At 40.9% G+C, this 144,179-nt stretch overlaps 3 protein-coding genes across 3 annotated transcripts; all 3 read right to left on the minus strand.

Moving 5' to 3' along the window:
- Nucleotides 1-24,278: 24,278 nt before the first annotated feature.
- Nucleotides 24,279-46,387, minus strand: TRIM36 (tripartite motif containing 36). The gene is made up of 10 exons (XM_053932432.1): nucleotides 46,324-46,387; nucleotides 45,101-45,335; nucleotides 37,635-37,960; nucleotides 34,314-34,460; nucleotides 33,207-33,302; nucleotides 32,061-32,314; nucleotides 31,341-31,465; nucleotides 30,244-30,537; nucleotides 29,671-29,968; nucleotides 24,279-25,450 (listed from the first exon to the last, which is right to left on the minus strand). Exons 1-10 carry the CDS (start codon nucleotides 46,348-46,350, stop codon nucleotides 25,096-25,098), a joined length of 2,157 nt encoding a protein of 718 aa, XP_053788407.1. The 5' UTR covers nucleotides 46,351-46,387; the 3' UTR covers nucleotides 24,279-25,095.
- A 23,516-nt stretch (nucleotides 46,388-69,903) lies between these two features.
- Nucleotides 69,904-106,927, minus strand: PGGT1B (protein geranylgeranyltransferase type I subunit beta). The gene is given in 10 exon segments (XM_053931328.1): nucleotides 69,904-74,208; nucleotides 74,211-74,345; nucleotides 77,712-77,820; nucleotides 78,123-78,307; nucleotides 79,960-80,005; nucleotides 85,595-85,727; nucleotides 87,169-87,320; nucleotides 92,969-93,036; nucleotides 101,835-101,953; nucleotides 106,772-106,927. Coding segments are annotated over 10 exon segments (1,131 nt in total). The 5' UTR covers nucleotides 106,912-106,927; the 3' UTR covers nucleotides 69,904-74,164.
- Nucleotides 106,928-107,234: 307 nt separating this feature from the next.
- CCDC112 (coiled-coil domain containing 112) lies at nucleotides 107,235-116,546 on the minus strand. Its single transcript, XM_053931327.1, has 10 exons — nucleotides 116,435-116,546; nucleotides 116,019-116,128; nucleotides 114,739-114,860; nucleotides 112,501-112,590; nucleotides 111,075-111,150; nucleotides 110,094-110,484; nucleotides 108,864-109,259; nucleotides 108,017-108,112; nucleotides 107,442-107,509; nucleotides 107,235-107,323 (listed from the first exon to the last, which is right to left on the minus strand). The coding sequence occupies exons 1-10, from the start codon at nucleotides 116,480-116,482 to the stop codon at nucleotides 107,293-107,295; spliced, it is 1,428 nt and encodes a 475-aa protein (XP_053787302.1). The 5' UTR covers nucleotides 116,483-116,546; the 3' UTR covers nucleotides 107,235-107,292.
- Between the last annotated feature and the right edge of the window lie 27,633 nt (nucleotides 116,547-144,179).

Below are 144,179 nucleotides of genomic sequence, written 5' to 3' on the forward strand. Positions count from 1 at the left end.
GAACTTTGACAAGATGGTTTGAGGGAAATTACATTTCCTTATAATGGTTTGACCTAGTCCCTAAATTCAGAAGTAGGAGATATGAGCATGGAATTTCATATTAGGCAGAATGGGGAGTAAGAGAAAAGCCTCATTTTTTTTCTGCACTTAGAAAAGAGTCCCCAGGTACTGACGAATCTGAAGAGAACACCAGCATCCAAGCTGAAGATCTGCCATGCAGAGGTGCACAGTCATCAACAAAACACGAACAAGTTCATTGTTATTTTAAATGGACACAGCCCTTTAATATCTCATGGAATTTCTTTTCTTTTAACCATCAAAGTAAACATTACTTCTTCTCAGTGTCACAGCACAAATACCCAGCTTACAAAACTGCCATTGCCCTGAGGACCCTTTGTGTGTTCGAATTATTTTTCAGAGAATAATCAAAGTGAACAAATGAGGGTGTCTTCACTCAAATGGAGAGGGTGACTCAGCTGTGTGCACTGGTGGACTCTGCCTCTTCTAATGGGAGTGTCGAGCCAAATCCTTTTGTCTCACCCCTTGACTAACCCCTTCTGGTTGACAGCCCTACTGCTGGACCTGAGCCCTGAGCTCCCTGGAACTCCTGGACTATATCAAGAGCAAGAGGGAGCACCTCCCTTCCTCACTACAGTACTCTCTACTTCTATGGGAGAATTTCCTCCACAGTTAGCAGTAAAAACTCAGGTGAGTTGGAGACTCCCTCATCAGATGAATTTGGTTATTGAGGCGTGGGTTTTCGCTCTCCCCGGCTGCACGCGGCTCTTGGGAGCCTGGCTGTGGCGTAGCTTCCATGTGCTGCCGGGGTTTGCTGCCACGGGTTTCCGGACACGGCTCCATGTTTCGGGCGTGTGGGCTGGCCAGCCACTGTTACCGTGCACTAGGGATCCAGTAAAGAGGTAAGGAATTTGTCCATTTACTCCGTGCTTGGCAGGAACAGTTTATTGGTCACGTGGCGTGGTTCAATGGAAAGACGCAACCGCTCCCGGCACTCGCATGGGAGAAAATGGCGTCTGGGTGCCGGCAGGGTAGGGTTTTATGGAGCGAGAGGATCTACGGCCTGCCGTCCAATAGGGGCGGCTGCCGTGGCGGTGACGCCAGCAACAGTGACCAACCAGAGAACCCTGCAGGGGCGGGCACAGAGCCTCGGGCTGAGCGGGATCGTGTGGCTTGGGGTGGCTGGCACGGGGTTTTCTGGGGCCAGACGGGGGGGTGGTTACAGGAGCGGCAGAGGAGGAAGATCTGGCAGCAGGCAGCCTGGGGCCAGAAACCGCAGGTGGGGAACAACACAGGGGGTCCGCGGGATTACAGAACCTGACTTATTTTAACATAAATTAAAAACCCTAATCTAAACCCAAACTCCAGGATGCAACAGGTACTGAAGGACTGCAGGTACTGAATTTTAGGCATATTCCAAACACTACAGAAATTTTTGTAGATCAGTCTTAAGTTAGGACATCCTTAGTGGAGCTGTACAGCAACCTGAGTAAGCACTGCATAGACAGCTACTAGCAACAAGGAAGAAAGCGTTTATATCACTTTCACTACTAGGGGAAACTTACTGTGGAATGATATCACAGGACCTTCCAAGGTGGAGAAATAAAGGAACAAGCCTGATCATGAAAGTACAACAATTTTTTCCACCTCTCCTCATGAAGAAGGCATTAGTTAAGGCCATGGCAGATGGAGAACTTTATATAGTTATTATCCAAGCTGGGAATATAGCAAGGTGAAGAAGCACTTCAGCCTCCAGAACGGTTTTTACTATGAAAAATCATCCAGGACACTAAATACTTAAAAGACAGCTTAGCAAAGCAAATGTCCCCATCCCCTGCATCTTGCTTTATCCATAAATTTAATAAAAAGGCCGTACTAAAACGGTACCAACCTTACTAGGTTCATCAGCAAAATACTGAGCAGCTAAGATAGTGATTGAAAAGCACTGAAGCAATCTATTTCTGAGCACAATTAGGCAGCTGGCTGACACACACATACTTCGTCATGGGATTACAAATTAGTATTTGTGTAACCTGAAATACTGAATCTTGTATTTGGACTGTGAATATACCCATTAAGAAACTGATTGGAATCAGTTGTGTGTTAGTCCTTCAAAAAAAGCAACAGCTTAATGAAATAATTTTCTGTGGAAACAACACTGACTGATGTTAAAACACTTCATTGCAATTCAAGCAAAGACTTAAGTTCCACAACTTGTTTAAAAATACCCATTTTTATTCCTCTTACCAGCTACCTTCACAGAGCAGTAAACGTGATTTTATCAACTCCCAAAGCAGGGAAATAGTGTAATTTTTTTTAAAGTTTCCTTTGCTTATCAGTCTGCAATTAGAATTTTCCAAAGGTAAGTGAATGATAGCAAACAGCCCTAATTGCTAAAGGAGGCGATTTATTTTAAGAGGACCATTATGAAGGTATCTTTATAAACATCCAAGAAAAAATACATCTCCCAGAATGAGATGTATTAAGTGATATGTTCTTGCCCTCACACAAAAGCATATATTAAACATCTGCATTTATGTACAACCTCTGCAATGTGTAAGCAAATTTGGAACCTGACCAGCATTTTGTTATTTCCTGCTGTTTTCTGGTTCCAAGGTCCCATTTTGTGGTTCATGCATGTGAAAACATGTGGATCTCAGAACTGCTCTGAAAAACAAACCCCATATTCCTATGCAAAGTCACAGACTGGGATGTTAGAGGTCAAGCTTACTGGATTTTTCTCTTGTTTACCCCTCCATCACATACACACACACTCTCTATGGAAAGTGAAAAATCCCTGCTGTACAACATTGACTGCCACTGCCAGGTTCACTGGAGCCCTTCTACATGACTGTCACTGCCTTGTGCTTCCTGAGCACAAGGGTGGCCTCCTACAGCCACACTTGACCAGCCAGGACTCACACAGCCACTCCACTACTCCTGCTTCCCAATTCCTCAGTTTACCAGTATTTCCATGGGTAGGCAGGATTCCTTATGGAGAATGTGGCTTACCAACAGAGGCTTGTTTGCTCTCTTGCCACCCTATCAGGATTATTTTAGTTGTACTTCCCAACACATAATAACTGCTCAGCCATCTGTGGAGGAAATCCTCTGCTGCACCCTGATTCAGAAGCAGGTGCAAAACTGCAACCAAGCCCTCCACTATTTGATGGGCTGGCATCAGCAGATCAAAAGATTAAGCAACACATTGCTAAAAATCCCTGCCAGAGGAAACTTTCAAAGCACCTATCAAATCAGTTTTGGGAATAAAATCATTCCCAGTCTATTGAGCCTAAATACCATAATACCCATAACTACCTATTTTAATAAAATACCTATTTAATAAAATAAGGCTTCCAGATTTTAGAGGGGATTCTACTCTGGAAGTCAATGCTGATCCCTAGTGCTCAGGCTCCCAGGAGGCTTCCTAGTGTGACTATCAGAAAACTACATATCTAGTTAAATTACAGCATAATAATGGAGAGAATTCCACAAACCTGACAGTGTTGTTTATCATCAAAGAAAACCAGAAGAGATTTGAATAAAAATAAATTATACAAGGAAAAAAAATTAAAAATAAGAAATCACTTTATGCCTCTTCTGGTACTTTGTTACAGAGTATCTAGCTCATTATTGCATGTTACATTTTCATAATGTGGTGTAATTGTGAAAGATGTTCACCCTTTCCCACGGCATGTTGCTCATTCTCACCCATGCAGTACCAGTCATTATCCTTTTAAAAAATGTCTGCTGGGGGTGTAAAAAAGCAGTCAGGCAGCTGGTGGCAGTGTGGTCAGAAGCATCTTAAATCAGCTTTGCTGCTTAAAACTGTAATACAGAATTACATCACTGCTCTTTACAGAAAATGTGACTTAGAAGCCTTGGCCTGAAACAGATCCTTTCTTCACTTAATCATGACACAGCACTGATGGCATAAGCATGGCACTTTGCCCTTGAACAGGGCACAGATGAGTCAGAGAAATCAGTGTCCATGTGTCAGAGAGGGGACAATTATTTTGGGGCTAGTTGTAGAATAAGCTCGTGATGCTACTAAGTGAGGCTGAGGTAATAAGCCATGAAAAAAAAAAAAAAAAAAACACTAAGACGCAAACAGCAGATAAAACACATGAGAAATAGAGAGTCAGGATGCTGGATCCCTTGGAAATGTGAGCCAGAAAATATTCAGGGACACTGCAGCAGCTGAACGTGCCAAAACAATCCCTTCTTCTCTCAGGGCCATCTTTGAGCACACAGTTTATAAAACCAGCAGATATCAAGCCCTAGATGTTGTGAAAGTAGCTTAGTAATGCCAGGTGAACAAACAGTCTTCTGGCTGACACCTTCAAAAACAATAGATTTATAACTTTCGTGTTTAATTAGCTAGAAGGTTTCTGGACTGCCCTAGAGAAGCAGTGTCCTTCTTGAATTAATTTTTTTTCCTCTTTGAGAAAAAAAAAGTATCTGCTGAAACTTACAGGCAAAAAGCTATTAAGAGTGTGAGAAAACAGATATATGTAATTCAGACTCTACCTAGCATGCTTGCAAGTATGAGATATGAACCAGTTGCCTGCTCTCTCTGGCTCTGCGTTCAGTTTTGGGCCTGTCTTTCCATAAAAATAGGAGCCACCTGAGAGGGACTAGAAGCATGGGGAGAGTGGAGGAAGCAATCAGCAAGCTAGAAAGCATGACTTTTAGAGCCAGATTAAAGAATGTGGCAGAGAGTTTATACTTAAAAAGAAAGGACAAAAAAGGTAGTGATGTAATAAGGATCTTTAACATTTTGGGAAACTTCTGCCTAGGAAAGAGGGTGATTTGTTGAACACCATCATACAAAAAAATTCCATCAGGCAAGCTATACTACTGCAGGGGAGGGGGACCATCTCGGGAATCTGTGGAAACTCTCATGTGGGGAATGGTTAAGGACATGTTAGGTTACTTTATGTCAGGACATAGTTACCAGTGACCTACTTACACCATGGCTGAGACCCTTCTGCATCAATTATTCTGGTATTTGTCTCTTTATTATGAAGGAATTATTTACTGAGCTAATAATGGAAAAAAATATCTCCTATGCATTGCATAAAAGAAAGTAGAAAAAAATCAAAGATACTCTTGCTGATATACTTGTCAGTAGAGAGCCTTTCCAAAGCTGAATAGTTGCATTGCTTAGTAGGAGATCCAGATATTCAGATACCCGAGAAACTGCTTTAGAGGGCTACAGCCCCATCTAGACAATTGCCTTGGTTTGAAAGACAGTTGTGTCTGCTAAGGAAGGCATTTTCCTTAAAAGGGAAAATGCAAACCCCTTCTCTGCAAATTATTTTAATTTTGAAACTTTAATTTTGAAACCACAGTTCGCTTTTTAAGAGGCTCTCAGGCAAAGATATGGCAATAGGAATAACAGTTCATTACTAGTGTGTGCAATAAAGCAAACAAAACCAACACTGGCATTAACACCAAACAGAACCAGGCACTCGGTCCCAGCCGTCTCAGCCACGGCACTTTTCCCTCTGGTGCAGTTCCGGGCACAGCCAGCAGGGGCGCTGCTGCTCCCGGTGGGCGGGGCAGGTGCGGTGACTCCCCCGCGGCTGCAGGGGGCGCTGTGGCGTGGGCTCGGGGAGCACGCGGTGATGGCGGCTCGGCCGAGACAGGAAGAGATGGAGGAGAGGCTTTGCTTCACCAACCCTGGGGAAGCCGATCCTGGTGCTGAGCAGGACTTGGGAGCACCAAGCTGGGCAGGCAGGAGTCTCGGCAGGCAGGGGGTGCGGGGAAAGCTTGGCACAGTGCTTAAGTGCAGCACTCTTTCAGGAAGAGAAAAGGTGTGTAATCTTTTGGGTTGGCACATGTACTCACACAAGCAACCTCCGACCACCTGCTTATCCAGCAGTCAAGAAAATAGACTTAATGCCCAGTGCAGAATTCCATTTTAGTTGTTCCTGCGATGGTGGCACAAAGCTGAGTGCTTCTGGCATTTCTAAAGAGATTAGAATTGAAAGTCTGAAGCGTGTTTGGTAGATGTGATAACCAATTGCAGATAGAAACCTCTTTTTGTGTACATAGGCCCGATCGTCAGCACTGCCAAGTGAACATGTGTGCTTTTTCCTCAGTTTTATTTTACTACATGTTTTAGGTTTTTGCTTGCTGGCTAGCCTCTGAAATCTCTTATTTATATGAACTAGTAGGGCACAGCAGATTTTTACTACTGTAAGATGTATGCCTAATGTATATATCCTGCCTAGTACCCAATGCATACCTACTGCATGCATCCTACAATTTGTTCTTGCACTTTGCAGGAGTTGCCCTAGCACCAGTGCAACAAAAGCACACACGGTGCAGGGGTGGAAATCCTGCATCTCCTGTCTCACCTAGATGGCCAGACCATGACTGCCCAGCTCTGCCAGTCACACAGATCATAGATTCACCCGTCCCACTTCTGCATGGGGAACCCGGGTAAGCAAAGACTCGACAGCTCTTTGGCAATCCAACAGCGACTTGGCCTTTGCTGTCTTCGCTCTGAGAACCTGCTGGCAAAACATTTTTCCTCTATTTCTCAGCTCTTGAAGAGGCTGCAGGACTCCAGGTGCTTCCTACGGGGCTGCGGATCTCCCCGGGCGTCCAGCCAAGGCAACCAGTGAGCGCACAGGTGAGACTTGGCAAGCCAGCGCCTCTGCTGCCGCTGGCTAGCACCCTGCAGCTGCTTTGCGGGCGCAGCCTCTGGGGTGCCCCGGCTGTATCCCTGGGAGGTGGGGGCACCTATTTCCCGGTGACAGAGCAGCGCTCCGCGTTCCCAGGCCGGGAGCGGCGGCTCCGCGCTGTCCCCGCGGCCGCGGAGCTCCGCGGGCCCCGTTGCGCCGGCTCGGGGCACTGCTGCCATCTGCTGGCAGCGCCGCGCCACAGCGGCGGCGGGGCCGGCTGCTTTGGAGTCAGTTCATTTATTTTGTTTGGTTTGTTTGTTTATGTTTTGGATGGTGTTTGTTGCTTGGGGGTTACGTTGGTTTGGTTTGGTTTGGTTTGTTTGCTGTTGTGGTTTGGGTGGTGGGAGTTTTTTGGGCACGGAGGGGGGTTGAGTGAATAGATATACGGCTGCCACTCCTTGCTGCTAGACAGGAATTCCTGCTACGCTCACAGACCTGCTACTGGGCGTTCCTTGTCTTTGGCTGGGTCCCTTGAATCACGGTTTGGAACATCTGGCTCTGGTTATGGTAGAATTTCATTTTGGGTGCTCCTCAGCAAGAGCTGTTTGGGGCCACAAGCTTTGTTCATGTGACTCCTTCCAAGGTCACTGGAAGGGCCACATTCCTAAAACCCCACATCTCATCCAAATGGATGGCCAAACACATTGAAGTTGAAGCAAATATCTTCTGCTGTAAAGTTTTTAACTGATTGGTAGTGTGGGTGCTTGGGATCAGACATTCTTTGGCACAGACTATTCAGCTAGTCAGTTTTTGACCTTCTAAGAACTTTTTTCTTTTTTTCCTCACTGACATTTAGAAATGTTTTACCTTTATAGCAGTGAATTTATATTTGTCTGCATTGAAATACACCCTAACAGAGAGCTTCCTCTATTCCTACAGCACAAATTAATACATCTATATCTCTACCACCTACAGCAATCCCATAACTCACTTTGAGCAGTGCAGTATATTCATTTCAGCTGTAGGTTTTACATTTAAGCAGGCATCCTGTTTCCTTGCCTTTCATGGCACTCCAAGTAGAGATACATGTTCCTTGGCATTTACAGATTTCTCTTTGTGGCATTATGGTCTGTCATCAGGTCAAGTAGAACAAAGACATAGCTAAACCTCAGCTGCTTATCTGTACAAATCCACAACCTTCCTCTGGATCTCCAGATGACTTTGAGAAGGGGTCACTGGCCCAGTCCAGCAGTGCCCCTCAGCTGCTGGCGAACCATGCCATGGCCAGGACACAAGCAGGGCCCCACTGGTACTGTTGCAGAAGAGTTTCCCATATACTCTTGCCTAATCTTTATCTCATAATTCATTCCAGGCTTCTGCCCCATAGACACTCTGGGGGGGCACCCAGTATTATCTTTCTTGCCCAGCAGGGACCACTGTGCCCCCTATTAACTTCAGTCTGGTAATGAAAATGGCAGTGATGAACCAACCAGGCAAAGGTCTGCAATTTTTGCGTGCAACATGTGGTGGGCAACAACTCTGCCAGTAGCCTAGAAAATGGACTCTGGTCCTCCTTTAGCAGACTTCTCTGCTTGGTTCCCTCAGGAAAAGTGCAGGGCACTAACTTACAAAAATAGGGAAAGGCACTAACTTACAGCTTCTACCTATTTCTTTACAGTATTTAATGAAAATATAATAGTTTTGAAGAATAAGGGACTAAATACTTTACTTCACTAAACATACTGTTTGAGAAGGGTTCTCTCTGGGCTGTACCCACAATAGTTCACAAGAGGTGCTGTGATCACCATGCAGATGGTTTAATGACAACAATTTAATGGAACTAAGCTCATTGCTAAATTATATTAATTGTCAGACCTGGAAGACTGCATATAGCACAGTGTCAGGCTTTTGGGCTGGAGAAATACCTATTTAAAGTAGAACCTGAGTGTTTCAGTAGAAGCAGAGATGATCATGCTGACTGCCATGATTTCAGAGGTTAAAAATCCAGCCACCTGTCATAATTGTGTGTAAAAATTGTCATCCTGTGAAAAGTAAAAAAAATGCAGGTGAGGGAGAAGGGAAACAGCAGAGATTTGGTTTTTTGTTTTTTTTTTTTTAACACAAAGAAACCCAAGACCTAGGTTTTCTTTTTAATAGGATATGCTTTCATCTCTGTTGTTAAGATCTTCACCATTTTGTGACATCCATATGGACATACACTTGCATCTCTCCAGCAGAAAACTAGTTTGGAGTTTAATGAAATGTGTTCTTCTTGTCTTCTTTTGGGGTCTATTCAGGAATTTTTGAAGCCATGAAAGTGGTAAGTGGTAAGGTCTTGAAACTAATACAATCAAGACGGGTTTAAATTACTTTCTCAAAGCTTTTTTTGTTCCATTTGCTTGGCTTTCTTTTTGACAGCCTTGCTGTGTGGAGCATTTTTTGCAAAAGGAAATGAGCGGTCATATTTTGTCAATAGAATACTTTCTTAAGTAAAGACGTAAGTTTTGAAACACAGCTGTGTTTCAAAATGAATAAGATTATCTGGTATTTCACTGTCGAGGCTCAACACTTTCTTCTGTTGAATCCAGCAATGTTTTTTAATAATTAAATGTGAAAAAAATGTAACACAAAACTTAAATAATTGGAAGCATGTTGATATTAACTGTGTCAAATGAGCTACCCAAGGATCAGATCAGAGCTTATTAATGTTTTACCCTTGTAAAACAGGGTTGTTCTTCCTCTTTTACAGTTTGGTAACTTGCAATATTGTAGTCTTAGCACTTTGTTAAGATAGAAAACCCTAGCTGTTAAACAAAGCAAACTAACATTAATTATCCGTTAAGCATTTCTACTGCTATTTATGTCAACATATACAATATTTTGAAAGCATTTAGACTAAATCTTTTTGAAGAAGTGGAAGGGCAGAGATACAAAAATATTCTGGTAATTTAATTACAGAAAAGAGAAGTAGAATTGGCAGGTTCCTGTATGACAAAATTATAACATTACCTAATCTTTCTGCAGTATTAATAATCATATCCTTTATTAATTTTTCAGTATCTTTACTTAAAGCTGTTTTCTTCTGATCTATAACTTGCTTCAGTAAGCCATGGAACAAAGTCCATTTTATAGTTTCAACTTGTTTGGGGCTGAACATCTTAGTCACACATGAAGTAAATGTGTGAATGAAACCTAAACTTGCTTTACTGGGTATATTCAAGCCAGAAAGACAGATATGCTGGGTTAAAGAACATGGTTAAAATCATGTCTGCACTGAAAAGGATAAATATTTATGTCTGCATCAGATATCTACTTCCTTAGTCTCAGTTCATACATCTCAAGATGTAATTTATAGATCACATAGAGTTTTGTCCTTTTTAAAATAAAATATAACTTTGTTTTGAAATTAAAAAAAAAAAAGTAGGTTTTTCCCTTTGTTTTTTTTTTCTCAATACAGCCTGTTTTTCTTTTTGTTATCTTCAACAAAGGAGGGAATCACAGGGAGAAAAAAGTACTGTATCATTTTAAAAAGAACAATCAAGTGTAAAAAAATTCATTTTTTGCTAATTCCACAGCATGAACAAATGGCAACTAAGAAATCAACTTAGTGACTAAGAAATCTTTCTTGTATTGGTAAAGAATATTATTCTCAAATTCCCTAATGATATAAGAACTTCAAGCAGATTTCTCAGTGTAGAAGCTAGCAAAGCCAGACCTAAATTTCTTCTGGCAAAAACATTGCAAATGGGAACAATATTCATGTCAACAGGGAAACACAGTGCAATCATCCACTGAGTCACACTGGGGAAGGGCAAGATTTTAACTTAATTTTCAACAAGTTGGTTTCTGCAAACCTACTTGTTGAGCTCTATTTCAACAGGCCATGTATGGCTTAGCATAAAAGCTGTGGAAAATAAGAATTTGATTTCTCTATTCCTTTGCTTCTCAAAGCCTTTTGATAGTCACTCTCTAGAATACATTTGCATTGTGTTGTGCCATATCAAAGGGAGCAGGGAGACAGTCGCTGGAGCAATGGCTTTGCCACTGGGTTTGCATTTCAGAGGAGAACAATTTCCCAGATTTACTTCAAAGCAGCCAGCCCTTGTGCTTTTGCGTTTCTCATGTGGTCTGTTGAGGACAACCCAGTGCTACCAGCAGCACTGGAAAATACACTAAAGCCTCCCTTTGGTCCCAAGTCAAACAGCAGTTTACACAGCTCTAAATCTTTTGCGTCTCCCTTGAGAAGTCAGTGGGTACTTGTGAGATTGCAGACTGTACAAAGCAAAGCACACACTGAGTACATGAAGCAGAACAAAGAAGGGTCAGCCTGTCTCCCAGGAAAAACTGCCGATGGTTGCTGTGAAAACAGATAGCTCATCTCTCCTAATTATTTTTGTTTCTGCTTATCTATCAGTATGTTTTGACTATGCATTCTTAAAAATATTTCAACATTTCTTCCTTGCTGCGTTCCAGGAAGAATGTGTGTTCCAGGCTCACCAGTATACACAATTGGCTTTATTTAGCCCAGGCAGGCATGTCCTGGAGTAGAAGATCACACCAGGGCACCCTGGGGACTTTTCATTTAAAAAAACTGGCAAAACCTCAGTGCTAGCACCAACAGAGGGATCCCAGACCCCTGAGCAAGGAGAGCTGAAATCTGAGGGACAGTGGCCATCCCCCGGCATGGACAATAGCAGAGCACAAGTGTAGCAGCCTGAACTGCTGCTAGTTAAGTTCAGGGTGAAGAAGCAGAAAGGGCCTTTGCATGGTATCCACAGATGTTTGATTCAGCCGCCTGGTGAGATGTTCAGAGTTCCCCCAGCACACATATGTCTCAGCTCCAACCCCCCTGTCCGGAGGGTCGGGGAGTGAACCTGGTCTCAGGGCAGTACAAAGATGAGGGTCAATCAGGGAATAGGGAGGGAGTGGCTCAGGGACATAGGAACAGACAGGAACAGGGAAAGGAGCAAATGCAGTCTAACAGCTTTTTGAGGGAAGCTTCTTGTGTCTCCCTAAACCAGGGAAATGCCCCCCAGGGTCTCTATACACAAGGAACCAGGATAAGAGGCCAGGGCATCGGCTCACTGTGCTCCAAAACCAGCATCCGAGACCCAGCAAAAAACATGGAAGGGCCCCATGGAAAGGCTCAACAAGATAATGTGTCCTGTTGTACTCACTGCTCTCACAGCAAGTCACAAAAGGGATGCTGGAAGATAAACTCATACTCGGATACTCTTGAATGCATTTACGCCACGAATCTGTATTCTGTGTGTTACTGCTCCTTGATTTGGAGCAGTAAGGCACTATTGTGGGTGCTGTGCCTGCCAGGTGCACAGGTGCCTGGCTAGTGCATGGGGAACTGGATGGGGCTTAGAGCTGGCCAGTCTGTCTCCATGCAGCCTCATAAAATACAAACTGCATAAAGTAGGGGAGAAAAATCATAAATCTAAGTTTGCAAGGGATTTGTAGCATTTGGGCAACAAACAGAATTTACATAGAAAAATCTTGCTTTTCTCTCTAATGTCTTGGAAGTACATTTCTCATCCTTTTTTATGTCTAGAAAAAATGAAATGCTCTGAAATAAAATTAAAATAGTACAAACCTGGTACTGTGATTTTTTTTCTCATAATAAGTCCCAGCCTTATCCTTCTTCATCCTTATTTTTCTGTTTCAATAGCTCTCTAAAATGATCTCTATTGTAATTTTAAAAAAGGTAAATCAACACTTTGGGTTACATTTACTTTGTTCCTGTTTCTCTGTGAAGCAGGAAGAAGTCACAATAAAACCAGTGTGAATGAATTCACACCTGCATAAATACCCTGGAGTATCAGGGCACCTGATTTATGGCATCTTCTAAATAGGGAAAGAAGGGACAAATTCAGCTCAAGTTTGGAGTGCCTGTGGAAAACTTGTTTCCTTTGCTAGTTAGCTCCCGGGCAGTCCACAAAGAAAGCTTCTTCCAGAGCCTGAATGGGCATCCTGTGGACATGGCCACAGAGAATTTCTGCCAGGTTAGAGATACAGGAATTGGGCTTGAAAGGTGCTCCCTAACATCATTCCCAACTCTAGAGTCTTATTACTCCCAAGAAATGGCAGGGAGGGAGCTGAAAGTGTCTGTGTTGACTACAGGTTTGGTGAGGAAAAAAGTGAGAAAAAGTAATCCTGTCAGCTCCACTGGGGTACAATGTTACACCTTCACATCTTCTTTTGGCTTAATGTTCACAGGTAGAGGGGATGAACTGACCCAGGTCCTTCTGTCTCAAGTAAACCGTGCCTTCACCCTGTTCACTCCCAGGTGAGGAAAGAAAAGGACCATCCTCTGTCATCTTGATAATCTAAATACCTGGCTGCAGTGAGCACACTTAGCTCAGCAATATGCACAGTTCTGAGTAAGATGGGCCTAAGAACAATTATCAGAATTATTTGAATAAGTCCCTTTGTCTTCTGACTTTCCTAAAAATGTCGTGAGTAGTCAAGTAACTTTCCAGAAAAAATAAATACATGCAATTAAGCACAAATATAAGCACATTTACCCAAGATATATATAGAGGTAAGTTCTATGAGAAATTAAAGTAGCTTTTCCTAGCCAAGTACTTAGTTCAAATCCCTGCAGTTCTGTTATGAAATTACTTTTCAAATGAATTCTCATTTTTCATTTTTCATTTATTGCTTACCTTGGTTTTGAAGGAGTATTTATGAGATTATTTCTCAAGCTTTTTTCTTCCTCCAGTTTAGTTATGGTGTTTCTGTGGCATGCTATATAGCAAAGCATGATGACTCACTTAAATTAGATTGCTATAAATACTACCCTTAAAAGTTATACCGCAGTTCTCTTTTTAAGAAAAGATGATACATATGGAGACAATGTTTTGTTGGAGGTGGACATCTTTTAAACCAACTAACACAGACAGTCTAAATATAATCTTTTTATTCAAGTTCAGACAGAAGCAAAGCCACTTGCACATTATACCATATAGGAAGAAACTGAATGTTCCCCTGTTTTAGCCCACCAGGTTGCAGTGACTTACCAACCCCAGAAACAGTTCTGGACAATATGCCAAGCTGTTCTGTGGGTTGTCCATGTTTAGCAGCACTGGTGGGAGCCTCCTCTGCCTGCCTGATTCCCTTCCCTGCTCAACCACCCATGCAGAATGGTCACTCACAGAGTCCAAGGAAAAAAATAATTATTTTTCCTGTCTTCTGAAAATACTTGTCCTTTCTTTCTAATTTTTTTTTTTCATACTAAGTTGAAAGTTTTCTGTTCTACCTAGGGCACTTTCTCTCCACCTTCATGTAGTTTAAATATAGCTCTGTATTTTTTTTTCTTTCTTTTCTTCATCAGTCAGAGTGAACAGAGGAGCAGAGTACTGCTGCTTTAGTTGTTTTCAAGACTGAGAAAAGAGCAGGAAACCAGCTATGATAGAGCAAAAGAGAGAGAGGAAGAGAGGAAGAATTTAACAAACAGACAGGTAAAAAAGTAATTTTTGAGGGAAGTATCTTTTATAGTGTTTAAGCCCCTACTTCTCCCATGCAAATGTCTTATGGAAGACAGGAGGAATAAAAGGGTTAAGAACAAGGACTAAGCCTCAAACTAGGCAGGCTTGCTAAAACAAATGGATCCTTTCAGGCTAACTTGGATTTTCTCAGTGCAATGTTTATAGTTAGGCAGTAAATACATAAAAAGTCTTACTATTCTGCCAAGGAGCTAGAAATATCCTTCAGGCTGAATCAAAGCCACTTCTTTCTAATTTGAGACTCCAGTGCAAACTGAAATTCTCTCTAACACAGATACACCATTTGTTTTTGTGAACCTCAAAATAGGCTTTCAGATACTTGGTTCTGAGCAGGAACTGAGCCAAAGACCATGAACCATCTCAGGTTTCCCCTGATGGCAAACACTCTGGAAAGCACCAGACAGCTCTGCATTCATATGCTGGTGGGGTACTCAAAATATTCTTCACATCCCTTTTCAAGTGCTTCCTCAGACACCCTTCTGTCTGTTTTACTACATTTCAGTCAAAAAACAAACCTATCATTTATACCTTTGAACAACATATTGGAGAATGGCAGTCAAATCAAAAGCAGCTCTCTGTTAAGGGGCACTGCAGGCCCCATCTGCCAGTCTGATGGAGAGGCAGAAGATCTGTGCTGCCTACTAGGGCTTAGATCCATGATGTTGCCAAGAGAGCAGCCCAACTTGGCAAGTAGCTGCTACTACTATTTCATGTGGGTGCAAATGACACTGCAAGCTAAAAATTAGGCAGGATCAAGGAAGACTGTAAAGTCCTGGTGAGGCAGGTGGAAAATACCAGTGCCCAAGTCCTCTTCTCATCTATGCTACCAGTTGGAGAAATAGAGACAGAAGAGAAAGAAGTAGAGAGAAAGAAGTAGAGAAAGAGAAGCAGACCCATTGTACAGATAAAGATCTGGCTTCATGACTGATGCCATCAAGGAGTTTTTGGCTTTTATGACAATGGGTTGTACTTTAATGATGTTAACCTATGAGGAAGAAACAGGAACTACCTGTTTAAAAGGGGCAAGAGAATCTTTGGCTGGCCAGTTTGGTGAGATAGACTTTAAATGGAAGGACTGAGGGCAGGGGATATTTTGTGTCTGAAGTGGCAATGCTTCTGCTACTGCTTCCTCCTAGAGAGCTAGTGCAGTGACAGATCTCCCTTGGCTGCCTCTCGAGATGAGAACCATAGGGCTAACCACATCAAGGTGTGTATGGCTTTGGTAAATCCCTTCTAGGGAAGCTGGATGCTGCATCACATCTCTGAAATGCCTGTACACAAATGCACACAACATGAGGAATAAAAAAGAACTAGAAACCTAACCAGGGTGTTGATGTCATTGCTCACATTACTGGAGTGTTATCATGGATGGCTGTGTAATTTATAGAAAGGACAGGTCAGCATGGAGAGGTGATGGCATTGCTCCTTAAGTGAGGGATCACTGGGAATGTATTGAGCTCTTTCCAGGGGCAGATGAACAAGCTGAGAATTTCTGGATAAGAATTAAGGAACAGGCTAACAAGGGTGACACTGTTGTGGGTGGTTGCTGCAGGCCACCTGATCAGGAGAAGGAGTTTGATGAGGCTTTTGTGGACAGCTGGAAACAGCCTCACAGTCACAGACCCTGGTTGTCCTGGGGGACTTCAGCCACCTTGATACTTTTGGAGGGACAACATGACTCTACACACCCAGTCCAGGAAGATGACCATTGACAGTAACTTTTTCATGGAAGTGGAAGAGGACCCAAGACAGAAAAGTGTGTTGCTGGACCTTGTACTAACAAATCAGGAGGGACTGGTCAAAGATAAGAAGGCTGGGAACAGTTTTGGCTATAGTTACCATGAGATGGTGGAACTCAGGATCCTTCATGGAGGAAGCAAAGCACTAAGGACTAGAACCCTGAACTCCTAGAGATCTAACTTCAGCCTCTTCAAAGAGGAGCATGGGTGAGGGCTGTAGAAGATAAGGGGGTCCAAGATGACTGGTCAATATTCAAGCATCACTTCCTCCAAGCTCAAGACTAGTGTATCCCCATGATAAAAAATTCAAGCAATATTGGTGTTACCAGTATCAAGAACAGGACATGCCCTGGCTTGTCTGGCCCCTGCTGCTGAGCCAAATAGCGACAACTGTGGTGTTTCACCCCAGAGACAATTTTGGCTAGCTGGATGTTGCAGCTGGGCACATGAGGACAAGTCCAGGCAAGCCAGAGCTCAGGTGGTGGGATGGAGCTTCTTCTCGCAGAGGGTCCGCTCCTCAGGTTTTCTGCTGTCAGAGAAGCCTTTAAGGCGATGGTGAAGGAAAGGAGTCAGTTCTGATGGAGGGTTTAATCCAGAGCTTTTATTCTGGCCCACAGGCCTCTGAATGTAGCAACAGCTCCAAGCAGAACTCCCCTGCAGGCCTCTGAATCCAGTCAGAGCTCCAACAGAACTCTCTTGACCATGTGGTTGCTCTCCATTTTACCTGGGGGAGGGGAGGAGGGACGGGATAGGGAACCCACCAACCAGGTATGGGAGAGGAGGTCTCAGGGGACAAAGGACACCTGGATGGCCCAATGCCCCCCCGGGGGTGGAGGGCATGTTTTGAATCTGCCCAATCACTCGACACCCTTTCTGGAATGCCAGGAGTGACAGACAGTGCTCAGCAGGGGTCAGGGTGGGGAAAGGAGGAGTGATTGACACACCTGGGAGGACATCTTCAGGAGAAGGAACCAGGCTGGGGGTAAACCATGCAGGCACACCTCAACAAAGCAAAGTGGGCAGTAGACCTGAATTGATGAGCAAGAAGCTTCTAGTTGATCTCAAACAGAAGAAAGCAATTTATGGGATGCAGAAAAAGGGACAGGCCACATGGGAGAACTATAGGAACATCATTAGAGTATGCAGGGATGCAAAAAGATCCACTTGAAATTGAATCTGACAAGGGATATCAAGGACAACAAGAAGGGCTTCTGCAAATACATCAGCAGCAAAAGGAACATTATGGGAAAATGTGGGGCCGCTGCTGAACCAGATGGGTGTCCTAGTGACAGAAGACACAGGGAAGGAAGAATTACTGCATGCCTTCTTTGCCTCCATCTTTACTGCTGAGGCTGGTTCTCAGGAATCCCAGACCTCAGGGTTAAGAGAGGAATGCTGGAAAAAGGAAGATTTCCCCAAGGTCAGAGAGGGTTGGGAGCTGGCAGATACTGCTGTTAAGACACTCTCCATCATCTTTGAAAAATTATGGAGAACAGGAGTGGTTCCTAATAAGTGGAGAAAGATGAAAGTTACCCCATCTTCCAAAAAGGTGTACACAGGAAACTACCAGCCAGTCAGCTTCACCTCCCTCCCTGAAAAGGTGATGGAACAGATCTTTCTAGAAGTCATCACCAAGCATGTAAAAAAAATGGTGATCAAGAGTAGTCAGTTTGGATATACCAAGGGGAAATCATGCTTGACCAGTCTTATGGCCTTCTGTGATGGCATGGCAGGATGAGTTGGTGAGAGGAGCCATGGATTTTGTCTACTTGGCTTCAGGGCTTTTGACACTGTCTCCTATAACATGCTTGTAGGTAAGCTCAGGAAATGTGCATGAGGGGAATGGACAGTGAAGCTGATCAAGAACTGGCTGAATGTCAGAGCTCAGAGGGTCAGCAGAGCATAATCCAGCTGGAGAGCTGGAGACCTGTGGTCTGTAGTATTCCCCAGGGATCAGTACTGGATCCAGCCTTGTTCAACTTGTTTATCAATGATCTGGACAAAGGTGTGTGATGCACCCTCAACAAGTTTGCTGATGATATGAAACTGGGGCTGATGTATTAGAAGGCTGTGCTGCCATTCAGTGAGTCCGTGGTAGGCTGGAGAGTTGGGTGGAGAGAAACCTAGTGAGGTTCAGAAAGGGTAAGTGTACTACAACGGAGGGGGGGAATAACCCCAAGTACCAGTACAGGTTGGGGACTGACCTACTGGAGAGCAGCTCTGTGGAGAAACACCTGGGAGTCTTCGTGAATGACAAGCTGACCGTGAGCCAGCAGTGCCCTTGTGGTCTGGAGGGCTAATGGGATCCTACATCAGGAAGAGCACTGCCAGCAGGTCAACAGGGAGGTGATCCTGCCCCTCTACTCAGCCCTAGTTAGGCCACATCTGTCCAGTTTCTTAGTACAAGAACAACAAGGAGCTAGTGGAGGGCGTTCAGCAGGGGCCACAAAGATGATTAAGGGTCTGGAGTGTTATGAACAGTTTCCAGGTGTTCCCCAGAGACGCGGGCAGGGCTTTCCTAGCTCCCATGGCAACACTAAAAGAAAACTACTAACTCTAGCTAAGTACCGATATTGAAATGCTAATTAGCTAAGTGCTCTGTTTGTTTTCTCTAAACTACCTGGCCTCCCACCCCTCCACGCTGCCATTCTGGGACTAACATGCAAATAAAAACCCCTTAGGATCATGGGAGTATTTTTAGGAGATAAAAATGAATATAAATCAAAAACTGAACACAATAGAGGAGTCTAGACAAATGCCCTAGCTGAGGAAGAGGGAAACACATCCCCTGACTGGCTTTTAACCGTCGCCATCACCTAAGAAAGAACAGACTATATTAGGCTCTGAGAAGCCAGGAGATAGAGACAGAGAGCCCTGGTGCTGCCACCACGGAAGGAGTGGGGACAGCTGTTGTTCTGGACTTCAGCAACAGACTCTGCACACCACGCCTCCTCATCCTCGGGCCGCCGGTGTGCCACAAGGAAAGGAGAAAGGACAGCTGCTGCTCGGGACTTCAGTGACCGACTCTGCACGCCGCCTTCCTTTCGGCTGCCTGGGAAAGCTACGACCGCGGGGGCGAGCTCTGCGTCGAGCCCCCTGCCCAGCTGATCTTTTTAATAAAGAGCTGAACATTAATAAAGGCATTAGCCCTGTTCATTTCATGGAGCATATCTCTCACAAGGAGAGACTGCAGGAGCTGAGCCTGCTTAGTCCAGAGCAGAGAAGACTGAGAGGGGACCTCATAAATACAAACATCTCAGATGTTGGAGCCAAAAGGATGGTGCCAGACTCTTCTCAGTGGTGCTCAGTGACAGGACAAGGAATAATGGCCATAAAATCAAATACAAGAAGTTCCATGTAAACATGAGGAAGAACTTTTAAATGAGACTGGGAAAGCACTGGAACAGGCTGCCCAGGAAGGTTGTGGAGTCTCCATCACTGCAGACATTCAAAACCCACCTGGTAGTGCTCCTGTTCTCCCTGGTTCTGGGTGAATGTCCTGGTTCCACTCAGGGCAGAGTTAACTTTTGCAGCAGCCATGAGGGGCACAGCCAGATTATTCTATACCAGCACACACCCTGCACAGTGGGGACAGAGCTGTGTGGGGTTTTTCACCAAGGGGTGCGGGGTGTGCCCTCACATGGCACCAGGTTCCATATGCTGAGCAATCCCATGTAAATGATTCACTTGTCTTGTACACTCTGTTATTAGTATTGCTGTTGTTGCTGTTAATTTTCCTATTTGTTTTTTTCTAGTAAATCCTCCTTATCTCAACCCATGATCTTTACCTCTTTGTCACTCCAATTCTCCTCTCCATCCTGCCACAGTGTGGAAGGAAGGGAGAAAGCAGCACATGTATGGGCTGTTTCCATGGGAACACTTAACTGAGGAACACCATTCCTGAACCATGACAGTGAACCTACCTTGGCAGGGATGTTGGACTAGATGATCTCCAGAGGCCCCTTTGCACCTTACCTGTTCTGTGATTCTGTGAAAATTCAGCAGAATACTGCTCTTGGTTTCAATACTTCTGCTTTCTCAGAGTGTCAGTCTGCCTCTTCTAGAGCATACACATCCACATACTGGCTGCTTTAACTGCACTGGCACAGCTCACAGGGAAATTCCCTGTGGATACAGCCTCTCTTGCTTCCACGTGCACACACAGCTGCCTGAAGGCAGCAAGCACTGGAAGCTGGAACTTTAAAACACCCTGCAAACAACAGCATCAACTAATGTAAACACTGATTGAAACAAAGGAATGCAGATTTAAGCAGTGGCACCAATTTTCAGAACTGAAAAGCCAGGCAGGTCCACTCAACCTGAGGTCTTTTGGCAGAGCTATTCAGGTTGGAGAGCTAAGCAGCATCTGCTTCCTGTGCTAGGGAATGGGTAGGTTCCTTTGAAAATGCCCAAGAGCCAATTGGATGCACATTTTCCTTCACTGACTAGGAAGAGAGGCTCAGGCAGTCAAGTTCCTAACATCAGCATCTTAAGTGAAAGCCCGGCAGTCAGTCCAAATTATTCTTTTGTCCTTCTAAAATCAGAGATATTGGTATATAAGCACACTTGAGAACCAAAGCAGTGCTTTCTACCCACAAGTCACCTATTGTCAAGTTTTGTAGGAAAAATGATTTCAACCAGGACACTTAGGAGCTGGGATGTAATAATTTGAATGACTGAGAAACTGTATTTCAGCTTTTATTACAAAAAACCCAAGACATCACTTTACATTTCAGAATATTTTCAAACAAGGCCTTTCTGTTAAAGCTTTAGGTATCTAAAAAGTGTCTACTTGATTCACATCTGTATGAAGCTTTGCAAGTCACACCATAGTCACCAAACAGCTATATTGCACAAAGATCCACACAATACCACACCATTTTTAGCTTAGTCTACATTGTAAAGTGCTGTTTCTTAGGGAGAAACTTGAAAAAATAATTATCTGGATAGGCAAGTACTGCTGAACTGTATTTCTCAAAGTTGATACTTCCATGGTAGTGGAAAAAATATCACAGCATATTGTCAGTGCCTCTTGACAGTGTGTTTTTTATTAAATAAGATGGACTAAGCACTAAAGAGTACTGTCTGGAATGCATACTAAGTATTCAAGTAACACCAAAAGCCAAATCAATTTTTAAATTCAGAATGAGATAAATACAAACAGATATATCAAAAGGTAGATAAATGTTTAAAGTAGCATAATTTATTTTATTATTTATTATTACTTCAGTAGAGTAAGTAATTGCATAGCATAACACATGTTGAATTAATTTGAAAATCTAGTAGAAAAAGCCCCTAAATTTTTAATTTCTTACTTCTACAGTCTCAAACTAATAATCTTTTTTAGATCATTGAGTCTGAGACACTGTCTTCATATCTGCAATAGAGTGTTCCATTTACAAATATTTCCAGAAAGTAACAAAAGGTCTGGTGATACAAATCCAGATGCTTATAAAAAATCTAAATGTGGAAATGTGGAGTGCTAACCATGACATAAAGCCTCTAATTTACACCAGGCTCTGAAACAGAGGAATAAAAAATGAAACATTCGTCTATGGAAGGGGATTTGGTCTGGAAAAGAAAGTTCAGCCCTACAACCTGTTACAGGTCTAAGCCAATTATTGGTTTGGTTGATGAACTGACCATTGCCAGTTATACAAGGGGAGAAGTCACAGCTACTGAAGTGAGAATCCTTTCTCCTGGCTCTCTCTGACTGCTGCACTCACATGTAAGATCCTGACTCACATACTCAACAGGGTAGACTAATGTAAGAGTTTTCAGTGCTTGACTTTTGGTTTAATAAATACTGGAGAGGGAAAAGAAGTAGGAGGAACAAAAAATCTTAACAGCAGAGAGATCTTCTGAGTCTCACTACAACTTAGTTTGCTCCAAGACCTGGAAAAGCAAACAAACAAAAACATGGGCATGTTTGTGTTTCCAGTTAAGCTACTCAGGAACATCCTAGTCTAGCAGTGACTGAAAAGCTGCAGAAGGCCGTCAGATCTTAGTGACTAGGTAAACAAGCATCATCAACATAAACAAATGCAAAATAGCATACCAGGTGGGGAAAACCCTGCATGCACATCTAACCATCAGGACTGCATGAAAAACACTGCAAAAGAAGCTTCATCATGAGCATGGCATTGGATATCAAGCAAATAAAAGGCAATTATGGTTTAGGACTAAAAGAAGAAGGAAAACACAAAACTTTGTCATCCTTCACAGCAACAGAGTGTCTTATGGACAGACTGTTCAGTCAGCCTCAGCAGGCAAGAAGAGAGCAATGGCTTCAATCCAGTAAGAGGGAAGATGAAAGGGAGGGAATGACAGAAATTAAAGACTATAATGATAATCATCTAAACCAGAAGAAATTACTAAAAAGGCTAACTAGTAAGAGACAATTTGTCTTTTCTCCTGCAGGAGAAAATTCCAAAAGGTACCCCATACTTCACACCTGCTGTTGGGACATCAAAGTGTTTCTCATACAACTCACACTGAATCTGTGGAGGGCACTTTCACACAGCCTTATCAAGACAGAAACATTTGCAGGTGAGATCCAGACAAGAAGTTGTGCTTGCTGGGCCTTCCTGGCTGTCATGCTTATGCTGGCATAGACAACCATTTCTGACAGTTTTTTCCAACAGTGGCCACAGTCAGGGGCTTAGGAGAGAAGACACTGGGACAGGTGGACTCCAGGTCAGATCAGTACAGCACTTCAGACAGCAAAGCCTGCAAAAGTTTTGTATTATGACCTACATTCACTTAACTGTATTGTGATTTACAGGTGCCATTTCACAGCTCTACAGCTATATACATGGACTTAGTAAGCATACTTCACACACATTCATCAAGATACAACTCTATCCCCAAATTATAAAGCATATCCCCAAATTAGAAAGCAACAAGTACTTATTAGAAACATCCTTCACTTTAGATTCTTATTTTTCCACAAGTCAACAGTACATGCACCCTACTTTTTTTTATACATGGGTTTCTATTAAGAGAGGCAGTCCACCTCCATTCCCAGTAACAGATCCTCCTGGAACATAGGTCAAAATTTATGGAAGACAAGAAAGTCTCAGGGACAGCCAGAGGAGTTCACCAAGGGCAAGAACTGCCTGACTCACCTAGTGGTCACCTGTGACCCAGTGACTGCACCAGAGGATAAGGGAAGAGCTAAGAGATACCAAGTACCTGGACTTCTGTAAGGCCTTTGATAAGATCCCTCACAATATTCTTACCTCTAAACTTGAAAGAAAAGGGTTTAAGTGGATGGACTTTTCAGTGAATAACGAATTGGCTGGATAGCTACACCAAAAGAATCACAGTCAACAGCTCAATGTCCAAGCAGAAACCAGTAATGAGCAGTGTCCCTCAAGGGTCTGTACTGGCATCAGTGTTGATGTGCACCTCATGAGGTTCCCCAAGACCGAGCACAAGGTCTTGCACCTGGATCCAGGAAATCTCCACTATCATACAGACTAGGGGATGGAGAGCAGCTCTGCAGAGAAGGACTTGAACATCCTGAGGGACGAAAAATTGGCCATGAATCAGCAATGTGTGCTTGCAGCTCAGAAAGCATCTTGAGCTGCCTGGTGGCCATCAGGGCAGGGGAGATGATTCTCCCACTCTGCTCTACCAAGACCCCACCTGGAATACTGCGTTCGGCTCTGAGAGGTCCCAGTACAGAGTGGTTCCAGAGGAGAGGCACAAAAATTGTCAGAGGGCTGGAACACTTCTCCCGTGAAGACGTTATAAGAGATGGAGTTATTCAGCATGGAGAAGGCTCCTAAAAGACCTTATTATGGCCTTATAATATATAAAAAGTATTTTTTAAAAAGATGGAGAAAGACTTTTTACCAAGGCCTGGAGAGACAGGACAAAGGGCAATGGTTTTAAACTAAAAGATGACAGATTTAGGTTGGATATAAGGAAGAAATTTCTAACAATAAGGCTGATGAGACATTGGAGAAGGTTTCCCAGAGAACCTGTGGATGACCCATCCCTGGAAGTGTTCAAGGTCAGGTTAGATGCAGCTTTGAGCAACCTGGTCTAGTGGAAGATATCCCTGCCCAAGGCAAGGGGAGTTGGAACTACATGGTCTTTAAAGGTACCTTCCAACTCAAGCTTAACTATGATTATATGATTCTGTGAAAAACTACTATGTGATACAGTTTTTAACATCAGAGGAACTGAAATTTGAAGGGAGGACATCCTTTAAGGCAGAAATTAGGTCTCAGAACTTAACCAGTGCATTTTTAACATTCTTACTAAGAAAAATTCAAGCTGCTACTAGATAAAAAAAATTAACCTATAAAAGTAAGTATTAAATACCTGATTTTATTTTTTTAATTCATATATAATTACTCATGTTAGCAACTCACTTGCTTTTGCCTAAATACCAGGTACTATTATTCACACATGCAAACATTTCTGATTTTTGACTCCAAATTCTGACATTTAAGGTACAATTGCACTTTCTTTTAGATAGCTTATAGTAAAAGACTGAAAGAATAAAGAAACTTACCATTATGCCACCAACTATATCACACTGAGTGTCAGAACTTGCATTTTAGCTTACAATCACATTAAGAGTATACAACATGCAATCAGAATCAAGTTTACCTTCATAATTCCAAGTATAAGTTAAACATTCAACACCATTTCTAATTTCTTCCTCTTTCATATTATATTTTTATATGCTATTCTGTACTGAAAGGCCCAACTGGTTCTCAGGGGTTAACTGGAAAGCATTTAACCCTGCAGAGGCATTCAGGCAGACTTCTTAAAAGGAGAATGGCAATTGCACACTGTCAGCTTTGACTTCATCAAATACAAAACTGACTATGTAAGGATTTCAGTTAAATAAAAGGCAGATTTCTTCCCCGAAGAGTAAGTTTTGGTTGCTAGTCCTGAAAAGTAAATTTTGGTTGCTAGTCAGACTTCATTCTTGCTTCCCCCAGGAAAAGAAGTCTGTGGAGAACAGCATTGCACAGATCACAAGAAAGGCAGGAGAATTCCTCTGGTGCAGGAAGCACTTGGACAATTTATTTTAAAAAATCACAGGCCAGAGGCTTGTGAGCAACACGTAAGTAGAATATAATTTATCAGGACTAAAAGCTAAGGTAGAATTCCTCTGCTTTCATTTTCTGTCTCAGAACAACAACAGGAACTAGATGTCGTCATGCACTAGATGTCGTCGTGGTACTCCCTGTAGTTGGCTGTGACAGCTTCCTCAAGGTGCACTGCTGCACCACCCATTAAAGCAAACGCTGGGTACATTAAGCCAGAGCAATCCACCTCACATTCGTACAGGCACTTCATATGGCCTGCATCATAAAACCCTACCCTGCCTCTGTCACAGTCAAGGCAAATGCCCAAGCATGATGGCAGGGGAAGGATTCTGCTGGCTGGATCCTTGGGAGCAGCAGGCGTAGCAGGGATAAAGAACTTCTTCATGCCTAAAGTGACCAGTGTGCAAGGCTGCGAAGAGTCAAAGAAAGCATCTTCACTCCCACTGTCATGACCGCTGTCTTGCTCGTATCTGGAACACAAAAAAAACCCATGTACTTTTGTCAAATGCTGAAGTGGGATCAATGATGTGAATGGGAGAAGAACATTTCTGTGAGATAGGCAACACCACACAATCACCCAAAAAAAACTTGGCTGGTAAAAAAAAATATGGACTCATAGAATATCCTGAATTAGAAGGAAACCACAAAAAACATCGAATTCCAAGTCCTGGCCCTGCACAGGACAGCCCCAAGAGTTACACCATGTGCCTGAGTGCACTGTCCAAATGCCCCTTAAGCTCTGGCAGGCTTGGTGCTCTGACAGCTTCCCTGGGAAGCCTGCTCTATGTCCAACCACCCTCTGGGTGAAAAACTTTTTCCTAATATCCAGCCTAAGCCTCCCATTACACAGTTTTATGCCATTCCCTTGGGTCCTGTCAATGGTCACCTAAGAGAAGAGATCAGTGTCTACCTCTCTGCTCCCCTCATTCTCTTCTTCTCCAGGCTGAACAGGCCAAATGACTCCAGTCGCTCCTTATAAGGCTTTCCCTCCAGACCCTTCAAAATCTTCTCTGGATACTCTCTAACAGCTCAATGTCCTTCTTATATTGTGGCACCCAAAACTGCCCCCAGCATTCGAGGTGAGGCTGTCCCAGTGCAGAGCAGAGCAGGACAATCCCCTCCCTTGCCTGGCTGGTGATGCTGTGCCTGATGCACCCCAGGATATGGGGCCCTCCTGGCTGCCACGGCACTGCTGGCTCATGTTCACCTTTTCATTGACCAGGAACCCCAGGGCCCCTTCTAGAACACTGCTCTCCAGTCACTCCTTTCCCAGGACCCAGGACTGCCTCATCCCAGGTGCAGAATCTGGCACTTTCCCTTGTTGAATTTCATACAGCTGGTGCCTGCCCAGTCCTCTCATTTGTCAAGGTCTCTCTGCAGGGCCTTCCTGCCTTTGAGGGAGACAGCTGCTCCTCCCAGTTTTGTATCATCTGTGAACTTGCTTAGTATCCCTTCCAGTCCTGAGTCCAAGCCATTTATGAAGCTGTTGAAGGCACAGGGCTGAGGATGGAGCCCTGTGGAACCCCCCAGTGACAGGTCACCAGTCAGATGTCACCCCATTCACTCGATGAGGTAGTTGCTCATCCATTGCATGCTGTGTTTATCCACCTGAGCACTGGATACCTTATCCAGAAAGATACTGTGAGAGAGACAGTATCAAAAGCTCTGATAAAATGCAAAAATATTACATCCATTGGCTTCCATTAGTGACATCCACTAGTGACAGTTGACCAGTCTGGTGTCACCCCATTCACAGAAACCCTTTGTGCCCAAAACATGAGCCAGCTGCTCACCCACCACACAATGTGTTTATCCAGATGTGTGCTGTACAGTTTGTCCAGAAGGATCCTAGGAGACATAGCATCAAAAGCCTTACTGAAATTAAAAGAGGTTACAACAACTGGCATCCCTTGGTCAGCTCAGTGGGTTACCTTTGTCATGAAAGGAAAATAAGTTTTTCAAGCAGAACTTTCCCCTGGTGACTGCACTGTCCTTCAGGTGTTGTTCAGTAATTCCCAGAATAATCTTCTTCATAAATTTACCAGTTACTGAAGTGAGACTGACAGGCCCTGACTGACAGTCAGGGTCATCTTTCCTGCCAGTCTTGAAAACTGGGACAACATTTGCCAGCTTCCAGTTGACTGGCACCTCCAAAGACCATTGAAACATCAGAGAGGTCTCAGCCAGCTCAGTACCCTAGGATGAATCCCATCAAGCCCCATAAACTTATGGGGATTCGGGTGGAACAGGAAATCCTGCATAAACTTCCAGCCAGCCTCAAGTTTATCATTCTCACAGTCATGGTCCTTGAGTTCTGGGACCCCCAAAGCCCACCACTGGTGTTGAAAACCAAGGTCAATAAAGCATTAAACATCCCTGTCTTGTCTCTGTCCCTTTTAGTGAGGTGACCACCCTCCTCCTGTAACATGCCAATGGTATTTCTGACTGCCTTTTGCTATTAGCATCTCTTTAAAAAACTCTTTTTATTGTTCCCCACAGTTCTGGCCAGCTTCAACTCCAGTTGGGCTTTGACCACATGAATTTTCTCCCTCAAATGTCAAGCAGCTTCTCTTTATTTCTCCCATGTTGCCCAACCTTGCTGCTATTGGCCATACCCCTTCTTTTTTTTTTTTTTTTTTTCTGCCTTAGCTTTAGAAGATCTCTGCTCACCCAAGCCAGTCATCTTCTCTCCTGCTTGACTTATGACATTTTGGAATTGCCTGCTCCTGTGCCCTTAGGAGGTGGTGCTTAAAAAGTAACCAGCATTGATGGACCTTAGCACCTTCAATAGTGGTCTCGCAGGGGACTTTCCTGACTAGTACCCTCAGCAGCCTGAAGTTTGTTCTCCTCATGTCCAGAGTTGAAGTTTTGCTGGCACTTCTCCTCCTGACAACAGAGATTTTAAACTCAATTATTGCTTTGTGACTGCTGTGGCCAAGACGGCTGCTCATCTCCACTTTGCTCACGAGATCCTCTCTGTTGACAAGGAGAAAATCAAGGAGAGCACTTTTCTCAGCCATCTCCCTTAGTACTCATACCAAGAAGTTATCATCCAGGTGTTTTAGGACTCTTCTGGACCTGTTTGTTTCATCTATGTGGTGCTCTCAGTTAATATCTGCCAAGCTGAAGTGCCCTACAAGGACAAGGGTGGTTGATGTAGAGATATTCCTTAGTTCCTTAAGGAATAATTCATCAATGTCCTCATCTTGGCTGTGTGGCCTGTAGTAGATTCCCACAATGACATCCACTTTGTTTCTCCCGTAATCCTTACCCAGAGGTTCTCAACTGTGGCATTGCCAGCCACAGGCTCCACACATTCCAGACACTATGTTACAGACAGCGCCACCCCCACCTCATCTGTCCTCCTGTCCCTCTGAAGAGCCTGCAACCAACAGTGCACTCCAGTCACAGCACTCATCCCACCAGGCTTTGATTACACCAGTGATACACATACTTTAGCCAGGAAGGAAGATGCACTTAGTAGTTGAAGACTCACTTGGGTTACTTCAAACAATTAATAACAGCTGAACTCAAATAAGGACAAGACCACAGAAGGGTTTACTAAGGAGTGGATGTATCTAAACATACTTATGCTAGGCAATAATTAATGATTCTACAGGTACAGTAAATTAGTTAACTTGAGAAGTAACTTAGCAAATATGACCAATCCTTACAGACAAGAACTCCTGTGAGTTTTCCATGATGCTGCTATGTTACAGTATCTGTAAAATTCACAAAACAAAAGGTAGTGTTTTAGTGGTTTAAGTTTGGATGCTTTTTTTAAAGTGCTGTGTCTGAAGAATTCCCTGAACAGTTTCCCAGATGGTTATATCTGGTCAGTCTACATGCTTTTCCCTCCACCTCTGTCCCCAGATAAAGACACATGGAGAAGCACACATTCTTCAGTACAGACATTCCCTACTTAAGATTTCAGTTTTGGGATGCTTGTGAGGGCTAAATTTGTGTCAGCTAAAATTGTGCAGATATCTATGTGGAGAAGGAAAAAGAAATCAGGAAATTTAGATCTAATTTCTCACTTTGCAAATGGCTCCATCTTCCATTTTCCACAGAAGAAGCCAAAAATTTGTTGAATTTCTGAAAAAGAGTCCCCAGGAGATAGCCTCCCTGCCTGCAGTTCCTACACACATCGAGGCTTGCTACAACTGTAATTGTGAGATGGAAATCTTTTTATTGGCTTGTCCAGTGTACTTTAGCTTGTGCTCAGTAGCACTCCAATACGGTATGCAAGCATGTAGCCTGGGGTAAGCCAGTGACTTGGAATCCACTGTGACACAGCTACTGCAAAAACAAACAAATATGTACAGTGAACACTGTTCCTCTGAAAGGCTGCCAAACCTTGTATGCTAAGGGAATTAAGGCAGAGCCTTGCTACTGATAATCAAGCATTCAATCTTAAAACTTATTTTTAACCTTCTTTCTTTAACTGACATTCCTTGGCATCTACAGGAACCTGACTTCTTTCCTAAAAAGAAAGAAAAAAAGACTCTGGATAATCAGGATAATTTTTCTGCTAATAACAGGACAACCTGCTTACACCATATCCTTCAAACTTTTCACTGGTTAGCTTCACCCTGCATCCTAACTGAGAACAGACTTGCTCTTCATTTACTTTTTAAAAAAGCCATCCTCTTACGTAAAACATGTATTAAAGTAAGAGTATGCAATTTACCTTGGACTGGTCACATCATGCGTATTGTGGAACAATTTCTGTATCTTGTTGCTAGAAACAACTCCCACTTTCACCAGGTATGAATAGGCTTCCACATTAAAAGCCCAGAAGTGCTTTCCTTTGGCAATCCCAGTGTCACCAATGATGTAATCCAGGGTTGTGTAGCATCCAACCTGCAAGCGCTCAGATCCCAGAAGCAGAGGAAATCCAGCCCTACTTTCCACAGAAGTTCTTCTTGGGTTCAGCTGGAGATGTTCATTGTTGTACCCACATTTGTCATCAAAAAGAAAACTGAAAACTGAAAAAACAGTATCCCGAAGAAATTCTGCTTAGTTATGTATTTGGCCTTCTGTGCTTATAAACTACATTTTAAATCATACTGGCATTAGAATTTGTCACTTTTAAAGGCTACCAGGAGAGTCATGCAAGCTAACAGTCTCCATATGTTACCTGCTTAATCTATAACAGTGCTTCTAAACATTTATGAAACTGGTAACAGTGTAGGAGACATCTGGGAGCTAATGGAAACTACTTTCAGCTCTTAATACTGACGGACATAAGGAAACCCCATACCTGGGGCTGGAGGAGTATGCATAATAACTTCTCGGCTCCAAGGGCTACAGATGGACCCTTTGTATCCTCGAACTCTAAAGGCGTAACTGCTGTCATCATCAAGATCAGATAATACTTTGCTCTTGCCATAAACTTCAGTCTTTTGCCATGTCACTCTCTCCTCTTCTTTATTAAGTTTATGATACTCAAGAACATAGATATCAGCTGAATCTGTCTTCCCAGGGCATTCCCAGCTGATCAGAGCTTTGTTGTACATTCTGCTCTGCTCTTCGCTGATTTCTGGTATTTCTAGACCTGAAACAAATAAGAAAAAAAGCTCTGAAATTTAGATACATGTTGTTTTGGAGTTAACCATACAACCAGTCCTGGGTAACCCAAAATGTTATTGTATTCCAAGTCTATCTGTGCACCTGTGCGATTTCAGCTACTTTGTAGCTAGGAACTATTACAGTTATTTTTGGCCATTGCTATTTTGGTTTTTTAGTAAACTGTTATTTTTTCACTTCTATCAACTCATATTTGTTTTTCCCTATTAGCGGAAAGGTTTTGGTTAAAACTATATTGAGAGGAAACTCATTTTAAAGCATCCACCTCTTAAAGATGTCTTAAACAAAGACATAAACCCCTTTGTTGAGCTGTAGCACTGTTAAAGGGGAGAATCTGATTCTCTTAGTTAAAAGGAGTAGATAAGGATGGTTCTCTGTTCATACACTTAAATTAATCCCCTATTTTCTGTTTTTACTTTGAAAGGCTTGAGCCTTTTTTTTTTCTGGCAGCTTTAAAAATTATTACTTTTGGTCATGCAATAAAAAAGCTTTTAGAAAGACTAAGTGTGATGTAAATACAATATTTTGAAGCCAGTGCAAACTGGTACTGAAGAAAATGTCATTTTAGCTTCTTTATGAAAGCTGAAACTAACACTGCTGCCAGGTAATGCTTTCTGGATTGTGGAATGATTTCTGAATTGTGGAAACAGCAGGAACAATGCAAGTCACAACACTGAGCTCTGCAACTGCTGCCCTGTGCAAGTTCTGCCTTTCTCTAGAGAAGCCCTTAAAGGTAAAACTTGAGAAAGACCTAATGCTCTCAGAATTTACCATTGGAATGGAAGGACAAGTCACCAAGGATGTCTTCTTGCTTGGCAGTGTCCACCACAAAGTCTTCAAAAGTAGTTTCAGCTGCTGGCCTAAAGCTCTTCAGAGACTCAGTAGCTTTTTGGATTCTGAAAACACAAAAGTGGGATAGCACAAGAAAAAAAAAAGGCAATTCAAGTTGGACATTCCTTAAAATAAAAATGCTAGGTTTTGCTTTAAAAAAAGTTCTGCTTTCATGTACTTACTGATGTTTCCCAGAAATTTTCCCTAGAATCTCTAGAAAGATTCTCAAATGCAAAATTTCAAGGCCTTTTATACATCAGTGTAAAGATAATGAACAGGTAGTCATTCAGTTGGCAAAGCATATGAACAATTTGGAGGATTATGTTCAAAGTACCAAACTGATGTGAGGCGCTAGTAGAGAACACAAAGATCAAAGAGCCTAAAGCCAGAAGAGATCTGTTAGATTAACTTGCAAATACCTGATAAAAATCTCAGACAAGGAATTTGTCAGGAAGCTAAACAGACTATCCTCCCACTGCAGTCCCACTGAACAAGGCTAGGCATTGTGGACAAGAGCACTCCTCTCCTGAGTGTTGTTTCCTAATGCACACTCGAATGCAGAAATTCCAGCTGAACATGACCAGGACCATCTCCCAGGAATACAACTGCACGGACATCTGGAACAGTACTTGTGCCTCAAACAGAAGATATTTAAGATACCTGACATGAAGTTGTTTTGCTGTTTGAACAAAACAGGAGGGATCAGTTTCTTTAAGCACTTCTTGAGCATATCCTACAAGGCCATTATTTTCCAGGAGCCCTTGGTATTCTTCCACTTGTGTTTGCAATTTTTCCAGCCTTATATTCTTAGAAATTTCAATTGCCCTAAGAGCTGCAGATTTCTTCTCTTCCAGGACATGGTACAATTTCTCAAAACTCTGAGATGCTTCTTGTTTAGCTCTTTCACTATTGCACTAGGAGCAAACAAAAGACATTTCAGACAGATTCTACATCACTGTGACTGTACAGAAACATACTTAAGGTTGTTCAAGACATTACAGTAATCTAGTCATCCATTTGAGAGATAAGACTAATGAGCTTTGCTATGCTATTCAGCACTGAAAATGAGATCAGCACACTACCCAAGCTAGTCAGCATTTGCTGTCTTTAACAGAGAATGAAGAGTAGGAAAGTATTCCTCTGATTACGCCTTGAGTTATGCATTACATTTGTCTATATAGCTCATAAAAAAGCACTGTAAAAGCATGTCAGTCTCTGAAGTCTTCATGCCCAAGAGCTAGGTGCTCTTCCACCCTCCCCAACCACCCTGACCTGAGGGTCCAGCCCAGCTTCTCGTTTACACCCTCTGAACCATAGTGCCACCTCTAAATACTGTCCTGGATAAAAGGAACTGCAAAACAGAGACACAGTCTGTAATCAAAACACACAAGTACTAGGAGCTTCTGCAATTTCTGCCTTCATGTTTTTCAACTTATGTGTGACTCTTCTGCAGGGAGATTTTGCCCTTAATTCTGACATTTTCAATGTAAACAGGCAGCATAAATACTGCACCATCATAAATACAGAAATGCCCTATGCGTAACCCACTTTGGTTAAGGTATCAAGTAATCTTTATTTTATTTAAATTTACAGCAGCACTCAAAAATGAACTTCCCTTTGTCTGCTTCTCATACTGGCAGGACAAGGTCTTGCCATGTGTGATTTAGTCTACCACAAACTGTTCAAAAATTGTTTTACTACTTAACTGAAAAACTCAAAGTCTGAAACACTTCACTGAAAACAGTTTTGAATCCTTCCTGTGTCTGTACAAAGGCCAACCCCTGACAACCTTCAAACCACTCTTACCTCTGTTTCTTTCAGCAACAGATCCAGCTGTGTAATGTGAGCTTTCACCTGGCTCTCCTTACTGATGAGGTATTCAATATCTTTTGAAAGCTTCTCCTGTTGAAGTAAAACAGCCAGAATAGGGCATCTCACACAAAGTGACAACCAGCACAGGCAGGTCATCGAGCTAGTCCTCAGTTTTTCTAGCCACAAGGACAACAGCATGACACCAGTTATGAGCAGCAGTCCTGCAGCAAAGCAACTGTGAGTGAGACTGCTGGCACAGTTTCTAAGGATCAGAGGTAACAGTGTCAGCTGGCTCCCAATCACCCAGGAATCATCCTCTCTAATATTGGGAAAAAGTGGCTTCAGGACATTAAACTTACGGGAAGGAGTTGATAGTTATTAATTCATTTGTAGTAAGAATTGCTAGAAAAATGAGTTGCACAAATCACAGATTTGTCCCTGTGCTTCCCTAAATGCAAGAGTTAGCAATTGTACAGGAAAAGCCTTGCAAACTGGTGAGGAGGCCAAAGAGCAGAAGGCAGGCTAATCTGGTCTTTTTCTTTTTTTTTCCTTTTTTTTCCTCCTGAGAGCATGAGACGAAGAAAAGGAAGAAGATGAAGTAGGTGTGTCTTTAATAACAAACTGATATTTGCAAGTCTTCTCTGTTGTGCTTTGCTTAGGAAATTAACAACTATGCAGCTTCAGAAACATACAAAGATACATACAAAGATATCAACAGATACTTCAGATGCAAATCTGTTAGAAGTGCTTCTCAAGTATCCTCTACCACAAGCTACCTGAACACTTACATTAAAAAAAATTGATTGTAAAGTTGATTAACTGCTTAAACCTTCTGCATTGTCTGTAGTGCTGTACAATTACCTGAAATAACATGACAGCACTTTTCTGGGGCTATGTTTCGAGCATCATAGCAAGCAGTTTAGTTTCTAAAACATGCTTTATATCACATTAACAATTCATTAACGAATCACAACAACAAGACTCAAGACTAGTTCAGGGTCTCCCAAACACACATCCTGGCTTCTATCAGTGGGAGTTTGCCCTCACATCAGAAGTACTCTTCTCCTTCTTAAGGCCAGGTACAAACATATTTTCTTTTACCTTAAGGGTTTTATAGGCAGTGCTCATGGTTGTTACTCTATGGTTTGCATGACCTCCACCCAGTTTGCAAAGATGACAAACAGGCCTTCTGCAGATTTCACAGTACATGTTTACTCTCTCCATTTCATGTTCTGGACACATCAAAATCTGGGGAAAAAAAAAGAGCAGAGACAATACAGATGTACTTCCAAAAATGGAGATTCTCAACAAAAATCAAAACACCCAACGAACCCAAAGCAGCATAGGACTTTATCAGTGATTTTTAATAGTCAGTTTATCTTCTACCTTTTATATTTGTCAGTGCTATTGAAAGAGAGCAGATGAACACACACAGTTTCACAAGGTTTACAGTAAGTAAGCCTCTAGCAGTGTCTGTGTAGCTTCCATATAGCAATCAATCTTTTGCTAAACCCTGCTCATGTTGTTTGCAATGACTCCAGCACCCTACACTCCAGCTCTGAGCTGTAAATGCAATATATAACACACCCAGCCTGTCAAAGTTAACCATGCTCATGCCAGCATCTCTTGCAACAGCTATGAACTGTTTCTTGAAGCAAGAGCTGACATAACTTTGTAGCAATTTAAGTCCAAGCTAGATTTTGATAAACCATATAGCCATTGCTCTTGGAGCTAAGAAGTGCAGCCACCAACTACAGCTACAGTAATTTTAAAGACAAAAGACTCCAGTGTTTCAGTCTTTCTGTCTGACTCCAGTTACAGGCTGCTCACACTGACTGCAACTTCCAGGATTAGCTCAAACAGCATTGCCAGAAAGCTGGTGTTTGCTAAAAAATTGAACTTTTTGAAATAAACGCTCAAAGAGTTAAAAAAGTGCTACTCAAGTCCAAGCTCAGGCAACAGATTAAACCACATAAAGTATATGTGTGTGTGTGTGTGTGTGTTGGTTTAAAAAAAAAAAAAAACAATGCTTGCTTTGCCTCATTCTAGAGCACTGAAAGACAACATTTAGGTCATCTATTCCATAGAAGTTACCAAAGAGAAGCTTTTGAGGAAGTTTTTCAGTTTCAATATGCCCCTGCACAAGAAAGGTCAGAAAAGGGCATAAAAATAGAAAATTGTGAGCAGCACAAATATGGATACAATAAGCTAAAACCTGAAACAAACTTTTAAGTCTCAAATGTTATCTTAAGGTATAGTGAAAAGCCCAAAGGCACCAGTCTCACCAGTACCTTAAGACTATCTAATTAAAGAAATATGCAATTAGCAATCCCATTTGGATTGACTACTGGATTTGGAAGGAAATAAAAAAGGGAAAAAAGGAAGCTGCCAAGAAAATCAGCTGTGCAGGCAAACATATTCAAAAACTACACTCATTCAGTTAGTCTGTGTAAGTAATTTTTTCCACAGCAGTGTACAGCCACACCTCACAGAAAATCCATATTTTTATTCATCTCCTTATGCAAGCAAGAGACAGTAGAGGTCAGCAGACTGCCTTGTCTTCTCTCAAAACTCCAGAACAATCAGCCCAGTATGTTCTTCTCCCATCCCCACCACACACACTACAAAGTGCTCTCCAGCCTGGTTGTACATTAAAGTGGCAACTGAGAACATTGTTTAGGAGATCAACAAATACTTAATGCTTTCAGTTCAGGTCTTAAAAATGCAGTGCAATGAAGAATGCACTTTTCTTTTTTTATATTAAGCTCAAACAGTCCTCAGAAAAGCTTCTGTAAGAGCACAGTAAAGATCAGCTTACCGCGGTTGGGAAGTTTCTCAAAACAAGTAGATGTATCTAAAGTTAACTACACTATGCTTTTCTCTTTTTTCCCCTCTTCCTCTCTTCACATATAATTAGAAATGCTAAATCCCACATGCACACACATACTCAATACATCAGTGAAAGAATAATCTAAACCACTTCACCCCATTTTGCTCTGCTTCAAGAGAATTCAACTACTGACTTTTAATCCTGAATTCAGTCTGCATGCAGTGTAACACCACAGGGCACTTTTAGGAGTGCACAGGGATCACAAGAGGCTTTTGGTATTTTCCAATAGCAACATTGCAGCTGTCATAGATGCCACAGAAGAGAAGTTTTTAAGGAACTTTATAGCATCTTAAAGCAAGAGCTAGAAGATAGTATGCAAACTTTCAGCTTTCTCATTTATCCAATAGAGGGACATTTCACACAATGTGTGTGCAAGCACATTTGAAAGCATATGAAGCATGTGCTCACTTCTAAATGGAATTAATGTTTTAGACTCAAGGAAAACACCACAAAGTGGAATTCTGGATGTTCACTATCTCCGAGCCTGCTAACTTTAGAGGCTCAAATTTTTCCAGTCCCAGAAGGAAAGTACATCAGCAGTTAAGAGCTTCTAACACATTGCACATTAATCAAATTTACTTAATTTAATAATAATTAATCAGGACTCCTTGACCATCAGCATTTCTGGCACCTGTGGGACATCCAGCAAGGAGGCACAGGCACACAGGATGTACTGGAACATTAAGGCCATTATTATTGTCCCTGGTTAGCAAGACAGCATCTGTGACATTTAACATTTGTGATCTAACAAATTCAATAAGGCACTGCCATGTACTGCACCATGCTCAGCATGAGACACTTAGGTAGTGGCATTTTGTTATCACTGTTTTGTCTGAATGCAGTAACAGCAGCACCAGTGTCTAAAGTAGAAATTTTGCCATAATGTTTTTAGCTTTTCTGCTATAGATAAAAAAATAATGGTGTAATAACAATGGAGACCATAACTCCACCTTTTGCTCTTGTTAAATGCAAGGAAGGAGAGAAAGAAGATGCTTGTGATGGATCAAATTCAAGCACAAAGCATCCAAAGGGGATGTACCTAAAAGGGGCATGGAAGAGGCCAGGTGTGCTGGGGTTTTTTAATTTGACACACACAGGCATCCTCCCCAGGCAGTCCAATCTAGATGCTCAAGAGCAAGGTGCCAATAACACCAAGGGTGTGGATTCAATCCCTGTATGAATCATTCACTTAAAAGCTGAACTTGATGATCCTTGTGGGTCCCTTCCAAGTCAGAATATTCTGTTACTTGTGATCATTAAGCCTTAAAAAAGAAAAAAAAAGAAAAAAGGAAAGAACTACTCAAATCACAAGTAACAGTAAAACCCCTTATTTTTACGGGACCCTTCAAGTATGCTCTCAATGTCCCATTGTCCCATTCAATGACAGCAAGGAGCAAAAGCTTGTGGTTTACTCAATAAATAACAGCAATTTTCAAGAAAACAATCATGGTCCTAAAAAGCAACTATCATTGCATAGATATGTCTGCAGCTACAGGAGAATGCTGCAACCTTAATTCTGTAAGTATACTTACCTTGGGTCTGAAGTTGGTGGTTGGTCCTACGTATTCATGTTGGGCTTTCACAGTTCCCCAAGGATGGTGTATTTTGAAACATTCATTGCAATAGCTTGCACTGCAGTCCATGCAGCTCTTTGTGGACTCCTGAGGTGGAGGTTTGCAGAAATCACACATAATAGCAATGGCTGCCCTGGCTGCCTGTCTGTATCTTTCCACAATGGTTTCCAAAGTGAAGTTGCGAAATAGGCCATTGATACCACGCTCCCCGAGATCAATATTCCGCTGGCAACTTGGACAAGGAAACAGAGTTGATCTAGGAGTCAGTGAATTGCGTTTTCTGCCTGCATAGACACCAAAACCCAATTTAGGATGAGCATAAACCAAACTGGTTTAGATTTTAAAAGCACAGGAATTTACAAACCAATTCCAGACTGTAGCACATCGTCCAAACCAGTACAACACCAATTCATATGCAGTCTGCCAAGCCAAAGAGAATACAATTGCCCTGACAAGGTAGTGTAATGTCTGACTCCAAGGAACATTATAAACTACTACTCAAAAACTTAATTTTATGTTAAGATAAATTTAGCTCTTCCATTTTCTTTATCTAGTTTTGGATGCACTCAAGCTGTAACCTTTTGAAACAATAAACAAAAAACTTTCTGGAAGCCAAGTGGTTTTAGACTAACTGGTTACCTGTATAGAGAGCAACAGCTTCCTAACATATTGAAGTGAAAGATGCTGACTCCCAGAGCAACAGAAATACATAGCCAACCTTGAGCTCCCTGAAATTTGCTTTGGCTGAGTTCAAACTTACTTTACTCATCCCAAGAGGCATCAAAAAAAAACAGGAAACAAGGGAACAGTATGACATCTCAGCCAAATAATTTAGTCAAGAAATGCTTAGGGCTCACTTGGCCCCTCCTGAAAGGCCTCAGTAAAGGAAGGCTGCTAAATAAGCCCTGCACACCAAAGGGAAATCTGAGGTAGTTATATCTGGAGGTTACTCTACCCTGAACTGAGGAGCCACAGATGTCTACAGGGATGTTAAACAGCATACATCTACCTCTATTAATTTCTAAAGAGGGAGCTGCAGAGAAGCTGCACTCCTACCAAACAGCTATACACAAATTTCCTCCTTTCTCCAAAGTAAAATCACAGGCTCAAGAAAAGCCACTAACTTAAGAAGCCTTTTGAGTCTCTAAGGAGATGGCTCACACAAACTCAGAGGTTATTCACAAGGTAATATTCCTGAGGTTATCAAACCAGGAGTGCATTCTGTCTTGCTCATGAACCCACAGGCTGCAACTACCAGATCCTTTACATATTTCAAAAGCAGGCTAAGCCAGTCTTTAGGCTTAACTTGTATTCTGTCAGCTTCCCCTTACAAAGAATCAAAAAAAACCCATATTCTGTAGTGCTGGTGCATTGCTTTAAGATCTCTTTGAGAGCACTGCACATTGGTATAACTAACCGTCCTGATTTCATCTAGGTTAGAGATCGTTTTCTTAGTAGCTGGTACAGTGCTGTGGTTTGGATTCAGTATGAGGTTATTACACACGGATGTTTTGGCTGTTGCTAAGTAGTGCTTACCCTAAATCCAAGACTTTCCAGTTTTCCATGCTTCACCAGAGAGCAGGTGCATGAAAAGCCGTGAGGGAAAACAGCCAGGACAGCTGACCCAAACAGCCAAAGGGATATTCCAAATATGTCATGTCCAGGACATAAACTAGGGGCAGTCAGGCGTGGCAGGGTGGGCACTGGGTGAACAACTGTATTGTCCATCATTTGTTTCTCTTGGATTTTATTCATCTCTCTCTTTTGTATTACTATTTTTTTATTATTGTTATCCCTCCAATATATACTCCAGTATATAATTAACTCTATTCCAGCTGAAACCAGGACACTAACAAATTTGTAAATGGAGGTAAGACTTCAAGCTGAGTTCTTAGTTTTGAAATTGGCTCTTCTTCAGAAAGGGAAATTTGTTCTTCTCTGTATTTAATCAGTATTTTCCCATCAAAATTGCTAATGCTTTATTTCTTTTTGAAGTGTCCTGTGATGCTACCCAAAATACACTTGCCTTGAGATCCTCTCCTATTGGTCCTTCACCTAACAATCCAAAATCTCCATTCCTATCATGCCCTTTCCAGTCTCTTCAAATAAAACACCAAACCAACACTCCTATAAGCAATCAGTTCCTTTAAATATCTTTGAAATTTAACCCGTGGTAGTTATGCATGACTGTCAGCTAAGAAGTCACAATCAGAGCACGGATAAGTGTGCATGTGCTGACAGTCTCCCATCCAGCTTAGTCCCATGCCTTTCTTTAAGTTCTGAGCAGAACAACTAGGCTGCATTTACAGAATAGGATGGGTGACAGAAGGCACAGGTATGCAACTCTCTACCTAAGGGAGCAGAGATTGTTGCCTGATTTCACTTTTTTTCATATTTACTTGAAATGAATTAATTACTGCACATCCTGCAGTACCTATAGCTTGGCATACACAGAAGCACACACATGCAAGGCACAGCATCAACAGTGAAACACAAACTGTACTGTATGTCCAGTGTATGCTCCAAGCTAGCACTGCACACAGGAACACAGAGAAATCTTCTACACAGACTTCTACAATGTCCTAGACAAAAAGATGACTACACATGCAGTGCCATGCAGACAACAGCTACAAGAAGTGACCTAGAATACACACATTCACTGAAACTAAGAAAATAATCATACAATGCAGCACATATTGGGACTGCCTGCCAGTAGTATGCTAGAGCAGAGAGCAAACAATGACAAAGCAAGATAACAAGGAAAAAAAACCATGGTGCAGTGGTCAAGTTTAAAAATACAATCTGAAATTCATATCCATCCGAATGGAGGCCTTTCACTCTGCCTGTGGTGGACCGAAATGAGATTGCCATCATGAGCCATGCTCTGCAAAGACTGGTGACATTCTTTACGGAAAGCAATCCAGTGTTAAGGAAGTCCTGCACACCTTCAGATGTCTCATCCCTTTTCATTGACAGCACTCTGAGAATCCAGGTTGGGTTTTTTTCCTGTTTTAAATCCTGGAAATTTATTTGCTAAGCTGCATGGAGTGTTCTGCAACTTCAATACTCAAAAATAAGGAGATACATCCTCTTTTTGCCTAGTTTGCTTTCTGCTTAAAGGATTTCTACACTCATATTTTAAGAAGAAAGCACTGATGAAGTAATTACTTACTTTAGACACTGTCTTTCCTATCTGTATTGTGTCCAATTTGCTGAAACTAAATTCTGGTTATATTAAAAAAAATCCAAACAAACAAAAAGCACACAAAAAAAAAAAACAGATCGACCAAAAAACCCCTTGAGTTTTGTAGACATATTTAGATGTGCAACTCAGAGAAACTTAGCTCCTACCCACATTCTCTTTTACACTTTGCCAATTCAGTTTACAACAAACAAATATGTATTTTGTGAAATATTAGAAATCATCACACGAAATTTTCCACTGTGATTTGTAAACTGATTGCTCCACTTGCAATAAGTTGCTCAATCAGTTACAAAAAAAATCACTACACTCAGATGCACAAATACTACCATACAGATTGCCAAGATTCAAGTCAAAAAGCAATTTTAAGTATGTCCTTTAAAGACAATGTTTAAAAGTCATCTTCCCAAAAAGAGGTACCAACACTTAAAATGTTGAAAAGTCCAACCTGCAGTGAAGGGTTTGCAAAGGGATAAGACACCTTAAAGTTGTGTTTTTCAAGTAAACAGTATTACCAGAATTCTATGGTTGTGGAAGACATGGACATTTAATGTGTGAATGTTTAATAAAAAAGATTTAAAAGTCAACTGGATTCCCTTGCAGGGTTGGGATTTTTTTTTTAATAGAAATGTATATTGCCAACCCATAACTCAGTTAATGTTTTTGGATGGGCTTTTAGGGGGAAGGAAAAAGGGAAGGGGAAAAAGGGGATAGGGATAGCAAGAGGAAGGGGTAAAGAGGGAAGGGGGAGAGAAAGGGGAGAGGGAAGAGGCTTCATAAGAGAAGCTAGCAGAGCTAAAATGTTACTTTCAGATACTTTAGTCTTTCACAAATCAAAAGAGCTTTCTGGAAAAAGAGCAGACATGGACAGCTTTCTAAAAGGTCTGAGGGCATCATACGGTGTCTCTGTTTTATGACACTTTCAGCCTTCAGTTGAGGCAATTCAAACTTCCTCTTCCGATCAGCTGCTTTGTCCTCCGCTGAGTGTGAAATTCAGATTTGTGTTTAGCTCAGTTCACATCTTTCTTGAAGGACAACATATTCTATGGATTGTGTCTGCTAGTACTGTGGCAACAAGGAATTTGGAGACTTTTTCTCCCATTTTTGACCAACAATTACATTAAAAAAATGCTATCAGTATTAAAAAAGTCCACATAGTAGCTGAGCTGCTCAGACAAGCTCAATTTTGGAAACAAGATTTAATTAAAAGATCGACTTATCCTTCAATCTCATTGTGTCATTAGACACACCAAATTTTACAAGTCTAAGTGTAAAATGTTTCATTTTCCTCACATATTCATGTGCTGTGATAAACTACCTACTCCTATCAATATGGTGCAAATTTCAATCAAATTAAGCAGGCCTAAATACAATAATGAACCAATATTACGTTCCATTTAGCAGTGATGGCCAAACACGACCTGTAAACATAACGAAGATCAATCCAATAATCACACTTCATTACAAGTAAGACAGCAGTTTCACTGAAACTTGAGCATGTAAACTCCTGAAAATTAAAAAGCAGGGGGTGGAGGAGATGGTGTGGTGATTGCTGGGGTTCGGTGTGCATTTTTGTACCCACCAATGTATATTCAGTCACATACACACACGGAAAAATATATAATCCAACCCTTAACTGAATTCCAGTCCAGTTGGCCTTTAAATCAGTCTTGTACAGAATGAAAAGCTGTCTTTATAAAACTTCTTTGCTGTACCTTTGCTCACTGCAAAAGAATTTTTGTGGACTTGACCACTGACAAAAAGCTATATGCTAATCAACAATATTTAACTCGAGATCTAAATGCTAGACTATCTCTAGCCAACACAAGAAGTGAAGCATTTCTACCTCTGCACCCAAAAGACCTCCTCTGTGAGGCTGTGAACAATGAACAGAGAGCTATTTAGACATCAAAAAATGAGATATACCATTGGTTTACAATGGTTCAAATGAAAAGCATCAACTCTTTTCTCTCCTGTGGCTGTTAAACTCCTGCAGGGTTGAAAGGCAAGGATGTTTAATTTCCTAGCATATCAAAAAACAGTAATATTTAAGCAGAACAGGAAAACGGAGAAGGAAGGCATTGGGGGAGGAGGGGCACAGGGAGAGATATTTCACACATTCGCATGAGTGTCAATATAACCACATTACATGCTTTAATTGCACCAACACTGTAACTACAGTAACATTAGAGATAATTGAATAGCAATATTTTCATATTATATAGAGCAAGACTTTGTTAATTAAGAATTATTTTAAATACAATACAAACAGGAGTATTTTTAAACCAACACACTGGTTTTTAAGCAGCACATAGACTCCATTTCAATGAGTTCTGTTGTTTTTACATTAATAAATTGTACTTTTAAATGCAAGCTGTGTGTGTACAACAAATACAGAACATGACCAAATACACACCAGCTCCTTCTGTCATACCAAGAATTTAAATGTCAACCCATTTAAAATTGATTATATTCTTTATGAAGACATCAGGGATTCTTTAAGTGGGGAAAAAAGCCAAAAAACCATAGTGGGAAGAAGGTGTCATATGCATTTTGAAATGTGACACTAAGGTCTTGACACCGAAATACCCTGCACAAGCCTCCCAAAAGTTCTAGTGGGTTTCTGTGCATGCATGTGAGACCCCACTTTGGATGTTCTCCTTACATTTTCTCTCTTATGGAGCTGTTTCCTTGCAAATTCCCCACAAAGCAAATTTAGCAAGGCAATGCACAGTATGAGTACTTCAGATGCAAGACAAAAACTATGCAAATGTAAATTGCAAGCTGGCGACCATTGCTGGTACCAAAATGGTCTGAGAGCAAATCTCACACTCGATATAGCAATGGAGCTATAATGCCTGTAACATTAGAAGCAAAGACAGTATAATCTGAATTTAAAAATCTATTCTTTAATGCTTCCATTTCCATATGCTTTTCATTCTGTAAATTTGAACTGTCTGAGATGATAATTTTCCTGTGATGTGCATCTGCCCAATGCTCTTTGAGGTAAGAGGGGGAAAGTTCATTATTTCCAAATCTCAACCCTCTCTTGCTACTCATCAAACATGTCTTTAGGAAAGCAATCACCTCTCTGTTAGCAGAGAGGTCAGATGAGGAGATATATTCCCATCAGTTTGCTGAGACAGTGGCAGACCACAGTGGATTTAAAGATTTACAACTCCTGCAACAACATGTGTACCTGTATTTCAGGACAGGGTGGTGGTGGCAGGAGGAGCACTAGTGGCCAAAAGAACTAGTGGCTGTTTGCTTAACAAATTGATTTGAAAGAGTACCAGTACTAACAATTCAGTACTAAATGGTACTAAATAGTTGTTTAAAAGAAGCTAGTGAAATTGCACATTTGACCTGTGAAAACTGGGAAGGATGAACTTTAGTAACACAAAATGTAAGAACTTTAGAGTTTGTCCTGTTGGTAACTCTTCCAGAGCACAGAGGAGTATTGTTTTAAAGTGGATAATTATGTCAAAAGAAAGCCTGAAAGCCAAGATAAGATATCTTTCAAGAAGTAAAGCATGTACAAAGCACTTTCAATGCATCTGTAGGAGAGCAGACCAACTCATCCATGGATTATAAAGACTGCAATAATCTTTCTAGCACAATACCTCAAAGAGCATGAGAAGTCCTAAAGCTAAGTACTCCTTAAATCTTCAAGCAGACCACAACGAAGGGGCTGTTAGGGCTGTCTGCTTAGTCATCTGCCCTTCAAATCTGCAACCATGCAATAATCATAACCAATGGAAAATTATTTACTGTATGTCTAATGAAGTGGGCAGGACAAAACTAGCTTGCAAAGTCTACACAGGCTCAGAAAGAAGTCAAGAGCTACTGCATTGGGGCTGGTTGAAACCAGAGCAAACCACTGGCAGGCAATGAAATTGCCAAAATCTACATCTCCATGCTACTGAACATGATGCTACTACGTCGCCATGTAACTGAAATACAGAAATAAACAAACACAATGGTTATAAAGATGTATAGAATGCCAGAAAGACAAATCTATTATAGATGAAACAGAGTGCATTGTCCTTAAAAATACTCCCAGTGTTCTTGACACAAAATAAACAAGAGTAGCACTATCCCTAAATCATCTCTATAACTGCATCAGGAGTACCAGGAAGACATTTTACCAATGCAGACGCCATTCAGCTCAAGCCAGTCTAATAATAAAATCAGGAAAACATGCACAATTTCTGATACATACCTGATTTATTAATCCTGTCAATTCTGTCCATGCTAGAAGCAGAGATTCTAATTCGAGGGCTACTCTGATTAGAGGATTCAGAGCCTCCATCAGCAAAGGAGTCTTCAAATGCAAAAAGTATTTCTTTCACACATTTGTGACAGACATTGTGCTGGCAGGGAAGGATCAGTGGATGGGTAAACAATTCTTTGCATGCTGGGCAGATAAGCTCTCTTTCAATACCTTTAATGGCAACCTTCATGATAGAAAGAGGGAGAAACAAGTGTTAAGTGCAGAAAACACTAGCCGCCAAGACTTATGGCTTTGGTCTATGTCACCAAACCCCGGCTCCACAGAAAAAATGCACACAATTTTATCTGGTTTGAGGCACTTCTTTGGCTAAAACAAACATCAATTAACATTTATGAAAGCACTGACAACATTCATTTCAACTTAAGTGAACATTGCCACTAGGCAAACTCAGTTCATCTTTAGGTCATGTCTGCATTGCAGAGGAGGAAAGGAGGGGAGTAGTCTTAATTCCACTCAAGGACCTAGTGAAATGCAACTGAACGCAACCATACTTCTTAACAATAGCAGTCCATATGTTTAGCTTGCTCACTGGCTTACAAAAAGGGAGCAGGGAAAAAAAAAAAAAAAAAAAAAAAAAAAAACAAAAAAAAAACCAACAAAATTAAGTGTCAGATTGGTTAAACAACAGGCTTTCCTGACGTATAGTTCACGTTTATAGGCTGAAACTGTCTTGACTTCATTAGGGTAATTGTTCCGTGTCAGAAACATCATTTATTTATTTATTTATATGTTTATTTACGTCTTTTATCTGGCGCACAAAGAGCCGCCTGTGGATCTGTGCGGCTCTTCAATAATTCCGTGACCCCGGTGGCCGCCCCTGGCAGCGCGCCCCGCCAAGCACCGGGTGTCGGGCGGGCGCAGGCAGCGGCAGCGCAGCACAGCGCCCGCTCCGCCCGGCGCCCTCCGGGCGCGCTTTCCCCTCCGCGCACCGCGCCCGTCGGAGCTCCCTGAGAGCCCTGCCCGCCGTCCCGCCGACTGCCGCACAGAGACGAACCTGTCGGCGCACACCGGGGGGACTGCCAGACTGACTGACTGACAGACAGGCGGGCAGGCAGACAGGCACACACACGCTATAGCCCCTCGCAGCACAAGAAGAGGCACGACGCACCCGGCCCCGGCGGCCGCGCCCCGCCAGTTCCCCCCGCACTCACCGGGCTCTCCAGCCGATCGCTCTCCATCCCCGCGCCTCTTCCTCCTCCTCCTGCGCCGGAGCGCCGCCAGCCCGGGCAGCCGGGACACTGACAGCGCACCGCCCGTGGCGGCTCCCGGCGCAAAATGGCGAGCGGGCGGGCGGGCGCGGGGCAGCGCGGGCGGGGCGGGGCGGCCGCGCCCGCGGCAGCAGCCGCACAGCGGAGCTGTCCAGCCGCCCACGCCGCGCAGCCCCGCGGGACACCGGCTATCTGACTCTGCTATTGTTTTGGTCCTTTTCTTTCGCCGAGCGGCACCGGAAATACCGCAAGTCCCGGCGGCCGGGAGTATTGAGTGCTTTCCCGCTCAGCCCCTGCCATTGATGACCTCTCGTGGTACCCATGTGATAGAATCGCTGAGTCGTAGAACGGTTTGGGTTGGAAAGCACCTTGAAGATCACAGAATCACAGAATCAGTCAGGTTGGAAAAGACCTCTGAGACCATTAAGTCCATTCTGTGTCCTAGAGCCATCTTATCAACTAGACCTTGGCAGTAAAAGCCACATCCAGTCTTTCCTGAAATATCTTCACCATCTCCCTGGGCTTTGAAGAAATTCTTTCTCATGTCCAACCTAAATTTCCCCTGATGCAGCTTCGGATAGTGTCCTCTCATCCTGAACATCTAATTCCAATGTCCCCACTGTTGCCAGGAACACCTTCCAGAAGAATGGATTGCTCAAGCTTTCTTCAACCTGGCCTTACTCTAGGTTTGGAGCATCCACAGCTTCTCAGGGCAACCTGTGCCAGTGTCTCATCACCCCCTCAGTGAAGAATTTCATCCTAATATATAATCTAAACCTTCCCTCTTTAAGTTTAAATTCATTACCCCTTCTTACATTACCTGGCCATATAATAACTCCCTCTCTCTCTTTTTCATAAGTCCCCTTTAAATACTGAAAGATCACAATAAAGTCCCTATGGAACCTTCTTTTCTCCATGCTCAACAGTCTCAACTCTCCCAGCATGTCTCAGCACAGGAGAGGTGCTACAGCCCTCTGATCATTTTTATGGACTCTTTTGGACTCACTCCAACAGATCTACATCTGTCTTGTGCTGAGAACTGCAGACCTGGATGCAGTACTCCGGGTGGACAGAGTAAGGACAGAGTAGAGGGGGATAATCTCCTCCCTCAAGCTGCTGGCCACACTTCTTTTGGTGCAGCCCAGGATACAATTGGCTCTCTGGGCTGCAAGTGCACACTGTTGCCTCATATCCAACTTTTCATCCCTGAGAACCCCCAAGTCCTTCTCCTCAGGGTTGCTCTCAATGACTCCTTCTCCCAGTTTGTCCTCACATTTGGAATTGCCACAATCCAGATGCAGCTCTTTGCACTTGCACTTGCTGGACTTCTTCTCATGGGCCCACTTCTCTGGTTTGTCCAGGTCCCCCTGGATGGCATCCCTTCCTTCTTTTGTGCCAGCTGCACTGCTCAGCTTTGTGCCATCTGCAGATTTGCTGAGGGTGCCCTGGATCTCACTGCCCATGTCATTTATAAAGATACTGAAGAGCACCAGTCCCAAGAGAGAGCCCTGAGGAAAACCACTCATACCTGGCCTTCACCTGGATACAGAGCCATTGATCACAAGTCTCTGGCCAATTCCTTATCCACTGAATAGTCCGTCAATCAAATCCATGTCTCTCCAATTTGGAGGTAAGAATGTCATGTGGGACTGTGTCAAAGACCTTACAGAGGTCATCTCTTGGTCTTGCCTTGTCAACTTTTGCAGTCATCCCATCACAGAAGGTGACCAGTTTGGTCAGGCACAATTTGCCATTATTGAAGCTGTGCTGGCTGTCTCAGACTACCTCCTGGTTTTTCATGTGCCTTAACAATTTTCCATGGAGACCTGTTCCATGATCTTCCCAGGCACTAAAGTAAGGCTCACAAGTCTGTAATTACCCAGACCTTTCTTTGTCCCCTAATTAAAAATAGGTATGGTGCTTCCCCTTTTCCAGTCACTGAGGACTTTGCCTGACTGCCATGAGTTCTCAAATGTCATGCAGGAGGCATGCACCAGGCAGCTTTTGTGGCAGCTAGGATGAAAAAGAGATGGGGAAGTGGTTATGACGTCCAGCACCTCCTACCCTTCCCTTACAGCATGTTTCCATTGGAAAAGGGGTGGTAAATACCCTTTTCACCATCCACCAGAACAAACAAAAAATACTTTTAAATTCCCAGCACCTTCCGGTTTTGGCAAGGGTGCAGACACAGCCATTGCAGTGGCAATAATTAACACAACATTAGGCTAAGGGAGAAAGAACCAGTTAGCAAGCTTTGAGTAAAACCATGCACTGTCCTCACATTACACAATGGAAGGAGGTTTAGTTAATTAAAATACATGAAGCCTGGGTTATGTGAATGATGAAATGTTGTCAGTTGGACAAACACCAAATTTGACCTACTGTTCTATTTGAAGAAAAGCATCAGGATAAGAAGTTTCCTTTTCCCCTGAAAGCTACTTATCATATGAGTCAATAACACAAACACTGCTGAAAAACCTTACTTGGGCATTATTTACACTTGAGTTTTAGTGGCCTTGATGTGAAACTTGAATGGAAATTTACAATCAGAAATCATGAAAACAGAGATGATTTTTTATGTGTTCAGTATAACAAAAAAAGAACTTTCTACGGAAGACTTATAAAGATATTATTTAGCATTTACTTTACTAACCAGTGTCATAAAAATACAGAGTGCTCTGGTTGAAATTATTCTGATAATGCCAGTAAATGTGTATGTGTACAGTATGTACAGTATGTGTATTCAAACTGAAATATATCACTTAACTGGGCATGGGGAGAACAGGTTGGTAAGGTCATATGTTGTCAGCCTTCCAACTGTGTTTTGAATAATGATTTGCAACCCTCTAAATACGGATATTATCTCTTACCCACCTCTACTATTCCTCAGCTTTCCTGATTCCGTCTTTCCTTACAGGCAGGCAGCTTTTAATAAGGACTTGTCTGCACTAGCACACTACCCAGCACTGATGCTGGATTGTGGTTGATGCAGAGCCAAATAAACAATCAGCCTCAGACTAGAACAAAGACCCCGGGCTCTGGCTGCCTTTGAAACAGTAGGAAGAAATTTTGTCTTTGGCGGCTCAGCAAGGAAAATCATTCTGCACTCCATGACAAAAGTGTAGATGCCAGCGCAGGTGGGTGTTGCTAGCACAGACAAACATGGAGCACACATTTTTCTCCTGTCCTCCTGAAGTCTTCACATGTACCACAGTGCCAGCTACTGTTATTGCCAGGACTTGTGAATGATTCTTTGTTCAGTCTCTTCATAGATCGTTAAGGTATTATCTTGTTTTTGTACCTGTTTATTCCGGCTTCGGGGTAGTTTAGAGCAAGATTTTAATTACCACCTCCATCACATTAAGATATTACATGGAAGAAGATATCCTTGAAGGCCTCCAAAGGGAAAAACTCCCTCTTCTGCACTCACACCTTTTTACTAGCCTTTTGATCCTCCCCCAACTCAGGACTACTAAATTTGCAGTGCCAAAATTCTCACTCGCTTCAGTTACTGGAGGAAAAAGCAACAGCTAGGAATGACTGATGCATTAAAAAGATAAGAGCACAAACCAGTATCAGAAAAGACTCTTGTCCTTAGCTTCTGAAAAGGGTGTTAATAAGATCAGCATGACTACAGAAGTCAGACCTACCCTTCTGCTTTGTTTCCAGCATCAATGTGCATCAATTGGACACTGGTTCTGCTCACAAGGGACTCATTTTGCATGGAGTAATGCCTGGGTTGTGTTTAAGTAGCTCTACACATCCTTCAAAATTCAGCCCAGTTGCTTCGGCAGACAGCATCTAACCAGGATTTACAGCATGCCCTGCACTCCCAAGGCAGCAGAAGAAAACAGTAACTAGGATGGGTGGGCATTGCCATTCTCTTTTCCGCCCTACCTTAGGTTAAATATGCTTGTTAATTTAATAATTGATATGCAGAAATCTCCTGAGTGGTCATTTGCATTAACTATCAAGATAATTTCAAGAAGGATGCAGCACTGCTTTCCAACAACCTGTAAAAATCCTACACTTGTTAAACAGTACAGCTGAAGTCCTGCTGCAGGAAAAAACACATGCCTGTCTCAAAGCACCAGAAAGGTTCTGCCAACACCTCCCTTGCCTTCAGTAGGTCTGCAAACCAAAGTTTTTCAAGACATTTATTTTCATGCTCCTTTTGCAACCACAGCTTGAGACTGAATCAGTTTCCTGTTGGTCTGACTTCCTCTGACTGAAAATATTAGAGCCAATGCATCACAGTGGAGATATGCAGGATGAGAAGAGAATTTTTCCTGAGCTAGTATGACTGACCTGGAGACTGAGCTATCATACAAATGTTTTTTGTCCCTGTGCAATGTGTTTTCTTCCAGGATGAATTCAGAGGGGTGTTAGCCCTCATCCTGCTCTCTGTAAATTGTCAGTGATGCAATTTACTTCCCTATTTACTTCTCTTCTCCTGAACAGTTGAATCTAAAGGAGATGACTTTTACGCACAGGATTCTTCCAGTCATGCAGGATAAAAAATAAGGTAGCAATAAGGCAGGAATTTATGCTGCCTGAGAGAAATGTGCCTGCTTTGACTCAGGAATAGAGGCTAAGTTTTGTCTTCACAAATGATTGCCCTTCAACTGCATGACCTTGAAGAGCTAGCAAGTGCCTGTAGACCTTGGGTGTTTCAAAATAAACATAGCTATAGCCTGAGGATCTCATCATAAAACAAAATTATCAGTCCCTAATCCCTTGGTTCAGGGTTGTTTGTCTTCTCTGCAGAGGAGTGCTACTTGTCCATAATCCTCAAGGCGGGACTGGTTTCCTAACAGATCCCATAACCTGATCAGCAGTACTGGACAAGTTCAGAAGGTCCCGTGTGCCACTGCTATGCACAGAGCACTGAGTCAATAAAGACTGTGCTCATTGCCAGAGCACTGGGTCTGCAATTAGCTTTGGGTAGGATTTGTAGCTAGCATGTTTCAAAGTGTGCTAAACTGGTTCAGTGTGTCTTTACTTTTTAACTTACTGCCAAATGTACAGTACTCTGCTTCAGTTCCAGGACACCTGGAAAGCAGCAGAGGATCCAAGGAGCAGCAACGTACAATAGTCCACAAAGAGGGCTCTGTTCTTTCCCTCCATATATTGCAATCACTTGATTGCCAAGCAAATGAAAGAATTCTAATTAAAAAGCTTTCCAAAAATACAAGACATTAAAATCAAAATATCTTCCACCTCTGAAATAAGAGAGAGTCCTACCTCTAAAGAAATTATTACTGTTTAGCAGAAAGAAAATGTAAAGTTATTTTGAAAAGGATTTAGAATATAAACCATTTACATGAAAAAAAAATTACAAGAAAATCACCATAAAGATATGACACAATAAATAGTACAGTACACATGCAACACATGGGTGAAACAGGGTGGAAATTAAACAGCGTATAAATCCATTTCGGATTTAGGTGAAATGTGCTGTTTTGAAAGACAAGAGCCTGAAGCTGAGGGTGCAAGAGACAGACATGATGACTAGAGAGGTCTCTCTGTACAAGAACTGATAAGGACTAATTGCAAGTTGTAATGCAAAACCAGTAAAATTGATACGCATAAACCTATTGTGAAACTCTATGCATATGTACAAGTAAGGGAAATAATAAAAGGTTTGGGAATTCTCAGAGGCACGCATGTTCTTTAAGGGGAGATGATCCCCACGTGCACCCAATGCTAAAATAAACATATCAGCTTTACAATTTTTACAAATTGTGGAGTAAGTTTTTTTCCTCCAAATCATGGGGAGCTTCTCTCCTTCACTTCAGATTGTAATACCCCTGTCAGAGAAGACAAAGCTGGCAGCTCACCCTTGCCATGTCACATCCCATGTACTTCTAGGTGCTTCAGGGAAACTGTTGGAGTGATGAGGACATGTCTAAGATGTGGAAACACACTTTTGTCAGAGAGGCTGACTAACCCAGCCAAGTAACAGATTAAAAGCTGTGAAGACAGGCAAATTGGATTTCAACTGCTCTTGACTGTTAGATTTCAAACTCAGACCCCTCTGAAGTATCTAACTTAATGCTTCTGCCTGACTGAACTCCAAGTTACCTTTACATACTCTTTCTTTAACTCCAAGTTATATTTACATACAACCAGAGTCACTACTTTGTGCAAATGCCCCTCACAATATGCACATATTCTGGCATGCTTTTGAATACTCTGTAAAAGGAAGAAAATTACTGTTCAAGGAAAATTCTTCTCATAGGAACCCAAACCCCAAAGAAGCACTTTTCTGCACATAAGCAAGAAATATGTAAAGCCTTATCTTCTTCAGCATGAGGAGCAGAGCTCCAGTTTGGCTGAGTCAGTCAGCCCAGAGCCACCTGCCAGCCACCACAGCCACTAGCAAACATTGCATTTCTCCTCTCCAGCTCCCTATTGTGATTTCAGTTTGAAACCCTGTATAGCTCTATCTCTTTTTGTCACCTGGACAAAAGCTGAAATGCTACCACAAGAGAATCTTATATTAATCATTACATGAAACCAGGCAGAAGGCGGGTCCAGAAATCAGTGTCACATGCAGGTTGCAGGTAGAGAGCATGTAGAACTTGAAATGCTCTTAACATTATTTTTATATATTTCTCATGTTCATATCATATGGGGTTTAGGGCTTGTTTTCAGTAGTATCTATTTCTCTAAATGCTTTTTCTAGAGAATAGCTTTTAAAGCTGTTTCTTATAAACCACAAACTGTCAGTTACTGCAAACCATGTGGAGTGTAGGAATAGATGGTAAAAGAAAGGAAACAAGTGAGGAAAAAAAGAGAGAGTGAGGACCTTGATTAAAAAATAGAGCATGCAAAGATCCTTATTTCAATTAAATAAGGGGATCTCAGGGACAGTGTTGGTGATGTTAGCTTCCCTCTGAAACTCACATTGGTTTATATCAGCTTATTGATTGCGTTCTGGTTACAGAAAAATGTTCAAAAATGGTTTTACAGAACAGATGGCAAGTATTGGTATAATTTAGCCCATCAGATATTATTGTTTCTTTACAATATTTAAAAACTCTTTGGAGTTAATACTTCAGGAGAATCATATGCATTTCAAAAGAAGAAAACATACACTTGTGAAAGTAAAACAATATGAATTGGAGTTTGGGTGAATAACTGGGTTAGAAGTGTATGTGTTTTGACTACTGCAAAAGCATACTTACAGGGAATAATTAGGGGGAGGGGTGGGGAAGAGGCAGGATTGGAAGAAGCCTGAGACTATCTCTGGAATCATACATCATTTTGAGACAGAGGGGTGTCCTTGCTGTGGTTTGAACTGAGATTTCAGAGTCCTGAAAGAAGGTCATACAATCTCCTTCTGCACCAGTGCCTCTGATACAAAATGCAGTTCATTGTTAATCTGTCTCTCGGGGTATTTTGGAGTTCTCAGATGCTACTGTGACATTTGTGACAGGTGCCATGAAGGCCCAGAATATCTCAGAGAGTATTGTAGTGAGCCTAAACAGATGTTGTGGGTATATGGATTACACAAGGAGTGCCTTATTGGAACTAAAAGTGCTACATGCATCTTTCTATTCTAGGTACTATGTGCAAGTTGTATGTGTGAAGGGGAGTCACAGGACAATAATCATTAAAGATCATTAAAAGAGATAACAGGTTTTTGAAGTGACATTCCCTTGGGGAAAAGTGATATATAATGATTTGCCCGTTTTGAGAGGTCTGATGGAGGTTACCAGCTAAATGGAAAAACAGCATGCTTGCCAGAAGAGGTCATGTACCCAGGGTGCCCAGGGTTCAAGAGCTGATGCATCATACCTGCAGGGACCCTGTGTATTCAGAGGTGGGTGTACAAGTGTAAAGTATTCTTATTGCATCCTGATCTTCTAATAGGTCTTTGTTCAGTGAAAACCAAATGCTTAGCAGTTAACTCAGAGAATGTTAATGCTTCCAGGCTTTATTGGAAAAGCTTTACTGATGACAGGAAGTGGGAACAGGAAGACTGGAGTGCTGTAACCTCTACGCAGCAATACCCTGACCCCAAGCAAATACAGTTTACCATACAGAAGTGTCCTTTTGCTGGCATGATTTATGTCATCTGAGAAGGGAGTTTAATTATCCCAGCAGAACACCACCAAGCTGCTGGATAACATCAATAAATTACAAAGAGGCTGTAATCTAAAACCCTGGTCTGAAGGTTCAAAAAATGCAAAAGGAAAATGTGGAGAGCAAAAGGTCTCAGAGTGAGAAGCTCAAGCAGTGATCGCCACTATGGGAAGTCTGTGGCGGTCACACAACTGCTCCCCTTTTCCTTCATGTACGTCAAATGTCTGTGATGATGGGACTTGGCAATGTCATTGTCTATATATAAACAACAGCACTGTTTGTAGTAAACATGCATATTTCACACTACTCTGCCAACTCTGCTGTCTATCAAGCCATATGCTCTTGCAGAGGATATCTGAATTAAGTACAAACTGCTTAACTGTGGGATAAGGGACAGATGTAGCACCCCATTACAGGGACATTCCAGGCACAAGGAGTTTCTGGCCTGAAACACTTTACGATTTTCTTTGGTGTGTAAATAGACAGAACAAGACTGAATTTTCTTTTAAAGCCCTGGCATGATTGCACTCAGGCAAGGAGAAGCAGAAAATCACCCGGAAAATTCTGCATTCACCTGCTCTAAAGGTTCTTCCAGAACTTTTAGAAGAGGTAGTGGAGGAGAGGGAGAAGGATGTGCATAAAGAAATGGTTGTGAAGGCAGCTTTTGTAGATATGCTGGAAAGCTATCAGGATGAGTCTGGAACAAGCAATATTTGTGATAGCACCATTGTTTGCCACAATTATTTTTAAGTTTAAAAATGTTGTGGCTGTTTCATTTTTTGAAAAAAAAAACACTACACCTGAATCTTTGGCACTCCCTGGTTATCACACGTATCAGCAGCTCAACAGTACAAGAAGTTGGATTTCCTCCTTTTTACTTTTTTTTTTTTTTTTTTTCCCTATGAAATGCTCGCGCAAGTTTTCCTCAAAATACTTGCCAAGTCTGAATCAGCTCCTGGGGAAGACAGTTCGCTCTCCAGCGTTGCCCGCAGCCGGTGGCTAGCAGCAGCAGCCCCACGGGCAGGGCATATCCATTCCCCGCGCTGGAGCGGGGCATTCCGCCGCACACAGAACAGGAGCAGGGCTGCAAACGCGACAGATGCCCGCCCAGCTGTGCTGGGCTGGGGAGCACTTCGCGTGGAAATTATTTTTAAAGTTTTCACCTGGTAGCCTCGGAAGTGTGTGGCAAGCACTAGTCGAACTTCCAGAATAAATTAGCTGTAAAGACGAGTCATTCCTACCCCCACATTCCCCTAAAAAAATCCGACAAACCACTTGCGAAGGGAGCCGTCTCTCCCCGCGGGCTCTGCCTGTCCGCCCCGCGGTGTCCCGTTACCGCTGGCTGTCCCTACCTTGTCCCGCTTCAGCAGCTCCAAGATGTAGCCGAACTGGGTGCTGTCCGCGGCTGCCTCCATGGCCCCGCGCTCCAGGCGAGATCACGCCTCCTCTGCGCTCCCTCCGCTTCCGCAGCGCAGCCCCGGTCCCGGCGCTCTTCGTGGGAGGGCTGTCTGTGTTGCGACAGATGCTCTGCCTGCCCACCCGCTCACGGGATTCGGGATGCTCTTGAGTACGTCGCATCCCGGAGCATCGCGGCAGGACTGCCAGGCACTGGAAGTGCCCAGGAGCACCGCCTCTGCTCAGGTGCCGCGGCCGCGAGAGTTGCTGTGTTAAAGCCGACAAAGTTACGCCTACTGGTGGTCTCATAAAAACAGAGTGATGCTGTATCAATCACTGAGCCTGTGGCATTGGGCTGGTGCCTGTGCGTGCCCCCCAGGGCAACACTCAAGGTGGGCATGTCTCGTTTCAAAGCACAGCTTGAAGTGGATGTATGCTGAGAAGCATGATGCATTTGCACCCAGGGTCCATCTGGTTTTCTTAAATTCTAAGCTTTTGTTTAAATGACAAATTGTGTCTAAACAGAGAACACCTACTAATGTGCATAATTGCATATATGATCTCTTTCATGTGTTTGCACTTGACTGGTGATGTGTTCATGGGGTAACTCAAACAGGAGGAAATCTTCCTATCATCCCTTTTTCTTCATCCCAGGCCTGATGCAACTTCTAAGGATGGGATGGATACAACATGCCTGCATACAACTGTGGCAGAAAAACTGGTCCCAGCAACCCAAGTACCCTCCTCTGCTTGATGAAGGCAACCATCATCCACTGATTTCACACCAGGCAGGAGGATCAGCTATCAGGTAAGGCACTGCACAGCCACCCAGACACAGTGGGCAAGGGGTTCCACAGGACAGTTGGGGAATGGTGTTTGACACGTGGCAGACATCACATTTCTGCTCCGTGCCTGTCCCCACTCCATGCCTTATATATACACCTTGCTTCTGGTAGAGGAACTGCAGTTCACTTCAGCCAGCAGTGGCTCATTTCTTCCTGTTCTGGAGTCAAACTTCCCCAAACAAAAAGGTCCCAGCTGCCTGCAAGACCTGGGGGAGAAGCACAGGTGAATGGCCAGCCCACTGCTGTCTCACCAGTCCTCTTCTAAGCTGAGAGGTGGAAGGTGACAAGCCCTTCTTACGCTGTAGCTATCAGGTAGCCCATGGAGCACATCACCCCTATGTGGTGAAAACACACCAAAGAGTATTTTATAACAGTATAATGTATCTCCTCAGAGGCTGCATTTCCTAGGATATTGATATAGTAGTAATGTTATCTCAAATTCTCTCTACAGGTTACTCACTGAAATAGTATATCCTTCTTTTCTCAGGAAACAGGACTCATGAATAGCTTGAGACTTTTCTGTTAGTAGATATTGTACAATTATATATATCAAATTACTCATTATTCAAATAGCTCATTTTTATGATACAGACAAGCTTCCAGTGCACTTCTTGGTTTTGTGCAGCCCAGGAATAAACAATGGGCAGTGGCACTGGGGACAGTCAGATGCCATCACCCACACAGATGAGAAGTCCTCCATATATAATTGAACTCAGTGTTAGATATTTTGCTTCCTGGTTTGATTTCAGCTCACCAAATGACAGTCATGTAGGAAATTTTCACTAGTGTAATTTCTTTGTCTCAGTGTGGAGTGCTGGTAGAGAGCAGGGCTGGCTGAGGCTGGGACAAGGGGCTGCTTGAAGGAGTACCTTGCTTCTCCCAAGGTGCTTAAGTCCAGCAGCCATCTGCAGAAAAGCATGCTGGCAGTGGCCTCAGTGACAGCGGCACTCCTGCGTCAAGGAAGGTTGTACCACCGTATCAGTGTGAATCTCCAAACAATAACCAGCACCAAGAGCAAACATACCTTTGACCCTACAGCTCCTTAATGACAGGCTGTGTGAAAAGCCAGGGAATTTATAACCCTTTGTGCTCCACAGCACAAGCTGTTTACTCCACTGTAACCCTTTCAGTGGAAGGGCACACCTGCACCTGAATCTCACTGCAGCTTTGTCAAGTCTTGGTTAAGCAATCCCCAACAGCCACCAGCCAAAATATGTGAGACAAGAGTTTCTTCCCGTGCATGGATCTGCTCCAAATCAGAGTTCTGTCTTGTGTTCTTTAGCCACAAACCACACCAGTATTGTGAACTACATGCTCTGAATTTCTGGCTGCTGTCTCATGATGTTTTGATTTCAACTGTCAGATTTAGGTTGTGTGGGTTTTTTTCTCTATTGCTGCCAAACCTTGTAGGTTATGGCCAGTCTGGGCTGCAATTCAAGGACTTAGGACAAAAAAAGGATAATTCTTTGTTCCACTTCCTTCACCTCCTCATGTCCCACTTCCATAAATTGATAAATGTAAATGTAAATGTAAAGAGATGTAAATGTAGCTCAAGTCATGAAATCAGCCAGGGTAAGAAGGATACAGGAGAAGATGGAAGAAGCTGATGGTTCTTTCATGATGTCTTCCTGGAGTGGTTTTGTTTCAGGATTAGCTGTGTTAGCACTCCAGGTTCAGATGGCTGCCAGTGATAGTTAAGCATGAGGAAGCCACAAACCACTTTTGCATTGATTTCACAGCTTCAGCAGTGGCATCCTCTCAAGCAGCTCTAGCCAGGATGATCTTGGCCCCTGCATGACAGCGCTCTCTCCCATCAGCCCTGAAGAAAAGTGTTTTTCTGCAAGTCCAGCAAGCCTGAGCAGAGCCCTGTGGACGGTTCAGCGTCATTTACACAAGGTCTCTCCATATATCCAGACTAGCTAGGAATTTGGGACTATCCTCTGCAGAAGATATCAATTCCTGTAGCTGTTCCGAGGGCTCCTATTTATTTCTCCTTGGATAGCAGACAGTTTTTTCCAGCCTTTGCCTTGAGTGGCAGAAGGCTGACAGGGGAATGCACACTTGGAAGGCTGTAGACAGATGGGGAAGCTTCACGTTGCAGCTGGTGGCCCAGAGGCTTTCACCCCTCTTGGTAACTTATGGCTGTGTTTTACACAACCTTTACTGAGGTGGGCTGTATGTTGAAAATAGCTGGGACCTCCTCACCTGTTCTACATAAATACAAGATATGAAATTGCTTTTCATAGTTTTTCTTCTTTTATTTTGTATTTTACATCAGTTCCTTTCTAAGGAACCAGGATGTCTGAAAATCAATTTAAACCTTCTGTTGTCATGAAATTATCTGAGTATGTCATATTATGTTAAAGTTAAACATACAGGATCATATTTTTTTTCTGTTACTTAAACTTGAAACAGGTCTCAAAAAAAATAAGGATACCAGTCAGATTACCAAATTACATAAATTATTTGGTATCATTTTATATCAGTGGAAAAACTGGTCCTGTACTTCAATCCTGAAATGCCATACAGCGCAGGGTTCTGTTGTGGCACGTTGGTACACAAATTAAAATACAAAGGAAATTTGTGTTTCTTGACCTGTGAATTATGTTGATTCTCTCAGGACAATGACAACAGCTCTAGATTTTCTCTTTGATCTCCTTCTCTGTCTTAATTGACTTCTAAACTAAATCTGAGCAATGAAGCTTACTCAGATGCTTTTGTCTTTCTGTTCCCCTAGGACTATGAGGCATTTTCCCATTTCCATTGCACAGGGAATCCAGTCAAGCACACACCTTCAGCACACATGTCTAGCACCATAGTGAGTTTGGTCTTCTCCCACTGCACTCCTGTAAATACACTTGAACTTGTTGGCCATCATCACCTGAGGTAATCTACTTAAAGAGTGTTAGAAACAAGTTGCAGGTGGTGATATGGTTAAGGGCTAGCACAAATAATTCAGTATAGAGAAGAGAAAGAGCACTTCCATTTTATAGTATGTGGGGGACAAATTGATTTGTGTAGATGTACTTTAATCTCAGACAACTCCTATGTTACTGAACAATGGAGATGCAAGAGAGGTGATGTTAAAGATGGTAGAAAACTGTGCTAGAATTCAGCATGAAATGCTTCACTGCTTAATTCTTCATGTGAGTAAACATTTGAAATCATGGAAGAAACACCTCTGAAATGTGAGTGTGCATGGCTCTGGTAAAGACGGTGACCTGCTTTTATTCTCAGAACAGCCTTCAGATGCCTGCATCAAGCTTGAGTAATATGAAAGAGAATCCATGTGAATCGTTTATGTATTTTATATAAACTCCTTCCTTCTGCAGGGAGTGATGTAGATGTGAACTGTCACTGGCAGAAAAAAATTGCCATGAAACACATGAGACCTTAATGGCTGGAAAAGTGTTGCAAGCAGGACAAATGAGACCAAACTGTTTCAAAGAACAGAGGACTTGCATGCAGACCTACAATAAACTCCATCTCTATAGTTTTTCTAGGCACCACAGGACATTTTTTTTCTGCCATTTTTTTTCCCCACCTGTGTTTCTCTGGGGGACAACAGAGAAACGAAAGTTTCCAAATTCTCTTGACAAACAGTCAGAAAACTGTCTGCTTCTGCATCTCTTCCACATTTTAACTGATATCATTTTCAAGAAGGCCAACTCCTGCACCTTCACCCTGACAACTATGTTAATCATCTCCACTCAAGATTCAAATTTAGCCTGGGATGCCCAGATCTCTCGCATGATGCAGCTGCCAAATAACATCTTCAGTTTCTGCTGGAGAGTTTGATTTTTACCCTTTCAATGTCTCTAAAATTCCTTAGTGAGCTAATTTTTATCCCCGATCACCAGAGACTGAAACAGGGTTTTATTTATTTTCATATACTTTAATCTAATAGAAAACAGCAAAAACATGAAGGTCATTTAACACACAGGGCTTAATATGGCCAATAAATAGCAGGAGATACTGAAGCAGTGGCTAACACAACATACTTGTTTGCTAGTGGCCAGAAGAAAGATTCTCACTCTGTCTGTACCTCTCGTTTCCCTTACTTCTGGCTGTAAGTCCTTGGCAAATGTAATAAAATTAAAAAGTGAATTCCAAATCCACAATGTATTGGAACCAAATAATTTGTTCTACTGTGCTCAGACCTTTTTGACACTGGAGATACCTATCTCTAGGCTTTTTGTCTTGCTCACTTTAAAGAGCTCTGTTCAAGTTCCATTAATATATCCATTCAGTATTTTTGAGATACAAGCACACAAAATAAAGTACCGAGAGAAAACTGCATCTGCACTCTTTGAAAAATTATCTTTTTGTATAATTTCCTCCTAGCCTGTCCCATGTGACACTGGCAGAGTATCACATGCCCCTGGGAACAAGCTCATTTAAAAATATGGGTTAAGTATGTAGACCATTATTAACATTTAATGTATTGAGTATGTTATTAGATATTTATGAGGAATAAAGTACATAATTATGCATACCATGAATATATCATGTAATTGCCATTTTTTTTTGCAACTACTGTTAATCAAGTTTGACAATACAAAGAGAATTTGGGCTATCTAGAGTTTTAAGAAATATTAATTGAGCAAAACACAGCAAGCTTGAGTCTATTAATTACTGATTCTATTCAGTTACTTAAAACAATGTGTCTAATGAAGAAATCAGAGACATGCAAATCAGAGAAAGATAAGGGAAAGATGATCTCTGCTGAGATGCGCATGCAAATGTTGTCATGTGTGTTTTAGTAATTTTGTCTGTTTTGCAAAAGGGGCAGGTCTGTAATTGTGAAGGCTCTGAGGAAAGAAGTATAGACATGAAAGCTTTTTAGGCTCAGCTGGCCTTCAGAGCCTATTATACCCTTCTACAAGGCCTGTCCAATTCATGCCTTCAAGGTTTAAGTGCATCAGCTGGGCTCCTATGTTTTTCTTTCAGCTTAACTATATCAGGATTAGGTTTGAATTAACTTTCCTTTTTCAAAATGGCATGCTGTGCTCCTACAATGAAATTCATCCCCTACATTTACCCATGGATTAATAAAGTCTTTAATCCCCTCTAAAGGTGGATTAAGCTCCCTGCAGATTGACTTTGCACAGAGTAGGGTGGATGCAGACCCTGCTGTGCCCAAGGGCTGACCCTCCCGGTGTCACACAGCACCAGAACGAGCCTGTCCCTTTACCTGTGTGCCCACCAGGCATCTGAGGCTCTCCAGAACCTCCACACCAGCAACTCCATTTAACACTAGTATCCAGCTGGGATCAGCATTTCGGTATGCTGCTGGAGTAGCTGCCTGCAGGAGTACTCACTGCTGCCTCTGGGCAGGCAGTGCTGCACTGCTGAGAGCTCCTGTGCCTCCCTGCCTCTCTGAAGGATGACAAAGGCATTGGTGACCTGTCAAAGAACAAGTGGCTCAAACAAAGTTGGCTTATGTATATAAAGGGATGTGCATCACAGAGCAAATGGTCAGAAATGTCACTTGGAGGAGTTTGTCTGAAATCACTGCAAAGAAAGTTGTTCCTTTTACTGTTAATAAAAAGCCAAGGGTGGAGTAAAGTGACACTCCTGCTCCCTGGTCCCGTTGTGTGGAGTGTGGAAAGGATGTGGGGCATAAATTTGTTCCTGGCCAGCAGTATTTGGGGTCCAAACTCCCAAATCATGGCACCGCCTGGTGCCCCAGGTGTGCTGCTCTGCAGGGCAAACAAAGCATCATGAAGTGCAGAGCCAGGCACAGGCTGCAGAAGCAGAGCCAAGGCTCCAGGTGTTGTCCCACAACACAGCACAGTGAGCTGTTGCCAACCTTGTTGTGTGACCTTGGTCGCCTTCATCTCATGGGTCACAGGCAGAAGCACAGTCCCTCATGATGTGAGTCCCTGCCATGGGCTTACAAGTACTCACACACTATTCTGGAATTTCTAGGAAATGAAATCTCCCTGGATTCCCATGCAAATTACTTTTCATTCCTTTGACTTCTACAGACTGCTTGACAAGTACAGCAGTTCTCATCAGGCCTCCCTGATGCAGCAGCCTAAATGAGCAGAGCCGACTTCCCTCCAGTTCCAACACACTAAATCCACAGAGGCACACTCACTTCACCCTGCTGTGGAGAGAAAAGTCAAATGCATGTTAGTATGCCAAGGGTGACCCCTCTCAGTGCCGTCCCCAAATAACTTGTCAGGCAAGGATTTCAAGGAGGTTAAAGATAGACAAACTTATACTAGTTTGGAATGTTGTATTATTTATTACAATTTTACTGCATTTATGTTGAACTGAGGTGTGTAAAATCTTTGCAAAATGGACATTTTATCCTGGTTTAATTTTTTTTTTGCCATTACTTTAAAGTAAACAAGAATAATCTGTTCCTGAATGACAGCAGTAGATGAGCAGAAGTGTTTAGGCTAGAGCTGTCTCAACCCATAAGAAAAGGCACATCTAAGATCTTCACTTGCCAGTGTTTCCAGAGCACAAAACTTCATTGAAGTGACTGAGATCAGGGCGTTTACTTATTAAAAAAAAAAAAAAAAAAAAAAAAGTCTTGCTTTACATCCCTGTTGACCCCAAATCCAGCTAGCATCAAAAAGCACCAGAAAGCTCAATTTGTTCTGACAGGACAAGTGGCCTGTGGGTAGCTGGAGTAGGCTGGGCAGCCAATACAGTAAGGGGAGGGGAGGGGGGTCCAGTCCAGTCTGGCTATCATATCAACACTTGCTGCAGAATTTAATTTCCTTTTATAGAAGGGAAACTGTGGGAACTGTTGCTCTCCACAGTCAGTGGAGCCTTTGGTTTAAAAAACTGCCCTCCCTGGGGAACACACACTACATAACATCTCAAATGCCTGCGTGTTTGCTCAGGTTTCTGCTGCAGCCAAAAACAGTGTGCTTGTATTTGCTTTATGCAGGGACCTGTGAAGTCTGCCTTTTCTGTGGCTTCTGGACCATGACTTGGAGTCACAGGAGATGAGAAAGCCTGCAACAGTCCCAAGAGGTTACAGGCGGAGGGTAAGGGAAATGAAGTGTTAGGACCATCCAGGGGCAGAAGGAGAAATGTGCCAGGAGCATTCCTGCTGTTCTGCATGGGGCCTGTGGTGCAAAGCACAGGCTGAGATGCCTGGCCAGGTCTGTGCTGGTGGCCACTGAGCTCAGGAGCTGTAACAGGGCTGGGGAAAAGCTTTCTCACTGATAGCTGCCATTCCCAACTCGTGCTCAGAGCTGGCAATACCCCTCAGCAGGGAGGAGTATGCATCCTGGGCAGAGTAAATGTGTGCCTTTGATGTTCCCTCATTCCTGTGTTTAATAAAACCTAGGATAAACCAGGGCTGGCAGAAGGGAAGGGGACAGGACTTGTCTTATGGCCAGGGAAGCTCACCTTGTTAACACATTTAACACCTTTTCTTCAGATGCCCACCATCACAGTCCTCACTTGTACGAGCAGCTCCTCATTCTGTAGAATGAAGTTGTTGGAGGCTGTAGTTTTTTTACACTGAAAACAGATGTCAAGGAATAGAGCCATCAGAAAAAAATTGGTGGTAGCAGCAGTTTGCATGGTGTGTACAGGTAGTTATCCATAGCAACTAGGAAGTCACAGAGGGCATGTTATCACTGCCCTGCAGGACTCATTCTGGCCACATACAGGGAGTTATATATAGAGCTGTATACAAAAATACAGAAGAGCCCTGTGCCTGTGCTGGAAAGCCTCATCAGGACTTCTCTTGAGCAGACTCCTGTCCTTGACCTCACCAGAGAACTGCATATTTCAGAGGACATTTTGGAAAGATGCTGGACAGCAAGTACCTCCCGAGGACAGCTAATCTGTGAAGTACAAGTGTACAGACCAGAGTGCATGTATGCCCAATCTAACAAAGATTTCTGATTTCCTTCTGAAGTATTTTTGTGCTATTTATAGAAACCTTCCCCCTATCATGCCTTCCCATCTATGTACCTCACAGATTGGCTCCACAATAAACTGTCCCACCAGAGCAAAACTCTCCATGGTTTAAGAATCCACAGGTTTAGGGTTCAGGGATGGTAAAAAAAAATTAAAGTGGAATCTAAAGAACTGCAAGAAATAGTCCACCAAAGTGTCCCAAGGCAGGATAAACTGTCCCTACACCATGCCCACCATCTTAGTCTAACCTGCTGTGAAGGAGCACCCTTGACAAATGCTCCCTGGGCAACAGGTTTACACAGATGATCCCTTTCCACATTATAGGGTCTGAATTCAAAGAAGGTTTTAATGATAAAATAAGCAGAATGGATGTTGAGACGAAGATGAAAATGCAATTTGGTCAAGTGAGCTTATTTTAGTAAGGTTTGACTGTAATTTAAAGAAGGTTGTTAAACAAAGACTTCTGGACAGCACAACAGCAAATAAATATAGCTCTGTGCTTAGGGAAACCTTTAAATTAAACAAAAGTAGCATGCAATTTCAACAGCAGTCTCACATATTTACCTTTGTAGGCAGCATAAACACCTGTCCCACAAGTACGCACGAAGGGCAATAAACTACAGAAAATCTTGACTCATTTTCACTTCAAATTTTTCTTTTGCAGATTTCACATAGAAGGATAAGGTGGGATTCTCCCTCCCAGGGTGAGGTAGAGCCATTGTCTCATGTCTGGAGCAAGGGAATATGGGGGAAGTTCTGGATGGAAGCCCAGGTTGGATCTTGCAGAAATAGCCTCATGAAAGCCTCCATGCTCTCCCAGACTGAGCATCCAAAGCAGTTACTTCAGTGGTGCACAGGTGTATTGGGTTGGGCGTCTGGGCTGGGCACTAGATGCCTACCAAACCACTCTATCACTCTCCTTCCCAGCTGGACAGAGAGAGAATAAAAGATTGAAAAGGACATACAGGTTCAGATAAGGCAGTTTACTAAAGCAAAAGTGAAAGTTTGCACATACACAAGCAGAGAAAAAAAAATAGGTTTATTCTCTACTTCCCATTGTTGGTGAGCAATGTTCAGCCACTTCCCAGGAATAAAGCTTCAGCACCTGGAGTAGTTGCTCCAGAAGGCAAACATTGTAAATAAAAAATGTCCCCTTTCCTCCTTCTTTCCTTAGCTTTTATATCTGAGCTGATGTCATATGCTAGGAAATATCCCTTGGGTCAGTTTGAGTCAGCTGGCCTGGTTGCCCCAGCCTACTGATGGGGCAGGCAAGAATGCTGGGGAGACAGTGCTGATGCTGTGCCAGCACTGCCTAGCAGCAACCAAAGCACCACTCTCTTATCAGCCCCTTTCCAGCTGCCAGTGCAAAGCACAGCACTGTAAGGGCTGCTAAGGGATAATGAACTCAGCCAGACTCAACACAACAGAGTAGGTCCTGGTCCTCTTACTAGGGCTTGGTTATCATCACTGTTAGGAGTTAACATGGAAGCCACTTTCACAAGCAGGCTAAAATTGTCAAAACACAGCTGCTACATTCATATCTCCCTCACTGCATTTGTGAATTTAATATAAACAACTTACATGACAAGTTGAAAGCTCTTTCCTGAACATTTCTAAGTGAGAGCATGCAGATTGTTTTCACACAGATATTCTCTTCCTTGATGAACTTTCCCTTTTTTTACTGCAAGTCAGGACCATATTCTTCCTCAAAATCCTACTTGTTCTCCAGTGATAGGAGACTGTCTAGTCCCATTCCCAAGTACAGAGCCTGTATCTGCAGATAAACATTTTAAAGGATGTCAGTCTCACCTTAGTGGAAGGCAAGATCACGGAGCAAATCCTCCTAGAAATAATGGTAAGGCATGTGGAAAATAAGTAGGTGATTTATGACAGCCAGCATGGCTTCACTAAGGGCAAATAGTGCCTGACAATTTTTGTGGCCTTCTAAAATGGGCTTACACTGATGGATGTAGAAAGGACAACTGGCATCATGTATGTGGACTTGTGTAAAGCCTTTGACACTGTACTACATGACATCCTTGCTCTAAACTGGAGAGGGTGGACCACTCAATGGATAAGGAATGGGCTGTATGGTCTCACTCAAAAGAGTTGCGGTCAACACTAAATTTCCAAGCAGAGACCAGTGATGAGCAACCTTTGGCAGGGCCTGGTGCTGGGACTGGCACTGTTCCACATCCCTGTGGGCAGCAGGGACAGTGGGACTGAGCGTACCCTCAGCAAGTGTGCCAATGACTCTGAGCTGCTTGGTGCTATCCACACACCAGACAAAGAAACAGCATCCAGAGGGACCTGGCTTGAGAAGGGGGCTTGTGCAAACCTCATGGAGTTTGGTACAGCCAAGTGCAAGGTCCTGCAGACAGGAGTACAGACTGGGCAACAAATGGATTGAGAGCAGCTGTTCTGAGAAGAACTGGGGGGTGCTGGTGGGTGAGAGGCTGCACGTGACCCAGGCATGGGCACTCACAGCCAAGAAAGCCAAACGTGTCCTGGGCTGCATCCAAAGCAGTGTGGCCAGCAGGGGAGGGAGGGGATTCTGCCCCTCTGCTCTGCTCTGATGAGATCCTATTTGGAGTGCTGCATCCATCTCTGGGATCCTCAACATAAGAAGGACATGGACCTTTTGGAGTGCATCCAGAGGAGGCCATGAAGATGATCAGAGGGCTGGAACATCCCTCCTGTGAAGACAGGCTGAGAGGGGGCTGTTTGACCTGGGAAGGAGAAGGCTGTGGGGAAACCTACAGAACCTTCCAGTACCTGAAGGGACTCTACAAATAAGTTGGAGAGGGTCTTCTGTCCTAGGGTGACAGTATGGTGCTTGTATCCCAAATTGTGTGTTCTGTTTATGCCTGATATTATGTTCTGTGCCTTCAGAACTGACTCTGAAAGTGAAGGATTGTTTTGTCTTGTTATCAGCCAGCTCACCTCCCCCACCATGGTCTGTGTCTAGGAGAGGCTTGGCTGGCTTGCTTGCTTTTGCTTTTGCTTATTAGTTAGTTTAGCTAGGCAGTCCAATTTTTACACTGGACTGTTTCTTTTTCCCTTCCCTTTCCCTTTCTTGAATATCATCTGAACCTGCTCTGGACCTGGACCTGGACCTGGGAAACACCAAGAGCCTGCATTTTGTGACCTGCAGCAGCCATCTCCAGCGCCGGAGACTGATAGCTGGGCGACCACTCCCATGAGACTTTCTGAATTTGTCATCTCTTCAGAACAGTGAAAGAGTTTTGTCATCTGGTGTTGTTTTTTGTACTGGGGAGTGTTTTGCTTGTTAAATAAACAGTTTTTTTTCCACTTCTCTCTGAGGAAATTCTTCCCAAACCAGGTGGGGGGATGGGCCGTGGGGGGTTTGCTTTCTGGGGGCTCCTTCCAGAGGTCTTCTCCCAAATTTGCCCTAATCTAGGACAGTCTTCTGTCATGGTTGGACACTGGCGCAATGCCAGCGTCCCCATGAAAATGCACCTTCTCTAAATAAATGCTGTGAGATGTTATCAGGAACAGAGCAGAGCAGGCTCAAGCTTAATAACAAAGGAAAAAAAACTTTATTAAACTACTACTAATACAGAAAACACATAAACTAAATCTAGGATGAAGACCTTTTAAAACACCCCTCCTCTTCTTAATTTTTAAAAACACTCAGCTATGAAACATCACCCGGGATTCTTGATCAAATTACTACTCTTCAGGTAATCTATACTCAAACTATCAAGGGAGAGAGAAGTCTCTCTTGCACTACAGACCCCCTAGGAAACACAGCTGCCCCCCTGCGTTTTTCTGTCATACATGGCAACCACCCAGAAAAAATCATCTGCCAGTGTGACACTTTCTATTCTATGTCACAGTGCTCTCACCACCGTGTATGGACAGACTGCTCATAGGGCTCCTTTAAGGATGCTTTGCCACGGACTCAAAGATACAACAGTTCAGTTTTTTATCCTGGGACTACAGTCCCCCCTATTTTCCCCTGGGGCTGAGGGGTCCAAAAGCAGGACTCATCTTCTTCCCGAAGACAGAGGGTATTACCATTCTCTCTTCAATTTTCTTCGTTTTTCGCTATTCTTGTGCTGTCGAAGCTGAAACAGGTCTCCCTGGGTCACCACTGCATCTCCCTAAAATGCAGTCTCTATTGCAGGAGATTTTGGTTCAGTCCATGGCTAACAAGAAAAGTCTAGCTAAAAGCTACTTCATCATCTCCTCTTACTTAAATATTTCTTCTTCTACCATCTCAGGTCCTGGACTATCTCTCTTCTACTACAAATTAAGGAGGAGTAATACTTTTAAAAAGCCCTCATTTCTTGGAAAGGGTTAAAAGTTCAGACTCCTTGGACGGCTGATATCTCGGTCCGGTGTTCCGCCTCCCACGCTGGACATTCCCCCCCTCCTCCTTCTCCTCTGCCGGCAAATTTCCAGGTGCCGCCAGGCTCTCTGTCTCTTTCCCTCTTGGGGGGGGGGGGGGGAGCAAAGGCATCTCTACTTCTCTCTACCCTTCCGTCCACAGGAGCTGGCTGGGTTCTAGACCCTCAGCCCCTCGGCTTACCTGGACAAGGCCGCGTGGCTTCCCCTCCCCCACCCAGCCGATGGCTGGGCAGGGGAGAGCCTGCACTCTCTGACGAACTAAAAGAGAGAGTTCTCCTGGGAGTTCTTGCTTTTAACCCCCTGTGTTCTCAGAGGCGTGTCTATACTTTCAGTGGTCACTCCAGGTGCCAATATCCAAACCTGACTACTGATTGGTTTGACCCAACTTCCTGGAAAAAATTCACTTCTATGTCAAACCACGACATCTTCTTACAAGGGCATGTAGTGACAGGACAAGGGGGAATGGATTAAAACTGAGAAAGTAGGTATTAGGAAAAAATTCTTCACTGTGAGGGTGGTGAGGCACTGGGAAAAGGTTTGCCCAAAGAAGCTGTGGATGCCCCATCCCTGGAAGTGTTCAAATCTAGTTTGGACTGGGCTTTGAGCAACCTGATCTGGTGGAAGGTCTCCCTGCCCTTGGCAGGGGAGTTGGAAGAGATGATTTTTAAGGTCCCTTCCAACCCAAACCATTCTATGATTCTATATTCTCACAATGTAGTTATCAAACAAAGCACTTTTCCAGTAGCTCAAAAATAAAGCAGTAGTGACAGGGTTTGCTGCCTTTGATGGATTCAGCTTGAAAACCTTTGGAGGCTGTCATTCTCTGTGCCCTTGGGAAGACAGGTTCTCACCCAGAATATGTAACTTGGAAAAAAACACATGACAAGAGCTACAGGTAAAAAGAAATTACAGTTTTCCCTCATTTTCTCAACAGTTTGTTGATTTTTATTAAACTCAGAAACTAATCAGGCAAATAGAGACCAGGAACACAAAAGCTTAAAAATGGCAAACAGAAAGTGTAAATCTACAACACATTGTAATCACTCAGTGGAGTAATTTAATAACCATTTAGTATAAAGATGTTGAGACTATCTTCTTTTTCACCCACTGTCATCTGAAGTGAGGGAAACTTGTGGTCTTTTCTTGCAACAGCAAAAAAAGAGCTTTTCAGAACCACCACAGTATTTAACATCAACATAAACAGACCAGTAATCTCATTCAACTGATAAATTTTGGAGATTTCATATTTAGTTGCAGCAATACCATCTTCTTACTTAGGGTCTCTCTGCTTCTTATGCATGTCCTGACATCTCTTTGACCTCCACAGGGACACTGATAGCAAGTTTCTCCAAAATGCCAGGAGATGGGCTGTCCATAAAAGGCTTTGACTTTGGAAATCACTGTTTCTTCCCTTTTATATTAGGCAAGCCCATACTAAATGGCTCACTGGGCTACAAAGTTGAAATGTATTTTTTAGGGAATACAACAGTTTCTACAGAATATTTAATTTCTATACTGTCATCCATGGAGAAAGCACATTTGATGCAGCTTCTTCAGCTCCTCTCTGGTTGTCTTTTACCTTGGGCAATAGAGCATAGAGCAAGGTACTCTTAATATGTGCTTCAGCATATGCATTTCAGGTATTTCTGCAATACCCAATTCACTTGCTAGTTTTTCTCAGTGATGATGATTGTTCCATTTAGAAAAAAAACATTTCTCAATAGGAAAATTCATAAACACAAACATGCTTGGAAGCAGCCTTCTAAAATGGTGTTACCATATCTGTCAGCAGATGCATACAAATCAAGTGGGCCTGAAAATCCTAATGACAACGTTTAAATCCCCAGTCCTCAGATTCTATGGAAAAGAAACATATGACTTCCTTTGTTCAACATACCATTTTAAAGCTGTTTTTCTGGAAGAGAAATTTGGGCCACACATAGAGTTCAGGAGTGTTTCAGATAGGATAGAGCCACTCACATTTGTCAGCCTAATAGCCAAAAGATTTTACATCCTCAAGCACATGGTAAAGCCATTCAATGCATGAATTTCTTATGTAGGTTCAGTCTCAGCAATGTAAAGCTGTGATTAACACAAAATTATTAGAGGTAGGTAATAATCACATGGTTTGTTTTTTCTAGCTACATTTAAACTTCACAGTTCACATTTAAGTTTTAGCTCTATTTTGATGTATCCCCTTTAAAAGTGATTTTAGTTATGGACTTATGTGAGACTCTTGTCCACTGATTTTTCATTTAACATTTTTCTAGTCAGAAGACACAATAAACCTCAAAAATCAGAGAGACAATTCAATACAGTCAGAATCCAGATGTCTGCTACACAGGAACATTCAATGTTCATCATTTTTAATGTTTGCCTGACATCAATTGAGACATTCAGAATGGCAAATAATGTACTCAGAGTTGGTTATTAGTACAGCTTTTTGTCAACCTAAAAAAGATTAAATATTTCAAAAGAATTAAAGTAATTAGATACTCTGTGTGAGATGAAAGCATGCTGCTTTCATCAAACTTTGGGTTACTGAGAAACAAATGTCTTGTGCAACCTTTAGGAAAGGCTAGCTCTACAGTCAACATGCAGCCTGAAAAGATGTTGTAGAATAACTGGGGGCCAAGGAGATAAGAAATGTAAAATCCATATAAAGAACCCAGAGTAGCTTACAGAAAGCATAGCAAGAAATGTTACCTGTTTTTTGAAACAGAAAACTGTTAAATTACTTGCCATGAGAATTTTTCTTGTTCACATAGTATGATTTTTCACTGTTACTCCCATATTTTCTGCTGAAGGACCCCAATGTCCCTCACAGATGAGAATGTGGTCATATAGAACAACTCAGGAACCATAGTTCAGGATTTTGCAAGTATGGATCTGCCTCACGATAATCAAATACATAATTTTTCACTAAGCTAAGTAAGAACAAATATTTAGACTGTTTCCCAGCAGAGACTAAAAACACTTTATTCAACTCTTCTGAAATTCAAAGCTACTCCCTTTACCAGGGTATGTAGTAAATGCTAAAAAACTCAAAGATGGTTCAGCAGCAAGACAGAGAAGCAGTGGGGGGAATGGATAGCTACAACTACATCTCATTTTCATTTTAAATTACACTGTGTTCCAGAAACCCATCTTATCCTACCATGAAGTCAACTTGTCATCACCATCTGATATAAAGACAAGAAAATACTATGTTTTTTGATCAATTTTTACTCAAGATTTTTGTTGTTTGGTTTTAAATGGGTTTTCATTTAGGTAGACCCCCATGACCTAAGAGACTTCTGCTCAGGGAAGCTACTTCAGCCTTTGCTGACCAACATCCCATTAAGCCTATCCAGGAAAATGGGATTCTCACAGGAACTCCTGTAATGAGCCCCCTGCCTGGGAGATCCTCTCTTTTAGGTATCTTGCTAGTTCTTTTTACTTCTGGCTGCATTTCTGGTCATCTCAGCATGTGGGCAATAAAACTAATTACCAAGCTCCATCTTCGCCCCTTAACTCCTTCATATTCCTTGAGTCAGTACCTTTCTTTTGCTCCCTAATCTTACCCTAGGCAGCCCAAATCATTTCCACCAGTTTGGTTCCATTACTACTCCGCATTCTTTGCTACTGCCTCCAGCCTCAGTATCTCCCAGTTTCATTTTTCTTACTCTGCAACAGTCCTATTCAAGCACCTCATTCCCCCTCTTTAGTACTAGCCTCACAGTTCTCTTGGTTCCACCCCTCCAGCCTTCCCAGTTTTTACAACTATTGAGTCTCTCCTCCTCCAAGTAAAGTGTCTACTGGGATATGTCTAGATCACACACACCTTACCCCACTCCTCCTCTTCTTTTCCAAGCAGATCACTATCATTAATTATGCTCCCAATGCTGCCATGAAAATTAATCTGCTAGAGAAATAAAACCTATCTATTTAAGTAGGAAGGCTGCTACAGGTTTGGACAATGGGATTGTTCTGGTAGCCTAAAGATACCTATTGGACCTCTCTGACATGTGTGCTAGGGGTACAACTACCCTTTTCACTTGCCCTGCATTGCAAAACAGGAATCATGTTTATCCCCAAAGCTCTTTTTGCTGGCCAAAAAGATCTACATCCTGTTTCTTTGGGCTCAGCAGTGGCAAATGGTGCATCTAATTTGTTTTAGGAAGTCTTCAGTTGTCTTTGGAACCTTTAGAAAAAAAAAAGTGCTGTTAATGACTGGCATTAAGTAGAAAGACGTTGTGGTGTCTACTGAATGCGCACACTGCCCTGCCACAAACAACCAGCTGCAAAATTACTTGCTTCAACTCTGAACAGCACTTCAAGCATACAAAATAAGGCACTAGTAAAGCATTAAAGAAGCTGAGAATGTCCATCATTACTCTAATTTGAACAATTTCAATGTATTGCAAAGGTTTGTCTTTGGAAGCAGGTTCTAATGCTACTCTTGCATACAGGTATGCCTCCAAATATCTGGGCTGAATATCTCTTATTGATGCACATCAATATGCCACACTCTTAGCGAACTTTACATGAAGAAACTATTTCAGATGAAAATTCTTTGTCTGGCTAATAATCCACTGCATCTGTGTAAAACCTACTCAGAAGAATTATAAGATCCATTTAGTAAGGCCACACAACCTTAAAAGTCCAGTATATTGAATAAAATAATTTTATTTGTATTCAATTAATTTGTTTGTGAAAAACAAAGTTTATGGAATCTGAAAGTTGATGATAATATGTAATTTTTCACTGAGACTTAATATGAGAGATTCTCTACCCAAAAATATGTCAAACAGTAAGATTATAAAGAACTTCAACGTTCTGTGCTATACTGTATGATATGTAAACAATTTTGAAAATACTTCCCCATTATATATTTTGACACAGTATGCACAAATTTAAAAAAATAAAATCAAAATGAAGTTTAAATGCCTCAAGGGATTTCTTAGAAGTAAAGCCATCTGAAAAGCCATTTACAGTCTGCGGTGACAAACTTCTATATAATCAAAATATTCCCCATTTCACAATGCAGAATAACCTGCTGAAGGCAACTCCCTATCAAAGTGATGCCAGCAACACAGATCTGATTGTATGACTCCAGCACTTAAAAGAGCACATTGGTTATACATGGCTTTTAACCCTGGGCTACAATTACGCTACCAGAACTAAATTCAAGTCTAAATCAGTCATGTAGAGAGGTGTGTATCATCTGAATGCTGTTTAAAGTCCGTGTTTTCCAGATCTGATGAAGGTGGTGAAGATGCTCTGATGCTCTTGTGCTTACATTTAGAGCGGGATGAACTTTGCAAATACCAGATTCTCCAATTAATGACAAACCACAGATCCCAAAGTAGGCATGTAAAGCATCTGAAAGAAAGACAGAAAATGAAAAAAAAAATTCAAGCTGTAACATCCAATATTCAGCCTATATTCAGCCCATATTCAAACACCTCCTAGTAATTACAACCAAGAAAAACAAATAACCAGATGCTGTATTTTAAACTTGAGTTTTGATGGAAGGAAAACATTTCTGCCCAAAGCTACCAGCATGAACTGAAGTCCAAATTTCTTTTATAACAACTTGTGCACTACTTCATTTTTTTCTGGGTGCCACAGCCAAAAACCAAAAGGATTTAAGTATCTGAAAATAACCAGTCAAGGAAGCAAATTTATTTTTTCTTGCAAGCATTTTTTGGCTGGTTACTTTATGAGCAGCAAACTACTGAAACAACAAAATTAGTGCAAATAGCTACCAACAGCAAGACTTAAAGAGAAATTGAAGAAGGCATTACTTTTCCTAGGTTCCCATTTTCCTGAGAAATTATTCTAAGGATAGGAATTAATGCAGCTTGATCAAGAGATGACTGCCACCAAAATGGGATACTCTTACTCTCCTGTTCCATGCTGCTCCTGATGTCCACCTTACACCAGGGCTGCAGCTCGCTGAGTTTGCCTCCTCTGGGTAGCAGCAAGCTATCAGATTGGATTACCTGTCCAGGACATCACAGGTGAAAGATCGAAAGACAATGGGAATTTCATGTGCCCCTTGAAAAAGCTCAACATGTAGCCCTCAGTGTAGGTGTCAATAATTTAGTATCTCACTAAAATGATCACAGAATCATTTAGGCTGGAAAAGACCTCTAAGATCAGAGTCCAATCCTTAACCTAACATTGCCAAGACTAAACCCTGCCCCGAAGTGTCATATTGTATCTCCAGGGATGGTGACTCAAACATTGCCTCGAGTAGCCTGTTCCAATGTTTTACAACCCTCCCGGTGAAGAAATGTTTCCTACTATCCACTACATGTTTCCTACTACACTACATCTCCTCTAGTGTAACCTGAGGCTGTTTCTTCTTGTCCAATCAGTTCTGTGTAAAATAATGCTAATGGCCTCTCCACAACCAACAATATTTTGATGTCTGTTAGCATGGGAACACAGCAAGACTACAAAATAATATTTTCCTGAATAATCAGCTGGAAAGAGTTACTTGTTAACATTGCAAGTCCCAAAACACATAGATTATCACCAGCAGTTGACTGTCTTCTGGAATTTCTTCTAGTCTTCTTAAAAACACTATTGCACAGCAAAGACAGCTTGAGTCCCCGTATTTAAACAGAGCTTTTATAAAGTAGCAGCCACAAAAGTTAAAATTGAATTTGGATTAAGTCTTAGGAAGAATCTTTATAGTGTCAACATGACCGAAAGACAGCTTGCCTTTCAAATATGAGATTGAGCTTGCAGGAAGCTCAGTTGTATATCTATAACAATGAAAACACAGAATCAATCTTTGCAATGTTGCATTTATAGTCCTTCTTTGTATCAGAACTGCAGTAACTTTTTACTTTTTCCTTCAAAACATGACTGCAGACTTTTGCCACCTGAGGAAAAAAATGCTACAATAAGTCTGGAAAATACACAAACATGCACATACACAGCAAAGAAAATTATTATTTGTCTTCCCTTTTTTAAATCTTACCTCTAACTATACAACTATACTAAAAGACAGAATCATAGAATCATAAAATAGCCTGAGTTGGAAGGACCCCACAAAGGTAATTGAAGTCTGACTGCTGGCTCTGCATAGGACACCCCAAGAGTTACACCACATGCCTGAGAGCATTGTCCAAAAATTTCTTGAACTCTCTCAGGCTTGTGCTATGACTTCTTTCCAGGAAAAGCCTGTTCCAGTGCCCTCTGGGCGAAGAACTTTTTCCTAATATCCAAACTAAACCTCCTCTAATGCAACTTCAGGCCACTCCCTCATGTCCTGTCACCAGAGAGGAAAGATCAGTGCCTGCCTCTCCTCTTCCCCTCAGGAGGAAGCTGTAACTTCAGTGAGGTCTCCCCTCAGTCTCCTTCAGCCTGAACAGACCAAGTGACCTCAGCCACTCCTCACACAGCTTCACCTCAAGGCCCTTCACCATCCTCATGGCCCTCCTCTGGACACTCTCTAACAGCTCATTGTCTTTTTGGTGTTGTGGTGCCCAGAACTGCCCCCAGCACTCGAGGTGCCATATACTGGACAGTTTGTCCAGAAGGATCTTGGAAGGGATAGTATTGAAAGCCTTAGATTACATCAACTGGCTTCCCTTGGTCAGGTAGGGGGACAACCTTGTCATAAAAGGAAGTTAAGTTTAAGACAGGTTAACAAATGATGGGTATTTGAAACAGACTCTTCTAATCTCTGACTCACGAGGTATATGTTTCATTAAGATAAACCAAAACACTCCCTCCAAATGATACTGTTAAATATATATGATGAGGAGGAAATACATCTAAATTCCTCAGAGATCCTAAACTGGTTTTCAGGGAAGAGACAGAAGCAAATCTATCAAAAGCACTGTATTTTCAGTGTGGGTTCACCTTGAAAAATTCTGAAATGTTGTTCAAAGTGAAATTATCAAAGGATTAAATATCAGGGCACAAATTCTAAACAGACTCTTCCTTTATTATGACTAAATTTTTACCTTATTTGGTCACTTTACTAAGACTGTTTATCTTCTCTGTACAAAATGCCATGGGCACTGAAAACACTACTGGCACAAGCTTTGTTTTCAGAAGTTTGCAATACCTTAACTGAATTCTAACGACTTGTAAAATTAAAAGATTTTAGCATCCTTTTGAGTTTTTTTTCACTACTTCAAATTATCCACTTCTGAAAGCATAATAATTGTCAGACATACTTGTATAAACACAATCTGTAAATCATAGTACATAACTGTGTAAACTTTGACTGTTTTTACATATACCAATGACTTCTGAATAAGCTTAAATTATTAATTTACTAAAGAAACAAATATTTTGATATATTAAGCTCAATTTACAGAGGTTACAATATATCCTTTAAGCAGAACAGTTAACACATATTAAATAGACAGTGATACTCTTTCAACAGTAATCTAAACAACAACAGATCACTTCCTCTGTGGCTGAAAAGGAAAAACTTCATCTTCCTCTTTCCCCTTCAAGAATGAAAACTTTTTTATATTTTGAGGGTGGGGTTTTTTTTTGTTTGTTTGTTTGTTTTTGTTTTTTTTTTTTTGTTTTGGTTCTTTATTTATTTATTTATTTGTTTGTTTGTTTGTTTGTTTTTAGTTGGTTGGTTGGTTGGTTTTTTTCCTGGGTTTTTTTTGGAAGGGTATGGTTTCCCTTACACCTCTCAGATGTCTGATGCTGGAATTTATTTCTTACTTAGAACACACTCACTGCAATTTTTAGAAGTTATTTTACCTGGATGGCTGTCTGGCCACTTGGCAAACCCACCAACAAGGCGATCTTGAGTTGACAGGATGTAATTTCGGTTTTTCTCAAAATTTGTATATTGGAATATGTTCAAGAGCTGAAAAGAAATTAGATTGTAACAGTGATTTAAGTCTCAGTATACTTTTAACACTAAGTCTTAACTAAGTCTTAGTATATTTTTAGCACTAGAATACAGTGCCTATTTTTGAGATAAGCAGTAACAGCACAGATAGCACTAATCTGGTAAACCTCCATTTCCTGTATTTTATGCAAGATGAAAGACATTGGTACATATTGGTGCATTTGTGTCAAATATCTAAGTCTTTCAAGCAAAGAAAATACTGCTTAAAGAAATCAAAACAAGTCAATAACTATCCCTACACCTGTTCTGTACACTACCTTCAATGTTGCTCCCACCCAGAAGGAATAGCAAGTGTCTACAGGTTTGTTAGGTCGTCCATGGTAGCCGTTCTGTTGCCTCATTATACACCATCTTCTTATTCTGTTCAGTTCTTTTTCTGAAAAAACTTCCTCCAGTTTGCCCATCAAACACAATGATGCAATACCACAAAATGTAGAACCACCTGTGAAGAGAGAGTAGGGTTTGCTATGCTTTGATACACAGAATTTCTGAAGCCTGTATGATCTCAGAACTTTGAGCTGTTAAATCAATGGACTTTTGAAAGTATGAAAAAGTTAATTTTGAGTCTAAAATCCAAATAAATAAGAACACTCTAGTTCAGCAGGTATGTCAAAGGCAGGGAAAAAACCCTCAACCCAGCTCTTGTGGAAATAAACCAGCTCATTTTCTTAAAGCTGTTTCTTCTCACAATGCTGTGCAATTTACATTACAACAGTCTAGAAATAAGTAAATAGAATTGCAACAGAAATATTTCTTCACTTGTAACTTAAAAAAGAAAGCTGTTGGAATGTTAGCAATCAGACTGAAGCAGAGATGCCAAAGCCAGCCTAAGACACAATCCCCCAGAGAATATAAACAGACAGAAGTGTCTGGAGAGCAGGAGGAGAAAAAAAATTCAAACTAAAATTATTTAAAAAAAAAAGTGCACAGTTAATATGGTGAAAAGACTCCTGAATTCTCATAGTTGTAATACATACAAATTGTGCTTTGAAGGAATTTTTTGCTGTGAAGGAAACTGCACAATAAAAAAGATAAACTCATGTTCTTTGTATAGCCCAGGCACCACTTTTTAAAGCTCATCAAAGTTTATTTTGAGTCTAATACCTGATAAAATCAAAGGCTAGGAAAGACCAAAAGTAAACTGCTGACAGAAGACTTGGGCCCCAAAGTTCCTTACAATATCCTGGTGCTGGAAGACCCCAGGAGCTGTAAGATTATTTTCACTCTGATGCTGAAATGCAGTGCTGAAGTACTGCTATTTTTTATCACTAACATTCTAAAGAAAGTTAATTAAGCAATTGTTTTAATATCTAGGGATATAATTTAAATTTTTCAGCTTTATTGATCCAGCAAGAAGGAAACAGACAAAATCCTATCAAAGCTCAATACTACGGGTAAAGATGATAAATGTTTGATAGGATCATAGAATCATTTAGGTTGGAAAAGACCTCCAAGATCATCGAGTCCAACCGTGGACCAATCACCACCTTGTCAAACGACTACAGCACTAGATTTAGTATCAGTCATCTAAAAGCCAAGAACGCCTCTGTCACAAGGAGACTGCTACTTCATGGCATAGAAACATTTTGCTTAAAAATAGCAGTCTCTTGGGGATTCCTATCTTCAGATCTACCAACTCTTTACAAAAATTAACTGTTGCTTCAAGATTTGAACCCACAACAAATGCTGTATCTATCAGAGGAAATGTTTCTATGTTTTACCAAAGCTGCTGAAATTGGAAATGATCAGTCACATGGCACAAAATCTCTTGCAGATAAAATCCTCAGAGTAACAACGGCATGTGTGGAAAAAGTTTGCTCTGTCAGCAACAGAACTACAAGAACTACATGCAACAACTTTCAACAAAACACCCTTGAGGTAAGAATTAATGGGAGTGCTAAAAAGCCCATCTGATCAGATATTAAGCTAGATCTAAAGGATGAAGAAGTGATATTTGAAGGCATGTTTGGATTTGCTCCTCCTCACACAACTTCCTTAAAAATCAGAAAAGAAGGAAAGGTACGGCATACCATGCACCTCCTACAGCATTTTCAATACCACTCTGAAAGGTGTAGAACATTTTGACATTCTTACCGTGGGATTCCAGTCCAGCTCCCTGTGCCAGGCCATTATCATAAGACTGAAGGAAAAAAAAAATCCCACAAAGCAGTTACTTTAGAACAACAGCACTTTGACAGACATTGCAATTTCTTAGTTTACCAGCAAAATTATCATTGCCACAATTTAACCTCATTAAATTCTAAACCTCCAAAATTTCTTGCCACAACAGTTGTTTTTCAGCTCTTTTTCAATGCAGGAAGTTTTTATTACTTTCATGGAATTAATTTTAGTTGTGACATATGTTAGAAACCTGAAAAAGGGTAAGCCACAAAGAAAAAACCATGTAATGCAGGTATAAAAAGACAAAAATGGATATGTAATCAAAACAAAACAGAATTAAATAAATAACTTAATCTGTGTCTAATCCAAGAGCAGTTTAACATTAAAAATAAGGTAAAATGCAAAGTACGACTGTGTGTAGAATACTCAAATTCAAGCATTATTTAGTAGGAAGCAAGTACATCAGGCTTTAAAAAACAATGAGAAGGGAACCAGAAGCAAGAAGGAAATTGTAACATGCACTGGAATAAACTTGAATTGGCCTATAAAATATTACTGTTAAAAAATACCATTACAGTGCTGAAAAATCACTCTGTTAAGTGCAACGGAAGGGGAAACTCAAGTCTGACAAAGCACCAAGAGTATCATAGCTCATGCCTATCATGAGCAATCTAGGAACACATGTATATGTAAGAACAATAATCTTTCTTATATGAAATTATTCATAAAATGGAAAATATTTTACAAGAGTTCATAGAATACTTAATTAATGATCTCTGAACAAATACCAAATTTCTTAGTAGGAACAATGAGGTGTAATTCGTGAAGTTAAATTACACAGGCCCTATGTATTCTACATCAACTGCTCAATTAATGATTGGATCAGTATCTGATCAGACGCAAAGCAGCAAAAATCTTTCCCCCACATCCTCCAGGCGCTGACTGTGAATTCTCACGCTTTCTCTATAACAGTGGCTAGTAGATTCAGGACACCTTGACAAACCAATAATGACTCCCATAGTCCTAACCAAATAATGGCTACAGGACTATTGTATCTTTAGAAATTACCTAAGGATTATTTTGTACATCTGCTTTTAAAGCTGACATTGAGAAGAAAAAAGTAAACAGAAGAAGACATAGAAGCTACACTAAAACTGTATTCCTGGTTTTGAGTTGTTGCTGCAAGCTGAAGCAACAAAAAATACTAATATCTGATACATACACTTCAAGCTGCAACTTGATTTCTCAGGATTTAACCAGTAAATTTTAGTAATCTCTATGAACTTGTGAATGTTAAAGCATACAGTGTGAACTCTTCCTTTTTCACTGCCTTTTGAGAATGCAGTACAAATGTCTTACCACACTCCACAGATGTATTAATTGCTAAGAAAAGGCAAGCTGATTAGCAAAGCTATGCTGGCAAAGCTAATTAACTCGACAAACAGCAATATTAAGAGGAAGTGGCTTGCTTTATGTATGACAAAGTAATTAGCTCTGGAGAAAAGCTGTTAAGTGTGCATCCCAAACACTACTATGTTGGGCTGTACAATTAGCTTTAGACAAGCTAATAATTAGACTCTAATAGACAATAGCTGACCCTTGGCTAACTGACACCAATTTATTTACAGACAGCAGCTGCTCTCTGGGGACTTGTGTACCTTAAAGAGCTAGGGAAAAGACTCCAGAAATTGTATGTAAAAGGACCTCTTGATTACTGCAACATCACAACTGCATAATTAAACACTATTCTCAGGAAACGTGTAAATCCAGTTGGGTAAAATCTTCAAAGTCTACAAGTTTTACAACCAGCTTAACTATCTCAACAGACCAATACAAGTGCATTTGAACAAGACTACACTAGAAGAGGCAGATGATATTTTTAAAGCTTCTTGCAATATCTCTACTTAAAAAAAAAAAAAAAAAAGCATTGTTGCAAAGATCAGTGTTATTGAGTCTCTGGAAATCATTCAATCATTGATTAGTGTTATATCTGAGTTCTGAGTGTGAAAGACAAGAGTCAATCTACACTGCTAAAAACTGTGTGTTGAAATCTGACTATTTTACTGACAATAAAACTGGTCCAGAATTATTTTTGTGATCAGCACTGCATAAGCACTTTTTAGTTGAATGACAACAAAAAGGCTATCTATTCTGTATGAAGATTCAATTATTTTTAAATGTTCTTTTTAAATGTTTTTAACATTTTAAACATGGTTTATGTTCCAATCTCCTGCTGTTCTTGACATGCCTAACTAAACAAATGCACTCCCTCATTCAGCTGTATTGAACTGTATGTCACAATTCTTATACTGCATCAAACAAAGCAACAAATTCCAAAGAATAAGCTAAAAACCCCACAAGCTTATTACAAAGAGTACTCTGGTTAACCAGTTACATTACTCTCACCCCAGATCAGTTGTACTTCATATGTATGGCAATTTGAAAAACTGAAAGAAGTTATGTTAACTGTCACGTGCTTCATCTAGGTGCACATGAGTGACATACAACAGCAAATCAAAACTACATCTTTCTGTCAGAGCAGTTTGGTACTGAGCAATGCAATACCTTTTTTTCTATAACTAAAGAAAATGAGGTGACATTGTAGCAAAAGAGGAATAAGCATTTACAATAACACCTATAGCTATATTAATTGTATAGTTAGTCACACAAGGAGTAACAAATGAAATAACCTCAAACAGAATTTACTTTAAATTGTTCCATTTTATAGGTTAGTTTTAGCACCATCTACAAAATCCTAATGAGAGAAATCAAGCTAACATTCTTGGATGCCACATTTCACCCTTTTGTTTATTTATGAGATACACTTTAAGAAATACTTGGCTCCTGTAATAGGTAATTAAACTGAAATACAGCTCAAGGAAAGTGGTGGAAAGAGATGAATGAATGAAAGAACAAGCACTGCTGTGAAATGATCTTCACAATGGGCTAGTCCCTGAATGTCTGAGACTTCTTCAGACACATTCACAGCTCCAAATGTGACCAAACAGGAAGCAAATGTTTTGTGGCTTTTCCTAGAATCATCAGACACCTTGCAACTGAATTAATTCACAGAAATACTGGTGGGCCAAGGAGTGCAAATCCAGAAAACACAGACATAACTAGTGTGCATGTGCATACCAACCCTGCAGTGAACTCACAGCACACCAGTAGTTTAAAGAAGTCCTACTGAACAGAGTGTAGAATTAACCTAACAATTCACAGTAAACCTGGACAAAAATACAGCATGTCTTGCTGCACATTTCTACATGCTAGAATGACTGCTCCCTACAGAGCACTGCTAATAGGATCTCTCTTAAGTTACTCTCTGAGCTAGCCAGGAAAAGACACAACCTCTGTGATAAGCCATAGTGTCTTCTGAACTTTGACCACATAAGTCTCAGTTCAACTTTACTGGTGAACTTTACTGGTGAAGTAGGAGGCCTTCCAAGATGTCTTGCCATGGTAAGGCTTCAATTATTTTTTTATGGTATCTCTTTTTTCCAATAGCAACATAATGACTGGAATTTGCAGGTGCAATAATTAATGCTAAGCTCTAGAAGCAAAGTATAAATTTGGTTCAAGATCACACTACACAGTAAGTCTCTAGTACCACTTCAAAGCTCTAAACTTTAAAAAAATCTCCACTTGCCTGCTCTGTTAATGGCCTCATCTGATGCTCTCTGTCTGTTCTGTCTTAGAAAGAAATAGTTGCTTCTCCCTCTCTTTATTTTTTCAGTGCAGCCTTTTACATTACATATCTCTGTCACACTCCAGTTAACAGTGTCATTTCGAGAATAAAGATTCATAGTATATTAAATACTCATTTTACACAAGCTGATCTGTACCTTTCACACTTCAACTCAACTTTCTTTGTCCCCTTCCTAGTTCCACCATTTCCTTTGGGATCAAAACTGCACTCAAATGTTTATAAGGTTAACTAACAGACAACGTGATGAACTACAAAGAGGATTTTGCTCTTGGGTTTTGTTTTCTATTGTTTTGTAACATTTGACTCCCTATCTCTGCTAAGCTATTTGACTAATGACTGATGTCAGTAAACATTAAGGTCCAGAAATAATCAGAGAACGAAGAATGCTCCTAACCTAATCAGTAAGAGCAAGTACTCTGCCTAAGCTCCTCTCTCAGACTGTGAAAGGAGAATGGATAAATCATTGTCCTTGTGCAAAACCCACTCTCAGATTTAGCAGGGCTATGCTGAGAACCCATGCTAACTAAGGTGACCTACCAGCTATGGGAGAAGGGCTCTTATGGGATGCAGGGGAAGTAGATTCCAGGATTGTATAGAAACCCCCTTATCATGGACTGTTTTCTGGGGAATGCAGGGGTGAGCATAACTTACTATGGCATGGCTAGGGAAAGAGCCAATGGTAAGAAACAGAAATACCAAAGCAGACTGGGGAAGAACAAGTATGGGGAAATGGAGGGGAAAGTGGGATAAAAGGTGCTACTAGGATGTGAACAGACTGCAGGTCCAGATCCTTGTATGACTGAGCCCTGACCTTGATCATCTCAGTCTGTCCAGGACTATGGCAGTGTGCCAGAAAGCTTCTTGAGGTGTACAGTGAGAAATACCAAGATATTCAACTACCTCCTTTAAAAATAAACAACAAATAAAAACCAATTTGGCCTGAAGCAGGAGATTTTGAAGTCTTTTTTAGAACTTGTTTTTCACATAAATTTTACAATCTTGCTGCTGACAGCAACTACTGAAAATAGTTATTTACAACAGAAGTTGTGTGTCACCATAAATTTGGATCTTCTTTGTGGACCACAAGAGTTTAATCTGTGTTTACTCACAGAGAACTGCAATTTTCAAGATTGCTCAGCTTCCTTAAAAAATTGTGTTTCAATCTTTGAAAATATAACTCAATTAAACTAATGAAATAACATGAAAAAAACCTGAAAACTCCTTTACTCCAATCAATATGAAGACAATTTGCACAGACAGAGAAAAAAAATGAGTACATACTCATGAATTTGAATATGTACTCATACATACTCAATGTAGGTATACATTGTATATATACAATGTATGTATACATTTGTATATATACATTGTATATATACAATGTATGTATACATTTGAGTATATTTTTTCATTCCAAGTATCTAATAAATAAATTATTAAGTGCATGACTGGAAACACTTAAGCATGAACTGGTGTCAACAATCAGTTTATTTGAATCTGTGTATCTTTTAAAAGCAGTACTACAGCTCAATGAAATATGAAGATTTTATTAGTACACTTTTCAAAAGTGCTTTATGCACTTTTTCTAAGTTACACAAACATCATACCTTAGTTTTCAAAAACTTGCTTTCAATTGTTTAATTATTTTAAATAAAGATGATTTTAACACAATTAGCAGTGAACAAACACACCAAATAAAATTATCTTGCTAGCACACACATTTTAATGAAAATACAAATGCAAAAAACCAATGTACTTTGTAATTCTCAACTCACTAGAGCAGGAAGAAAAATAAAGAACCATAATACAGTTTGGATAGACATTTTTTTAGCTATAGTTAAGAAAAAAAAGCTTAAATCCTTAAAGCATAAGAAGAAGTGATATTTTGTGAACACTCACCATACTTCTTCTAATGTAGTCTATTGCTTTCTTCATATCCATGCCTGACCAGTTATCGAGCATGTAGCAGATACAGGAAGCACAGTACACAAACCTCATATCATTCTCACTTCCTTCCAGCACTGCACAGAAACTGAAAGACACATTTTTGTCTTTAGACACTGTTTTGCCTGTTACACCAGAAAATATGAAATGCAGTTCAAAGAATTGCACAGTGTTTTCTTTAAAGATTAGTTTACAGTAGTCTCATAAATATAACCCAAAGCTACACTAGATTTTCTTTTTAGAAGAAGTGATTCTAAACCAAGGAAAATGCATAGAACTCTAAACATTTAGGAGCCTGAGAAACTATTTCCAGCAACATAATGACACTGGTGTTTATTTATTCCAAGATGTTTATGCTTACAGTCTTTCACCTATTACAGTATATACAGATAAATGACTTAACATTTTACCTTTTTGGGCAGAATTCTTTGACTTCCTAGGAATCCTAATTGCTCACAAGGCTTTCTTTCCTTACTGCATATTTTCCTATTGAGGACCAGTTTCCCAGGTATGTATAAAGGTAGTTGTTAATATTACCATTTCTAATCCAAATGGTGAATCAGTTTTTCATTAATTATTGTTACAATCTCACCAAACTCTATGAACATTTAGATTTTTTTGTATCTGGGTTATTTTGGCACAATCTCTGAGACTCCCAAGATGATGATGGATGGTTTGTATCAGAAAGTGGCCAACAGAACTAGGGCAGTAACTACCCCCTGTACTGGGCACTGGTGAGGCCACACCTCGAGCTTTGTGTTCCGTTTTTGGCCCCTCAAGACAAGGAAGACCACTGAGGTGCTAAAGCATGTCCAGGGAAGGGCAGCGGAGCTGGGAAGGGCTTGGAGCACAAATCTGATGAGGAGCAGCTGAGGGAGCTTGGAGTGTTTAGCCTGGAGAAAAGAACACCCAGAGGACACCTTATCAGTCAACTACCTGAAAAGTGGCAAGGTGGGGGCTGGTCTCCTCTCCCAAGTGGGACAGAGGAAGTGGCTTCAAGTTGCACCAGACAAGGTTTAAATTAGGTATTAGAAAAAATTTCTTCATCAGAACGGTTGTCTAGCACTGGAACAGGCTGACCAGGAAAATGGTGGAGTCACCATCCCTGAAGGTATTTAAAGGACATGTAGATGTGGCAGTGAAGGACATGGTTTAGTGCTGGGCTTGGTAGTGCTGGATTAAGAGTCGGACTTCATGATCTCAAAGTTCTTTTCCAACCTAAATGCTTCTACGATATACAAAAATAGGTAAATGGTTGAATTAACTGTGACAATAAATAAACCTTTAATTGTTTCTTCCAGGATTTGCTGCTTGGCAAGCGTCCATTTGGTTCGAAGAGCTAGTTAGTATCCTCTGATGACTTAACTACTTCCAAGAAGCCAGCATATGTCCTATGACTTATGTGACTACCAACCAAATTATCTTCTAATAGAACAACAAGATTATAGCTACTTCTACAAAAAACATGTTTCTTATGTTTCATTCCACCTGTGGACTGTGGTAGTTGCAGCATATAAAATATCTTTTACCTTCCATCCTCCAGCTGGAGAGCTCTCAGTCCTGCCAGTATGGCATCTTTATTTACTCGACTTAAATCATCTCCAAGAATAACCAGACATGATAGTCCTGTGTAAGTCATTGCTATGTGCCCACTATCATAGGGATGAGATATACCTGGACCCTAAAAAAAGAGGAAAAAAAAAAGAAGTATTGACACATCACAAGAGCTTATACTACAGCAAAGCTTTTTTTTTTTTTTTTTCTTTTTTTGAGGTAAGAGGTAAACTAATTACTTTTCCCTTCACTCATTCTGGTTAAACTGAAGGTATCCTGCTCAGCTTTCCTAATCAAACTCTGCTCAGCTTTCCTTATCAAACTAAGCTACTGCATAACTCTGCTGCTCTTGTAAACACTTGGTCAGTAGGAAGCTTTGGAAAAAACTTTGTCAAGAGCTCCATTTGCGAAACAGCTCCATTTGAAAGTTAAGGAAAAAGATGGGATGTACTCAACTGTACCCAAGTTTTTTCTGACACATCACCGAGCATTAGCTTCCTGGCAGCTGGGTAAGCACTCTTAAACAGCCAAACTCTGGAGGCCCCTCAGCAGAGATTTTATAACATAATGATCTACAAGTAAAAAGCAGTGCGAGATTATTAGTAATCTCTCTGTCAATTGAAGCAATGCCAAATTAGCCACTTACCTACTTTCACATCTATTTTAAAATAATAATCAGAGTTCAAACAAAGTATTTATATACCAAGTAATCACTGAAACATAGAATATCCTGAGTTGGAAGGGACTCAGAAGGATCATTGAATATCAACTGAGAAGCAAAAATTATAGTTAAAGGCTGATTAGTCCCACAATACAAGTCATAGAAATGGGCAAGGGATTGATACAGCTGTATTTTATAGGCCCATCCTGGACTTCACAGAAATAGAGACCACATGTAACAAGATGATACTTGGGATGGTTCAGTTTGGAGCAACTGGAAGATAACTATTTTAAACACAATAAAGCTATTTCAATAGCTTTTTTTCAGTAGTAGAGATAGATTTTTAAATTATATTTTACTAGCATTATTGCCTAATCAGTTGCAATTCTTATTTTGCAATTCATCCTAAAAAGACAAGGAAAAAGCAGCATAAAACCAAATTTAATATTATTTTATGTGTAATTGGTATTTTTCAGGCAAGTAATGCTTATTTCCAAAGCCAAAAGGTTTTGCTTCTAGTAAGAAACTGGAAGAAAAATTGTTATTACCCACTGGACAGCAAAAGACTGCTTTCACACAAGGGAATCAAAGACAATTGGGAAAGGGAGGCAGAAAACAGGGTGAAATGGGTTCAGCAGCATTGAAAAAGCTATGTAACAGAGAAGGAGAACAGAAGAGTGTGTGCTGAGAGCTGCACCTCCTCTCCCTTATTTCCAGTCCTGGACCCTCCCTCTTGAGGTGGCATCACAAATCTCAACAGCTCCCACTCCCATCCCTCTACTGCCAGTGCCCCCATCACTGTGTCCTACCCTGCACATTAAATAGATATTTAGGGCACATTAAATTGCTTTTAAGTGGTCTCTACTGACCTGAGCTAATGCACTGGTGCAGACATACTCTGAGAAGACAACAAAGGGGGTGTGGCCAGGGCCTCTATGCCCTTTGGCTTTTGTAAGAATTAGTCTGTAGGTCCCACAGGAAAGAGATTTACTTGGATCTCAGAGATGGAGTAAACAGTTCTGTTCTGTTCCCACAATCTCAGCCTTCTTTAAAAGAATTAACACTTAGAAGTTGGGGGTAAGCTTTCAAACATTTAAACTTGGCTCAGTGATGTGACAGTGTTCCCTACTACATCAATTAGAACAGCTATTAAAACATAACTCATGACCACCAAGAATTCCCAGTGACCACTGCAGAGCCAAGAAACTCTCTCTGCTGCAGAAGCATGGGCAAGATCTCTTCAAACACTAATAAGGAATGCTACTAAATATGCACTTGCACTGGCGCAGTCCCACTTTCAAGACAGGGTTCCTTCACACAGGTGCCAGTCCACACACGGAGCTAAGTGGTTTTGAGACGTTTGCACAGCGGTGTGTGCTGGCTGCAAGGTCCACCAAGTCAACACACCTGGTTACAGCCAAGAGGCAAAAACTATGCTTTCAAAATACACAAGTATTTAGTTATATAATTTCTAAATAAATGCCTACTTCATAGCTATTTGACAATCTATCTTTTGTGAGTTTTGATGTATTTCACAACACATTTTACAGATGTTCAGTTGGTAGGGGTCTTCACTTGAACCCTTCACTTGAAGGGTAGCCTCAGCTTTAGAGGTGTGTTTTTCACATTATAATGAGTTAATTTCACATGATTTCAGCTAGTTTAGCTAATTTGAGTAAAACTTACAGTACACTGCCAAATGCAGTATCTAGCCACTAATTCAAGGTGTTTCTGCTTCTGTATCTCTTTAATTGTTTCAAAACTATTCTGCAAGACCTTGACATTTCTCACTTTGTGGAACCACAAAATGGCCTGGGTTGGAAGGGACCTTAAGGTCATCTCGTTGCAACTTCCCTGCCATGGACAGAGACACTTTTCAGTAGATGTTTGCTTAAAATAAAACGTATATGTAGTACAGAGATATTTTGGCCCAGGCTTACCTAGGTCATTATAGTATTTATTTTTATCTTACATTTACTTTTATATTCTATTTATTGTTATCTTTTTTGTGATTAACTCTGCAAAATATTTAGAACTATTCATCTTTCACCAGTATCAGTGTTGCAGCCTTGAGAAAATACAATGTTGTGTCAGGAACACAAAAGACATCTTTTTTCACTGCTGAAAGCATATGTTAATTACCACAATCTTACGTAAAAGTTGCAGCTATTGAAAACTAATTCTGATTCACAACACTTTCAACATACTGAAACTGAATCACAATGCTTTCAGCATATTGAAAAGACCTAGGCCTATCTGAAACTTTGAGTGGACTGCTCACCCCTAAATTAAAAAGCTAGTCTAAACTTCAGTAACATCAAATCCGAGAGACTTCAAAATCTGGAGCCACTTCAGTACACAATTATTTTCTAATTCTAAAAGTAATTATGTTTTGAATGTGACAATAGAGAAGTCATTCTTAGCCTTCATTCACAGTTAAGACTGTCACAGCTCATGAGGGCTGTGTTGTGAGTTAGTGAAGTGGATATGCTTTTGTTTCACTTTTGCTTCTGTCCCAAAAAGCTGCAAAGACACTACTGTCAAACACCTCAAAGGCAACAGCTAAAACACCACAACTCCCAAACCAAACCCAAATGACCTGTTCTTGAGAGATTTACTAAAGCTGGATATTCTAACATAACCCTGACATTTTTCTATTATATTGAAGGGCCCCTAGTGACTGAATAGATTTGGCTATCTCTGGTATGGCACTTTCTTAGAGTTCAAGAATGAAATCACTGAAGCAGCATGTAATAGATAGCAAATGTCAATGCAAGTCCAAAATGCTTACAGGCTTTTTCAAAAAATATTTTTCATGGCAGATTTAATAGAATACTTCTAAATAATGAAAAAAGAAAAATGATGTGACTGTAAACACATCCTAGAGTCATGGCTGTGAACTTCCAACTCTTTTTTGTCTGAGTTATTTCAGAACACTTCAGGCAACAGTGCTGGAAATGCTTTAAACCTTTCATTGACAATAAATCAAACAGATGCAATCCCTCAAATGCAGCTACAATGAAGAAAATACTGCAATGCTTGAATAAAAACCACATCCATGTGCAAATAATTTTCTAGAGATAGTGACCTTGTAGCTAATTTCTACAGGTAACTTGATGCCACCCCCTTATCTCACACGTATATTGGTCAACACATTCTAAGACACCAATGGACAGCAACATATTTTCAGTAAAGATAATATTTCAATATGAAGCATTTACTATTGGAAGGTGAGAATTGAATTAAAACATCAGAAAGAGCTGGGAGGGGAAGACAGACTTTTTGACTTCATGGTCCTTTGCAAGATCTCAGAACTATATCCAGAATAAACTCTTCAAGCTTCATACACTGGGGAGGATTTGAGAAAGGTTTCCAAAAGTATGCACTGATTTAAAATGCAACACTGTAGAGCTGCTAAAGGTGTGATACAGCTGGAAAAGGAAAGTAAAGGCCAGCATGCAGGAAGGACTGCAAAAGTACAGTAGTTCTGTCCTGTGCTTGAGAGTGAAGAATCAAATCGGACTGAAAAGTGGATGAAAAATCTGTGAGAGCAGTAAACTAGCCTCTGCTAACCTCATTTCTGTCTTTTATTAAAGGCATTTTCTTTTCATATGGAAGTTTAAGTCTCTTGAACCTCAGTTCACTGGGCTTCAAAGCATCTGTTCTTATTGTCATGACAAACAGGGACGAACAGATGTGCCTAAGTCTGGGTGGGTATCAGGTGCAATCAAATATGCACGATTCAACACAGGAAAAACACAGAACTGGAATACCAGTTGCAGTTGCAGACACTGACTTTGGAAGAAACAGTCAGGCCCAGTCTATTAATACATGCCTCACTGGCTGCTGTTACTGCCCAGATTTTAGGTGGTTTTTTGACAGTGGAATGGCCTATATGGCACCAAACACATTGGCATCAGATGGGATTCACTTTTCTCAAAGGGAAAGTGGACAAGCTCCAGAAGTGGGTCATGAGAACCTCATGGGATTTAACAAGACCAAGTGCAAGGTGCTACACCCAGGTCAGGACAATCCCAGACTGGGAGGGAACAGACTGGGAGAAGAAGAGAAGTCATCGAGAGCAAAGGGCCTGGGAGCCCTGGTGGATGAGAGGCTGAATATGACCCAGCCATGAGCACTCACAGCCCAGAAAGCCAAACGTGTCCTGGGATGCATCCAAAGCAGCATGGGCAGCAGGGGAGGGAGGGGATTCTGCTCTGCTCTGCTGAGACCCCATGTGGAATGCTGTGTCCAGCCCTGGGGTCTTCAGCACAGGGAGGATGGGAACGTGTTGAAACACATCCAGAGGAGGCCACTAAGTTCATTAGAGGGCTGGGGCACCTCTCCTATAAGAAAAGGCTGTGAGAGTTGGGATTTATCAGCCTGCAAAAGAGAAGGCTTTGAGGTGACTTAATTTTGGCCTTACAGTTCCTGAAGGGACCCTACAAGAGAGATGGAGTGAGACTTTTTACCAGAGTATGCAGTGACAGGACAAGGGGAATGGCTTCAAACTGAAAGAGAGCAGGTTTAGATTATGTATTAAGAAGAAATTCTTTACTCTGAGGGTGGTGAGGCATTGGAACAGATTGTCCAGAGCTGTGGAATCCCCATCCCTGGAAGCATCCAAGGCCAGGCTGAATGAGATTCTGAGCAATCTGGTCTAGTGGAAGGTGTCCCTGCCTGCAGCAAGGGGACAGGAGCTAGATGATCTTAAGGGCCCTTTCCAGCCTGAACCTTTCTATGATACCAAAGAACAGCACGTTCTGCATCACTTAATTAGGGCTATTCTGCCCAGACTCTCTACCTCATGATAATTCTTCAGCTAGAGAAGTTTTCCTTTGTTAGTAGACAACCAGAGAAGGAGGAGACTGCACTGAGATAAGCCACGATTTGTGAGTCGGTTTCTTCACTGCTGTGAGAATTTAAGTTCTAGGTATCATTTTAGTATGTTTCTTATGCATGTTTCTTAAAAGTTCTGCAAACATTTCAGTATTAACAGTACAAAATTCCTTGCCTTTCAGAAATTCTGTAATTATGCAGTTAATATTATAAAAAAGACACAAGATCATTTATTGCCTAATTGAAAACATTTAACATACACACTCTTAACTGACCTTGGAAGGATTGAATGGCATCCCTAAATATGAAGAACCTCTGAATCCACAGCGATTCATATTTGATCCTGGAAAAGATTAAAACAATACTCAACTAACTTGTTTTGTTGAAACATTTATTATAAACCATAATTCTCTAATGAGATCAAGACACACTATTTCAATACTATTCACAGCCTTAATAAAGTGAGCATGTGCCTCTTAGTTCCCAACCTTAGTTTGGTATCCCTCTGATTAACAAAAAAAAAAAGAAAAAGAAAACCACAAGCAAACTTAACTTACTTACTGCTGTAGTGACAAAACACAAAGCATCAGTTTTTGTTGGTTTTTTTTTTTTTTTTTTTTTTTTTTTTTTGGTGGAAATACAGTTTGTGGCACCACTGACTTGTCTTCCATGCTCACAAGAAAAAAAGAGAAAAGGACTGCTCCCCTGGGAAAATGGCCAGAGTTAACATATTTTTTTTATTCCTCTCTGGATTCTTGCCTGGTAATACCATCTGTTCCCAAGCAGAACTGTTTCAAGATACTTCGCAACATGTTCAAAGATAAACAATTCGCAGTTTTAAGCACATTGTAGCTATCAAACATTTCTGTCAGTGATACAATGTAATTTGTTTCAAACGCATCACAATACCTGATCATGTAGCACATGAACCAAACACTGTCAAGAGTTAAGTACAGCTTTGCAGGGCTCAAACTTGCTTTTGCATGGCAAAACCTCAGTTGTTTACTGCTCAGTGTCTGAAACTAAAAACCTAATGAATGCCACAGTCAAACAGCAGCTGGGTGTTCTTAAATACAATCCACCTCTTTTAAGTTATTCAGCCTTTAAGCTAAAAATCGTCATGGATATTAGAGAAATTTGCACCAGAATAAATAAGAATGAATAGTTATAAAGCTGAAAGCTCTAACTAACATCATATGCAATGTGACCTATAAGCTCTGGTGTAATTTAGCAGCATATTACCTTCTAATTCTAAATATACTCTGTATATATGAAAAATTTAAACTAGAAATGCTTTATTAGCTTAAGAATTTCAACTTGGCCTGAAGTATGCAAGTTTCTCTGCAAGACAAGTCTTTGGAGCTAACTGACATGGAGTGAAACACCTGCAATTCTCCACCTCCTCCACAGTTCAGTCAGAAGTCCTTTTCAAAGATTCTACATGTGTAACAAAAGCAACTTCAGCCTGCTTAAAAGCTGGTGTGCCATAGTCTGATCTACAGAGAGGAAACAGAAAGAGAAAAATTACTAACTGTTTTATTATAATATAAACATTCTCAGCAGAGAACATTTGTCTGTTCACTTGCAGAGTCAAAAACTTGCATTTCATGTTGCCTCAGCCTCTGGAAAGCACGAAAAATTAAATGAGTCTTAAAGACTAATCTAAGGTCTCAAAGGACACTGCCCAAAAAAGCATCACAATTTCAAAAATGATACAATGTGAACAAATCAGTAAGAGAAGACCTAGAATTCCTGCCCACTAAGTCCCAGATTTCCTAGACAACATAGTGGAAAAAAAAAAATCACCATTCACATTCATTTTCAGTAAAAATGAACCTGTGTCTTAAGTGCTTAAGCAGACTAGAACACTCACTTTAACATGATACTGGTGTGGAAATCCTTTATCCCGGAAAGACTTATTGTGCTACTAACAGAGCTATTCTGGCCCGCTGCAAAGGATACATGTTACAATTAAGACAGCTCTGCAGCTGAACAGAACTCTGCTGACAGTTGGCTAGATGGAAGGATTCATCCCAGAAATACTGATCCCCATCACTGGCCATTTGGAGTGTAGCTTATAATTCATTATCAAGGTAGAAATGGCAGCATGAAACCCAAGTTTCTGTGCTGTTAGTGGGTCACTCTGATTGCCAAATCATAGATGTTATACAGATAGATTTAAAAATAAAGTACATTAATGTAAACATGATCTGTTACTCCCTTTAGATGTTCAATTTTCATGTAGTATTTTAAAACCTTTCTTGTACTACTAAACATCTATCAACTAGAAAAAAGCATTTGCAACTTTAAAATTGGATTTAGATTTTTAACTGTATTGATATGAATTTAAAATCTATTTTGACACTTTTTGTCAATACTTCTCATCTCCCACTCCAAACTTGACGCACTGGCTCCCAGGAAAAACAGAAGACCAGCGTGCCCTTTAGGGAAAACTTTAGGGCAAACTTTGCAGGGAATTTTATCCTGTCCTCAAATGCATTAATGTGCTTCGAATAGATGCTTCCTAGACTATTACAAGTGAGTTGCTAAATCTCTAGTCACAATATGTTGGGGAAGATGAAACAAGAAGGCCTTATAGGTACGATTGCCTAGTGGGGGATTGGGAAAGTGCAGAGAATGCGAGCCAGATTGAGATGAAAACGAGCTTTGAGATGACAGACCATGGCTGCTAAGTAGCTAGTGGGCAGTGGTATAGCTGGTGGAAGATAACTCCCTTTTTTGACCCACAGACAAAGCAAAGGGTCAGATAAAGTATTCTCATTCCTCAAAAATGTAGAGTTTTTCTCGCACCTGTAACCCTCCCCTGAAGCATGATGTATTTGTAATCCCATTGGTCCAAAGTCCTTTTCTGCACCCACCTTCAAGCCCCCTTAATAAGGTGTACCTGAGAAGCCGGGGCCATCTTCTTTTTCTTCTTCTTGCTCTTTTGCCTCCCTCTTGGACCCTCTCGCTATCTCGCCCAGCCCCCACTCCTTGGGGCCTGCTTTGGGCTGTGCCTGGCAGCTCCGAGCAGGGCCCCCACAATAAACCGTATATCCTAAGACCGGGCTCTAGAGATCTCTCGTCTCCGTCTGTCGTGACCATCCTGGACCAGCGCTCGTCACAACAATACATGAAGTAAAAAATAGAATTCTGAGTTGATAAAGGAAGCATTAAAACAGGAAGTGAAAACAGCTTGCTTTTAACCACGTGACTCTGGTACACTGATGTACTGTCTCAAAATGTTTTTTTAGCATCCTGTGAGCATGCAAGTTGGAAATCAAATGAGAACAAAAGGTGAGTTACAGGAAATGACTGTCTTTCAGTTAATGAAAAAAACTTTACAATGTGAAATTTCATCTTCTGTAAAATTTGCTTTACTATTTTATTGCAATTTACTTGTATTTCTTGTTTTACGTAATAGCTTAGTACTTCTAATCAAACTCTTCACTTTCCTGAACCAAAAATGGGCTGTCAGAATCAGAAACAGAATTAAAAACGAAATAGACCCAAATTAAAAGGATGTGATCGCAGCCTATGTCCCTTGTGGAAAAACTGCTGGAGTGGCCAGTTCAGCTCCAGCAGAGTTTGCATCAGCTCAACTGCAGCTGTGAAATGGTACCACCTGGTGTTCACTTCCACCATCAACCTTACTTAGCCACTTTCTGCAGGAGCTTAAGACAGAGCAAAAAGTAACAAATATTTCATAAACTGCTGTGGTGGTTTGAAAGCTGAAAAAACATACCTGGAAAAACCTTTCACATTTGACAACTGAAGAAAACTGACCCTTTTCAAAAACCAAAAGACTTCATGCTTAAATCAAGAGCTGAAACTTTCCTGGGAAGAAAAAGATGTTACTTATTTGTCCTTAAGCTATGTAAAGTCTTTAGGATATGTAAAAGAGTTTCAAGCGATGACCACAGACAACTTCTCCTAAGAGCTTTTTTTTTTTTACAGACAGAGCATTTCTGTTATTTATATTTTATGATTTCTCCTACATAGAAGGATTGATAAACTTTTACCGCTAATTTTTCACATTCAGATTATCCATGCATTCCTCTGGCTGCAAGGCTTGTCTCCTTCTGCTAAGTACAGGAGTTTATATACATAACTAAAATCTTATATTAAAAAAATCACAGCTTTAACATAGGTTGATTCAGTCAGTATATCCAGATAAAAGTAAGCATGAGCTCTTCTCACTGAACTATAGCTTATAATTGTACCTGTAAATCAAAGCACTAGAGGATGTCACTAAATGCAAAGTTGCATTCTCTAAAATGGAAGTCCATTATACATCCAGAAAAATACTTTAAATGTAGCATAAAAGAAAGTTATGCTGGAGAAAAATTTGTATTTTTGCTCAAGAAACTCATGATCAGAAAGCTCATATGCATCAATGATTTTTAAAAAGTCAATGTCATTTTATACATTTTTTTTCAGTACTGCCACATAAGAAAGAGTAATTAATACAAATCTAAATTTAGACTCTGACAGAAGTAAATTTTATGTCTGTCATGTAGCATACTGGTTTTCAGTCCTGTATCCATGGGTCCTGGGGATTCAGACCAACAAATAAAATATGTTTTGGTATTCCTTTTGGTTCCATTTCTTAGTACAGCAAAGCTGTACTAAGTGAAGCATCCAGCTGTCAAAAAGTACAATTTTCTTCCTTCTCCCATAGTGGGCTGGCACAGACACTTCCAATCAACTCAGTTCACCAATGCAACACAAAGCTAACCTTCTGTTAGATAAATAAATGTGTGTTTTTCTGCCACTGCAGCAAGCTCACAAGCAGGGTCAAACAAATGCCACTGTTCCTATGGGGGAGGATGGCGGATGAACCTGGCCAAGCAGTGTGCTTCCACTGTGTAATTAGATTACTTGAGTACAAAGCTCTGGATTCACTCTCTTTTAAAAGTGCTGAACTGGCCTGAATGTGACTTGCAAAAAACTGGAATACATCTTTCTTAAATTGCTATGAGCTGCACTTCAGGTAGTTAAAATAAATTTGAAATTCTGTGAAGGAGCTGCACTATGAGAGGAAAAACAGTAAAACACTGACATGACAATGATCTTAAGAACAAGCAACTAGTTAAAAGAAGGTGTTTTGTCAACCCTTTCCCAATTCCACTAACACTTCAAAAAATAATGTTTTAATCTAAAAATGTATAATTTCTGTGACCCTTGTAAAAGAACATTACCATCCTCAAAATGAAAAAAGAAAAAAGCACTATTTAAGATTTCAACTTCTTTCTAAGAAGAAACATACTTAGGTCTTCCTGCAATGAGCACAAAGAAAACAAAAACACATAGTAGTTCTGCACCTAAGCAAAGCATTCACTAAAAAGGGAAGGAAAGGTAACAATGGCCAAAATCTGTGCAAGATGTAGCCAAACTATTTAGCATGAGTTATAGAAGACAGGGGCCTTTAAAACAAGCAGAAGGCAGCAGTAAGTGGAAGCATTCAGTTAAGAATGTGCTTCTGTGTGAGGCTCAGTTTGCACATGTGACGTGTCATTCCCTCTGAATTAGAACTGGTATTGAGCCAGTCTCTGGAAGACTTGAGCTAAAATTATGGTACCAAAAGGACACTTTTTGTTTGAATCACAGCTACAATAAACCCACAGAGGAATACAGTCTATCCTGACAGACCCTAATCTTCAGATTCCTTAAGTGCGTTTTGATTAGGCCGACAGAGCATATGTTTGCTTTCTTACTCAGTAGATCAAGATCTCACCATTAGTGAGTTTTAATTTCACATAAAATTTCAAAGGCTACAAACCTCTGAAGTGATCATCAGCCATCAGACAGACATACTATATATCAGTAAAATACAAATATGTCACTTAAGACTATCACAGGGAGACTTTATCTAAGAAGTGCTCTAAACCATCAAATTTTGAATTTTCTAGCAGGTTCTGAACATTCTACTGTAGTGGGTTGACTCCAACCAGCATCTAAGGCAAGAAAACAGAGATGAAGAGAAGACTCAGAGTGAGACAGACACAGTTTGATAGGTAAAGCAGAAGTTGTGGGCACACAGCAAAGCAAAATAGAAATTAATTTACTACTTCCCATCAGCTGGGCAGGTGCATAGTCACTTTCCAGAAAGCAGGGCCTTGGCAAGTGTAAGGGTTACTCAGGAAGGCAGATGCCAGAACCACAAATACTGCCACCTTTCTCCTTCTCTTCCCAAGTTTTTACTGCTGAAAATGATGTTAGATGGTGTGGAGTGTCCCTCTGGACAGTCCTGAGGTCAGCCTGGGTCAGCTGTCCTGGCTGTGTCTCCTGCTATATCTGCCATGGGAAAAGGAGTGCAGAGGAGGCAAACAGAGCCAGCCTTGACTGGCACTGCTCAGCAATAGCTGAAAGACTAAAACATTCTTTTAGTACCAGGCTCAAAACAAATCAGATTAGAGGCTACTATGAAAAAAAAAAAATTCCAGCCCAGCCAGTACACCTACTATAGCAGTTATTGATAAGAACAAGCAGATACTAAGTTTGCGGAACACCAACTACTCTTTCTCCCATCCACTAGAAAAAAGACTCTGAGGTAGCAGTAGTTCTCAGAACAATATGAATTCACCATCTTAAAAAAATGCTTTAAATAAAAATCAAGTTAAGTGCTGTGCATAAAGGAACCTTTGGAGGGACAAACATGAAAAGCAAAGAAATTTATTTTTCTAATAAGAATTACAGGAATTCTCTTTTTGACTGATACCAAATTTTTAGAATTCAACCATTGATGCAATCAAGAACAAACCCCAAAAATCTGTAAAAACATATCATCATTTAAAATGTAGCTTTTAAATTGGTTTCAGTCCCAGAGCCAAACTTAGTGAAGATTTTCATTGAATACAATGCAGTTACTTTAGCCTGGCGGAATTCATCATTATTAAAGAGTATTTTAATTTAAATTTTTGTAAACCAATATTCAATGGAAAGAGACATTTATCAGAATGCATGAAAAAATGCTGCAATAGCATGTTTCTTTAAAAGTAAAATGTTGTGCTTTCTTCATTTTTTTTGGTTTGTTTTTTTTTTAATCTAGACAGATTCCAAACCAACAAGCTAGAAATCTCCTCTTTAACTGGAGATATACAAGCACTTTGAAACCAAAAACTTCAGTGCTGTAGCCTACCACAGTTTAGTCACTTCTTCAAAGAGGCCGAAAGAGGGAGTAGGAGCTCTGCTGCTGAGAGGCTGCCAATTAACAAGCATTGCACCCACTCAGGATTAGAAAACAGAGAGCCAATACATTCTACTGGAAGTAGGCATTACCAGAGTATAGGCGTTTCCTTGTTCACATTTAGTCATTCAATATCCAACCTGCTGCTATCAGCATCATTTACATTTTTGCACTTTCTATTGTCCAACAGAAAAAGCAAAAATAAAATACAAAATGACACTGAAGTTTTAGCAGTGTTTTAGTTTTAGCAGATAAGAGCAGTGTTATTACCAAAAGCATAGGAAGAAGAAGAGTTATTACAGTATGATACAAAAATACAGGACTGAAGGGCAGCTTGTTCTTCTAGTGAAAACCAGATTTTTTACTTGGAAAGCATAGAGTGCACTGCCAAAAGTGCCCTCACCAAAACTCCTCTCAGTTTTATGAGGGGATGATTGCTAGAAAAAGGAGCACATCTCTGCTGAACTGTCAGCCTCCACATCTGCATGCTGATATTTTTACTGCCCTCCCTAGGAGGCTCTAGACAATGGCAATATTCTAAAAACTGACCAGGTAGAATCCCCAGAGAATTACTGCATACTATCAAAGACAAACAGAAATACCTGTTCTAATCTCTCTTCTTGGAAACTTCCCAATTCTTTTGGAATTAAGTCCTGAAGACTGGGATAAAAGTCACAAAGTGAGCAACTCCTAGAAACAAAGCATGTACACTATGGAAGGATTTCTTAACAATAAGGCAAAGGAATCTTCTAATAGTTAAAAAACTTTGTAGGAATATTTGTGTAATCCAAACTCCTGTTTTTCAAGAATGAATCCTGGAATGCAACACAAGAAAAAAGAAATCTATCAGAACTAGTTCCTGTGGTGGATCTGATGGTTTCTAAATCTCCAGAGTAAGAAAAAGGATTTTTTTATTACTAAAAATAAAGCATCAGCAGTCCTGACTTCCATATGCTTATTTCATAAAACTGATTTCAGAGACCTAATTTGTTGTATTTAGACACCCTATTTGTTGTATATAATTAAAATAAATAATAGACAGAAACACACAATTTTCTGCCTCCATCCATCCAAAGCACATGGATGGATGTATTCATGATTTTACAGACAGGCAACTGGAATTGCCTTTTCTCTAGAGACCACCAGCCTGGAGCTATGCCCACACCAGCATTTAACATGCCAGCACCTTCTGTCATAGAGCAGCAGTGCCTCACCCACATCTCCAGTGTTACCAGCCATTCACCTGGGCTGCGACAGAAAAAACTGCCAACACCAACTAGCCCACAGGAACAGCACCTCCTTAACTTCTGTCAAACCAACCAGGAAAGGGACATTTCCTGCAAGTACCCTTGCTATGCACATTCCAATCTGAGGACAGCTGGGATTCAGCAGCAGTGTTATTCCTTCTCAAAACCTTGAGTAACTTCAATCTTCACAGATCTAAGGAACATCAAGCAGGGACTGTGTTTATCCTTTTTCCTTACAAAAAAAGCAAACCTCCAAACCTCCAAAAGCTGTTGTAAAAAACCACACCTGCGATCACAGCTCCTGGCAGTGGAGTGGAAGTCAATATAATCACTATTAGACTTGTAACAGTTTTACAACATATGCATTTATTTTAGAAGCAGGTGAAATATTCCTCTGAAATGCCTAACGGTACAACTTCATCATACTATTTTATATTATTTTATACTATTTTATATATTAACATAATAAAATATACTTTATTATACTATTTTATATAGAAAATTATTTTTTGCTTTTTCTAGCTTTATTATTTGTGAGGATTGATATCCAAGATCTGCTCAACATGACTACCTGAAATTATTGGGACTGTACTTCAGGAAGGTCAACCTTGTATTTTATAAAAACAAGAGACATCCACTATTCCCCAAGTAAAAAGCAAAAGTAAAAATGTTAATATCAATCAAAAAAACTAAAAACTCACTCACTGTCTTCTGTGGGAAGGACCTGCAGGGAATAAATCCATTCTATTATATCATCTTTGTTCACCACATCTAAGGAATCCAACATATCCAGACCAGAGAGTGCGAAAAATGCAATTGTCAACCTAAAAGAAAAAGATAAGACTTACACTTCCCACCATAAATATCACGGGGAAATTAACAAATGGTTGCAGCAATAGACACATCTATGAATTCTCAGCCTTTGACAGTGGTGCAACACAGAGCCTAGCTTAGAATATGTGAAAGCAATCTACTGGACAAAACAATGTTCTTTGTACTGAAAACACTTCTCTGCCTCATCAAGGTTTTTCATATAAGCTGCCCCTCCTTTTATATAATAATGATATGTCAATTAAAAATTTACCTAAGGGCCTGTTTACCTGAAAGAAAAACCCAACAGAACAACACACTACAAAGTAAACTAGGTTACGATATTAACATATGGAGCACTACTGTCAGTGAAGAATTCTTACAAGAACAACCCCCTAAATATGCATTAGGTGCATATGCAAAGTAACCCTTAACTATAGTAAGCTGCCTCTGAGTCCCAAACCCAATTTCAGATGCGTACATGTCAATGTCAAACAGCAAAGCCTACTTTGTAAGCAAACAATGCCTAAATAAGCATATAGGATGAATTTAGAGGTACTTATTTCTGGTCCTTGGGTGTAAAGCAGCCTCGATGACCACCTTACTTAAACATCTAAAATTAAGCATGTCACATTCAAGTAGCCAACAGAGAACCGGAGTACCTAGCATGCTGAATGTCCTTCTTTCCTACAACTTGCTTCCTTCCATGAATGCGTGCTATCATACCTGCTAACTAACAACTCCTTTACTGGGTTTGTTTCAAACCACTGTAGCCACTCACGGCATAGCCCTCCAACAGTGCATTACTCACTCTGACAGAGCACCAAAGCAATAGCACTGGGTTAGGACTTTGGAAAACTTATTATGAGAGAAAATGCTCATGTAATGGTACCTTGGATGTTCTCAGACTAAAATTAGCTGGATGTTTATTTTGCCACTCACAGTTGTCTGCTGATCCTTCTAGAAATTCTTGCTCTCCATACACCAGATAAAATGACGGATTGTGAAACAACTGCTACACAGGCAGAAATGAAAATTCAGTATGCCATGGAAAGCTGACAGTTAATACCAACTTTCCTTATAATATTAAGTTGTAATCACAAACTGGTGAGCCACCTTGGCCAGAGGTTGGTATCTCTGAAGAGACAGACAGGAGCATCCACACCCACTTAATTTCTGCATGAGGCTCTGCATCAGAACCACAAACAGTAAGACCATGGAAAAAATGGTGATGTGAGTCAGCTCAAAGCACACATCCAAAAGAATCATACTAATTAAAACACAGCAGCCAAATGACAGCACAGCAAATGCTAATCTCAATACAGTGGCACAACCTCCTAGCAAGCTGGTAAAACATGTATATTTACTGTCATTATTTCAAATAATTTTTTTGAGTAGAGAAGCCAAAAGAAGTATGTTGCACACAGACGTGTTTCTATGTAGAACAAGAGTATATTTTAACCCAAGGATTAAGAAATTGTCTTTCAAAGTGCAAATTTAACACTTCAAGGCTTATATCAACTTTTACCATTGATCAGATCTCTGTTTAACCCAGAATTTGACCCTGGATAGTAAATAACTAATTTAAAAAAATCACTACTTTTATTTAAAAAAACCAAAGAATTTACTGTTCAGCTACAATAAACTATTTCTTTGAAACACTGCCTGTATGTTCTGATTTTCATGAACACTGACAATCTTTTACTAGAACTATTAAAAAGATTTTTTCACTCAATTTTACCCAGCTAAGTTACTTCCAAAGAGGCACAAACAACATGCCAATATCAGCACTAGAAACTGCTGCAAAGGAGGCCCAAAACCACAAGGCTATATATACAACAGAGACAAACAAATCAAATATACAAACAGCAAATCTCATCTACAGTTAAAAATGCATATGTCAGATATATGAACTTAAAAAGTGGGTTTACATATAGTTAGGGTTCAGTTCACTTACTTAGAGCTGACTGTCTGTCTCCAGCATTACTATAGAACAGCCTGTAGTGTGATGGAATTTATTTACGATGGGCAAGAGTGTCTGGCACCACTAGTCATACACAGGTTGCAATACATCTATTTAGGTACTCCATCTTTACTCAATATGCTATCCTCCCTCACAGAAAATTAACAGACATATGTCCTAGCAAAAGCAACTCTTAGCAGCACTTCAGGTGACAGACACACGCCTAGAAGTGTAAAAACTTTATCTACTGCCATTTCCACAGAGGATGGTCACCAGGACACTTTGGATGGCAGATTCAGACCTCTTTGTCTTCAAGCGAGGACAAAGACTACAGTTTTACTGAAGAATTCACAAAGCATTGGAACTGACAAATTTGAGAAACTGATTAAGTGTGCTACAAAGAGCACCATGAAGTACCAGAATCTTAAAGACTTCAGAGACCAGAAAGTTGCATTCTCCTGCAAAACTTCACTGACAATCAGTGTGTATGAAACACTATCAATCAGAATACTTAAAAACTACTCTTGTTGCAACTACTGTTGCATGAAAATAACTACAGATAAAAATAATTACAAAGGCTTTGAGACAAAAAGTTGAGTAGAGAACATGAAATTAATTTTCTTTATTCTCCATTATTGTTTGACAATCTACAGTTTAAGTTGGAATGCACCATCACAGCGAGGAAAATTTCTCTACCATTTTCCACTGCAGTGCAGTGAAAAAAGTCTGACAAATTTATTTATTTAGTTATTTATTTACCAAATCTCTCTTTAATTGAGTTGAGTTTCCCCATCTAACTCAAAATAGAACCATTCCAATTCAGGAACAGGGGAAACATGAATAAAACGGTAGCAGCATTTCTTTCTGCAGTTGAATCAGCTTCAGAGGTTTGTTGAAGGTTTGCTGAACTCAGTGACCTTAAACTTGGCAAAAAGGGAAACTTAATATCCTTGAAATCAAACTGGAGATTATGCATTTATGGTTCAATCTCCCACTCAGAATTAGTCAACAGACAGGTGTGCACCCCTGCAGAACATGTCTACCTTGTCAAGGGCCTCTGGAGATCACTGGTCCCACCAGTGTTTTGAAGAACACAGGGCCTCAGAGGAGATGACCAAAGACCCTGAGAAGCCACATCCTCAAAAGTGACTCAACCACTTCAGCGGGCAAGCTTTTTATGGTTAACTCTTCTAATAGCAAAGATTTTTCCTACAGCCACACAATTCTCCTGTAAATACCTCATTGCCACAGCTTGCTGACTCGGCACCATGATCCCTTGCAAACAGGACACCTCCACCTTTCTTTCTAAGCAGTTTCCTACCCATGGAAGACTGTGATTAGATCCCTCCTTCTCTAGGCTGAAGACATCCCATTTCTTTAGCTCTTTTCAAATGTCAGTGGGGTTAAGGTTAGCTATTTGTGTTATCGCTCTAGTACATCTGCGTGCTGTAGTCATTTTATGGCCTATACACAGTTAGGCACAGGATGCCTAGACTTCACCTTGCTGTCCTAAAATAAATGAGAAAGCAGACTGAAACACCAGCTAATTTTTAATGAACAAATGACCTACAGCTCTGCAATCAAAATTTCACAAAATTACAGAATAGCCAGGGTTGGAAAGAACCTCTGGAAATCATCTCATACAACCCTCTTCTCCTAATGCAAGTTTACCCAGAGCAGTTTCTACAGGATTGTGTCCAGGCAGATTTTGAATACCTCTGGGCAAGAAAACTCCACAATATTTCTGGGCAGTCTGTTTCAGTGATCAGCCCAGTGTGAAAAAGTTTTTTCTCATAGAGATGGACCTTCCTGTTTTTCTGTCTGCTGCCCTTTGCCCTGCCGCAGGGACCACTTAAAAGAGTCTGGCCCTATCCTCTCACTACCTACCCTTTAACATACTTGAATGCATTGGTGAGACCTTCTCTCAGTCATGTCTTCTTGAGGCTGAACAGGCCCAGCTCACCCAACCTTTCATCACAGGACAGACACTTCAGTCCGTTAACCGTCTTCTAAGCCCTCTGCTGGCCCCTCTCCAGTAGTTCCATTTCTAACTTTTCAATATAAAGTTGTCTTATTTCACACATACCCCAGCACTATCTGTTCTAGTCCTTACATATTTATGCCAGGTGTTTGTGCTCTCAACCAAAATAAAGCACTATGACCTGATCACACCCATGGAGCATTCCACACAGAATGATTTGTTAAGACATTATAAAGTGGAAAGAATCTCACTATTTTATTGGCTGAATAATATTATCATACCATCTACTTGTCTCCAATATTTTAGCAAATGCAGCTTGATAATCACATTACTGGTATTCATACACTTCCCATGTAAGAATATCAAATAAGTACATTCTGAAGCCATTAGAGGAACAAATGCCCCTCCAATTCAAAATGAGGAACATATTTCAGTAGTATTTTCTCTTTCATACTAGGTAATGAAGACTTAAAAATATTTGTTACATGAAGAGGAGTCTTCTGCGAGCTGAAGTAAAGCTTAGGTGATTTATTTTAAAATCGCTTCCAGAGCAGATTAAGAGATTGAAGCGCTGGATTTAAAACAAATTAGAAGGATCAACAAGTCTTCCCTCGTGGGTGTCAAGCAGTTTACGCGAGCAGTGACTACACCCCTACATTAACACATAGTTTTTGGGAGCCGTCTGCTGGTGGAGATTTATAGGGATGTTTTTCCTTCCGGTCAAGGGGCGCTGTTCTCGGCCGCGGGAGACGGCAGCGCTCCGGGAGGGGCTTCCCGTCACCGCGACCGCCCGACGGGAGGGGAGCGCGGCCGGGCCCGGGACGGGCGGGGGGCGCCGGGCGGACATGGCGACGCCCGTCCCGCCGGAGGAGCCCGGCCTGCTGCTACCTGCTGGTCTCCAGGGACGAGTAGCGCTCGGGCAGGATCTGGAGGCACCGCTGGAAGAAGCGCACGTGCCGCTCCCGCAGGAAGTCCAGCCGCTCTGGCTCCCCCGGGCAGGGTGCCGCTGCTGCTGCCGCCATCTCCATCTCGCCGCTGCTGCCCGCGCCCGGCGCGCCCGGATCGCGTCACCCACGGCGCCCGCCCCGGGGCGGGGAAACGGAAGCGGGACGCAGCGGGGAAAAGGAAGGAGAAAGGAAGGGAGAGGATGGAGGGAAAGGGAAGAGGCGCTTCAGTTCACTGCGGCGGGAGCCAGGGTGGCGACCCCACGCTTACGGGGCCGCCACAACCAGCTGCGGGGACAACACGCTTTTAATGCCAAGGGACATCACAGCCGGCCGGTCTGACAGCCGGCGTATCAAACCCGACACTCGCAAAATACACAGGTAATACACGCCATGGGTGAAGCCAGCTCTGTGCTGGGAAGTGCTGGCTGCTGGCTACTGCGGCAGGGACAGGCTGGTGCGCAGCTACGACCCTCCTCTCCAGGCTGGGACAGCTCTGACAAGAAAACAAAAAGGCTTGAAGTATAAAAGTGCACTTGCGTCATGCTGCACGTCCATCTCACCTCTGAGAAACGCGCAACAACGGTTCTGCAGCTGCTGGTGCCATCTCTTACCTGCGTTCCTGCCAGCCCTTGGAAGGTCGGTTCAACCTGGATCGGTCTCTGGTGACCCGAACCTCGACCTCAGAGTGAAACAAAAAAACCAAAAATAATTAGCCTTTTTCGTTCATCACAAAAGGAGTTCATGACGCTCATTGCTTCTTCACCATAGAAGACAGTGACACCACTTGCTGTCATTAAATTTTAATAATTTAATAATAGAAAAGGTTAAACTTCTGTTAAACCCAGTGTATGCAAAATGCTTCTGGGAGACAGCCTACTTATTTAATGCCAGAAAAATATTTGAAAAAATGAAATTCACCACCCATATTGGAACTCACTTTTATAGGTCTTACCCAGTGAAATACTACTGTGAGAGACATAAATTCTAGGGATTTTTCCCCCCGTTTTTTTTAAACAGGAACAACTATGCCTGCTCCAATTCTTTCTACTGATAACAGGCATGATTTTTTGATCTCCTTTATCAACCATTTAGATAATTAAAAACAAATGCTTTTTAGATCAATGAGAAAAAAAGTCTGCTTAAACCACTAAGCTGCATGCATCTCTGGTTAAAATAAAAAAGTTACCTTCTCTCTTAACTTTGCCAATCTTTTTTCTCTTTCCTGTTTCTCTATCTCTTTAGCGTGTTTCTGCAAAATGCTTAGTTCCAATTTATGTAGATCCTGAAACATAATGAATGGAAAAGCAAACTTTTCTTTGGAAATAAAACAAATTATATAAAACTATACATGCAGTCTTTTCACAGCTTGGGTTTTTTTGTTTGTTTGTTTTTATTATTTTTCGTTGTGTTTTCGTTTGGTTTTGTTTTGACATTATTGTAATAGTAAAGAATAAGGTTTCACTAGGTAGCAAATGCTACAGCTTGTCCTGCATAAACAAATTATAGTTATGTTAAATGGCTTGGAAATAAAGTAGTAGTTCAAACTCTGTTTATAAAACTTTAGTATGAACGCTGACAATAATATCAATTCTCCAGTAATTGCATTTACATTGATATGGGATCTGACTTTGCCAAACAGGTACTGAAACCTGCAGGATATTCAAACAACTCTTTCTACCTCCCATCTGAATACAATACTCAGGTCCTCTGAAGTCTTCTTAAGCAACGTAGCTCAAGTAGTTTTTCTCAAAAAAATTATTTACTGAAGAAATAAAACCACTTCTATATGGATAAAGAAATATGAGCTTGAATAATCCTGTAGAATTTAGATATTGAAGAAAAGGAGCATCTTTGTCTAAAATCAAGTTTCTTACTGTTTATCTGCAATAATAGGTGCTGTTATTTGTAAGGAATCAATAACGGATTTAGATGAATGATACTTGAATTTTAAAATCTGTTTAACTGATTATATTGTAGTAGGATGTATCAAATTTTAAACAACAAAGTGCAAAAATGGAGGTGAAATTACGCACATGCTGTTGAAACTTAGAAACTTCTGCAGCAATTTTCTTTTTTCCCTCCTTTTCAGCTTCTTTCTTCTCATTTTCAAGCTTTTCAAGTTCCTCCTTTACTTTTTTTTGCAAGGTATTCCTTTCCAACAGTAATTTCACATGGCTTTGGCGCTCTTTTTGTTGCTTTTTTGCTTTCTCTTCTAGTTTTAGTTGTGAGGCTTGATCTATTTCAAATGCTACTACTTTCTGTTTCTTCCAGACTTCAACTGTAGCTTGTTTTCTTTTTCTTTCTTCTTCTGCTTTTTGCTTTTGAGCTTCTTCATGCTGTAGCCATCTTTCCTTGAGCATTTTTTCTGATTTCTCTTTCTCCTTCAAGTTTCTTTCTTGCTGCTGCTTTTCTTTCCACTTTTTAATTGACTGCAAGAGACCACAGGAAAAAAAATCCAAAGTCTTCAGGAATATTATACATACTCACATTGATTCGGTCTGATGAATCCATTTGTTCCAAGAACAAAAAATGCACATAGGAATTAAAAGTCTACTGAAGGTAAAACCTAAAACCAAGAACACCAAGAATCAACACCTATATGTGTTTTCTCTCTTTTTGTTTTTTTCTATTTTATGAATCACACAAGCAGGTTTAACAGATGTCTACTAAAACTGTTACAGCAACCATAATAACTTCGGGTAGTTATAAATGTTGATGTAATATACTTTTTTAATGCAAACGTATTTCAGTTCTTGCTTTCTTTCCAATTAATCCACTGTTTTATAGTTCTTATGTCAGTATATCTTTTATTACTTAGATATTTCTTAAGGGAATCATTATTCTTCATGTCAGTCTGTCTTTTAGTTGTGAGGCTTGATCTATTTCAAATGCTACTACTTTCTGTTTCTTCCAGACTTCTGAGACAAATGTCTCTGAACATTTGGAAGACAGGATCACTAACTGCTCCTGGCTGGTCACCTAACTTTCTAGATCACAGACTTCAAAAGCATTTGTAATATACTTTGGCAATACACAGGCCACTTCCCTGGGTTGTTAGGTCTTTGCCTATTCCTAATTATTTATTAAAGACAAATACTTTGGCAAGTTGGGGATGCTGAAGATCTCAGTTATAGACCATCAACTGTAAGAGAAATCTGCCTAGCACTATGATCAGAGAGGCAGATACAAAAACAAGAGTCTATGTGTTTCAAAAATAAGTATATTTTCTGAAATCTTCAAAAGCCTTAGACGGGTTATTTTACCTCTTTCTTTCTTTCATGTAAAATTACATATTCCTGATACCATTTGTCATGCTGTTCTATATCTTCTTTTGTTCTTCCACTGAGATGCTTAAGGGCTTCATCCATGTAAGATAGCCTTCCTCTATATTTTGTCCGTATTTTCAGAAAATTTTGATGATCATAATCATCCCAGCCTCCTTGCCGCCCCCCTGTTCGCTGAAGAAATCTTTCAAACTCTATTACTTCTTTGGGTAGATGATTTTCCAGTGTTTTATCAACTGTGATCCTGGCTGATGGTAATTTCCAAACTTTTTCTGCTGTTGAGCTCCCTAATGCCCACAGTTCCACTTTTCTCTCAAAGAAACTGAGCTCATTAATGACAGCTTTTTCCTCTTTCAAAAGCTGTTGATATCTGAAAAGAGACAAACACTGACATGTAAGGAAAAAAAAAATTCCAGTATTCATTGTCCATTCACCAAAAATGAATTTTGGAATTGTTCAATGCCACAGAAGAGCTATTCTTCAGAGATTAAGAACTGAAGTGGTAACAGCACAGTCGTAATGATCCGGTAATAAAGCCCTACACAATGAGAATTAAGTTATCCTTTTACTGAAAGAACACATTATGGCATGCATACAATTAACTCAATCCCCTCCTGACACCAGTAGAAAGAAAAAGAAACCCCCCAAACCCGATTAGAAAACACAACAGCAACAAAAAAAAACACCTCCCCACAATCTAATCTCTCCTACAACATCTCTAAAAAGCCTATTCAAAGGCAAATCGTTGTTACATTAGAATGCTGCAATAGCTGTCTAAACACCCTCTCTAAAAGGCAGTTTATCAAGATTCTAACGCTGACAGCTTGTGCTTTGATTTACATACCACAGGAATCACTACCGAAAGAGTAAAGCATAAGAACAATTTGCTAGATTAATGCTAAGTTTTCATTGTGTCTGACAAAGGCCCTTTTTCTAGTAGCGAAACATGTATAAACATACATTTGCCTCTGTTCCTCTTTAAAAGCGTTGATTGCATTTTCAATTTCTTCCATCATTTCCTTGATCTTGTCAACAACTAAAAAAAGAAAAGAAGAAAAAAAAAGCATATAACTTCTACAGTAAAGATAAACAATAAAGTCTGCAGTATTTATCAGTACTATCCATAAATGCAGGACTTGTGGAGACTTTCAGGACACATATTTCAGTGTACAAAAAGCATGCATTTCCATCTCAAACAGCCTTAAAAGACAAACTCTTATTTATTCAGAAGGCGAGTTTATGAAAGGACTTAGCTAACTGGATGCAAATGCCAATACAAATGTTTATTTCCCTTAAAGAAGTCTCACCTTGACTAACCTTCAACTGATGCCCAAAATAAGACAGACTTATCCTAGAGTTCCACTTTTGTTTTTTATAGCAATGCAGTTAGTGATTTAAGCTCACTCAACTCTGGTTTGTACCCCACTACAGCACTCCTACTTAACCTGCAGGCAACTACTTATACAAAGCTGACAAAGAAACATCAGTGTAAGACTTTGTCCTGTACTGTCAGCATGCTGTAGTCCTGACTTAAGATGGTAATACAGCTGTCCAGAGAAGATATATTTTGCAGTAGAAGAAAATCCACCCATTAGATTAGATTATATTATTAGACTAAAATATCTTTTAAATTAGACCAGTGTCTCTATGGACACACTGAATGCAGTTCAACCAACCTGTATTTTGGTAAAGTTATATAAACGAAATCTAATTTTTCAGCTTTTATGCCTCCTTAGTTCTTAGTATCTTAACTGACAGTTTAGTCTTATCTACAGTTTAAGTAGATAATGATTTTTAATAGATAAAACACTGAATAAATGAAATGGGATGAATTTTATCTAGCATCAGAAACCTTCAGCTAGTAGGAGGCCCTCAACCCGAGCTCCACAAATGGTAGTAGGTACCACATGAGGATGATTCTTTCAGAACCTATTTCTCAAAGGTTTTAAAACATCCAAACTGAACAAACTGCTGCAGCATTTTCTGTGGAATATTCCAATTCACATTTCAAACCGTGTCATGGCTAGAAATGAGCTCCCTGTAGAACCTACTCTGTGATCTCTTACCAGATCAAAGGGAGTTATATGGTAGTAGAATACCAGGTTTGTTTTCCATAAGGCAAATGTTACAGATAGGAAATCTGGCTTTCAACAACCTCAAGGAACAAACCACTTGTAAGACCAAGTAAGTTTTTGTTTCCACACAGAATTGCACAATCTTTTATTATTTCTTAGGTTTCTGCCATTTCTAGGTTTAGTCTTCCCTTTCCAGAGTCCTGCAAAATCTTAAAGACTGGAGGAGTGTCCCAAGTCTGCAGGAGAAAGACACCTATGCAAGAAACCTGTCTGTAGAGGAAAATGTTTTTAAACCTGTCGTCTTTACTTACACTCTGGTATAGGCTTCACATCTTTCAATTGCTGCTGAAGTTTCTTCACGTTGCTTTGTATTTTTGATAGCTGCTGCAGGATTTTAGCTTCTGTTAAACAAAATAAGGTGCTGATAGTTCTAACTATTTCTTCATGCATTAAATTCAGTGAAAGAACAAGAGCAATGAAGTGTTCAAAATAAACCAGGGGTTTGATCTAAGCAGGGACACAAATTCTGTTTGATAAGAAACTGTGATACTACTAAGCATTTTAACTGGTAATTGCATGTAGCTGACCACGTGGTCCATGTTCGTTCCCAATGCAGCATCAGCAGATTTTAAAATTAGTAGCTCCCATTTCTAAAGGGGAGCTTTAAGAATATTGCCTATGCAGGTGATAGCTTCTAGAATTTTGAGGCAGACTTTGACCTAAGCTTCAAAACAACCATTTATGAAGAGAAAACAAACTTTGAAATTGTATGTGAATGTACTACTTCAACAAGATTCATTTATTCATTGTGTTAAATGACAAAGAATCAATGTTTTCATGTGCTCTAAGCATGTGTGCACTTATTTGCATTGTTACCACTTGGCTCCTCGTGAGTTCATAAATACACTGCTGAAGAGGATGAAGTTCTGGCTGCATTTTAGATACTAAGGGGCTGTATTTTCTATCCTAAAAGATTTGGATTAAGGAAAGTACAAATTCCTGCTGAGACTGTAATGAACAGTTTCCAGGTGTTCCCCAGAGACGCGGGCAGGGCCTTCCTAGTTCCCATGGCAACACTGAAACAACTACTAACTCTAGCTGAGTACCGATATTGAAATGTTAATTAGATAATTGCTCTGTTTGTTTTCTCTAAACTACTTGGAGATAGCCGGCCTCCCACCCCCCCATGCTGCCATTCTGGGATTAAAATGCAAATAAAAAAACCCTTGGGATCATGGGAGTATTTTTAGGGGATAAAGACACCCCTAAATCAAAAACTAAACACAGTAGAGGGGCCTAGACAAGTGCTCTAGCTGAGGAAGAGGGAAACACATCCCCTGATCGACTTTTGTCCGTCACCACCACCTAAAAAACTAGACTAGAGTAGGCTGGGAGAAGCAGGGAGACAGAAAGAGAGAACCCTGGTGCTGCCACCAGTGAAGGAGCGGGGACAGCTGCTGTTCTGGACTTCAGCAACAGACTCTGCACACTTCTTTCCTTTCGGCCACCTGAGAAAGCTACAACACCAGGGGCGAGCTCCATGTTGAGCCCCCAACCCAGCTGATCTTTTTAATAAAAGTGCTGAACTTTAATAAAGGCATTAGCCCTGTTCATTTCAAGGCCACAGAAAATCTTACAGCACACAGATCATGCTGAAAGACCTCAACATAGTAAATGGGAATTGGGGGGGGGGGGTTGTACATTTTTATATCTTTTAGGATATACTCCTTCATATCTGACATACAGTTCTCTCATCACTGTCCTATTTATTATCTCATAGCATCATTTCCATCCATATGCCATGCTCCCTTCTTACTCATGGAAAAAAATCTGAACTCATTAGCTTAGTCATTCCTCAAAAATGTACATTTCTTAAGAACTGCAAGATGTAAAGGATATTCTAAGATTCCTTAAATAAAAGGTGCACACCAGAACATATACAAATTTGTAAGAAAGTATACTTTTAATTGTTTCTACGTTCCTTTCCTTTCTCCAACTTACTTTGATCTGTATCAGATGGCATAGCATGATTTATGCAATTATTGTTGAAAGAATTCAAGTACTGTGAGTAAAGGGAGTAACTTTTTTTCTTGAGCTATATTATAATCTGTAAGTGGAACAGATACTGTAGGACAGACTGTGCACCAACTTACAGCACTACTTGAACTAGGAATATTCAACAAGCAACAATCAATGTGTGAATGTTGAGGTAAGAATATTTTTACTGTACCTTAGCTGGACTACATTGGGTTTTGCAACATACACACAAAATTGATTCCAAGTTTTTTGAACAGTACCTTTCCACCACAGTGGTTTTACAATGAAGATTAAAAGATAACAGTTAATAAACATATGAGGCCCAAAATAATCATGCTTCTGAATTTTGCAGTGAACTGTCTGTTTATAAGCACATGGTGAAATACCACATTTATCAGTATCCATCTTCCTTCTAAACTCATGTCTCTGTACTACTGATTTTAAACGATTTGCAAAAACAACAGCATATTAAAAAAAAAAAAGCAAACAAGCCCAAATAAAACCTCACTTACTTTCCATTTTCCTGCTCACAGTCATGCTGTGTTCCAGTTCCTCTAGCAATCTATATTCTACCCTGAAATCACTCTTCCTATTATAAAGGTGTGCAGTTTTTTCTTTTTCTGTATTTGCAAGCCTAGGAAGAAAGGGTGCCACAGTGAGTAAGGCACAAACACTCAGCAAAGCCCCAAGATTTTCCAAGGTTAGTGTGCAGGCTGTGTTAACAGGACTGTCTTGGATTTTATACAAATCCCTGGTTTGTTCTACAACTGTTTTCAAGGAAAATATTTCTGCAGCTGTAAGACACCAAAGTAACTCAAGAACTTTAACAAGAAATTAACACGGAAACAATCTCAGTGGCATACAGTGGTTTGCACACTGAAATTTCATGTGCATGCATTCTCCCTGGGAGCCTTGCCAGAGTTTTCCCTGGGAAATGTAGGCAGACAGGCTGTATTAATGCAGTGGCACACCTAGATAGAGCCCCAGCACAGACAACATTACAGAGGGACGCTGAGCCACAGTTAAATGGCATGCCTCACTTCAAGCGGATTGGGAACATTACATTACATTAGCAGTCAAATTTTCAGCCGCACCCCAGGATCCAGGGTAATCAGTGTGAACTCAATTCAGCCACACAGTGTAAAACTCTGGTGTGAGACTTAAGTGCCCTGTTCAATCAGGATTCACAACTGCAAACCTCTCCTTCAATCAGATGGCTACATTAGCTATTCCCAATAAAGCTCATCTGTTTGAGAAGAAAACTCCCTGTTCTTTCAGCTGCCAGTGTAGTTGTCATCAGCACTTGGTCAAGATGTGGGGAAGCAGATTTAAATCACTTCTGTGGCTGAGCTGTGTTGAACCCTTGTTTTTCAAAACAGTGGCCTAGATATTCTAGATGAACTCTTTCAAACTTTTGTTGCTGCAGTTCCCCTTTTGTATGTATGTCTTAAGGGCTTTAGGTCCTTAGAGGGTAAGCACAGCTAAGCAGGAAGACTGAGCACTCAACTGTGCCTCACACACTTCCTTTTCTGGTGCACCTAAGAGCAGCAATTCGTCTAAAGTCTTACTACATGACTGGCATCAGTCCAAACGGTAATTCAAACAACAGGGCATTTTGGAGCTCATTAGCCTATCCTGAGCTACTGTAATTATCACAATAATTTGAGCTCCTGAAAAGGATACCTTTAGCTTAAAGATTTCATTACCATATAGTCTTACTTTGAACCTCGAGTTAATAATGTTACCTCCAGAGCAGAATGAAAAAGTACTTACGATAAAGTGTTTAACTTACTGAGCTTTTAGCTTTTCTGCAGTTCTTATGCAGTTCTTAGCTCGTTCAGTTTTGATCTTCCAGCTCTGAACCTGTCGGCCAGCACCTGCAGTACTGGAACAGCTCTCATTCTGTAGATGACAAAATCAATCGTTATTAACAACCTTTTTTTTTAATGGTCGTTGGTTACTTTCAAGCAGACAACATCACAGCGCAGAGTTCGGTTTTCTACTGGCGCGATTCAAGTAAATTTAAGCGGCAGGGACACGAAACTGGAGTGAGGGGTGTGACACGCCCGCACACTCGAAACGCCAAGTCTGCCACACCGACGGGCTGTCACAGGCGCTGGGCACCGCGGCCAGCTCGACACACCCGCACAGCCCGGGGCTCCTCCGGGAGTCCGCTCTCCTCCAGGCCGGGGCGCCGGCGCCCTTTACCTGGAGCCGCCCTGCCGCCGCCGCCAGCGCCGGGGCCAGCGCGGCCATGTTGCCGGCGGCCCCCTGAGGGGAGGGGCGGCCGCGCCCCTCGGTGCAGCAATTAACTCTTTCCTTCCGCGGCTGACGGGGAGTGCCCTCGCTGGCCCTGGTTCCGCTTATGTTCCAGGGTTTGTATAGATTTCTTACTTCAGGAAAACCGTGATATACCCTCATTAGCCTGTCAGACTGTGGATAATTCCAAATGATTCAATGAATTCTTGGGGGTAGGCTCTGAAGATCTTGTTTCTCACTCATGTATGCAAGTCAAACTTCCAAATGAATTTCCATTTAACATTTCTATGGAACAGAAATAATTATTTATCGAGTGGCTTTCCTGCTACAGAGGTTTTAGGAACCGGTGTTTTCCTGGCTGCAGGACACAAACGCATTCACAGATGCTGCCCGAAGGGCTATGCTTAAGACATTGTATTGCCTAATTGATGTTTTTAACAGCACTTTCCAGATACGTTTTTCCTCTTTGTATTTTACGGCTGTATTTGTTCTCTTAGTATTTGCTGAATAGAAACTAAAAAGTAAAGGAGAACATGTCAAACCCTGCAAATACTCTTCAACAAGAGGGTTGTTCTCAAAGATTGCTACCTGAAAGGCTTGTAAAAGTATTCTCTTTTCAGCAGTGTTTCAAAGTCTTCTTTGCCTTGGCCTTCACTATTGGGTGTAAGAGGAAAAAAAGTAAGTTGTGTTAGCATTTGCTTTCTTTTGATGATGGTCAGCCCTTCCAAGTTTCCTGTTACTGTGAGCAGCAAATTGGTCATTGGTTGGGATCTGCTCTACAGGAAGCACCGTTTTTCAGAAAGTGCTTTAATAAGGTGTTTCCACTCATAGTGTAACTCAGTAGTTCACCAGTTTCTATCTGGTCAATCTTTATGACTGTTTTACTTGTGAGTTACTCAGAATCCTGAGGACTTTACAGAATTGGTCTGGAAACTATAGGCAGGGATATTTCAAGTATCAGAGCATAGTTAGATTTGGTTACTTCTGACTTTGAACAGCAGGGACTCAGACATCCAGTTGTGATGCTGGTATAAAGATGAACCCTGGCTTTCAGCATAGCTGGCTTTCAGCTATGCTAGGACATTAGTTTGTTCTCTCTGTGGAGAAAGCTTAATTTCAGTTAGGATATGCGTGCAGTGGGTTCACCTTGACTGGGCACCAGGACTCTACAAAAAAGCTGCACCATTTGCTCTGCTCAGGAGGGCAGGGAAGAAAATGAGATGGAAAAACTCATTTGTTGAGATGAAGGCAAAGGCCATACTGGGAAGCAAAAATATTCATTCTCTAATTTCTCTTATCAGGTGATGTCCAGCTACTTCCTGGGACTATGGCCCCAGTAGTACATGTAGCAGTTGCTTTAGAAGACAAACACCTTAATAACAAAAATTCACCACCCCTTAGATTTTGTTTTTACACATCATATGGTATGGAATGTCCCTCTGGTCACTTTGGACCAGCTGTCCCAGCTGTGTCTCCCTTCTCAGCCTCTTGCGCACTCCAGGCCTGCTGGCCTTTGTGAGAAGTATTGGAGAGACAGCCCTGATGTCACCTGAGCACGGCTCACCAGCAGCCCAGCACTGGAGTGGTCTCAGCCATTGTGGCTACAAACACAAAGCACAGCTGTTTGAATGTTACCTCCACCTCAGCCAGACAAAATACAATGCCACAACTCTTGGATGGCCAGTTTGCCAAACAGGGAAATAGGTAATCTGCCTCCAGAAGAAGCAATCTAGATAATTACATAATTTCCTTCTGACCTCTATCACATTATTTTTCAGCTTAGCTTGGTGTTTGAAGTCAATGAATCCCTGACTTCTCTGTGTGTTTTGCTTCATAAAATCTTCCAAGATTTGGCACAAAAAAGAAGGCATGGAAATACACCAAGGAAAAGATAAAGTTGTTAACATTTAAAGAGATAGAGTATACATAGAACAGGGAAAAAAAGCAAATAACAGGGAAAAACCTGGAACATGCAATGCCAGCAATCAAACAATTGATCATGGTCACCTTATTTATGGCAGAGGCCTCATATGTCACAGCACTGATTCAGCAGTATCTGACATTTTCTTAAATCATTTGAGCCAAATAGAGAAACAGGACTGCACCAGAACTTAATATTCCTATCCATGAGATCCTTGAGGACATCACCTCTTTCACCACAAGATATAAGCATCCCCATAAGAAACACTTTTCTAAGTACGTGTTTCTCTTCAGAGTACCCCTTTTTCCACTCTTTATATTGCTAAGTTATTTCTGAGATCTCAACAGGGATGTATTAGGACAATTGCAGAAAAGACAGACACTGTAACAGAAGCAAACTAGAATTAGTTTAAGGTTAAAGCCTTTAACCCTCGGAGTGCAACTATCCACTTGTGAAGGCATTCATAAAATTGTCTAGTTATCCCATGTCATAAAAGCACCCTGGTGCTGCTACCATGTGCTTTCCCTGTATTTTTATTTGTGGAAAGGGTATGTCCACTCTAGCCTAGCCTCAGATTTGCAAGTCAGAACTAAACAAACTCAGGACATGAGTCAGTATAATAATTAAAGAATAAAGAAAATGGATATGAGTGCTGAAAAAAAAACTGTTAAAGATACATGGTTGATAAGTGCTTATTCTGGGAAACTGTAATAATGGACTGGGGTCCTGGGGTGGATAAGCAGAGTATGGAGGACAGCTGATAAGTGCACCTGCAGTAAGTGCAGTAATGCAGTTATGAGTAAGGATCAAGGTTCTGCACTATGAAAGCAGAAGCTTTCATCTCTTTAGCTTTTGTCCACCAGGTGTCATCTGAGAAGCACATGATAGCTACTAAAGGCTTAGCTTTTAGGTTGTTAGTTTTTTGGGGGTTTTTTGTTGTTGTTGGGTTTTTGGTTTGTTTTTTTTTTTTTTTTTTTTTTTTTTGTGGTTTTTTTTTAAGGAAACCAACAGCAAGCTTTTAGTGTCTGTAGACAGCAGAGCCTTCATTCAGCCCTTTGGCTGTCTGTATCCCTCTTTATGGGATGATCTGGTCCCATATTGATACCATCAGCTTCCCGTTATTTGATGAGGACTGAGTGGTCATCACTTTTTGCTGTGAGTCCTGACCTGGAGTGCTGGCAGACCTTACAGCCTGGACACAGACCGGGTTGTGGCTCTGCAACTGCAGAACAGTGTTTGTGTCCCCCAGTAACTTCTTCTGCCAATGCCTAACTTGCCCCAGAAGTCAAGGAGCTCCAGACTTGACAATGGAATTATAGAAATTCATTTTCTGTTCCCTAAATGACTGCCTATTCCTCTCACTCCAACTCATTTTTGCATAAAGCTGTACTTTAGAAGGGAATTTGGTTGGTGGCATGATGGCAAGGAAAGGTAGCTTGTCTTTCATCTTTAGTACCCTGTAGATATTCCAAAGAAACTAAATGCACAAGATATTGAAAGAGGCCTGGAGTCAGTAACTTAGTTTTAGTATGCATTTGTACAAGTGTTGGAATGCAAGCCTGTCTGAGTTCCTCAGAGAGGGAGGTGAATGCAGGAGTTGAATTAAAGCCTTTAGAGAAACTAAGATATATTAAGCCACATAGATATAAAGTAGAAGTGTAGGTTTACGTTTTAAGTAAATAGAAGTGTAAGTTATAGTTTTAAGTAAGTTTAAGATTTAGGTTTTAAGTAAGTAGAAATACATTCTAAGTGCCTTAAGAAACTGTATTAACTAGCAAAGGCCCTAAGGCCCCATTAAAAGTTCAGCAACTTAGCCCTAATCATAAGAAAAACGTAGCAGAACCTTGCCACTAGAACAGATAGAATTATTCACGTAAAACAGATAAAACTACATGCATTAATAGATAGAACTATTCACATAAATAGATAAACTTATACATGTAAATTTTAAGTAAGAAAACAGATAGTGCATTTGCATAAATAGATAATATTATATGCATAGATTTTTAGGTAAGAACTGACACTACTTTCATACTACTTTTGCACATTAGAATCTAGTTCAGATTGGTTTAGAAAGAATGTTTTAGAATCATGTTTTTAGTTGATTGGATGTTTTATAAATAAAAAGCCCTGTAGTGGGGTACAATCATTATCATCATTGTTGGTAACATCATCTTCAACATCAGCTTCACCATCATGATCAACCATCACAGCATCAACACATCAGCAGCCACGAGAAGAAGAAGATGAAGAAGAAAAGAAGAAAAGAAAAGAAAAGCTGTGATCCCTGCTGCTGCTGTGTGGAACATCAAACTCTACTACTGCTGCTGCTGCCTGGGACATCGGACTCTGTGCCTGAGAACATCTGTTGCTGCTGCTGCTGTTCCTGCATGGAACCTGGGACTTTATACCAGAAAGTAGCCTTGCAGCTGCTGCTCCAGCTTGGGACTCTATACTAGAAAAGCTTTAACATGGATTCTAACACCTTGAATCCTTTGCCTTTGAGACTGATGTATTCATGTAATAAACAACCTTATAGCAACCAACAACTGCTCGTGTCTCTTTAAAGACCCTAGACCCTGTAACAACCTCAATATAGGAGAATGTATGTGGTAGGAATAATAAAAATAAAATAAAAAAACTCTATTCTAAGTATTCATTGAAATATCTGCTCAAGTAAACCACCCTCCCCTCCCCTCCCCTCCCCTCCCCTCCCCTCCCCTCCCCTCCCCTCCCCTCCCCTCCCCTCCCCTCCCCTCCCCTCCCCTCCCCTCCCCTCCCCTCCCCTCCCCTCCCCTCCCCTCCCCTCCCCTCCCCTCCTTTCTCTGTTTGAACCCTCATTGAAATCTAGATTTCACATTAAAATTGAAATGGAAACCAAAGGGGAAAATAAAAAGCCCTGGAAAAGTCCAAGGTTCTCAAGTGAACATCATTTTATTGTTCTTCACTTTCTCCTGATTTATAACTATATAAAAGAGAACTGAATAGTTATCAATATTATTAATTCATTTTTCCCTCCAATTCTTCCCTTCTTTTTCCCCCCTATTTTCTAGAATTTTTAATATATTTTAAAATAATTTCTGATTTTTGCCACTTTTGTAATTATCTCCTTGTTTATCTCCCCTTTCTGTTATAAAAGGAGAAAGAATATGTTTCCCACAACTGTACTTGAAAGGAACAAAAAGAGATAGCAGGCATACAGTTCCTAATGTGTCTTAAGTCTCAAAGGTTTTCTTGAAAATCATGCTGGATGTGATGAAGGTGTTAGTTCTAAATTGAAGTCCCAGGGTTCCAAAATACTGTTCTTCTTAGATCTTGGCAAGCAGGACAGGAGAGGACAGAAGAGTGCTCTGGCAAAATTACAGAAGGTTTTAGTCTTGGCCAAACCTCAACACAGCAAAAAGTTGGATGCTGTCCCTGGTACACATTTGTACATTCAATCAACACCCTTAGCAGCTGCTTGTGTTGGGAACTGGCAGACTGTATAGGTCACAACACTACATCAGTCATGCTGAGGCTTTAAGACCTTACTCAGCAGCTGTCTCTGCCACTTTTTCATCATGAGTTTTTAATTTATCAGCTCCTATACTACTTTTCTGTAACTGGTTATTAATGTAATCAAGTGTGATTGACTTTCTTATGGCCTTTTGTTGACCTTTTCTGAAGCTTCTGCAAAAAGCTGGCTGCATACTTTAAGCTGTTGGGGGCTTTTCTTCCTTTTGTCACCTGAAGGCCAAGATTTGACTAACTCAAGCCACACTGAGCAGCACTTGGAAGACCTCAAATATGTCAGAGACAAATAAATGAGAATGTGTTACCAATGTAATGGAGGGTTCTCTAGGGAAGTGTGTGTTGCAGAAAAGAGAGTTCCTAATGGGTACATTAAAAACCTTAAGTTTTATGATTGTTTTGTTTTTCTCATTTCTGGTCCCTACCAGCTTGCTGTAGTATCTATGAAAGTTATGTGATTAAATTAGTGATCAGAATTAGAAGGTGCAATTTAGAATGTAGTATTTCTATCTTTTTTCTTTGTAGTACTCTAAGTCCTTATGCTTAAGCAGCTGAAAGACCATGTGTGTGACTTGGGACTGTATCTGCACAACCAGCACAGCAACACACATATGTCAATCACAGTCACAATTTTCACCTCCATTATTCTGGATATATTGCTGAAAGGTACAAGACACATTTACTGCTATTTAACATGTCTTTGTAGTTTAAAAAGGGAACACATAAACATAAAGTCCATTTACAGCAAAAAAAAACCCCTAATATTGTTGAAATTCAGATTAAAAAATAAACCTGAAATAGGGACAGCATTTACTACTTTAATGGCTATGAAACTGTCTACTCCAGTTTCACAGATTATTCCAGATTTCAGTAGCACAGAGTTAAACATTGTGGCTTTCACAGATTTACTCTTGCAATGCAAACAAGCAGGTTTTATTCACATTCACTGAGGTTTTATTCACATTCACATTCATTTGAGCAACACCCATTTATCAAAGAGAAGCACCTTCCAGACCATATTAAATATTGCCTCTAATTTTATACCTGGCTTCAGAACAATTTGCTGGAAAATGTGACAGTACATGTGCAAGAATATACCAGTCTGTGCCAATATTAAATCAATTAAGTGTTTGAGCAAAAGACATGGTAAAATTCTGTGGGTGTTAGATAGGATCTTGGTACTATTTTAGAGGAAGCGGTTTAATGAAGACCCTCAGCATATTGTCTGTCCCATTGATCTTTCATGGTCTCTCTCTTGTAGAGTATACATTCTCAAAGTTGTGATTCTGGAATAAGTACTCTTGATTTATGTCCTGATAATGCCCCAGTGAAATCATTAGGAATGTTGTTGTATGAAAAAGTTGACACAAACAGTGCTTGATGCTTTTGATAAGGTTTTGAGTAGGTTTTTCAACCTCAAATACTGCAGAAGCAGCATTGCAAGCAGTGAAAAGGGAAATAGAGCTCAGGAGGCTTTGAAGGCCTTCATTTAAGCTCTTGTCCTAATTTGTAATTTTCCTTGATTTTAAAATAGTACTTAGAGCAAGAAGACATTTTAAAATAGTACTTAGAGCAAGAGGTAAAAAAAGTACTTAGAGCAAGTAAAAAGCTTAAAAGTGGAAACAGGTAGGCAAAAGGGCAAGGAGAGAGACCACCTGTTCCATATGCAGGGACTGATCTGGTAGTCTGCTGCCATTCCCACAAAACCATGCCTGTAGCAATATCTTTTGGCCCCTCATGATGCCAATCCTGTGGCTCCCAGCATAGCCTCAGGAAGCTGACATTGTAATAAGAACCTGACATGTACTCTGTGTCAATGAATTTGCAGATGTATTTGAAGTTAATGATCTCTCCTTACATATTTAGCCAAGAAGAAGCATGAAGTCACATAGACCTTTTTCTTTCTGTTGCTACTCCTGCACAGCTACCCTAGAAGGATCTGCATAGCCATTATTGTTTCCTATCTGCAGTAGACAGAAATTAGAAAATAGTTGAAATTACCAAGAAAGTGAAAATAGATCAAAGGAACATTAGTTTTAATAATCTGTTGGAAACCTTCAATGTCAGATAAGGGTTGCGGTAACAGGGATTGAAAATTATATAATTAGTAAGAAACTCACAGCCAAACAGAGGTCAGTAACTGTGTTTTTGTAATTTTTATTCTTTCCTATTTGTGTTTTTTGCTTTTCTTGAGATACCAGATTTTATCTCTTTTAAAGCAGAAAATGAAATCAGAGCACTTTTGATTAGTTCCTGCCTGTTGGCAAAACTGCAAATTATCAAGCTGTTTTCAATGAAACTGAATGGGCTATCAGAATATATAAAACCCAGTCACTTGCACCCAAGTGAAGAAAATCTTTACATGCATAATGTGATATCAAATAGGCAAGGTGCTGGAGATGGCTGAAGTGAAATAGCTCACAGTGGAGACACAGTGATGCAGTGAGTCTGGAATACATTATTTAGGAAAAAAACCCCATGCAAACATGCAGAGTATTTGTATAGTGTGCTATCCTTGCTAACATGGACTGTGAGCCTGCACATCACAGTGGCCTTTAGTTAGATAATCCTGTCAGGACCACAAATATATTTGGTTGGTAAAAAACAGCATTGTGGGGCACTGTAGAGAAAGTGAGGGACACATGCTTGGTTTCTCCTCAAACAAGCTCTTGTACCAGGCTAAGCCACGCTTCAAGCACTGATAAGGAAATGCTGTAAGTCATACAATGAGATTTTTTTTTCCCTTAAAGAAGTCTTTAAGAAAGAGTAATTCTGATGATTGCATGTCTGAGAGAAAATAGCCTGCATGAGAAAGGTGAGAAGCTTGACTATATGTTGTAGAACTTCCAGATTGGGATTGGGACAAAAGTATGTAGCGCAGATTGGGACAAAAATATGTAGCGCAGTATGTTTCCTATTAACAGACTGTTAATAGGAGGATTTGCAAGGATAATTAATCAGCAGACATCCTGGGATAATTAGATGATTTTAGCTGTGTATGGCCCAAAATCTAAAGGTCAGGGTGAGATTTCAAGTGGTTTTAATGCTGGTAAGAGTAGTATGCTCAAAAAGCCAGCTGCCAAACTTGTGTTTTTTCATGTAGGCTGTTCTGTAGTATTGCTAAAAATTACATCCACAGATTTTCACTTCTTCCTGCGTTCAGTGGGTAGTAATCACAGACCCAATCTACTTCTCACATAAATCTTCACAGGATACTTCAGAGCTCCACACAGATGAGTTACACCCAGAGCTAAAGCAGCACAAAAGATTGTTTTAAGCCACTGTTGCCACTGGCACTCCCCTCCTTGCCTTCTGGCTGAGTCATCGCTTCAGTACCCATGGGACAAGGAACCAAAAATGAGCAGTTGGATGCCAGGACTTTTCTCTTGTCAGAAGGTACACTTCTGTAAATCAATGAATACACACTGTCAGTGCCACATAATTAAAAAAAAAAAAACAAACAGCTATTACTCAAGGCAAAGAAAATAAAGAGGCGTGCCCTTTATAGATATTTAGCTGAAGCTGTGTTGAGAGAGGTATTAAACACCTGAGCATACAATAGTCCATTTGGAAGCATATTCTGGATTGGTACATGATAAAGCTGGAAAACATCCCTCAAGTTCAACAGTCCCCTTAGAAACTATTTCACTGAGCAATTCCACCATTAAGCAAAATGTTATATGCTCTGACAGAACTTAGGCAATTTTCTTCATTTCGAAGAAAGTTCATTTTTCTTTTTCCCACTGTGTCATTTTATTTATTGGAGAACTCCAGTAGGACTGATACAATGTCTCCCTCTGACATCTGTCAAGAGCTATTTCCAGTATACTTTCTTTTAGGGAGAGCAAATCTGGATTCTTACCATTCCTGCTAGTCAAATTACAAAATCAGAGCATGCCACTCTGCTGAGAACTTTTAATATCCCAATTGTATCCTGCAGTGCTGAGGATAATAAAAGTTTATGACAAGATACTGTGAGTTATCTGACCCTAGTGTGCCTTAGAGTAATTGCCTTTTTTTTTTCTGCCTCTATTGACGTTTTCAGGTTTTTGTTTGCAAACTGATGAGATTTTGTCACAGCAATGCACAGAGCACTCAAATGAGTACCATTTGCTAGGACTCATGGACATGAGCCGAGGCACGCTCCTGCACTGACAATGCTGATGTAATGTGATTTGAAGAGTTCCCCCACTTGGAGAACTAACCTGCAGGGAGATACAAGGATTTAGCGTAATATTTGTGTTGGAGGCCTCTATTAACACATCAGCACATACACACTAGCATTTCACTAGCATCTTCAAAAAAAAAGCAGTCCTTCTAACACTCTGCTTTTGTGCCCTTGGCACTAGATGCTGCTGTGCATTAAAGGTCACTTTGTGTTGTTTCCAAAACCAGATGAATGGCCCAAAAGGATTTTCCCTATGCACCCATGTCCCAGGTGGCTAAGAGCTGACCTGTTGTCCATTCCATTCCACAGCTGAGGGAGCCCCACAGCCAGGGGTTGAAGCTTGTTCCAAAATAACAGGCCACATACCTGGAAATGGCTGACTTTGATGGGGCAATGAGTTTCCACCATAGGGAACATGGTTTACCTGCAGATCAGCATCTGTGGTTCTGCCTTCCATCCTGCCCTCAGTCTCCTTCTGGGTGCAATCAGTGTGATGTGTGTGTCTGACTGCCAGATTATGTTTCACTTCACAACTGCTCTGATTGTGTTTGCACTTAAACAGGTTCCTGCAAGGGTGAACGGACAGGCATAGTCCACACCCATGAAGTCAAAACAAAATGCTGGGCCTTTCAAATCTGACTATTACGTGTCATATGTCAGCTTACTCCCAGGAATATGCAAATGAGAAGTGACCAAAATGTATTGTAAACCTTTCATTTCATACAGCTTTTACATAGCTTGGCTTTGATCTGATGAGATTATGCTTGGGTGGATGAAGAGGCAGTTGCTGATAGAGCCCTCTCTACCACTGCTGCTGGACCTTCTGCAGGAAATAAGAGTAGCTTCTTGGCTGTGGAGACACCCATTCAGACTAAGCCTGTGCCTGCCAGCTCTGTCCTGTCACGTGTATGGTCTGTTGGTGTCAAATCCTAACCCAAATGCCAAATCCTATAAATCCTGTAACCAGGTACATGTATAGATAACTTGACATGATTGAGTAGGTCTCCCATAAAACAAATGTTTGTGGTCTCAGATTCCAAGGTACTGAGGAATATGTAACACAATCCCCATGCCAATACTAATTGGTAGTCTCAGGACGCATTCTTGTGGGAACCTGCTGATATGTATCTGTGGTCTGGTTTTAAGCACTTCCAAAAATGACCTTAACTATCATTCCTTGTTTAACAGCTCTATCTTATCTCTCTTAAAAGTATGTCTTCAAAATGTTTTCTTATTTTGCTGTGTCTGGTTTGTCTGACAGGTTGAAATGTTCTTTGTAAAGGTCACAGAAGAGCAAGGGAATTAAAAGAAAGATCACTTCTAGGATTACAATCAGCAATTAGAGGAAAAAACAAAGGCAAAGGAATTTACAGGTGCTTGTGCAACCCCCATGTATCTCCTGAGACTTAATGCACAGAATTAGTATTAACCCAAAACATAGAAATCAAATTCTTCCAGATGTTTTTCATTTATAATAGTAAAACTTTGAACATTTCAGTCATAGTCTGCTTTTTAGTGAGTCAGGCCGTGTCTCTCCATAGGCCCTTTTTCTGAGTAAGGCCCCATCTGACCAAAAAATGCTGCATGAAACACTGTACCCAGAGGAAAATGCAATACAAAATTGTACAGAATGACTAAACCCCAGACCTGTGCCTGAGATGTCTAAGCATTTCTTCTGATGTCTGGAAAGCTTTCTGTGGGGTACACCTGAGATGGCAGCTGCTGTCAGAGCTCACCAAAAAGTGTAAACAGTAAATGCCGTTTTCTCTTGTGCTTCAGTCCTGAGGACATTTTCATTCCATGTTTGCCATCTGCTAGGTGTTGACTGGGAGGCATGAAAAGTGCCTGTGCAGCTCCCCCATGCTGTCCTGGCTTGGGGCAGCCCTGCACACAGCTTCTGTGGTGACACGACTGCAGGGTGCCCAGAGATGGACACTTTGAATATTCAGACATATTTCCTGTACTAGACTGTAAAAAAAAAACAAAAAAAAAAAAAACCCAAAAAAACCACAACAAACAAAACCCAAAAACCAACCAAACAAACAAAAAAACCACAACAAAACCAAACCAAATCAAACCAAAAAAAGACAGACTGTTATACTGTACTTTTTGTTGAGCATTTGTCTGGAGTTTCAGAATGCACCCTTCCCCACAGTATCTGTGCATTTACCTAAATACAGTAACCTCTGTCTTCACAAACCCCTCTATGCATTATACTCACCTAAATTTCAGTGCATTAGATTATTTTACAAAACTGGCCTACTACTTAAAGTAAGACATAATTAAATTGAAATACCTTTCATTACAGTGATTAAGGACTATTGGGAAGTAAAATCTTGTACTTTACTTGAAATAGAAGTGTTCACTAGTTCCTTGTGAAATGGAGACAATGCCCACTGAGTCTCAGACATGCTGTACCATGCTAACAGTGTATGAGGATCAAATTTTATTATATCAAAATATAATTTAAATTAAACAATTAATACCTTATCCCTGCAGAAATACCATTTCTAAGTCAGTTTGGACACATTGTCATGCATAAGTCCTTTAAAAATCTCTGCTAATGGGGGTTAAATCATAGCTGTCTTTTCTAGAGAAACCAGTACTGTGGGGGAGACCCACCTTAGGCTTTTTTGTTCCAAAGCCAAATGGACTAAATCAGATGTTCCCCTGAATATAAAAACTAGTAATAGTAAATCTACACATTTCATGCATTTGCATTAGTAATCCCAGTAGACATAATTAAAAAGCTGGTTTTAAGCAGTTATCATTTTCATTTGAAATTGCTAAACAAAAGCCAGCTGTCTAAAAGCCAGAGATAGGTCAGTATTACAAATTTAAAGCATTGCTTGCAGAACTGCTCCAGAAAGCTGTGTAGTCTGAAAGTATTAATGACAGAGCCAGAAACTGGCAGTAAACACTTTTGGTGCATGTTTAATTAAGGCACTGAACTGCTGTTATCTTCATAATTTCCTAAATTGTTAGCACACCAGCAGTTAGTGGTATTTATATTTTGAATAAAATATAATCCAATAAAAAGATTAATATAAAAATTTTAACTGAAAAAAATCTTAACTATTGTTTGGGAAACAAAAATAAGTTGATACAGGAAAACATATAATGGATACAGAAATTAAACAGATAATATGTTGACTTGGTCCTACAGAATGAATGCTCGCCTTTCGAAAGTTTTATGCACAACCTAGAAATGTACAGGCCTCTGACTCTTGATGAAAATAGTAAATGTTTTCTAAATAATTGTGAAATTCTGTTTGTGGGCAAGTAAGTATGTAACACCTGGACTATTACAATGTGAATCAGAAAGAGAAACATTAAAGCTGCTGTCCAAGCTGTCTGTTTCTTTAGTCCTAAAGACGTTTTCATTTTTCTGGCCTTTCATCAGTATATTAAAGTTGTTCAAGAAATTTATATTGCAGAAAAATGTTAGCATCCTTTCACAATATCTAGACAAAATCAATATGTTGCTATAATGTCTGCTCTAAAGTGCATCAAACATCACAATGCTTGAGCAGGAGCTCAAATGATCTAAATAAATATACAGACCTCTGCTTTCTAGCTTGTTTTTTACTCTTGCAGTTTAAAGGTACACTAACATAAATTTAAACATACACTAAAATGTTGGATGCATTAAATGAGTCAACACCAGAAGTTCTTGTCCCAATGCACATGACATTAGGGTCACAGGAGGCACTTCACAGGAGAAGACAAGACCTTCTTTTTGCTCTTGTGTGTAGCAAATTCCTCAGTGGTGGTGGATAAGCCTCTGAGGGGCAGTCTGGGAGGGAAACAAGAAAGGCAAAGGCTGCTGGTAAACCTCAGCCACAGCTCACAGAGGAATAACCCCCTGCAGCAGTGTGCCCACCATCACCTGGAAGCTAACAGTGGGACAAATCCAGATGCTGCCTCCAGAGGCTGCTGAAGGGCTGAAGTGTTGCCTTTCTGGTGGAAATCTGCTCTTGGGATGGTGACCACCTGGAGACACATGGTTGTCCCAAAATAGCTTCCAAAGCTGATGAACAGACTGCACACCTCCCAAGTGTATGTGTTTGCACACCTCCCAAGTGTATGTGTTTGCCAGGGGTCCCCTGTCAGGCATCTGACAGATATTTGCAGAAAAGGACTCCACTGTTTTTTTCTGCATCATATAGCTCTTGCAATGAATGATATCTTCTAAATTTAGCTTTTTGATTTCTTTAACAGCAAAAGATTTAGCTTTTATCTTACCTGTTTTTTTGTATTTTGCTTTGCCAGCAGAGGCCAAGCCCATGAGATGTTAGAGGAAAGACCTGATGCTCCTAAGTAAAATATAAATTTCTTCTAGCAAATTAAAAGAGTCATTCATTTAACATGGATATTTTTTATATTTTTTTGATCGAGTGCAGTTTATAGCAGACATAAAATTATTTCATTCAGGTTAATGTCTGCTGGCTTAGGAAGCTGCAAACGTGCCAAGTATCTTCTTCCAGCTGGACCGAGCAATATCAGGGTTTTAATTTTTGGGTATATATTCAACTTCCGGTGTCTACCAGCATTTTCTGTGTGTAGTAGGCTAAGTCTGATTTAATCAGCACCTTTTTTGGCTGCTGTTCTCCTGTTGACTTTTAAACAGTTGATCTAGTAGATCCAGCTAGAAACTGTGCAATAAAGTGCCCTTCTACCTACAGCAGTACATCTGCAGCAGAATGTGCTACAGACAAGCACAGGTCTGCCAGGAATCCTATTTGAAGACCCAGCTGCTGAAGCCTGAAGTGTTACATTAATTTTACTTTCTTTCTCGTTAGTTAGAGCTAGCTTAATGTTCTGGGGAATGAATAGACAGCTGCTACAAAGAGAGTTGGTGTTTATAAAAGCAGATGCCATGTCAATGAGACAAAACAAGCTATTTAAGTGGTTCTTCAAATGTTGTGACATGTGAGAATATACAGGAAGGCCTGATCCAACACCTTCTGGACTCAGGATGGTCCTTTCCTGACTTTACAGAAAGAGAGCCTTGGACGCAAGTAATAACTGGGAAGTGTTTGAAAAAATTACTTTGACAAACAACGATAGTAAAGTAATCCCTTCTTTCTCATAGGAGGCTTTCCTTTATACAATTGTGACTTCACTGCTCACTAAATATACCTGTGATTCTGCATATTCAGTGCAAATAAATTCATGGGGCCTTACTGCAAATATGTGTATGAGCTTTAGACCTGCCCACACAAAGACTAAGTCTGAGCAAAAGCTAGGGTTTGTAAAGCTACTTGAAATGAAAGATATTTGCAAATGCAAATTAGTATTATTATGGTAATTTCTTTCCTCATCATGCACGATATTTTTCATCTTAGAAAATTTCACTTCTTCATAAAAAGTGTGTACATATCCCATTTACTAAAATAGAAGAAGACAACGTAAATATAAATGAAGTTTACCTTCAGATACCTGCACCTAAATGCAAAGTAGCATGCAGTTTTGTCCTGTTTTTATTGGGAGGACACTTTAAAATGAGCCTGAAACAAAACCACCTGCCAATAAATCTACAATTGCTAGGAGTATAACCATATTAGAACTTTAGTCTTGCAACACTTCTGAATGTTGACACTTCTTTAGAAGGACATTTTCATGACGTAGCTTTGAAATGACACACAGGCAAGCCAAGAGTGCTACAGACACAGCTTCACCTGTTAGAGCTGCCTGTGAGGCTCCAGACTGTGCAGGAATGTCTCTTTGATAATAAAGGATCACCATCTTACTACTTAAAATAGAATACGTACATGTTGTGTTTCCAATTATTTAATACCATACCATTTCCATACCTTTAATACCATGTAAGTACTGTGAAATTACTGCCTGCCACAGAAAAGGTCACAGAGGTAGAAAGAAGTCATCAGTTCTGAAATGTCCTGGGTCATCAGTTGCTAAAGAATCATCAGTTTCTGATGTTTCTGAAATGGTAGTGAAGATGTAGGTGCAGTCTGGCTGTTTGCTGTGCCCAGAGGTTGTGACTGCATGGATGGCAGAGGGCTGGCAGTGCACAGTTTGCCTCTGAGAGCCCACAGGTCATGCCCATGAGAGCAAGTTGGCAGGTACTGCCCTGAAATTTTTACTATACCTGTTCTGAATAGGCTTACAGCACCACTGAGAGCATTCCACAGGCCTACCCAGGGTGGCTATATATTTACTTATTGCTAGATATATTTATTTTATACATGAAAAGGGAAGAACTAAAAACTAATTTTCCAAGAAAGGAAACATGCTCGGCCAATGGGGAAACCATGGACATTTGCCACAAGAGAAAATCCAAAGCACACATTTAGTTTTTGTGTGTTTTCTTACATCTCCATCCAGAAGAGGACTTTTACTAAAACAGTGTAGGAATCACTGAGTGTCCTTGGGCCAGATTGAAAGGCTGATGTTCTCATCTGGCAAAAGGAAAGTTAGTTAGGAGTCTCATGGGAATGGTCTTGCAGTAACTTGGGCACCACAGAGCTGTAGAATTTGACAGTAAAATACAGACAGGGAAATGTGATTGATTGCTGAGGGTGAATGTATAGTCTATAAGGCCTAGCAGGTTAATTATCACTAGGAGTGTTATTAGTGATGTTAGGATTAAAAATAATTTGTGTTCTCCCTTATTTAGTGGGATCATTACTGTTTAGTAATTAAGTGGAAGAATTGTTGTTGGAGGGTAGAAAGGTGTTTGGCATTTCTCTAATTGTCATGGCTGTTGTGGAAAGTAATAGGGCAGGAAATAATACTGAAAAAAGGATTAGGGGGATTCCTAAGAGGGACAGGCTTGTGAATTGGTCCAAATTTATGGTCAGGTTCAAGAGGTTTTTTTTGTAGTTGAGAGGGTTTTGTTACAGGGGGAATTGTTAGGGGTGAATGATGGAAGTTTGGATTGAATGATTAATGAAAAGGTCAGTCATTGTGTTAACAGAATGAACAGATCAGCTAGGTAGGATAGCCCACACAGAGTGAATATGTGTGTGCAAATATGTATTAAACATTCAGTCAGTGTCAGTCCCTCTTTCATGAGGGTCCAGTTTTGTATTGATTTTTTTCCAGGATCTTTTAATTTTGTGGCATTACTATCAATATGTGTTATTATTGTTATCAACATGGTAGCATTATTAGGACTATGGTACTATTATTACAGAGTAATATTCCAACATGTGATATTTTCTAAACCATCGGTGCATTTATAGTCCAAGACAGAAATATATGCAACTAACCAATATGCTCCCTGCAGACCTGCTACTCTAAGCTTCCTACTCTGAAGCCAAAAATCGGGGAGGGAACATGTGTTCCAAATGAGGATGTTCTGGACTTGATTCCTGATTTTATTTACATTACATATGCATTCCTTTTTTATGCATATAAAAGGCAGGACAGAAGAAAGTCCTGTAATTTGTCAGGTGAGAGAATGAAATACTATAAGGCTACAAAGCCCAGCTTTGCAGAGAATGAGCTTTGCTTTGCATCACTACAAAAACATTGAGTTTAACATCAGTTAGAATGTTCACCCACAAGCAACATTGCTCAATTTACCTTGCTTTGATCATATCACATCATTTGCCAAGATCATCTAGCGAGTGAAACAAGTGGTTGACAGAAGGTGTTGCCCAAGCAAAAAATGAACTGCAGTCAAATGAACTGTAGTCAATTATCAGGGAACATGTGTAAGTTACTGGATATCAACTTAAAGCAAAATAAATTATCTACATTTTATTTCTTGTGTGGTGACCTTACAGAGTCCATGTCAAACTCAAATTAAGAGATATGGTGTTTTTTAAACTACCAAATCATTGCAAACATAGACATAAATAAAGAAAAATAAACTCCAGAGACAATACTGCAGTCACTAAGCACTCTAGATTATGTGTTTTCTATACTTCAAAATTAAAAAAAAAGTGGTTGTTGAAGAGAAAGTCAGCAGTGTGGATGGAATAGGCCTATATGGGTTTTTTTGAGCAGTCAAAACTTACAGGTCAATTTTATTTTGAACCCTCAAGAGAGCTATTTTACTAAATTTGGTGCCATTTGATTTAATTGGCTATGATTTACTCTTCAGCTATTTTCTTATTCATAGATGTCAATATGTGGCTGGGTGACCCAATGTAATGAAATATGTAACTTAATTTTTTTTCAGTTTACCTCACTGTGAGTGTTTGCTTGTTGTATTTTATCCTGAGCTATTTAAAAGTGATCAGAAGAATGGGTGAAAACACCTGGATTTCTGTGGGGTTGGAGTCATGTCCAACCAGTCCCTTACAGAGCTCAGACAAGACCCCCAGCTCCTTTCGTGCCACTGCCATTGGCCTTAGGTCTTAAGGCAGTCACCATCCTGACTTCTCAAAGGTCATGAGGCTCCTGGGTTTTCTGTGCTCTCCCAAAAAAATCATAAGGTTTCCTATCCAGGATACATGTTGCAAAACCCAGGGATCAAAATTATGGTGGACCAACTTTGCTTTCTGCTCATTTTGGGGTAGATCTTACTATATGCACAGTGTAGATCAGACTGACAATCTCTGTCCATTATGGATGGTAGCATCTGGGGACAATTTCACCAGCTTGAAGGCTTCTGGGAAGTATCTCTGCAGGGAGCAAGAATGATGAGGCAAAGGCAGTGATGAGCTCTCTACTGGAGATCCATACATTGCTGCTGTGGGTGACACTCCTGAGCCAGGGTGGAGCAGCCACAGTGCAGAGTGGTGTTCTACATGTATTTACTTTTTTCATGCCAGATTTCTTATTGGACATGAATCACTTTTCCGTGGTTTGGCCTACTGAAAGAAATCAAAGGTCCTCATTTTTTCCAGGGCAGGTTGCCTCTTAACATTAGTACTGCTGTTCCAGATTCCTGTTTGGTTCATACAACAAGCTGCTCTCTTATATGTACCAAGGATGGAAAGTTTAGAAATTCAGGAAGTCCCTTGCAAAAAAAAAAAAAAAAAAAAAAAAATCTCCTTTGTTCCCCAGTGTATACTCAAGAAATAAATGGGACACAGTTTTGGGAAGAGAACCAATGTTACAGTCACCTTCCTTCTTTGGTGAAGAAAGCTGCTCCATTCTCAGCAATGCAAGCTAGTGCACATACCTTCTCTGAAGCGATCAATTTCACTCTAGCATCAGTCCCGTGAAAGTGAACAGGTTATCATAGTAGCATAGAATGGTTTGGGTTGGAAGGGACCTTAAAGATCATTTTCTTCAACCCAGCCATAATGGGCAGGGACATTTTCCACTAGACCAGGCTGCTCCATGTTCCATCCAACCTGTCCTTGAACAATTCCTGGCATGAGGTACTCACAGCTTTCCTAGGCACCCTGTTCCAGTGCCTCACCTCTCTACAAGATGCATCTGTTAGCTCATATAGGCAAAATGCAATCCACATTCTCTACCTGTACAATTCATAGATCTTAGAGCTACAATTATGCTAATTAGAAATTATTTCAGATGAGATTTTCAGATAAAACAAGGCAGGCAATTTCACCTTTAACCTGACACATCTATCCTAATACTTTTAATTGAACTGCTTGCAATGTGTATTTGTAAGAAAATAAGTTGTAACAAAGAGCTTTAATAGAAAGTAATCCACTTTCCCTTCTCCTTTTTGGTGGACTGGGGGGAGGCATTTTCCATCTGAATTTGACCATTGTTTAATTTAATTGGGTAGATTTTGTCTCTTTTCTGGATTAATCATTATTTGCCTCTCTATAATTTCATTAAAGACCAGGTTTGTGGAAATGGAAACTGGTGACTCAGAAGGATTGTTCTGGGACTTTCTCTTTAGACTCTGCAGAAAACATCACCATGGCTTTTCCAGAGAGTTCCCTGAAAAAACACAGTGTACTAATTCAATGTCCTGCTTGGTGTGGCTGGGCTTTATTGCTCTGTGTGCCTGTGTATCTTTCTGCCTGCCTCTGAACCAAGCTTATTTATGTAAGGCTACTTGTGCAAATGAAAATGCTGCTGTTCTAAAGAACACAGGCAAGCAGTCAAACAGGGTATTGAGTTTCTAGCTGGCATAAACCCAAGGCCTTGGTGCTTTGTACAAAGAGTCCCCAGCTTGTGAGTGCGCAATATGATGGGAAGCAGAGACAGAGTCTGTCATCAAAAAGATTTTGCATAATTTGGAGTCTCAGTTACAAGAAATGCCCAAAAATGTGTATTTCCGGGTGTATCTATCTTTGTATTAAGAATTTCTGCTGTCAGTACTCTAAATAATTAACATTTGAAAACAAAGGTCTAAAGGACTAACACAGCAATAATAAACAGAGACAAGCAATGCCCTGAAGTGTTGTGAGGTAACAGAGTGGGAAACATACGCAGTGAAACATCTACAATGCTCAAAACCACCATGTGTTGCTTTGCCAAGAACTCTAGCTGTGCCACTTAACTGTGCTGAGTATTAGTCATGAAGCAAGCCACCCTCCTGGGAGGGAACTGAAGTTAATAATCTTGCCTTTAAAGATGCTTCATAATGCAGGAACCCTCTCCAACCACAAGTTTGCACTCTTCTTTTGCAGCAGGGGCTGTCATCCTTATTAAGGCTTCTACTGTGGTATATCCAATAAAAATAAATTTTGCAAGACTAGTTAAAAAGGGATTTCTAATGCAATTCTAGAATACTACTATTCCACAAGCCTCGGGGCATTAATATCCCTTGATGCCTTTTGGAAACAAAAGAACTGCCCTAGTGGGTGGTAGGTCCCTCCCAGGTCATGCTCCTACATCATGGGCAAGGACATGTCTGGGAATCCAGGTAGGAAGTTTGGCCAGTGCCTGCCATTACACTGACTTGGTTTATACTGATTCTTTTTCTCCATTAGGCAGATGTTGCCATTGCAAAGTGGCTCCAAATCTGCCAGATTGCTCTTCAAGGAATATTGGCTCTCAGCACCATTCACAAAATGGAAAGAAGAGGGAAGTTGTTCATAAAAGGGTAAAGGACTAAACAGTGAATGACACTATGCCACTCTATGTTTAGCTATGATACAGCTTCATCTTAGACACTGTATTTTGTGTGAAATAGCTCAAAAAAAGTCAAATAGTTGACAAGTTTCAGGGGGAAAAAAAAAGCGAGATTTGTGAAGATAGAGAACAGCTTTCCTATGATAAAAGTTTGAACAATTTAGGAGTCTTCAGACTGGAAAGGGGCAGAACTCAACTATACTCACTAAAAAAAAAAAAAAAGAAAAAACCTTAGAAACACCCCAACTTTATTCACTGTAGAATATTGAGTGATTTGAAGGAGATGGCTGTTTTTCATGGGCCCTTCCAAGACATTATCTCAACAGCACTGACTGAAGTAAACATAGGAGGTTCCGGACAAGCACAAAAGGTGGGTCTTCACAAAAACCAGTTAACTTGAATCACTCATTGCTCCAAGACATTGTAAATGATAAAAGGGGCTTTTCTGATGTAAATGATACAAGTTTGGATTTTCAAAATAACTCAATACAAGCAAAAAGCAAAAAAACCCACAAAAAAACCCACAACCCCACCACCTAAAATTAGAATAACTTACCAAGTTTTTCTAGGTCTTCCTGGCTCTTTTATCCAGACTAAAGAAGTCTCATTAAAAGTTTTCTGGTCATATTTTATAAGGCTATTTAAACCAGCTTTTCTGTTAATAATATCAATGCCCTTGGAGCTAGTCAGTAATCTGTCCTTTTCTGTGAAAATATTTATGACTTGCAAAATACTTAAAAATGCTAGGCAAATATTCATAAGTGAATGGAAAGAATTTTAATTTCTCTGTGAAATGGTTAGTAAGATTAGTAAATCAATCTGCACACCTAAGTTTAGCTTTGAGGGTGGATGTTCTGATTAGTGTCACACACTGCATATTGTGCAAATGCTTATGAAAGCTGGTTTTAAAATTCACTGGACTGGCTTTCAGTCCAAGCTATGCACATGGCCTAATTCATTGTCTTTTGAGCTTAATCAGATGAATGCCAAAAGCGAAAGCAACTTCAGCCTCGAAATGAGAAGAGCATATTCCCATGCAAGTCCTGACTTCTTAGAAAAGCAAGAGCAACATTAAGAAGCCTATGCAGAAGCTTTCTGTTTTCCCTGTCCACCTCTATCTGACCCTGATCAGGATGTTCCTGCTTGAGGTTACTCCTGGGGGCTTGTTCATGTCTTAACAATTTATGGGGATTTTTCATGCATATTCCAGGTGCTGTAAGGGAATAGAAAATGTATGTGTGGCTGAACTGTGATATGAAATCTCTAGTATCCAAGGAAACAGAGAAAACACATGAGCAACTCCTTTTGTGAAAATGAAACCAAATTATTTGTACAGTTTTACTTCTCCAAGGGACTTACTATCTCACTCAGATAAGCGAGTGTAAAAATATTTTAAATGTCAAAGTGGAACTTGCAGTGCAAAATATAGATCCTAGTTTCAAGCACCCTAGTTCTTAACAGAGTTTTCATCCTTGGGTGTAATTTTGGCCTATTAAAATCACAGAGATGAATCAGAGATAATTCTTTGTCTCCAAAACCATGGAACTTCTCTCAAGATGAGATGCTGATTGCAGACAGCTTGAAACTGGACATATTTTCCCACAGCTTGCTAGTTTATGCCTGCCTGTGAAAAGAAGGATATAGTAATGAGGTGATTAAGCAAAAACTGAGATGTACTGAAAAGAAAAAACTGAAACACTACCCAGGAATCTCAAAAGAATCACAAAAGTAAGATGTCCCCTCATATATTCACTACAGTTATCTACTGCTGTCCAGAAATGAGAACTGCTGGAGTGCTAGAATTTTCAACTGCTGGAAAAAATGTTTGTGTCTGGAGCTTCCCATTGCAGGAGGGCACTCACAATATGAGGGAAAAAGAGAAGAAATTTTTAGGCAAGTGGTATGGATAACTGGCTCTTTTGATCTGCTTTTGTCTCCAGGCAAAATTCATGTAATGCTTTTCAGTTATGTTGCTTGCTTTTAGATAGGTATATAGATATAAAGCCAGTGTCATTATCTAGAGTTGCTATTTCAGTGAATAACCAGGTGCGGAAAAACCCTCAGGCATAATGGAAAGGGGCCAAGATGGGGCACAGAAACTGTGTGTAAATTTCCATGCTTATTTTTAGAGTTAGGGAGAAAAGGAAATGTAAGATCTCCATGATAATCTGTGCAAGAGAGAGGTGTATTCCTTGGTTTAAAGTGTTGTGCTTTGGTGTTTCCCCATGGCACACACACACTCCTAAGCCTGGTGGGCTGCCTGAGGGAAAGTTCACATTTGCCATGGATTTTCAGATCCAGGAGAGAGACTACAGTCTACTGGGAGTCCAAATTGTCCAAATACATAATGATTTTTTGTTGTATCATCCATTAGGTAAAAAGCAGACAGGGTAGAGCTGCTCAATGCTGGGTCTAGACAGACCCAGCCAGTCTAAATGCACACACTTACCTGTGTATGCACCTATAAGCATACACTCCTCAAGCAGAGAGAAGAAGACAAGGCTAAATGCATCTGGATATAAATGTAGTCTTTATAGAGGCATAAAACTTGCACTGTGTTTCAGTGGGAGGAAGGTCAAACCTCTCTAACAATGGTGCTGGAGCAGTGCACAGTCCATCAGACTGACATGCAGACCGTTAGAAAGTTGCAAGCTTACAGAGAAACCATAGCTGTGATGAGCTAGCTTTCTGACTCTCTGCTTGCACATTAAAACAATTACTTTCTAGATGTCCCTGGTGTGATGGAAACCTTAGCATCCATAGAGGTGTGGAAATTCAAAAGGAGATAGACTAAAACTTTGTAATTTTAATGACTTCAAAGTGAATCCAGCTATTCTGGGAGGGGGAGGTGTCGAACTGGTTGTTTTTTTGCTGATCTGAGCTTGATTCAACTTACTTGCAAAAGAACAAATCAGGGCTCCACACTGAATAGCCAGGTCTTTCTTGGTCAGTATTCAGGCCAGCAACCAGCTCCAGCAGCTGTGGACACTGACAGCCTACAGCTGCACCAAAATGTGCAATTAAATGAAACAAAGTAATAGTTACTCCATGGAATTTTCTTAGCTTAATCACTGTATCATAGAGTCAAAAATGACCTGTTGTGAAGATGCACCTTATAGCCTGTGCTGGGGCCAATTTTTCTCCTGGGCAAGCTTTGATCTTAAAACAATAATACCCAGGGAATAGTGTGACTGAGAAATTCCTGTTAATGTTTACTGTATTGCAGAGAAGAGGTTGTTCATTTCTGAGAAGAGAATCAGGTTCAACCTGATGTGGCCAACAAAAGTTCATTCTAGAACCGACCATTCTGGCACCCATCTCCAGATGAGTGATTTCACTGAGGGATGGCTTTCTGTGTCCCTGAACACTTTTAACAGATATGGTAAGAGGCCTCACCTCTATTGAAGATGATTTCCCTCATTTTCAGGGTGTTTTCAATTATTTATTGGCTTTGTTCAGCTGTTACTTTAATTTCTGTAAACAGGAGAAAAGACAAATGAATCAGGGGTGGTCTCAGCCATGTCATAATTTATCTGTTTATTACATCTGACAAGAAGCCAGGGAGTCAAGATTCTTTCTACATCATCCTTCTCAACACATCTGTCCTCACCTGTTGCCCCAAGAGGTATGAGCAGAGACAGAAACTCCATGTGACCTGGGTTCCCTCACTTTCCACCCTGACATGAGCATCTTCATGGGAGCTCATAGGGGATGAATGGTATTCTAGTGATGTGACTAATGCTGATTCCAGATGTTTATAAGTTACAGGACCGGAAGAATAATAACATTAGCTAGAAAATTACCAGGAGATTAAAATAAATTTTGGACTCTTTTTAGTTGCTGCTTAATATTTTTTTTTGACATTTAGAACAGCATTTATGTGGTATTTCCAGCTTTACCCACATCTCTGACAAGTAGAAATATGCATGTATTTTCTGCTTTAAAAAAAAAAAAAAGGAAGCAAACTACTACAGAGTAGTTTAGGCATCTACATCTACTTTGTTTAGGCCCCTGCTTCATCATGAACAAGATGAGATTCAGGGTCAAATTCTGAAACGGATAGGAAATGCCATTCTCACCTGACATGCCTGCAGGCCACTCTTGCAGCAGAGCAGGGTCACTTGTGCTCTCACACTCCTCCTACTGTTCCTCACCTTTCCAAGTAAAAAGCCAGGCACTGTTGTCTCATGAACTGAGATGATGGGCAGTCCACAGAATAGAAGCATTTATTATCTTGTTTTTTATGATCACAGAATCACAGAATCAATTAGGTTGGAAAAGACCTTGGAGATCATCATCTTCAACCTCTGGCCTAACACCACTGTATCAACTAAACCATGGCACTGAGTGCCATGTCCAGTCTTTTTTTAAACACCTCCAAGGACAGTGATTCCACCACCTCCCTGGGCAGCCCATTCCAGTGCCCAACCCCTCTTTCTACGGAGAATTGTTTTCTTACATCCAGGCTAAACCTCCTCTGGCATGGCTTAAGAGACTCTGTCCTCTCATCCTGTCACTGGTTGCCTGAGAGAAGAGACCAAACCTTACTTGTCTACAGCCTCCTTTCAGAGACTTGTAGAGAGTGAGCCTCCTTTTTCCAGGCTAAACAACCCCAGCTCCCTCAGTCATTCCTTACAGGGCTTGTGTTCCAAGCCCCTCACCACCCTATTGCTCTCCTCTGGACATGCTCCAGCTTCTCATCATCCTTCCTACACTGACGGGCCAGAACTGGACACAGCACTCAAGGTGCAGCCTCACCAGTGCCAAGTACAGGGGAAGGATGCTCCTGCTCCCCTGCTCCTGCTGGCTACACTATTCCTGACACAAGCCAGGATGCCATTGGTCTTCTTGGCCACCAGGGCACACTGCTGGCTCATGTTCAATCTGCTGTCAGCCAGTACCCCCAGGTCCCTTTCTGCCTGAGCACTGTCCAGCCACTCTGTCCCCAGCCTGTAGTGATGCAGGGGGTTATTGTGGCCAAAGTGTAGGACATGGAACTCGGTCTTGTTAAACTTCATGTTGGACTCAGCCCATCTATCCAGCCTGTCCAGCTCCCTCTGCAGAGCTCTCCTACTCTCCAGCAGATCCACACATGCTCCCAGCTTGGTGTCATCAGCAAATTTGCTGATGGTGGACTCCATCCCCTCATCCAGATCATCAGTGAAGATGTTAAACAGAACTGGCCCCAGCACAGACCCCTAAGGGACAGCACTGGTGAGCAGCCACAGCTGGATGCAGCACTGTTCACCACCACTCTCTGGGCCCGGCCGTCCAGCCAGTTCCTAACCCAGCAAAGAGTGCTCCTGTCCAAGCCGTGGCTGCCAGCTTTTCCAGGAGTGTGCTGTGGGAGACAGTGTCAAAGTCCAAAAAGACAACATCCACAGCCTTCCCTGCATCCAGGTGGGTCAGCTAGTCACAAAAGGAGATCAGGTTGGTCAGGCAGGACGTGTCCCTCCCAAACCCATGCTGGCTGGCTCTAATCTCCTGGCTGTCCTGTAGGTCCCATTTGGTCACACTCAAGACGATCTGCTCCATAACCTTGCCAGGCACTGAGGGCAGGCTAACAGGTCAGGCTGTAGATCATAGCATCATAGAATATCCTGGGCTAGAAGAGACCCAGAAGGATCATCAGGGGCCAGCTCCTTACCCTACACAAGACACGTGAAGAGTCCCACCATGTGATTGAGAATATTTTCCAAACACATCTTGACCTCTGTCAGGCAGTAACCACTTCCCTGGGGAACCTGTTCTAGTGCCGAATCAACCTGAAGAACTTTTCCTGATATCCAACCTAAACCTCCCCTGACACAGTTTTAAGCTGTTCCTTTGGGTCCTGTTAGTCACCACAGAGATCAGTGCCTGCCCCTCCTCTTCCCCTCCTGAGAGTTGTAACTGCAGTGAGGTCTCCCCTCAGTCTCTTCTCCAGGCTGAACAGACCAAATGACCTCAGCCACTCCTCACACGGCTTCACCCCAAGGCCCTTCATCATCCTTGTGGCCCTCCTCTGGACACTCTCTAACAGCTCAATGTCTTTTTTGTGTTGTGGCACCCAAAACTGCCCCCAGCACTCGAGGTGAGGCTGTCCCAGCGCAGAGCAGGGCAGGACAATCCTGTCCCTTGCCTGGCTGGTGATGCTGTGCCTGATGCACCCCAGGACATGGGGCCCTCCTGGCTGCCACGGTACTGCTGACCCATGTTCAACTTGTCATTGACCAGGAACCCCAGACCCTTTCTGCAGAGGTTTTTTCTTTCCTCTCTCTCCCACTCCTCACTAACTACACCTTCTAGGTTCTTCAGCATCCAAATGATGTTTCACAGCTGGAAAGATGTGTGGGCTGCAGACAAAAACACCCCACTGTCCAAATAGACTTTACTGCTTCTTGCATGAGCAATGCATTGATTTTAGTTTGAAGGTTTCTTCCTAAGAAAATTAATGTCTATAACTATAAGCTCTCTGATAAAATGTCATATGCTCAGCATCACAAGAACCAAGTTTAATTAATTATAAGGGAGCCTGTTTTTCTTGATTTGAGAACAGCAGGAAGAGAACAGGAGGCAGAGAGCAGAAAATGCTTCTGTCTGGTGATGAATAATGCACAGCATGAGGAAGGGGGAAGTTGAAGCTCTGGGATTATAATGTGTGAATTTTTTTGAGCTATGCAGTTATTTGCTGACCTTTTCCACCACCTTCACTGCCATTACAGAACATCCAAATAGGAAGTGTAGTGCGGTAAATGTGCTCTCAGAGGAATGCACCTTCCTTATAAATATTGTCCTTATATGCTGCTCAATATATTTAAAGTGGTTGCAATTAAGACCACCAAATATAAAGCTACCACATATTCCACTCTATGATGTTATCTGTCCTTAAGTTTGGGGACCATACTGAGACATATCAAGCACACCAGAAATTATATGTAAGGGAAGTCCTAAAGGATTTCACTGAAATCCATAATTTTTTAGGCTTTTGAATCACTCTGTAGTATTTACTGGGGACTCTCCACTGCAGAACAGAGCACTGGAGGGGGCACAGATACAATATATTGTGGTGGTCCCAGGGAGAGAAATGCTGGTTTTACTGACACTGCTGGCATTGTAAGCTGGCATTACTGAATCTGACA

Source organism: Vidua chalybeata, chromosome Z, assembly GCF_026979565.1.
Source record: "Vidua chalybeata isolate OUT-0048 chromosome Z, bVidCha1 merged haplotype, whole genome shotgun sequence".
In the NCBI taxonomy this organism is placed as follows: Eukaryota; Metazoa; Chordata; class Aves; order Passeriformes; family Viduidae; genus Vidua; species Vidua chalybeata.

What these genes read in the sequence shown, in the direction of transcription:
- TRIM36 (XM_053932432.1), bottom strand. Translation starts at nt 46,350, where the DNA reads ATGGAGAGCGATCGGCTGGAGAGCCCG. An exon ending in GCGATCGGCTGGAGAGCCCG is followed by an intron (nt 45,336 to 46,323) that starts GTGAGTGCGGGG and finishes TCTATCATGAAG; the next exon opens with GTTGCCATTAAAGGTATTGA. An exon ending in CATGATGTGACCAGTCCAAG is followed by an intron (nt 25,451 to 29,670) that starts GTAAATTGCATA and finishes TTTGTGTTCCAG; the next exon opens with ATACGAGCAAGACAGCGGTC.
- CCDC112 (XM_053931327.1), bottom strand. Translation starts at nt 116,482, where the DNA reads ATGGCCGCGCTGGCCCCGGCGCTGGCGGCGGCGGCAGGGCGGCTCCAG. An exon ending in CGGCGGCAGGGCGGCTCCAG is followed by an intron (nt 116,129 to 116,434) that starts GTAAAGGGCGCC and finishes TGTCATCTACAG; the next exon opens with AATGAGAGCTGTTCCAGTAC. An exon ending in TTTCTAAGTTTCAACAGCAT is followed by an intron (nt 108,113 to 108,863) that starts GTGCGTAATTTC and finishes ATTATGTTTCAG; the next exon opens with GATCTACATAAATTGGAACT.